At 39.9% G+C, this 142968-nt stretch overlaps 3 protein-coding genes and 1 non-coding gene across 6 annotated transcripts in view; all 4 read right to left on the bottom strand.

The window, feature by feature from the left end:
- The window catches only part of LOC131383746 (uncharacterized), a 41451-nt gene extending 5268 nt beyond the window's left edge, over positions 1 to 36183 (bottom strand). Inside the window, exons 1-4 of the mRNA XM_058440385.1 lie at positions 36122 to 36183; positions 34894 to 35034; positions 24610 to 24744; positions 23107 to 23168 (exon numbers count right to left, since the gene is read on the bottom strand). Coding sequence (XP_058296368.1) covers positions 23107 to 23168; positions 24610 to 24744; positions 34894 to 35034; positions 36122 to 36132 — 349 coding nt within the window. The 5' untranslated portion in view covers positions 36133 to 36183. The remainder of the gene's footprint in view (positions 1 to 23106; positions 23169 to 24609; positions 24745 to 34893; positions 35035 to 36121) is intronic.
- LOC116472092 (small nucleolar RNA SNORA77) lies at positions 17136 to 17260 on the bottom strand. Its single transcript, XR_004249000.1, has one exon. It is a non-coding gene; the product is annotated as a small nucleolar RNA SNORA77 (small nucleolar RNA).
- Positions 36184 to 62810: 26627 nt separating the features above from the next.
- On the bottom strand, positions 62811 to 64999 carry IRGM (immunity related GTPase M). Its single transcript, XM_032158380.2, has 2 exons — positions 64305 to 64999; positions 62811 to 63814 (listed from the first exon to the last, which is right to left on the bottom strand). The coding sequence occupies exon 2, from the start codon at positions 63387 to 63389 to the stop codon at positions 62844 to 62846; it is 546 nt and encodes a 181-aa protein (XP_032014271.1). The 5' UTR covers positions 63390 to 63814; positions 64305 to 64999; the 3' UTR covers positions 62811 to 62843.
- A 39629-nt stretch (positions 65000 to 104628) lies between these two features.
- SMIM3 (small integral membrane protein 3) lies at positions 104629 to 139019 on the bottom strand. Of its 3 annotated transcripts, none has more exons than XM_058440043.1 (2): positions 138896 to 139019; positions 104629 to 106432 (listed from the first exon to the last, which is right to left on the bottom strand). In XM_058440043.1, exon 2 carries the CDS (start codon positions 106419 to 106421, stop codon positions 106239 to 106241), a length of 183 nt encoding a protein of 60 aa, XP_058296026.1. In that variant the 5' UTR covers positions 106422 to 106432; positions 138896 to 139019; the 3' UTR covers positions 104629 to 106238. The 3 variants fall into 3 exon arrangements, with proteins under 3 accessions (XP_058296026.1, XP_058296027.1, XP_058296028.1); XM_058440044.1 differs by lacking the exon at positions 138896 to 139019 and adding an exon at positions 121729 to 121852; XM_058440045.1 differs by lacking the exon at positions 138896 to 139019 and adding an exon at positions 109672 to 109735.
- Between the last annotated feature and the right edge of the window lie 3949 nt (positions 139020 to 142968).

Raw genomic sequence — 142968 nt, 5'->3', positions numbered from 1 at the left:
AAATAAAGAACAAAGCAAGGATGTCTTCTCTGTCATTTCTATTGATCAATATACTGGAGGTCCAAGGCAGTACAATAGCCAAAAAATGGCATTCAGTTTGGAAAAAAAGGAGTAAAACTCTATTTGCAGATGATATGCTCGTTGATATGGTTTGGCTGTGTCCCCACTCATATCTCATCTTGAATTGTAGCTCCCACAATTCCCACATGTTGTGGGAGGGACCTGGTGAGAGGTAATTGAATCATGGGAGCAGGTCATTCCTGTGCTATTCTTGTGATAAGTAAATAAGTCTCATGAGCTCTGATGGTTTTATAAAGGGGGAGTTTCCCTGCACAAGTTCTCTTCTCTTGTCTGGCACCATGTGAGATGTGCTTTTCACCTTCTGCCATGATTGTGAGGCCTCCCCAGCCATGTGGAATTGTGAGTCCATTAAATCTCTTCCTTTTGTAAATAGCAGTCTTGGGCATGTCTTTGTCAGCAGCATGAAAATGAACTAATACAGTCGTGTATGTAAAAAATTTTAGATCTTGAAAAAAATATACTAACAACTAATATTTGAGATTAGTAAGTTCTTAGGATATAAGGTCAATAGACAGAATTCCACAATAAACAATCAGAAATTGAAATTTGAAAACAATACTACCTGTAATAGCATTTAAATATGAAATATGAATAGACATAATAAAGTATGTGACAATTATAGAACACTGCTGAAAGAAATTTAGAAGGACCAAAATAGAGAAATAAATCTAGTTTATTGGTTGGAAGGCTCAATGTTATTAAGATATTAATTCTCCCCAAATTGGTCCATAGATTTAACACAATCTCTATCAAAATATCAGCCAATATTTTTTCTGTAAAATTCAATGAACTGCCTTAGCTGTCTCAGAGATTCTGGTATGTTGTATCTTTGTTTTCATTAGTTTCAAAGAACTTCTTAGTTTCTGCCATAATTTCATTATTTACCCCATAGTCATTCAGAACCATGTTAATTTTCATGGTTTTGAGTGATTTTCTTAGTCTTGACTCCTATTTTTATTATGCTGTGGTCTGAGAGGGTGTTTGGTATAATTTTGGTTCTTTTGCATTTGCCAAGGATTGTTTTATGTCAAATTATGTGGTCAGTTTTAGAGTGTGTGCCATGTGACAATGAGAAGAATGTATATTCTGTTATTTTTGGGTGGAGAGTTCTGTAGAGGTCTATCAGATCCATTTGGTCCAATGTTGAGTTTGGGTCCTAAATATCTTTGTTAATTTTCTGCCTCAATGATCTATCTAACAATATCAGTGGAGTGTTAAAGTCTCCCACTTTTATTATGTGGGAGTCTATGTCTCTTTGTAGGTCTCTAAGAACTTGCTTTTTTGTGTTGGCTGCATTTATATTTAGGATAGTTAGACCTTCTTGCTGAATTGAACCCTTTACCATTATGTAATGCCCTTCTTTGTCTTTTTAAATCTTTGCTGGCTTAAAGTCTGTGTTTTTTTTTTTTTGTTTTTTTTTTGTTTTTGTCTGAAATTAGAATTGCAATCCCTGCTTTTTTCTGGTTTTCATTTGCTTGGTAAATTTCCCTCCATCCCTTTTTTTTGAGACTATGGATGTTCATTATGTGTGATATGCTCTTGAAGACAGCATACCATTGGGTCTTTCTTTTTTATCCAGCTTGCCACTCAGTGCCTTTTAAGTGGGGGCACTTAGCCTATCTACATTCAAGGTTACTGTTGATGTGTGTCATTGTGCTCTTAGCTGGTTATTATGCTGGCTTGTTATAGTGTTACTGGTCTGTGTATTTAAGTGTGCTTTGGTGTTAGCTGGTAGAAGTCTTCCCTTTCTATAGTTAGCACTCCTTTTAAGATCTCTTGTGAGGCAGGTCTAAATCTTTCCTGGCTTGTAAGGTTTCAGCGGAGAGGTCCACTGTTAGCCTGATGAAGTTTTCTTTGTAGGCGACCTGTCATTTCTCTCTAGCTGCCTTTAACATTTTTTTTTATCATTATTTTGACCTTGAAAAACCTGACAATTATGGGTCTTGGTGATGATCTTCTTCTGCAGAATCTTGCAGGAGTTCTCTGTAGTTCCTGAATTTAATTTTTGGCCTCACTAGCAAGGTTGGGGAAGTTTTCATGGATGATAGCCTGAAATACATTTTCCAAGTTGTTTGCTTCCTCCCTTTGAGGAATGCCAATGATTCATAGATTTAGACTCTTTACATAACTCCATACTTCTTGGAGGTTTTGTTCATTCCTTTTAATTCTTTCCTATTTATTGTTGTTTGTCTCATTTCAGAGAGCCAGTCTTCAAGTTCTGAGATTCTTTCCTCTCCTTGGTCTATTCTGTTGTTATTACTTGTGATTGCATTGTGAAATTCTTGTATTGTGTTATTCAGCTCTGTCAGATCCATTAAGTTCTGTTTTATACCAGCTATTTCATCCTTCCACTCCTGTATTGTTTTATTTTGATTCTTAGTTTTCTTGGATTGGGTTTTGTTGTTCTCTTGAATCTATGATCTTTGTTCCTGTCCATATTCTGAACTTGAGATTAGTAAGTTCTTAGGATATAAGAACTGAACTGCATTTCTGTCATTTCAGCTAGCTCAACCTAATTCAGAACTCTTGTGCAGTGTTAAGAGGGGAATTCATAGCACTAAATGCCCACATCAAAACATTAGAAAGATCTGAAATTAACAACCAAACATCACAATGGAAAAAATTAGAGAAGCAAGAACAAATCCACTCCAAAGCTATCAAAAGACAAGGAATAACCAAAATCAGAGCTAAACTGAAGGAAATCAAGACACAAAAAAATCATTCAAAAGATAATAAATCTGGGAGTTGGTTTTCTTGAAAAAATTGATAAGATAGGTCACTAGCTAGACTAACAAAGAAAAAAAGAGGAAACATTGAAATAAACACAATTAGAAATGATGAGGAGAATGTTACCCCTAACCCCACAGGAATAAGAATAACCATCAGAAACTACTATGAACATCTCTATTCACACAAACTAAAATATCCTAGAAGAGATGGGTAAATTCCTAGACATATACATGCTCCCAAGATTTAACCAGGAAAAAATTGATTTCCTGAACAGACCAATAATGAGCTCTGAAATTGAATCAGTAGTAAGTAAGCCTACCAACTAAAAAAAGCCTAGGACCTCATGGATGCACAGGTGAATTCTACCATATGTACAATGAAGAGCTGGTACCATTCCTACTGAAACTATTCCAAAAAACTGAGGATGAGGGACTCCTCCCCAATTCATTCTGTAAAAACAGCATCATTCTGATACCAAAACTTGGCAGGGACACAACAAAAAAAGAAAACTTTAGGCCAATATTGATAAACATTGATGCAAAAGTCCTCAACAAAATACTTGCAAACCAAATCCAGCAGCACATCAAAAAGCTAATACACCACGATCAAGTAGGCTTCATTCCTGGGATGTGAGTTTGCTTCAACATAAGCAAATAAATAAATGTGATTCATCACATAAACGGAACTAAAGACAAAAGCCACATGATTATCTCAATAGATGAAGAAAATGCTTTCAATAAAATTCAACACCTTTTCATGTTAAAAGCTCTCCATAAAATAGATATTGAGGAAACATACCTCAAAGTACTAAGAGCCATCTATGACAAACACACAGCCAACATCATACTGCATGAGCAAAAGCTGGAGGCATTTTCCTTGAAAACTGGCACAAGACAGGATACACTCTCTCACCACTCTTCAACATAGTATTGGAAGCCCTAGCCAGAGCAATCAGGTGAAAGAAATAAAGAGCATCCAAAGAGGAAGGGAGGAAGTAAAATTATCTCTGTTTGCAGATAGCATGGTTCTATATCTAAAAAACCCCATAGTCTCAGCTCAAAAGCTTCTTTAGCTAATGAACAACTTTAGCAAGTTTCAGGATGCAAAATCAATTTACAGAAATCACCAGCATTCCTATACACCAACAACAGCCAAGCCAAGAGCCAATCAGGAAGGCAATCCCTTTCACAATTGCCATGAAAATAATAAAATACCTAAGAATACAGCTAACCAGAGAGGTGAATGATCTCTACAATGAGAATTACAAAACAGTGCTCAAAGAAGTCAGAGAAGATGCAAGCAAATGGAAAAACAACCCATGCTAATGGATAAAAATAATATCACTAAAATGGGCATACTTCCCAAACCAAATAACAGATTCAGTGCTATTCCTCTATTCCTACCTAATTACCAAGGATATTCTTCACAGAACTATTTTTTAAAATCAATTTTAAAATTCATATGGAAGCCAAAAAGATCTCAAGTAGCCAAGGCAATCCTACACAAAAAGAACAAAGCTGAAGGCATTGTTACCTGACTTCAAACTATACTACAGTGGTACAGTAACCAAAACGGCTTGTTACCAGTACAAAAACAGGCACATAGACCAATGGAACAGGATAGAGAGCCCCAAAATAAAGCTGCACACCTGGGACCATCTGATCTTCAACAAAGCTGACAAAAGCAATGGGAAAAAGACTCCCTATTCAATAAATGGTGCTGGGTTAATAAACTGGCTATCCATATGAAGAAGATTGAAGCTGGACCCCTTTCTTACACCATATACAAAAATTAACCAAAATGGATTAAAGACTTAAATGCTAAACCCAAAACTGTAAAAATTCTGGAAGAAACCTAGGCAATACCATCTTGGATATAGGAACGGGCAAAGATTTAATGACAAAGACACCAAAAGCAATCATGATGAACGTGACAGTTGACAAATGGGATCTAATTAAAGAGTTTCTGCACAGCAAAAGAAACCATCAACAGAGTAAATAGATAACCTACAGGATGCAGAAAATATTTGCAAACTATGAGTCTGACAAGTCTAATATCCAACATCAATAAGGAACTTAAACAAATTTACAAGAGAAAAACAACCCCATTTAAAAAGTGGACAAAGGACATGAATGGACACTTCAAAATAAGACATACATGTGGCCAACAATCATATTTTAAAAAGCTAAATATCACTGATCATTAGAGAAGTGCAAATCAAAACCACAATGAGATAACATACCAGTTAAAATGGCTATTACTAAAAAGCCAAAAAATTACAAATGCTGGCAAGGTTGTGGAGAAAAAAGAACATTTATACACTGTTGGTGAAAGTGTAAATTAGTTCAACTATTGTGGAAAGCAGTATGGTGATTCTTCAAACAGCTAAAAGCAAAACTACCATTCAAACCAGCAATCCCATTAGTGGGTATATACCCAGAGGAATATAAATCATTCTATTGTGAAGACATATGCATTCAAATGTTCACTGCAACTCTATTCACAATAGCAAAGACATGGAATCAACCCAAATGCCCATCAATGACAGATTGGATAAAGAAAATGTGGTACAGGGTGGAGCCAAGATGGCCAAATAGGAACAGCTCTGGTCTACAGCTCCCAGTGTGAGCGATGCAGAAGACGGGTGATTTCTGCATTTCCATCTGAGGTACCGGGTTCATCTCACTAGGGAGTGCCAAACAGTGGGTGGAGGACAGTCGGTGCAGCGCACCATGCGCGAGCCGAAGCAGGGTGAGGCATTGCCTCACTCGGAAAGCGCAAGGGATGAGGGAGTTCCCTTTCCTAGTCAAAGAAAGGGGTGACAGATGGCACCTGGAAAATCAGGTCACTCCCACCCTAATACTGCGCTTTTCCAACAGGCTTGGAAAATGGCACACCAGGAGATTGTGTCCCGCACCTGGTGCGGAGGGTCCTATGCCCACAGAGTCTCCCTGATTGCTAGCACAGCAGTCTGAGATCAAATTGCAAGGCGGCAGCGAGGCTGGGGGAGGGGCGCCCGCCATTGCCCAGGCTTGCTTAAGTAAACAAAGCAGCCAGGAAGCTCGAACTGGGTGGAGCCCACCACAGCTCAAGGAGGCCTGCCTGCCTCTGTAGGCTTCACCTCTGGGGACAGGGCACAGACAAACAAAAAGTCAGCAGGAACCTCTGCAGACTTAAATGTCCCTGTCTGAGCTTTGAAGAGAGTACTGGTTCTCCCAGCACGCAGCTGGAGATCTGAGAACAGGCAGACTGCCTCCTAAAGTGGGACCCTGACCCCCAAGCAGCCTAACTGGGAGGCACCCCCCAGTACGGACAGACTGACACCTCACTCGGCTGGATACTCCTCTGAGACAAAACTTCCAGAGGAACAATCAGACAGCTCAATTTGCGGTTCATGAAGATCTGCTGTTCTGCAGCCACTGCTGCTAACACCCAGCCAAACGGGGTCTGGAGCGACCTCTAGCAAACTCCAACAGACCTGCAGCTGAGGGTCCTGTCTGTTAGAAGGAAAACTAACAAACAGAAAAGACACCCGCACCAAAAACCCATCTGTACCTCACCATCATCAAAGACCAAAAGCAGAAAAAACTACAAAGATGCGGAGAAAACAGAGCAGAAAAACTGGAAATTCTAAAAAGCAGAGCACCTCTCTTCCTCCAAAGGAATGCAATTCCTCACCAGCAAAGGAACAAAGCTGGATGGAGAATGACTTTGACGAGTTGAGAGAAGAAGGCTTCAGACGATCAAACTAATCTGAGCTACAGGAGGAAATTCAAACCAACGGCAAAGAAGTTAAAAACTTTGAAAAAAAATTAGGCGAATGTTTAACTAAAATAACCCATGCAGAGAAGTGCTTAAAGGAGCTGATGGAGCTCAAAGCCAAGTTTCGAGAACTATGTGAAGACTGCAGAAGGCTCAGTAGCCGATGCGATCGACTGGAAGAAAGGGTATCAGTGATGGAAGATGAAATGAATGAAATGAAGAGAGAAGGGAAGTTTAGAGAAAAAAGAATAAAAAGAAACGAACAAACCCTCCAAGAAATATGGGACTATGTGAAAAGACCAAACATACGTCTGATTGGTGTACCTGAAAGCGACGGGGAGAATGGAACCAAGTTGGAAAACACTCTGCAAGATATTATCCAGGAGAACTTCCCCAATCTAGCAAGGCAGGCCAACATTCAGATACAGGAAATACAGAGAACACCACAAAGATACTCCTCGAGAAGAGCAACTCCAAGACACATAATTGTCAGATTCACCAAAGTTGAAATGAGGGAAAAAATAGTAAGGGCAGCCAGAGAGAAAGGTCAGGTTACCCACAAAGGGAAGCCCATCAGACTAACAGCTGATCTCTCAGCAGAAACTCTACAAGCCAGAAGAGAGTGAGGGCCGATATTCAACATTCTTAAAGAAAAGAATTTTCAACCCAGAATTTCATATCCAGCCAAACTAAGCTTCATAAGTGAAGGAGAAATAAAATACTTTACAGACAAGCAAATGCTGAGAGATTTTGTCACCACCAGGCCTGCCCTACAAGAGCTCCTGAAGGAAACACTAAACGTGGAAAGGAACGACCGGTACCAGCCACTGCAAAAACATGCCAAATTGTAAAGACCATCGAGGCTAGGAAGAAACCGCATCAACTAACGAGCAAAATAACCAACTAACATCATAATGACAGGATCAAATTCACACATAACAATATTAACTTTAAATGTAAATGGGCTAAATGCTCCAATTAAAAGACACAGACTGGCAAACTGGATAAGGAGTCAAGACCCATCAGTGTGCTATATTCAGGAAACCCATCTCACGTGCAGAGACACACATAGACTCAAAATAAAGGGATGGAGGAAGATCTACCAAGCAAATGGAAAACAAATGCAGGGGTTGCAATCCTAGTCTCTGATAAAATAGACTTTAAACCAACAAAGATCAAAAGAGACAAAGAAGGCCATTACATAATGGTAAAGGGATCGATTCTACAAGAAGAGCTAACTATCCTGAATATATATGCACCCAACACAGGAGCACCCAGATTCATAAAGCAAGTCCTGAGTGACCTACAAAGAGACTTAGACTCCCACACAATAATAATGGGAGATTTTAACACCCCACTGTCAACATTAGACAGATCAATGAGACAGAAAGTTAACAAGCATACCCAGGAATTGAACTCAGCTCTGCACCAAGCAGACCTAATAGACACCTACAGAACTCTCCACCCCAAATCAACAGAATATACATTTTTTTCAGCACCACACCACACCTATTCCAAAATTGACCACATAGTTGGAAGTAAAGCTCTCCTCAGCAAATGTAAAAGAACAGAAATTATAACAAACTGTCTCTCAGATCACAGTGCAATCAAACTAGAACTCAGGATGAAGAAACTCACTCAAAACCGCTCAACTACATGGAAACTGAACACCCTGCTCCTGAATGACTACTGGGTACATAACAAAATGAAGGCAGAAATAAAGATGTTCTTTGAAACCAATGAGAACAAAGACACAACATACCAGAATCTCTGGGACACATTCAAAGCAGTGTGTAGAGGGAAATTTATAGCACTAAATGCCCACAAGAGAAAGCAGGAAAGATCCAAAATTGATACCCTAACATCACAATTAAAAGAACTAGAAAAGCAAGAGCAAGCACATTCAAAAGCTAGCAGAAGGCAAGAAATAACTAAAATCAGAGCAGAACTGAAGGAGATAGAGACACAAGAAACCCTTCAAAAAATTAATGAATCCAGGAGCTGGTTTTTTGAAAAGATCAACAAAATTGATAAACTGCTAGCAAGACTAATAAAGAAGAAAAGAGAGAAGAATCAAATAGATGCAATAAAAAATGATAAAGGGGATATCACCACCGATCCTACAGAAATACAATCTACCATCACAGAATACTACAAACACCTCTATGCAAATAAACTAGAAAATCTAGAAGAAATGGATAAATTCCTCGACAAATACACCCTCCCAAGACTAAACCAGGAAGAAGTTGAATCTCTGAATAGACCAATAACAGGCTCTGAAATTGTGGCAATAATCAATAGCTTACCAACCAAAAAGAGACCAGGACCTGATGGATTCACAGCCGAATTCTACCAGAGGTACAAGGAGGAACTGGTACCATTCCTTCTGAAACTATTTCAATCGATAGAAAAAGAGGGAATCCTCCCTAACACATTTTATGAGACCAGCATCATCCTGATACCAAAGCCTGGCAGAGACATAACCAAAAAAGAGAATTTCAGACCAATATCCTTGATGAACATTGATGCGAAAATCCTCAATAAAATACTGGCAAACCGAATCCAGCAGCACATCAAAAAGCTTATCCACCATGATCAAGTGGGCTTCATCCCTGGGATGCAAGGCTGGTTCAACATATGCAAATCTCATGTAATCCAGCATATAAACAGAACCAAAGACAAAAACCACATGATTTTCTCAATAGATGCAGAAAAGGCCTTTGACAAAATTCAATAATCCTTCATGCTAAAAACTCTCAATAAATTAGGTATTGATGGGACATATCTCAATATAATAAGAGCTATCTATGAGAAGCCCACAGCCAATATCATACTGAATGGGCAAAAACTGGAAGCATTCCCTTTGAAAACTGGCACAAGACAGGGATGCCCTCTCTCACCACTCCTATTCAACATATTGTTGGAAGTTCTGGCCAGGGCAATCAGGCAGGAGAAGGAAATAAAGGGTATTCAATTAGGAAAAGAGGAAGTCAAACTGCCCCTGTTTGCAGATGACATGATTGTATATCTAGAAAACCCCATTGTCTCAGCCCAAAATCTCAAGCTGATAAGCAACTTCGGCAAAGTCTCAGGATACAAAATCAATGTACAAAAATCACAAGCATTCTTGTACACCAATCACAGACAAACAGAGAGCCAAATCATGAGTGAACTCCCATTCATAATTGCTTCAAAGAGAATAAAATACCTAGGAATCCAACTTACAAGGGACGTGAAGGACCTCTTCAAGGAGAACTACAAACCACTGCTCAATGAAATAAAAGAGGATACAAACAAATGGAAGAACAATCCATGCTCATGGGTTGGAAGAATCAATATCGTGAAAATGGCCATACTACCCAAGGTAATTTATAGATTCAATGCCATCCCCATCAAGCTACCAAAGACTTTCTTCACAGAATTGGAAAAAACTACTTTAAAGTTCATATGGAACCAAAAAAGAGCCTGCATCGCCAAGTCAATCCTAAGCCAAAAGAACAAAACTGGAGGCATCACACTACCTGACTTCAAACTATACTACCAGGCTACAGTAACCAAAACACCATGGTACTGGTACCAAAACAGAGACATAGATCAATGGAACAGAACAGAGCCTTCAGAAATAATGCCACATACCTACAACTATCTGATCTTTGACAAACCTGACAAAAACAAGCAGTCGGAAAAGGATTCCCTATTTAATAAATGGTTCTGGGAAAACTGGCTAGCCATATGGAGAAAGCTGAAACTGGATCCCTTCCTTACACCTTATACAAAAATTAATTCAAGATGGATTAAAGACTTACATGTTAGACCTAAAACCATAAAAACCCTAGAAGAAAACCTAGGCAATACCATTCAGGACACAGGCATGGGCAAGGACTTCATGTCTAAAACACCAAAAGCAATGGCAACAAAAGCCAAAATTGACAAATGGGATCTAATTAAACTAAAGAGCTTCTGCACAGCAAAAGAAACTACCATCAGAGTGAACAGGCAACCTACAAAATGGGAGACAATTTTCACAACCTACTCATCTGACAAAGGGCTAATATCCAGAATCTACAATGAACTCAAACAAATTTACAAGGAAAAAACAAACAACCCCATCAAAAAGTGGGCGAAGGACATGAACAGAAACTTCTCAAAAGAAGACATTTATGCAGCCAAAACACACATGAAAAAATGCTCATCATCACTGGCCATCAGAGAGATGCAAATCAAAACCACAATGAGATACCATCTCACACCAGTTAGAATGGCCATCATTAAAAAGTCAGGAAACAACAGGTGCTGGAGAGGATGTGGAGAAATAGGAACACTTTGACACTGTTGGTGGGACTGTAAACTAGTTCAACCATTGTGGAAGTCAGTGTGGCGATTCCTCAGGGATCTAGAACTAGAAATACCATTTGACCCAGCCATCCCATTACTGGGTATATACCCAAAGGACTATAAATCATGCTGCTATAAAGACACATGCACACGTATGTTTATTGTGGCACTATTCACAATAGCAAAGAGTTGGAACCAACCCAAATGTCCAACAATGATAGACTGGATTAAGAAAATCTGGCACATATACACCATGGAATACTATGCAGCCATAAAAAATGATGATTTCAAGTCCTTTGTAGGGACATGGATGAAACTGGAAACCATCATTCTCGGTAAACTATCACAAGGACAAAAAACCAAACACCGCATGTTCTTACTCATAGATGGGAATTGAACAATGAGAACACATGGACACAGGATGGGGAACATCACACACCGGGGACTATTGTGGGGTGGGGCGAGGAGGGAGGGACAGCATTAGGAGATATACCTAATGCTAAATGATGAGTTAATGGATGTAGCACACCAACATGGCACATGGATACATATGTAACAAACCTGCACATTGTGCACACGTACCCTAAAACTTAAAGTATAATAATAATAAATAATAATTATTATGTTGGGTAATAAAAAAAGAATTGAATATGAAAAATGCAACCTACTTTATATTTTTAAATCATAGTTCAAATTATTCCCATGAGAACTTTGTCTCTTGAAAAAGGATCTTCATATTATTTAAAGTTATAAAGCAATAGCATTATTTGGAAACCTTTTTTAATATCTATAATATTTTCACTTCTCCTTTGTATCATTTCCACCTATATATTTAAAGTTACAGTCTCGCTTCTAATGGTTTCTATCAGATATTTCTTGTCCAGGGTTATTGGATTATATATACTTATTTACAAAAAGACAATGATTATGTCCTGTCTGCAGAATTTCAGAACATGGCACTCATCTATATAACATGTCATTGCAAAGGGTACCCATATCAAGCAGCAGGTGAATTTTCCAACCTCTTCAAAATACTTCCCAAGGGTTGTTTTATTCTTTTCTTTTCTTTTTTGAGTCAGAGTCTCACTCTGTCGCCCAGGCTAGGGTGCAGTGGCGCAATCTCAGCTCACTGCCAGCTCCGCCTCCCAGGTTCATGCCATTCTTCTGCCTCAGCCTCCCAAGTAGCTGAGACTACAGGTGCCTGCCACCACACCTGGCTAAATTTTTTGTATTTTTTTAGTAGAGATAGGGTTTCATCATGTTAACCAGGATGATCTCGATCTTCTGACCTCATGATCCACCCGCCTCGGCCTCCCAAAGTGCTGGGATTACAGGTGTGAGCCACTACACCGACCCTGTTTTATTCTTATTTTTAGAGACAGAGTCTTGCTATATTGCCCAAGCTGGTCTACAACTACTGGGGATAAGGTGATCTTCCTGCCTCAGCCTCCTAAGATGGTAGGACTAAGATATGCATCACTAAGCCCCCTAATTGTTTTTTAGAGAAGTAGTCTCACTATGTTGCTCAGGCTGTTCTTGAACTCCTGCCTCAGCTTCTCAAAATGCTGAGATTATAGGCACAAGCCAGTGTGCCCAGCAAGAGCTTTTAAATCCTGTCTAAAATCAGAGTATGCCAGTGCTATGGAATAACCAAATATGCTGTTTTGTCCTCCTCTTCTCCCTAAATGTAGTTACTGTCACACCCTGCAGGTGTGCTATCAGCTACTTTTAAGATATTCCTTGTGTTTGCCATGGCCCTCAACAGTCTGGTCAAAATACCTGCTACAGGAATTCCCAGACAGGACAGTGAAAATGACATGATCTTTCTCAGAAACTGAACTGCTTTGGACTGGAATCAGAGACTTAAAACACCATGGAGACTCAGAATCACAGAATCATGGAATCTTGGTGCTTAATGTGCAAGGGAGTCACAATATGATTTCTTTCTTTTACCTGAAGTTAAAAAGACATCCTCCTCTGGTAATGGAGAACATTTTACCTCATATATACCCTTAGTTTAGAAATGCAGTATATTTCAAATGGAGGACAAACATGTCAATATATGTTGGTTGCTGATATTTAAATAAAAATAATTATTATATATTCCTGGTGAATTTTCCTTCTTTATTACCAGTAAGCGTTTCCTTGTCATGAAGTCTACTTTGTCCGATATAAATATAACTGTACCAACCCTCTTTTAATTAGTGTATGAGTGATGTACTTTTTTCATCCTTTTATGTACAAAATTTCTAAATTCTTATAATTAAATTGTATGTCAAATATAAGCATATAGTTTCTTTAATGTCACTAATAATCTTTGCCATTTGTGTAGTAGTTTGTCCATTAACATTTAATGACAGTATGATGAATTTGGGTTTAAGTCTACTATCTTAACATCTTTTATTGACTTTTTCTGCCTGTTTTGTGTTCTTTCTAGTCTTGCTTTGAAGTGTAACGAATATTTTTTAGTATTCCATTTTTCTCTTAGCTTGTTAGTTATGCATTCTATTTATTCTCTTATGCTTACCCTAGAAATACAATGTGTAATTTATATCTTTTCAGCTGTAATAAAAATCAATACTTTTACCTCTTCCTGGTCAGATATAGAATCTTATCTCCATTTCCTTTCTCCAAGTTTATGTTTTATTGTTGTGTATTTTAGTTATTTTGATTTGCATGTACATATATGCATATAAACATATATAATGCATTTATATATATGTAGACATTAAGTCCCATAAGATGTTATTATTTCATTAAAAACATATTACTTTAGCTTTACTAATATATTTGGCTTTTCTGTTGCCTTTATTTTCCCTGAATCTGAAAGTGTCCTTGTGAGATCATTTTGCTCCTGCCTTAAGAACACCCTGTAGTGTTTGCTTTAGTGTAGGTCTGCTGGTGATGAGTTCTTCAGTTTCTGGCTGTCTCTAAGTGTCTTCACATCACTTCCACATTTGAAGAATTTTGTTTTTATGAATTTAGGATTTTAGGTTTGAAGTGATTTTGTCTCCACAGTTTGAATGTATCATTCTATTGTCTCCTGGATTTCTTTAAGTTCAATGAGTTCTTAAGTTCTTATTGTTTTTCTCTTGGAGTGAATGTGGCTTTTCTTTTCCTCTGGTTCCTGTTAAGATTTGAGGCTGATCTGTTTCTTGTCCTCTCTACTATCTAGGGCATCCCTTCATCCAAAGCCTGGGGTCTTTACCACAGCCTCTCCTCCTCAGCAGGCTCTGAACTCCAGGTTTTGTCCCCTCTGTTCTGTGAGTCTGTTGCTAGCTCTGCTCAGATTTTCAGGCTCTCAACCATTGCTTGCAAAATTGAAAATCCTCACAGGTAAAAAGTAGCTTCAAATATGAGACTCAGTTATTTTGGCTTATAACTCCTCTCCACCTGTAAACATTTCTTTTTTCTTTAATCGGCTTTTCTTAGTGGGAGGGTTAATGTCAAATAACAGCCCATCAGGCTGGACACAGTGGCTCACACCTGTAATCCCAGAATTTTGGGAGGCTGAGCCAGGCAGATCAGCTGAGGCAGGAGTTCGAGAACAGCCTGGCCAACATGTGAAACCCCATCTCTACTAAAAATACAAAAATTAGTCAGGCATGGTGGTGGGTGCCTGTAATCCCAGCTACTTGGGAGACTGAGGCAGGAGAATCGCTTGAACCTGGGAGGGGGAGGTTGCAGGGAGCTGAGATTGCATCATTGCACTCCAGCCTCGGTGACAAAAGTGGGACTCCACCTCAAAAAATAAATAAATAAATAAATAAAAATAACAGCCCATCACTGAAGCAGATTAAAGTCCCAGTGTCCTTAAGGCTGAAATACAGCCTGAATTGGAGGCAACTGCTGGGCCAAAATGTGAATTATTTATTTAGGAAGGAGAGCTGGAGTTAGGCTTAGTTATGAAAGAGTTTGAAGTATTGAATATTGTGGGCAGAAGGAATGAGGAGAGAACCACACAGCAAGATCAAATCTGCTCTTGACTTTTAAAATCTTGTTCCTTATTCATGTACTTCTTCCTTTTATTTTTTCTAAATCAAGACAATCATTCATACAGATTTATGGCTGCAATATAGTATCATAATTTTACTCTTTATGATTAAGAAGCAGATTCTAATAGGAAAATAAACATTCATCCCTTGAATCAAGACCTGTACAATTCCTGGTTTCACAATATAGATCTCTATGGTAGTGGGTGACATAACAAATATACTTTCCTTGATCATATTGCTCATTATAAGTTAATGAGAACTCTTTTCCTGTCATAAATATCTTGTATCAACAAAGACTTTGTTCCATTTAGTATGTGATGAAGTAGTTAACTTCTCAATAATACCCTCACTAAGAATAACTTGAAAACCATATATTTTACAAAGTCATGTTATACATTAAAAGATTAAGACCCTTAGAAGTAATGAGGACTAAAAGGAGCACAATTTCAAGGAGAGAGAAATTTTCATAAATAAGCTCAAGATCTACAGCTTTCCCTGAATGTATTTAGTGATTTGGGGATAGGGCAAGAAGCTGAAACTCAAGCTGGGCTCAGGAAGAGGGCACTATGGGGGACAGAGAAACCAGAATTATCAGCAGTTGCTTGGGTCTCAGGTGATAAAACAATGACCTGAGGCATCTGAGAAAGAGAGCCAGCCTTCCATTCAAGATATTTACCAAATTCTGGGGCTGGGTAGAGGCTAGTTTAAAAGTTAAGTTGAAAACTTATAGCAAGTAAAGTAGAAATTATGAATTCTCCTGGAGCTAAGGAGACATACCACCAAGCTATGGAGGGAAAGCTCTGGAGGACCACATTCTAGGAATACGTGTGATGAGAGGTAAAGTGATGATGCCTGGTGAATAAGTAAATTAAGTTTAAGAGGGTGGATGAGTTAGGGAGAGCTGGTAGTGTGTGAAAAACCTGGCAAGCAGACTTTTATTAGATTGGTGCCAAAGTAATCGCAGTTTTTGCCATTTAAAATTAATTAAGCCAGGCACAGAAAGACAAATACTGTATGATTTCACATATATGTGGAATCTAAAAACATTGAACTCATAGAAGCAGAGAGTAGAATGGTAGTTTCCAGGGACTGTGAAGGGAAAGATGGAGGAGATGTTGGTCTAAGGATATAAAATCTAAGGATGTCAAAGGATACATCATCACTTTAACTCTCATCACACGTATTCCTAGAATGTGGTCCTCCAGAGCTTTCCCTCCATAGCTTGGTGATATGTCTCCTTAGCTCCAGAAGAATTCATAATTTCTACTTTACTTGCTGTGAGTTTTCAACTTAACTCTTTGCCATTTAAAAGTAATGGCAAAAACCGCGATTACTCTGGCACCAACCTACAGAACTACAAGCATCGTAGAATCATTTTTTTTTATTTTGCTAGACAAAGAGTGATGGGATTTGAAGAGGTTATCAGAGAGCTGACTACAAGGGATGTTGAATGATATAATAATGTAGTGATTTTCAAGAATAAAATACATTAACTATAGTTTGCTTGAACTTTTTCTCCTGACATTTTGTATCCTTAGACCAACATCTCCCCCATCTTTCTCCTCACAGTCCCTGGAAACTACCGTTCTACTCTCTGCTTCTATGAGTTCAATGTTTTTAGATTTCACATACACGTGAAATCATAGAGTATTTGTCTTTCTCTGCCTGGCTTAATTCACTTAACATTAAATCCTCCAGATTCCTCCATGTTGTTGTAAATGACAGGATTTCCTTCTCTTTAAAGGCTGAATAATATTCCATTACATACATATACACCACATTTCCTTTATCCATTAAACTGCTGAGTGACACTTAGCTTGATTCCACATCTTGGTTATTGTGAATAATGCTGCAATGAACATGAGGTGTAGATATCTCTTTGATATACCAATTTTATTTTCTTTGGACATATGCCCAATAGTTGGATTGCTGGATCATTTGGTACTTCTATTTTTAATTTTTTTTTAGGAACCCTATACATTTTCCATAATGGCTGGACCAGCTTACATCACCACCAACAGTTACCTTTTCTTAACATCCTTGCCAACACTTGTTATCTTTTGTCTTTTTTATAATGGCCATTATAACAGGTGTGAAGTGATATCTCATTGTGGTTTTAATCTGAATTTCTCTGATTAGTTATGGTCAGCACTTTTTCATATACCTGCTTGCCATTCGTATACCTTCTTTTTAGAAGTGTTATTCAGGTCCTTTGTCCTTTGTTCTCTAGCACCCTGTGTTCCTGGGCAGCTACATCACTCTTGACAGGTCAGGTGGCCACAGCACCCCAGAATGTTGTTCTGGCAGAAGGAAAAAGCATCCATCTTGGGTTGCAGTCAGGTTCAGAGTGAGTCTGCAATTTGTCTATTTTTAATTTGGGTTATTTGTTTTCTTACTATCGAGCCATTTTACTTCCCCTATATATTTTATATATTAAGCCCTTATCAGATGTATGGCTTGAAAATATTTTCCACACTCTGTAGGTTGTTTTCTTTGCAGTGCAGAGGTTTTTACTTTAATGTAATCACACAAGCCTATTATTGCTCTTGTTGCCTGTGATTTTTGGGGTCATATTCCAAAAATCTTTGCCCAGACCAGTGTCATAGAGCTTTTCTCTTATGTTTTTTTTGATAGTTTTCTGTTTCAGGTCTTACATTTAAGTCTTTAATCCATTTTGAGTTAACTTTTTTAATATAATGTGAGATAAAGATCTAATTTTAGTCTTCTGCATGTGGAGAGCCAGTTTTCCCAACACCATTTATTGAAGAGACTGTCCTTTTCCATGTGTGTTCTTGGAAACTCTGCCAAAAATCAATTGATTGTAAATGTGATTTATTTGAGGGCTCTTTATTTCATTTCATTTGTCTGTGTGCTTGTTTTATGCCAGTTCCATGCTGTTTTGATTACTATAGCTTTGGAGTAGATTTTGAAATCAGATAGTTTGATACCTCTAGGTTTTTTTGCTTGTCTTGGTTTTTGATCAAGATTTCTTTGGGTATTTGGGGTCTTTTGATGCTGCATAGAATTTTAGGTTTGTTTTGTCTATTTCTGTGAAAAGTGGAATTTTGTCTATTTCTATGGAATTTTGATGGAAATTGTATTGAATCTATAAATCACTTTTGGTAGTATGAACATTTTAACATTAATTCTTCCAATTCATGAACATGGCATATTCTCTACTTATTTGCATCATCCTCAATTTCTTTCATCAATGTTTTGTAATTTTCAGTGTACAGGTCTTTTATCTCCTTTGTAGCTATTGTAAATAGAATTTTTTAAATTTCTTCTTTTAGCTAGCCACTATTAGTGTGCAGAAATGCTACTGATTTTTGTATGATTTTTGATTGTGTATCCTGCAATTTTACTGAATTTATTTTTCTAACAGTTTTCTGTTGGAGTCTTTTAATATTTTCTACATACAATATCATGTGTCTGCAAACAGGCACACTTTAACTTATTTCTTTTCAATTTGGATGCCTTTTTTTTTTCTTTTGCCTAATTACTGTCTAGGATTTCCAGTACATGAATAGAGGTGGAAAATTTGGGCATCCCTGTCTTGTCCCTGATCTTAAAGGGAAAGATTTCCAGTTTTCACCATTGAGTGTGAAATTAGCTATGGATTTGTTATACATGGTATTTACTTTGCTGAGGTGTTCCATCCACACCTAATTTTTTTAGTTTTCCTTATGAAAAATATTTAATTTTATCAAATGCTTTTTCTGAATCTATTGATATGATTATATGGCTTTTGTCCTTCATTCTGTTAATGTGATATATCACATTTATAGATTTGCGTATATTGAACCATCTTTGTATTCCTGGAATAAACTCCACTTGGTGGTGGTGAGCGATCCATTTAATATTCTGTTACATTTGATTTCATGGTATTTTGTTGAGGATTTTTGCATCTATATTCATCAGGGATATTAGCTTACAGTTTTCTTTTCTTGTAGTGTCTTTATCTGGATTTGGTTTCAGAGTAACTCTGACCCTATAAAATCAGTTTGGAAGTATTCCTTCTTTAACTTTTTTTGAAGAGTTTGAGAAGAATTGGTACTATTTCTTTACATACTTTGTAGAATTTAGTAATGAAGCCATCAGGTCCTGGGCTTTTCTTTGGTGGCAGAATTTTTCTTACTACTTTCATCTCCTTACTTATTATTGGTCTTTTCAGATTTTATATTTCTGCATGATTCAGTCTTGGTAGGTTGTATGGGTCTAGGAATTTATTCACTTCTTGTGGGTTATTAAATTTGATGGCCTATAATTGTTCATAGTAGTCTCTTACAACTCTTTGTATTTCAATTGTAATGTATTTCGGATATTACAACTCATTTCTGATTTTGTCTTCTTGCTTTTTTTCTTAGTCTAGCTAAGGGTTTGTCAATTTGTTTATCAAGAAACAAATGTAGTTTATTTGATCTTTCTATTGTTTGTCTTGTTTCTATTTTATTTATTTCAGCTCTGATCTTTATTATTTCCTTCTTTCTACTAACTCTGGGCTTCGTTTTTCTTATTTTTTTAGTTCCTTGAGGTATAATATTACATTGTTTATTTGAGATCTTTATTTATCTGTGGTGTAGGCATTTATTGCTATAAACTTTTCTTTTAGAACTGCTTTTGCATAAGTGCACAATAGAGTATTATTTAGAAAAAGAACTGCTTTTCCTGCATTTCTTATATTTTGATATATTTTGTTTCCACTGTAATTTGTCTGAAGATATTTTTTAGTTTTCCTTTAAATTTATTCATTGATCCATTGGTTGTTAGCATGCTGTTTAATTTCCATGAAATACATAGAAATTCCCAAAATTCCATTATTGATTTCTAGTTTCATACCATTGTGGTTGGAAAAGATACTTGATATAATTTTAATCCTTTTGTATTTGTTATTTCTTGTTTTGTGAACTAACACATGATCTATATTGGAGAATATTCTATGTACACTTGAAAAGAATGTATATTCTGCTGCTTTTGGATGAAATTTTCTGTATATGTCTGTCAGGTCCCTTTGGTCTAAAGTGTAGTTTAAGTCTGATGTTTCCTTATTGATTTTCTGTCTGGATTATCTGTCTATTGTTGAAGCTGTGGTAGAGAAGTCCCTTACTATTTTTGTATTGCAATCTATATATTCCCTCAGATCTATTCATATTTGCTCCATTCATCTAAGTGCTCAGATGTTGGTTGCATATGTATTCACAATTGTTCTATCTTCTTGATGAATTGATTCCCTTACATAGCAACTTTCTTTGTCTCTTTTTGAAGTTTTGACTTAAAGTTTGTTTTATCTGATGTAAGTATAGGTACTCCTGCTCTTTTTTTTATTGGTTTTTATTTACATGGTTTATCCTTTTTATCCTTTCACTTTCTTTCCATATGACTTTCAGTTATAAAGTTGAAGTGAGTCTCTTTTAGCAGCATATAGTTGGGTCACTTAAAAAAATCATTTATTCACTCTCTTTTGATTGAAGAATTTGATCTATTTACATTCAAGATAATTATTGATAAGTAAGAAGTTAGTACTATCATTTTGTTAATTATTTTCTGGTTGTTCTGTAGATTCTTTGTTCCTTTCTTCCTCTCTTGCTATCTTTTTTAGTGGTTAGGTGATTTTCTCTACAGCATACATTGATTCTATTTCTTTTCTTTTTCTTCTCTTTTTTTTGAGACAGGGCCTCATTCTGTCACCTAGAGTTCAGTCTCATGATCATGACTAGAGTTCAGTGTCATGATCACGACTCACTGCAGCCTCGACTTCTCAGACTCAGGTGAGTCTCCCACCTCAGCCTCCTGAGCAGCTGCGACTACAGGTGGGTGCCACCACACCTGTGTAATTTTTGTATTTTTTGCAGAGACAGTCTTTCATTATGTTTCTCAGACAGCCAATAACTCCCGGGCTCAAGTGATCCAGGCCACCTCAGCCTCCCAAAGTGCTGGGATTACAAGGTGAGCCACTGTGCCTCACTGATTCCTTACATTTTATCTTTTGTGTAAATAATATAGGTTTTTGCTTTGTGGTTTTCCTGAGGCTTATATAAAATATCTTACACTGATTATGCTATTTTAACTGGATAGCAACTTATCTTAGATCACATTAAAAAACTCTAATCTTTTACTGCCCCTCTCCCACATGTTGTTCTTGATATCACTATTTACATCTTTTTGTATTATGTAGTCCTTAAATTATTGCAGTGATTATATTGCTATTATTATTTTTAATAATTTTATCTTTTAACTTTTATACTAAAGATATAGGTGATTCACACACCACCATGACAGTATTAGGGCATTTTGAATTCTATTGTGTTTTCACTTTCACTAGTTTTTTTATACTTTCGTATGTTTTTATGTTACTAATTAGTGTCCTTTTCCTTTAGCTTGAATAACTCCCTTTAGCATTTTTTTGTAACATGGGTCTGGTGATGATAAACTCCCTCAGCTTTTGTTTGTCTGGGAAAGCCATTATCTCTTCTTTGTTTCTCAAGGATAGTTTGGCAAATTTTCACCTGCAGCACTTTAAATATATCATCCCACTCTTTCCTGGCCTGTAATTGGACCTCCTTTATCTGTTATATGCTTCTTTTCTCTTGCTTTCAAAATTCTCTTTAATTTTTGACAGTTTGATTATAATATATCTTGGTGTCATCTTGTTTGAATTGAATCTGGGGAGACCTTTGGCTTTCCCATTCTTGGATATTTAAAAACCAAAGCCATTTTTTTTTTCGATATGGACTTTCGCTTTTGTCACACAGGCTGGAGTGCAATGGCATGATCTTGGCTCACTGCAACCTCCACCTCCCAGGTTCAAGCGATTCTCCTGCGTCAGCCTCCTGAGTAGCTGGGATTACAAGCATGTGCCACCACACCTGGCTAATTTTTGTATTTTTAGTAGAGACAGGGTTTTACCACATTGGCCGGGCTGGTCTCAAACTCCAGACCTCAGGTGTTCTGCCCACCTCAGCCTCCCAAAGTGCTGGGATTACAGGCATGAGCCACTGCGCCCAGCCCAACCATTTTTTAATAACTGAAGAAGTTTGAAATCAAGGACAACACAAACCAAAGGCACAGTTTTGTTTCAATGATGATTAACTTCCATGAGGTACTCTTTATGAAAATATGAAACACTTTCCCACATGAAAAGTGAAAATTATTTAACATGTTGAATGATACAGTTGAATATGATAGCAAGAAGGTATACTCTGGACAACTAAAAAGTGGGTTCCCACTGGGAGGGCTTTCCTGGCCTGGGTGAGTGATCTGACCTAGCTACATGACCTAGGAGGACAGGAGGCTGCAGGTTGGACTAACAGATGGACCTCTGCATAGGGGAAACTATCACATGCAACATTCAGTGGGAGTGTGTGGTTCCTGAGATGGTTAGTGTCTGTATAAAGGATGTATATCTTTAGGATGTTTCTAGAAAACTGGAGAGAAAGATTTACTAAAATAAACCCAGGTTCTTAATTTCGGTTTAAGCACAAATTTCTACAATTTTTCAGTTGCCTTATGAGTTTTTGCAGATATACCCACAGACACTTAAATGAACTAAACAAGGAACGAAAAACAGGACACTTGCTACACATGCTGGGGACCCTCACTTTAGGAACATGTAGAAAACAATTTGGCATTTTTGAGTGGATAAAAAGCTGTTCATATCTCTCACAATTGACTGAATGTTCTAAGCTTAAATAAACAATTATATAAATAATGACAGTGGAGTCATACAAAACTATTTAATTAATGTATATTCAATTATAAATCCAAAGAGGGGAATTTTAATGGTTCAGATCACTCCAGTTTGCCCATCCACTAGCAAGCACATACCTTACATAGGGAAGAAAGTGGGAGACTAGAGCCTGCTGATCCCTCAACTAGTCTTAGGTCTTGCCTGCTGCTCACGTTATGAGCAGCTCTTCGTTCTGAGGGTAATTCCTGAGTTTAAGACACACCTTAGTCTTACAATATACTGCTTCAACACAAGCTATCTTTTTATCTGGTACTCAGCTGAAGAAGCCACCCTAAGAAGTAAGTGTACCCTTGAATTTTACCTTGGGCTCTTTCTCTGGAATCTCATGCCTTGGCCTACCCCATCACAATGAGCTGTGACCCACACTGTACGTCTTATAAAAAGTGATCTTAGCTGTTGCTTCTATCCTTAGTGTTCATTGTGTATTTTCACTGTAGAAAGTTTCTAAATACTTACATATTTCTGGGCCTTGTGGAATTCTCTGGAGTACTCTTGAGGTATGTCTCACGGCAGGCCAGCTGCAAGAGAGTGGGTAGGGAATGTGAGCCTTGTGGAAGTTATGCCCCCAGTGCCTAGCCAGCACAGTGCCTGGCCAGTCTAAGTACTTGGCAAGCATTACTTTTTAAATGGATGAATGAATACATTGCTTTCATTCAAAGAGGTTAATGATGACATATTCTTAACACATGAATAATTCTTTAGTGCTTATTACCGATAAATGCAAAGAGAATCTGAAAACAAAGATTTTTTCTAATTTTTCTGATTGACACTGGTGTTTCAATGCACATTTATGTAACACAAATCTCATCTACATTTCTTACTTCTGATGGAAGCAAGTAAGCCAGTTTAACAAAAATAAACACTGGCACGCAATTAAATTTTTGGATAATCTGCACATCCTTGGAAGCTTCATTTACCTTTCCCTTTTTACTCATTACCTTTTCTTATGCATCTGACACTGACATCCATCTCACCATCAGCATTTTGGATTTTCTAATATGAACATTTTTATGCAGTTGTTTTTAGAATTTCAAGAGTCAAGAGTGACCTACGTAATTACTAGGTGTTTTGACCCCTAGTTTGTGTTTTTGCATAATTTAAAGATTCCAAGTCATTGAATTTTGCTAGTATTTTTTTGTTTGCTTCATTAAATCAATTATGCCTCTTGTAAAAAATAAACTTTGTTTTCCTTAGAGTCCTGGAAACCAACAGGTATACCCACATTGCAGCCACTTATTTCTTTCTTGCTGAAAGAATCCTAAGAGACAATAATAATTATTCTCATAACAAATTTTCAATAATAATAATATAACAAATTATACATTTATCTTTTTCAATAATAATAATTACACGATAATAATAATTATATAGACCTTATAACAGTAATAAATATACATATTTGGATGCACAAATAAGATTTATTCAGAATTGGGAATACCCTTCAGTTTTACTACAGTTCTACAAATTACCTATATCTAAATGGATAAAGATAAATTCTAAATAAATTTCATAGTGATGAGCTCAAAAAATAAACCCTTTCTATGTTTTGATTTTAAGTGGAAAGTAATATGGCAAAAAAAAAGGTGGGAAGATGAGGAGAGAGGAGGAGGAGCTGGAAGAGAGGAAGAGAGGAAGAGGTAGAGGAAGGAAGAGAGAAGGGGAGTCATTTATTCCTGAAGACAATAACGGTGGTGAAAATTCATAGCAATGGCAACAAACACATGGAGCCCTGTCCTAAGTACTTCACATCTATTGATTTGCATATCTTTCACCACAATCCCATGAGGTAGAGAGGATTATTACTCCCATTTTACAGATCAGGAAGCTGAGTCAGGAAGTTGGGATCACTATTTGTACTCTCTAGCCTCACAAAGTTAGGAAGCATTAACAACAACAAAAAAAAGTTTACTATTTCCAAACTTTAAACTTACTAACATCAGTGAAGATTTGTTTTCTCACCTGAGCTGGGCCTTGCTATTTCTAGGGCTTGCAGAGCTCATCTGTATTTCTTTGTCTTGCTTTTCTCTCAGGATCCTTTCAGCAAGCAAGAGGTACGTGGCTGTGGTTTGCATACGCTTGTTGGTTTCTAGAGCTCTGAGGAAAACAAGGCTTGTTTTTTCCAAGAAGCAAAATTGATTTAAACAAGCAAACAAAAAAGTATAAGCAAATGAAATTCAATGACCTGAAATCTTTAAGTTAGGCAAAAATGCAAACTAGGAAACTAAAACACCTAGTGGTTATTTAGGTCACCCGTGAAATTCTAAAAAATAAAAATGAGGTAATTATTCAGAGGGCTTCATAAGGTTGCAGAGTGAAGTCACTGCCCTATAGGGTTAGCAAGCATGGTACCCAACCTATCCTCAGGTGTCACTGTCTTAAAACCTGTGTGATCCTGGGCAGGCTACTTACCCTCTCTGTTTTGATTTATTCATCTTTAAAAGGGGAATGATAATAACACCTACATTAGGGTTCTCTAGAGGGACAGAACTAATAGATGTATATATAAAGGGGAGTTTATTAAGGAGTATTGACTCACATAATCACAAGGTGAGGTGCCACAGTAGGCCGTCTGCAAGCTGAGGAGCAAGGAAGCCAGTCTGAGTACCAAAGCTGAAGAACTTGGAGTCCGATATTCGATGGCAGGAAGCATTCAGCATGGGGGAAAGATGTAGGCCAGAAGACTAAACCAGTCTAGTCTTCCCACGTTCTTCTGCCTGCTTTAACTGGCCTCACTGGCAGTTGATTAGAATGTGCTCACCCAGATTGAGGGTGGGTCTGCCTTTCCCAGTCCACTGACTCAAATGTTAATATCCTTTGACAACACCCTCACAGACACACCCAGAAACAATACTCTGCATCCTTCACTCCAATCAAGTTGGCAATACTAACCATCACAAGTCCTCCCCTTGTCAACTTGAACCCATATGCATCTGAAATCATACACAATCTTCAAACAAAGACAATAATAATGTCATAATTACACCTAACATAATGCAACTATTCTTCGTACAACTGGAAATGCACCAATTCCAACCCAAATGCTATTACATAAAATTAACAACACTTAAATGCTAGTATAAGGTCAATAATCTTATATGATGAATAAAAAAGTAAATAAAATGAAGATATTTTCTTAGTACAAGTGTATAAATGCACAAACATGTTCTTAACAAAATAAGGAGGAAATACTCATGACAATTATCGTCCTCATTTCTGCAACTGGTCACGTGGTCGTAGCTGGCATTGATGACTGCCTTCTTCTACTACCCATTCTGTATTCTCTTTGACTTCAGCAAGCACCTCAGCAGGTCATGGTTTTTTACCTGGTGGAGTGACCCAAACCTTCATTCCTGAGGGGTCTGGAACCCATTTGCAGTCCTGCCTGAATAGGACTGTTGTCGTTTCCCATTGACCCTCATCACAGGGCATGGTAAAACTAAAAGATGTCCTAACTCCTGTATTCCACACATCCTCTTCCTTAGCTTCACTGTGGTGTAGTAGACTGATTTCACCTTGATAGTCTGGGAAAATCACCCCAACCAATGCTGTAACTCCCTTCTTAGCCTGTTGACTTAGGTAGGAAAAGTGTCCGGGTGGCAATCTTAACTTCCAGTTAAATTGAATCGTTATTGTGTCCCCTGTTGGCAGCATTCCTCCCTCTTGAACTGAGACCTCTAGGCCAGCAGAACATAATGTCATGGGAAGAGGAAACAAAATTTTTGCTAGTGTGTCATTAGAGGTGATTGTGAGTGGTGCCACTTCCACTTCCACCCCTTAATTTCTGGACCTGTGAATCCTGGCTATGGGAGAAACAGTACCATATATCGGATGCTGATTCACAGCATACACAGCCCTCTGGATAACTTTGCCCCAGCCCTGCAAAGTATTGTCACATAGTTGGTGTTGTAAGTGTGACTTCAAAAGGCCATTCCACCTGCTTCAGGATGATGGGGAACATGGTAAGACCAGTGAATTCCATGAGTATGAGCACACTGCCACACTTCTTTAGCTGTAAAGTGAGTGCCTTGGTCAGAGGCAATGCTATGTGGAATACCATGATTTTAGATGGTGGATAACGCATTCTGTGAGTCCATGAATGGAAGTCTTGACAGAAGCATTGTGTGCAGGATAGGCAAACCCATATCCAGAGTAAGTGTCTATTCCAGTGAGGACAAACTGCTGTCCTTTCCATGATGGAAGAGGTCCAATATAATGAACCTGCCACCAATTAGCTGGCTGATCACCCCAAGGAATGGTGCCATATCAAGGGCTTCGTGTTGGTCTCTGCGGCTGGCAAATTGGGCACTCAGCAGTGGCCGTAGCCAGGTCAGCCTCAGTGAGTGGAAGTCTATGTTGCGGAGCTCATGTGTAACTTCCATCCCTGCCACCATGGCCACTTTGTTCATGGGCCCCTTGGGCAATTACAGGGGTGGCTGGGAATAGAGGCTGAGTGGTGTCCACAGAATGAGTCATCCTATTCACTTGATTATTAAAATCCTCCTCTGCTGAGGTCACCTGTTGGTGAACATTCACATAGGATACAAATGGCACAGTATTTGACCACTCAGAGAGGTCCATCCACACACCTATTTCCCAAATTTCTTTGTCACTAATTTTCCAGTCATGTTTCTTGCAAGTCACTAACCAGCCAGCCAAACCATTGGCTACAGTATATAATTTCACATCTGGCCATTTTTCCTTCCATGCAAAGTGCACAGCCAGGTGCACTGCTCAAAGTTCTGCCCACTGGGAAGATTTTCCTTCACCACTGTCATTCAGGGATGTCCTAGAAAGAGGTTATATTGCTGCAGCTGTCCACTTTTGGGTGGTGCCTGCATGTCATGCAGAACCATCTGTGAACCAGGCACTAGTCTTCTCTTTCTCTGTCAACTGATCATAAAGAACTCCCCATGAGACCATCAGTGCAGGCTAGGGGAGAGAAGGCAGGGTTGCAGGAGTGGAGTACATAGGCATTTGAGCCACTTCCTCATGTAACTTACTTGTGCTTTCAGGACCTACTCAAGCCCAATTACGTATACACCACTTCCATTTGAGGATGGAATGCTGCTGTGCGTGCCCCACTGTAGGGCTAGATGGGTCAGAAATCACCCAGTTTATGATAGACAATTCAGGTTGCATGGTAACTTGATGACCCATAGGCAAATATTCAGTTTCCACCAAAACCCAGTAACAGGCCAAGAGCTGTCTCTCAAAAGGAGAGTAGTTATCTGCAAAAGATAGCAGGGCCTTGCTCCACAATCCTAGAGGTCTCCATTGTGATTCACCTATGAGGGCCTGCCAAAGGCTCCCAACAACATTCCTCTCTGCCACTGATGCTTCAAGCACCATTGGATCTGCTGGCTCCTATGGCCCAAATGGAAGAAAAGCTTGCACAGCAGCCTGGACCTGTTCCAGAGCCTTCTCCTGTTTTGGAACTCACTCAAAAGTGGCAGCCTTTTGGGTCACTCAATAAATGAGCCAGAATAACACATCCAAATGAGGAATATGTTGTCTTCAAAATCTGAATAGGCCCATTAGGTGTTATGCCTCTTTCCTTGTTGTAGAAAGGGCCAAATGCAGGCCGGGCCCAGTGGCTCATGCTTGTAATCCCAGCACTTTGGGAGGCCGAGGCGGGCGGATCACGAGGTCAGGAGATCGAGACCACGGTGAAACCCCGTCTCTACTAAAAATACAAAAAAATTAGCCGGGCATGGTGGCGGGTGCCTATAGTCCCAGCTACTCGGAGAGGCTGAGGCAGGAGAATGGCGTGAACCCGGGAGGCGGAGCTTGCAGTGAGCCGACATTGCGCCACTGCACTCCAGCCTGGGTGACAGAGCGAGACTCCGTCTCAAAAAAAAAAAAGGGGGGGTGGAGCCGAGATGGCCAAATAGGAACAGCTTCGGTCTACAGCTCCCAGCCTGAGCGACACAGAAGACGGGTGATTTCTGCATTTCAGTTTGAGGTACCGGGTTCATCTCACTAGGGAGTACCAAACAGTGGGTGCAGGACAGTCAGTGCAGTGCACTGTGCGCGAGCCGAAGCAGGGCGAGGCATTGCCTCACTTGGGAAGTGCAAGGGGTCAGGGAGTTCCCTTTCCTAGTCAAAGAAAGGGGTAACAGACGGCACCTGGAAAATCGGGTCAGTCCCATCCTAATACCGCGCTTTTCCAACGGGCCTGGAAAACGGCACACCAGGAGATTGTGTCCCGCACCTGGCATGGAGGGTCCTATGCCCACAGAGTCTCGCTGATTGCTAGCACAGCAGTCTGAGATCAAACTGCAAGGCAGCAGAGAGGCTGGGGGAGGGGCGCCCGCCATTACCCAGGCTTGCTTAGGTAAACAAAGCAGCCAGGAAACTCGAACTGGGTGGAGCCCACCACAGCTCAAGGAGGCCTGCCTGCCTCTGTAGGCTCCACCTCTGGGGGCAGGGCACAGACAAACAAAAATTCAGCAGGAACCTCTGCAGACTTAAATGTCCCTGTCTGAGTGACAGCTTTGAAGAGAGTAGTGGTTCTCCCAGCACACAGCTGGAGATCTGAGAATGGACAGACTGCCTCTTAAAGTGGGTCGCTGACCCCCGAGCAGCCTAACTGGGAGGCACCCCCTAGTAGGGACAGACTGACACCTCACTCGGCCGGGTACTTCTCTGAGACAAAACTTCCAGAGGAACTATCAGACAGCTGAATTTGTGGTCTCACAAAAATCCGCTGTTCTGCAGCCACCGCTGCTGACACCCAGCCAAACAGGGTCTGGAGTGGACCTCTAGCAAACTCCAAGAGACCTGCAGCTGAGGCTCCTGTCTGGTAGAAGGAAAACTAACAAACAGAAAGGACATCCACACCAAAAACCCATCTGTACATCACCATCATCAAAGACCAAAAGTAGATAAAACCACAAAGATGGGGAAAAAACAGAGCAGAAAAACTGGAAACTCTAAAAAGCAGAGCACCTCTCCTCCTCCAAAGGAACACAGTTCCTCACCAGCAACAGAACAAAGCTGGACGGAGAATGACTTTGACGAGTTGAGAGAAGAAGGCTTCAGACGATCAAACTACTCCGAGCTACGGGAGGAAATTCAAAACAATAGCAAAGAAGTTAAAAACTTAGAAAAAAAATTAGACGAATGGATAACTAGAATAACCAGTGGAGAGAAGGGCTTAAAGGAGCTGATGGAGCTGAAAGCCAAGTATCGAGAACTACGCAAAGATTGCAGAAGCATTGGTAGCCGACGCGATCAACTGGAAGAAAGGGTATCAGTGATGGAAGATGAAATGAATGAAATGAAGCGAGAAGGGAAGTTAAGAGAAAAAAGAATAAGAAGAAACGAACAAAGCCTCCAAGAAATTTGGGACTATGTGAAAAGACCAAACCTACATCTGATTGATGTACCTGAAAATGACGGGGAGAATGGAACCAAGTTGGAAAACACTCTGCAAGATATTATCCAGGAGAACTTCCCCAATCTAGCAAGGCAGGCCAACATTCAGATTCAGGAAATACAGAGAACGCCACAAAGATACTCCTCGAGTAGAGCAACTCCAAGACACATAATTGTCAGATTCATCAAAGTTGAAATGAAGGAAAAAATGGTAAGGGCAGCCAGAGAGAAGGGTCGGGTTACCCACAAAGGGAAGCCCATCAGACTAACAGCTGATCTCTCCGCAGAAACTCTACAAGCCAGAAGAGAGTGGGGGCCGATATTCAACATTCTTAAAGAAAAGAATTTTCAACCCAGAATTTCCTATCCCGCCAAACTAAGCTTCATAAGTGAAGGAGAAATAAAATACTTTACAGACAAGCAAACGCCGAGTGATTTTGTCACCACCAGGCCTGCCCTAAAAGAGCTCCTGAAGGAAGCACTAAACATGGAAAGGAACAACCAGTACCAGCCCCTGCAAAAACATGCCAAATTGTAAAGACCATCAAGGCTAGCAAGAAACTGCATCAACTAACGAGCAAAATAACCAACTAACATCATAATGACAGGATCAAATTCACACATAACAATATTAACTTTAAATGTAAATGGGCTAAATGCTCCAATTAAAAGACACAGACTGGCAACCTGGATAAAGAGTCAGGACCCGTCAGTGTGCTGTATTCAGGAAACGCATCTCACATGCAGAGACACACATAGACTCAAAATAAAAGGATGGAGGAAGATCTACCAAGCAAATGGAAAACAAAAAAAGGCAGGGGTTGCAATCCTAATCTCTGATAAAATAGACTTTAAACCAACAAAGATCAAAAGAGACAAAGAAGGCCAATACATAATGGTAAAGGGATCAATTCAACAAGAAGAGCTAACTATCCTAAATATATATGCACCCAACACAGGAGCACCCAGATTCATAAAGCAAGTCCTGAGTGATCTACAAAGGGACTTAAACTCCCACACAATAATAATGGGAGATTTTAACACCCCACTGTCAACATTAGACAGATCAACAAGACAGAAAGTTAACAAGGACATCCAGGAATTGAACTCAGCTCTGCACAAAGTGGACCTAATAGACATCTACAGAACTCTCCACCCCAAATCAACAGAACATACATTTTTTTCAGCACCACACCACACCTATTCCAAAATTGACCACATAGTTGGAAGTAAAGCTCTCCTCAGCAAATGTAAAAGAACAGAAATTATAACAAACTGTCTCTCAGACCACAGTGCAATCAAACTAGAACTCAGGATTAAGAAACTCACTCAAAACCACTCAACTACATGGAAACTGAACAACCTGCTCCTGAATGACTATTGGGTACATAATGAAATGAAGGCAGAAATAAAGATGTTCCTTGAAACCAACGAGAACAAAGACACAACATACCAGAATCTCTGGGACACATTCAAAGCAGTGTGTAGGGGGAAATTTATAGCACTAAATGCCCACAAGAGAAAGCAGGAAAGATCCAGAATTGACACCCTAACATCACAATTAAAAGAACTAGAAAAGCAAGAGCAAGCACATTCAAAAGCTAGCAGAAGGCTAGAAATAACTAAAATCAGAGCAGAAATTGAAGGAAATAGAGACACAAAAAAACCTTCAAAAAATTAATGAATCCAGGAGCTGGTTTTTTTGAAAAGATCAACAAAACTGATAGACTGCTAGCAAGACTAATAAAGAGGCAAAGAGAGAAGAATCAAATAGATGCAATAAAAAATGAAAAAGGGGATATCACCACCAATCCCACAGAAATACAATCTACCATCAGAGAATACTACAAACACCTCTATGTAAATAAACTAGAAAATCTAGAAGAAATGGATAAATTCCTCGACACATACACCCTCCCAAGACTAAACCAGGAAGAAGTTGAATCTCTGAATAGACCAATAACAGGCTCTGAAATTGTGGCAATAATCAATAGCTTACCAATCAAAAAGAGTCCAGGACCTGATGGATTCACAGCTGAATTCTACCAGAGGTACAAGGAGGAGCTGGTACCATTCCTTCTGAAACTATTCCAATCAATAGAAAAAGAGGGAATCCTCCCTAACACATTTTATGAGGCCAGCATCGTCCTGATACCAAAGCCTGGCAGAGACACAACCAAAAAAGAGAATTTCAGACTAATATCCTTGATAAACATTGATGCAAAAATCCTCAATAAAATACTGGCAAACCGAATCCAGCAGCACATCAAAAAGCTTATACACCACGATCAAGTGGGCTTCATCCCTGGGATGCAAGGCTGGTTCAACATACGCAAATCAATAAATGTAATCCAGCATATAAACAGAAACAAAGACAAAAACCACATGATTTTCTCAATAGATGCAGAAAAGGCCTTTGACAAAATTCAATAATCCTTCATGCTAAAAACTCTCAATAAATTAGGTATTGATGGGATGTATCTCAAAATAATAAGAGCTATCTATGAGAAGCCCACAGCCAATATCATACTGAATGGGCAAAAACTGGAAGCATTCCCTTTGAAAACTGGCACAAGACAGGGATGCCCTCTCTCACCACTCCTATTCAACATATTGTTGGAAGTTCTGGCCAGGGCAATCAGGCAGGAGAAGGAAATAAAGGGTATTCAATTAGGAAAAGAGGAAGTCAAATTGTCCCTCTTTGCAGATGACATGATTGTATATCTAGAAAACCCCATCGTCTCAGCCCAAAATCTCCTTAAGCTGATTAGCAACTTCAGCAAAGTCTCAGGATACAAAATCAATGTACAAAAAGCACAAGCATTCTTGTACAGCAATCACAGACAAACAGAGAGCCAAATCATGAGTGAACTCCCATTCACAATTGCTTCAAAGAGAATAAAATACCTAGGAATCCAACTTACAAGGGATGTGAAGGACCTCTTCAAGGAGAACTACAAACCACTGCTCAATGAAATCAAAGAGGATACAAACAAATGGAAGAACATTCCATGCTCATGGGTTGGAAGAATCAATATCATGAAAATGGCCATACTGCCCAAGGTAATTTATAGATTCAATGCCATCCCCATCAAGCTACCAATGACTTTCTTCACAGAATTGGAAAAAACTACTTTAAAGTTCATATGGAACCAAAAAAGAGCCCGCATCGCCAAGTCAGTCCTAAGCCAAAAGAACAAAGCTGGAGGCATCACGCTACCTGACTTCAAACTATACTACAAGGCTACAGTAACCAAAACAGCATGGTACTGGTACCACAACAGAGACATAGATCAATGGAACAGAACAGAGCCCTCAGAAATAATGCCGCATATCTACAACTATCTGATCTTTGACAAACCTGACAAAAACAAGAAATGGGGAAAGGATTCCCTATTTAATAAATGGTGCTGGAAAAACTGGCTAGCCATCTGTAGAAAGCTGAAACTGGATCCTTTCCTTACACCTTATACAAAAATTAATTCAAGATGGATTAAAGTCTTAAATGTTTGACCTAAAACCATTAAAATCCTACAAGAAAATCTAGGCAATACCATTCAGGACATAGGCGTGGGCAAGGACTTCATGTCTAAAACACCAAAAGCAATGGCAACAAAAGCCAAAATTGACAAATGGGATCTAATTAAACTAAAGAGCTTCTGCACAGCAAAAGAAACTACCATCACAGTGAACAGGCAACATACAGAATGGGAGAAAATTTTTGCAACCTACTCATCTGACAAAGGGCTAATATGCAGAATCTACAATGAACTCAAACAAATTTACAAGAAAAAAACAAACAACCCCATCAAAAAGTGGGCGAAGGACATGAACAGACGCTTCTCAAAAGAAGACATTTATGCAGCCAAAAAACACATGAAAAAATGCTCATCATCACTGGCCATCAGAGAAATGCAAATCAAAACCACAGTGAGATAACATCTCACACCAGTTAGAATGGCTATCATTAAAAAGTCAGGAAACAACAGGTGCTGGAGAGGATGTGGAGAAATAGGAACACTTTGACACTGTTGGTGGGACTGTAAACTAGTTCAAGCATTGTGGAAGTCAGTGTGGCGATTCCTCAGGGATCTAGAACTAGAAATACCATTTCACCCAGCCATCCCATTACTGGGTACATACCCAAAGGACTATAAATCATGCTGCTATAAAGACACATGCACACATATGTTTATTGTGGCACTATTCACAATAGCAAAGACTTGGAACCAACCCAAATGTCCAACAACGATAGACTAGATTAAGAAAATGTGGCACATATACACCATGGAATACTATGCAGCCATAAAAAATGATGAGTTCATGTCCTTTGTAGGGACATGGATGAAACTGGAAAACATCATTCTCAGTAAACTATCGCAAGGACAAAAAACCAAACACCGTATGTTCTCACTCATAGGTGGGAATTGAACAATGAGAACTCATGGACACAGGAAGGGGAACATCACACTCTGGGGACTGTTGTGGGGTGGGAGGAGGGGGGAGGGACAGCATTAGGAGATATACCTAATGCTAAATGACGAGTTAATGGGTGCAGCAAAACAACATGGCACATGGATACATATGTAACAAACCTGCACATTGTGCACATGTACCCTAAAACCTAAAGTATAATAATAATAATAATAAAAACTATGATAAAAATGCATAATTAAATTGGTATTGATGTTAGTTATGGGTTGTAATTTCTATTCAACATTTAGAATACAGGCCAGGCACGGTGGCTCACGCTTGTAATCCCAGCACTTTGGGAGGCTGAGGCGGGTGGATCACGAGGTTAGGAGATCGAGACCATCCTGGCTAACACGGTGAAACCCCGTCTCTACTAAAAATACAAACAATTACCTGGGCGTGGTGGTGGGCACCTGTAGTCCCAGCTGCTCGGGAGGCTGAGGCAGGAGTATGGCGTGAACCCAGGAGGTGGGACTTGCAGTGAGTTGAGATTGCGCACTGCACTCCAGCCTGGGTGAAAGAGCGAGACCCTGTCTAAAAAAAAAAAAAAAAAAAAATTATAATACCAGAGTATCTTGCCATATGTTGATGATATTTTTCTGCATGAAAAATAATTGAGGCATCTAATTGATTATTTTATGATGAAATGTGAGTATAGCAATAGCGTATCTCATTCAAACTGTACTGACTGTAAATAAAGGAAACCCATGTTCTAAAAAAAAAAAAAAAGAAAGGGCCAAATGCAGAACTTACCCTTCACCTTAGAAGGAATATCTCAACAGGCCCCAACCACTGGACCCCTAGAAATTTTACTGAGGTAGAAGGTCCCTGAATATTAGTCAGATTTATTTCCCATCCTCTGGCATACAAATGTCTCACCAACAAATCCAGTGTGTTTGTTATTTTTTGCTCACTGGGTCCAATCAGCATAATGTCATCAATGTAATGGACCAGTTTGATATCTTGTGGAAGGAAAAAGTGATCAAGATCTCTCCAAACAAGATTATGACACAAAGCTGGACAGTTTATATACCCCCAAGATAGGATATTGCTGGCCTTGCTAGCTGAAGGTAAATTGCTTCTGGTGGGCCTTATGGACAGGAATGGAGAAAAAGGCATTTGCCAAATCAATGGCTGCATACCAGGTACCAAGAGATGTGTTAATTTGCTCAAGCAATGAAACCACTTCTGGTACAGTAGCTGTAATCGGAGTCACCACTTGGTTAAGCTTATGATAATCCACTGTCATTCTCCAATATCCATCTGTCTTCTTCACAGGCCAAATAAGAGAGTTGAACTGGGATGTAGTAGGAATCACCAACCCTGCATCTTTCAAGGTTTTGATGGTGGCACTAATCTCTACAGTCCCTCCAGGGATGTGATATTGTTTTTGATTTGCTATTTTTCTAGGTAAAGGCAGCTCTAATGGCTTCCATTTGGCCTTTCTCACCATAATAGCCCTCACCCTACCAGTCAGGGAGCCACTGTGGGGGTTCTGCCAGATGCAAAGTATGTCTATGCCAATTATGCATTCCAGCACTGGGGAAATGACCACAGGATGAGTCCAGGGACCCACTGGACCCACTGTAAGTCAGACAAAAGCTAAAACTCCATTAATTACCTGATCTCCATAAGCCTCTACTTTTACTGGGAGGCCACAATGATGTTTTAGGTCCCTGAAATCAATGTCAGCTCAGAGCCAGTGTCCAGTAGTCCTCAAAATATCTGATCATTTCCCTTTCCCCAATGCACAGTTATCCTGGTAAAAGGCCAGAGGTCTCCTTGGGGAAGGATGGGAGAAAGATTAACAGCATAAATTGTTGGTAGTGTAGTGGGGTCATTCCTCAAGGAGACCTGGCCTCCTCTTCATTGAAGGGGTTCTAGGTCTGTAAACTGGTTCAAGTCTGGAAATTGAGGGGCCGTGATTCTCTGTTTATATAATTCAAATTAGTCTTTTGTCCACTCGGCCTGGAAGTTTTCTACTTATATAAATTAAGTAAGAATGCAGTGGGCTTCCTATCAATTTCACTTTTAGGAACACTGTAATTAACTAGCCAGTGCCAGAGCTCTACATGAGTCAGACTATTCTGATTGCTGCTTTGCCTCTGCTGTCCATTATGGTAGCTATGCCCACCTTGCCTTTGATGGTTGAGTGCCGCCACTTGGCTCATGCCACCTCGGGATCCAATTATTCCCATTGCAATTTTGCAATTTTGTAGTTGAGTGACTGTGGTTCCCACTGTTAGATCTGGCACACACAGAAGAGCAATCACAGAGCTCTTCAAGGATGCAGATACTGCCCTCATGAATCTGTTTTGCAAAGTATTGGTGAAGGGTATGTCTTCTGGACCCTCCCAGCTTGGATAAGTAGGTCTAAAGTGACTAATCCACTCCAGCATCCCAATCTTCCTAAGCCTTTTGATCCCTCCCTGTACATTACACCAAGGGAGATTAGGCATTTCCAGCTCACCCACAGTGGGCGATCTTTTAACCCATATTTCAGCTAACCAAGCAAACAAACAATTAGAACCTTTTTAACTCCCTGAGCTGCAACATTAAATGCATAATCCCTGTGTAGTGGGCCCTAATCAATAAATTCAGCCTGATCAACCTCTGTGTTTCTTCCACCATTATCCCACACCTTTAATGGCCATTCCCCTGCCTGTTCTCCAGATTTCTGCTTATATAAATTAGAAAACTCAAGTAGTTCTTTTGGAATGTAGTACGCCTCCTTGTGGGTCACACTATGAACCTCACCTCTAGGCGCCTGCTTCTAGTTATAGGTTGGGAGTGGTTCCTGAGGAGAATAAACATTGTCTTGCCTCACAACTGCCTCAGGCGAGGCCATCACTATTGTCTCAGGCAGCACAGGGTTTATCTTCTCAGATAAAGGTGGAAAAGCTGATGGCAGCGTGGGTCAGGGAGGGGATGTTGCCCCTACTGGGGATGGGGAAGTTGTTTCTTCCGGCAAAAAAAGTCTCAGAATTTACAAATTCAGTGTCCCCAGCTTCATCAGGAATGCTGATAGAAATAACTATACAGCACACCAACATGGCACATGTATACATAAGTAACAAACCTGCACATTGTGCACATGTACCCTAAAACTTAAAGTATAATAATAAAAAAAGAAATAACTATATTATAGATTCACAAAAACCTTTTTATTCCTGTCAGACTTTCAAATTCTTGATAACCTGTTTCACAGCCCTAGGTAGTTGTAAGCTAAATAGCATTAAATATGCATATTAAAGGAAACAACTCAAGTGAAAATCAAATAGCAAATTTTACATCATAAGGTACAGAGAAAAGAAGTCTGGTGTGCTAGAGGGAGATTAAAAATGAATGTCAAATCAAACATAAAATTACAAAAATCTATCATGGGATTGTATAAGAAAACCAATCGTATTTAGGTAGGGCCTACCTATCTTTTAACTGGATCAATGAGCTCTGGGCAGAGCCCACACTTAATCCTGGGTTTTCAAAAAGGGAGAATTATTATGAGGTTAGACAATGTGATGTTTTTACAGTACACTTTAAAAAAATTGTTTAGAACAGACATTTCTAAGCGTCTACCCTACACTCTTCTTTAAAAATCCAAGAGTAACCTATTTCAATAACTATTTTAGTCAATAAATCAGGTAACATAATACCTAGCAGTTTAAAGCTGAGACGAACTTATCTGTTCACACTCTTGGGCTTCCATAAGGAAAAACAGGTTTATCCCCCAAAGGGAGTCTGGGGCCTTCTCTGTTTTCTTTAAGGAACCCCACCCAGGCTGTTACAAACTATTTTAGGTCCCTCATGCAGCAGAGGGTGCAAGAGAAAGGAGAGACAACAGAAGTAAATTAACAAAACAGAGTTTGATCAACTGAGAAGAAAAAAACTTTTGCTCAATAAAAAGGACAATGTCCTAGGAAAGGAAACAAAAAAACAAATATAAAGGCCTTTTAAATACAAACACACACAGACACAGACACATCTTGGGCGTTAGCTTTTAATTAAGCTGACTTTAACCTTTGAGCTCCTTTAAACAAAATCTTTTTAAATCTCATTACCATATTTCAGCTAGAGCAGATTGCCACTATTTCAGAAGTACGAAGTATCAAACCAGAAAGAACTTGATTTAGGAACCAAAATCCAGGCTGTCATGGTGGAAACAAAGCAGAACCTTAGCTATCAAACTGTAGCATGGGGTGACAGCCATTGCTTTCAGTTTCACCTGGCTAGCAAAAGGGTTGCCTTGTATGTAAATAAAGCCCCTTAAGTAGTCAAAATCAGAAATCTTTCCTTTTTTGTTTTCCTTTTTCTGGCCATTTTTCTCCTCCTACCATACCACTTTTTTTTTTTTTTTTTTTTTGGTGGGAATTTAGCCATTTCAGAGACCTCATTCCTCATAATTTGGAGCTTTCCTTCAGATTCAATCAAGACGGATAGAGTTGGTCGAACCCAATGGGAAACAAATCAAAAAAGCAACAAAAACAGAAACAAACAAAAATAACGAAAAAAAAACCAGTTAAGCAAAACAAACGATCGCGTAACTTATATGATTACTGAGTGCTCTAATGGTAAGGAGAAATTAAGACCAGATGGCTGTTAATTTTAACTTTAGCCAAGACAAACCCCAATTTAGTTACCTACCTAGGAATGGGTCTCAGGCTGAAGACTGCTCCCTACCATCCTAGGACCAGGAAAAAAACTCATCTTCCCTATTGGAAGCAAGCTGAAATTCCATAAAGGAGTTACCTGCTGTTCATCATCTTGAAAGCAGGAAGAGCTTGCCTTCCTTGTGCTGAAAGCAAGTAAAACTCCAAAAAAAAAAAGGAGTTGTATAGCAAAATAAAATTTAGATCTTGATTAAATTTGGGGAGATTAAGGATTCTCTGGAGGGTCTGCTTCCAGGCCTCAGCAAATTGTCTTATTGGTTTGACCCATAAAGATAGCTCAAGCTGGTACCAAGCACTGATAGGAGCTTTGTCAAAAATCAAGGGCACCTCCACCCAGAATCCCTTTGTAGTTACCAAAATGTAAACCCCCAAATCTAAGACAGGTCTCAGTTAATTTAGAAAGTTTATTTTGCCGAAGTTAGGGACGTGCACCTATGTGTTGACTTGTAATGGTTCCTATTTTGATTAATAAAGATGTGTTTGAGCCTAGTTATAATAATTTAAAATTCACGGTCTGAAACTGCAATTACTTTTGCACCAACGTAAGTATACATCTTACTGCAAATTTCTCTTTATTCTCATCTGTACCCCAGATATTAGCATTATTTTTCTTTCCTCCTTGGAGATATAGGCTTGGATCCTCCATGTCCACAGGCTTTGGAGGTCTTTTGGAATCTTTAGTAATTCCTGCTATTTTTTAAATCCCTCTTAAAGAAGTATAATACACAGGTGGAAACTGCAAATATCTTCAGCATATTGAGAGCAACGTGAGACAAATTGAGAGCAATAATCAAAGCTGATCCTCTTACAACTACACGAAAAGTTGCGGAAGAACTCGATGTTGACCGTTCTATGGTCATTTGGCATTTGAAACAAATTGGAAAGGTGAAAAATCTTGATAAATGGGTGCCTCATGAGCTGAGCAAAAAATAAAAAGAAAAATTATTAACATACAACCCTCACAGATTAAACCAGGAAGAAATAGAAACTCTGAACAAACCCATAACAAGCAGCAAGATTGAAATGGTAATTTTAAAACTGCCAACAAAAAAGTCCAGGACCAGATGGATTCACAGTTAAATTCTTTCAGACATTCAAAGAAGAATTGGTACCAGTCCTATTGAAACTATTCCAAAAGATAGGGAAAGAGAGAATCCTCTCTAAATCATTCTATGAAGTTAGTATCACCCTAATACCAAAGCCAGGAAAGGACAATATCAAAAAGGAAAACTACAGATCAATATCCCTGATGAACATAGATACAAAAATCCTCAACAAAATACTAGCTAACTGAATCCAACAGCGTATCAAAAAGATAATTCACCATGATCAAATGGGTTTCATACCAGGGACACAGGGATAGTTTAATATATGCAAGTCAGTAAATGTGATACACCACATAAACAGAATTAAAAACAAATTCACACAATCATCTCAACAGAGAAAAAACATTTGACAAAATCCAGCATCCCTTTATGAATAAAACCCTTAACAAAATCAGCATAGAAAGGACATACCTTAAGGTAATAGAAACCATCTGTGAGAAACCCACAGCCAACATTATATTGAATGGGGAAAAGTTGAAAGCATTCCCCCTGAGAACTGGAACAAGACAAGAATGCCCACTATCACCACTTCTATTAAACATAGTACTGGAAGTCTTGGCCAGAGCAATCAGAAAAGAGAAAGGAACAAAGGGCATCCAAATTGGTAAAGAGGAAGTCAAACTGTCACTGTTTACTGGTGAATTGTATACCTAGAGAACCATAAAGACTTATCCAAAAAGCTCCTAGATCTGATAAATGAATTCAGTAAAGTTTCAGAATTTAATGTAAAATTAATGTACACAAATCAGTAGCACTGCTACACACCAACAGTGACCAAGCTGATAATCAAATCAAGGATGTAACTGCTTTTATAATAGCTGCAAAACAGAAACAACAACAAAATCCACTTAGGAATATACCTAACCAAGGAGGTGAAATACCTCTACAAGAAAAACTTCAAAACACTGGTGAAAGAAATCATAGGTGACACAAACAAATGGAAACACTTTCCATATTCATGAATGGCTGGAATCAATATTGTGAAAATGATCTTACTGCCAAAAGCAATCTGCAAATTAAATGCAATTCCCATCAAAATACCATCATCATTCTTCACAGAACTAGAAAAAACAATCCTAAAATTTACATGGAACAAAACAAGAGCCTGCACAGCCAAAGCAATACTAAGCAAAAAGAACAAATTTGGAGGCATCACATTACCTGACTTCTAATTATACTATAAGGCTATAGTCATTAAAACAGCATGGCACTGGTATAAAAATAGGCACATAGACCAATGAAATAGAATAGAGAACCCAGAAATAAACCCAAATACTTACAGCAAACTGATCTTCAACAAAGCAAACAAAAACATAAAATAGGGAAATGACACTGTATTCAACAAATGGTGCTGGGATAATTGGCAAGTCACATGTAGAAGAATGAAACTGGATACTTATCTCTCACCTTATATAAAAATCAACTCAAGATGGATCAAAGACTTAAGCCTAAGACCTGAAAACATAAAAATTCTAGAAGATATTAGAAAAACCTTTCTAAACATTGGCTTAGGCAAAGACTTCATGACCAAGAAGCCAAAAGCAAATGCAACAAAAGCCAAGATAAATAATTAATTAAACTAAAAAGTTTCTGCACAGCAAAAGAAATAATCAGCAGAGTATACAGACAACCCACAGAGTGGAAGAAAATCTTTGCAACCTATGCATTCAACAGAGGACTAATGTCCAGAATCTACAAGGAACTAAAAGAAATCAGCAAGAAAAAAAAAAAAAAGTAAGAATTCAGCTTACATCAAGACTTAAATTTTGTAGTCTAAATAGCAGATGTTAACTTAGTTTCATCTTTTATATAAAAATAAAATGAATTATAGACTTAAAAAAAGAAATCAGCAAGAAAAAAAAATCTCATCAATACGTGGGCTGAGGATGTGAATAGACAATTCTCAAAAGAAGATATACAAATGGCCAAGAAACATTAAAAAATGCTCAACATCACTAATTATCAGGGAAATGCAAATCAAAACCACAGTGCAATACTGTCTTACTCCTGCAAGGATGACTATAATTTAAAAATTAAAAAAAAATAGATGTTGGCATGGATGTTGTGAAAACAGAACACTTTTACACTGCTGGTAAGAATGTAAACTAGTACAACCACTATGGAAAACAATATGGATAGTTCTTAGAGAACTAAAAGTAGATCTACCATTTGATCCAATAAACCTACTACTGAATATGTCCCCAGTGGAAAAGGAGTCTTTATACAAAAATGACACTTGCACATGCATGTTTATAGCAGCAAAATTCACAATCTCAAAAATATAGATTCAGCCCAAATGCCCATCAATGGGTGGTGTATATATATACCATGGAATAGTACTCAGCCATAAAAAGGAATGAAATAACAGTATTCGCCGCAACCTGGATGGAGTTGGAGACCATTATTCTAAGTGAAGTAACTCAGGAATGGAAAACCAAATACCGTATGTTCTCACTTATAAGTGGGAGTGAAGCTATGAGGACACAAAGGCGTAAAGATGATAAAATGGACTTGGTGACTCAGGGGGAAGATGACTACACATTGGGTACAGTGTACACTGTGCAGGTGATAAGTGCACAAAATTTCAGAAATCACCACTAAGGAATTTATCCATGTAACCAAACACCACCTGTTCCCCAAAAACCTACTGAAATTAAAAAGAGAGAGAGAAAAAGATGTGTTATGTCAAAGTGAAATATTAGTGACTCAAATGAGTACACTGAAGAGTTTCTGCACTTCACTATGTGTTATGTCAATAAAACAAATAAGCAAAAAAATCACTTGCACATAGATCAAAAAGTAAAAATGTTATCAGAAATGAAAATTATTTTAGTGGGTAATCAGAATATGAAAGGTTCAATCTACTTCACATTTTTGAAGACTATTTCATTGATCCCCCTAAGATACTCATCTCTTGGAAAACGGTAAATGAATGTGCTAAAGGTTATTCATATTATCAGTTACAGTTATAAAGCAATGGAATTATTTGGGAATAAGAGCTGGTGGGGTTACAATATCTTGTTTTAATATCTGTACATGTGATATTTTCACTTTTTTTCCTCCTGCAGAATTTTCATGTCTTCAAACTTATACTCTCCTTTTTATTGATTTTTGTCAGAAGTTTCTTTATGTATCATTACCAAAAAGACAATGGGTTTTACCATCTTCAAAATTTCAGATCATCTCATTTGTCCATAATGGCATCTGTCACTGCAGTGGTTTCCAAGTCAAGCAGTGGGTGAACTTTCCAGCCTTCTCAAAAAAAATGTCCCAAAGGCTGTTTTAATTCCATCTGGAATTAGAGTATGCCAGTGCCATGGAGGAAGCAGTTTTTCTTCTTTCTCTTCTCCCTAAATGTGGTCACTCCCACATCCTCAGGTGAGCTACTTGCCGTTGGCAGGCATCATTCTTTCCTTTGCCATGGCTCATGTCAGTACAGCCAAAATACCTGCCACAGGAATTCCTAGCCAAGATAATGGAAATGACTTTATCAGAATCTGGGCTGCCTTAGATTGGAATCAATGGCTCACAAAACCATGGAAACTCAGAATCATGGAACAATAGAACCTGGGAGCAGAGTGTACAGGGAGTTAACAATGTAATTTCTTGAAGTTAAAAAGACATCCTTGGCCAAGCGCAGTGGCAAACGCCTGTAATCCTAGCACTTTGGGAGGCCAAGGCGGGTGGATCACTTGAGGTCAGGAGTTCAAGATCAGCCTGGCCAACATGGTGAAACCCCATCTCTACCAAAAATACAAAAATTAGCCAGGCGTGGTGGTGCGTGCCCGTGGTCCCAGCTACCCAGGAGGCTGAGGCAAGAGAATCGCTGGAACCCAGGAGGCAGAGTCTGCAGTGAGCCAAGATCGTGCCACTGCACTCCAGCCTGGGCAACACAGTGAGCCTCCGTCCCCCCTCCCCCCAAAAAAAGTCATATTTTCTGATAATGGAGAATATTTTCCTTCTTATACACCCTTAGTTTAGAAACGTGGAGGGGTGTGTTTTCACATAAAGAACAAGCCTGTTAATATTTGTTGGTTGCTGATATTATATAGTCCTGGTGAATTTTCCCCCAATGAAGTCTATTTTAGCCAGTGTAAGTAGAGCAATAACATCTTTCTTTTGAATAGTGTTTGAATAATGTATATGTATTTTCATCCTGTTTCAAGATTTCTGTATCCTAATATTTAAAATCTATATCTGCTATAAGCATATAGTTTTTAAAAACTCACTCTACTAATCTTTGCCTTTTACATATTTGGTCTATTAACATTTAATGAAATTTTGATATATTTGAGTTTACATGTAACATCCTCCAAATTATTGTCCATTTCTCCTGCCTGTTTTAGTTCTTTTTCTAATATACTTTTGAATTGGCTGGATATTCTTTAATATTCTATTTTTCCTTTTCCTTTCTCTTAGCTTGTGAGTTATGCATTCCTCCTCCACTAATCCTTTTGTGCTTGTGTATGTTTGTATTCTGATCTAACATATGTCAATAGTGTTACCGCTTACTGGTCAGAAGTAAATATTTAGAAAAATTTAACTCCATTTATTCCCTTTCTAATTTATGTTCTAATGTTAACTCTACATGGGTATATGGTAGATGGTATGCATCACACATCCTCTCACCAGCAAGGAGACAGAGAGACAAACAGAGATATGGGAGAGATGGGAAATGGTCTGTGAAGTTTTATTTCACCTTCTCCTTATAACTCTGGTCCTGGGGTTTTCATGAAGCATCAGGACACTCCCATAGTCAAGAGCAATAATCAGTCATCCAGCTACCTTTTTATCTCCCTGACTCTGTTTTCCTGCTCCATGCTCTTTATGGCCATTGCACAGCACTAACGTGCTGCCTCCAACAAACACCCATTGAAATTGCATTTACAATAGTGGCTTACATTCTTGCCAGGATTGGTCAAAGCCAATGTACAGAATAGGAGTTTGGACAGACTGGGGAAAATCTGTGGGCAGACCCAACCTTGTGATAGGAGAAAAATAGGCTGACAGGACATCATGGCTCATTGTCTGCCATTTGCCATTCTGTAAAGCAGAGCTCACAGCCTACCATTCGAGGGTGTGCCTCAGACGTGATAGTGAAAGAAGAAAGCACAGGACCTGCAGGTGAGAGGATTGAAGTGTAAAGAGATTTGAAAGGGTTGACTAGTAATGATGAAGAGATACAGATGTTAGGAAGTAATGTTTAATGTGGAAGAGAGGAGCAATGTGAAATCCAGGGCTTTGGGAACAAGAGGAACAAGAACTGGGGAGAAGGAAATCTACATAGAAGAAAAACTTGGGAAGTAAGGGATTCCTTTTTCTACAATGGGAAAAATTAATTTTAATAAGGAAATGAATCATGAGAAATATAGTAATAGCAAAGCAAATAGTGAAAAAATACATAAACAAAGGTAAAAGATGGAAAAGAAGGTCAAGCGTCTGGCTGGCCAGAGCAGAAGGGACTGGTTTGGCAGGGCTAGAGTGATCAACAACTAGTTCCTCCTGGGTAAGATTTTGTCCTGTAGCCCTTTTGTTTTCTTGGGACCCTGGATAGATTCCAGCTCTGTGCCTGAAATTTAGGGCTCCAAGAGGAATTGCATGGTAGTATTTGTGTAGGAAGTACAGCCAGGGGCTAAGAAAAACCAGGTCCTGGCTCTTACCTATGGCTCGAGATAATGGTGAAGTTACAACCTGAGGATCATGAGGCCTTTGACAGGCTGCTTGGTAAGTGCCTCCAGATCTCTCCCTCAAATCCTATTTCTCTTAAACAGGAAGACCCTTTCAAAACTAGCTTCCCCAAAGCAGTGCCTGCTTACTGATTACATGTCAAGAACATTTAGAAAATGATAAAAGGTTAGGCTATATAGCACTATACTTGGAAATGAAATTATCAGTTCAGGTGTAGCTTCTGCAGTTATGAGGTTTCTGGATCTTATTTCTTGCATTGCAAAATGGGAACCATAACACTGACCCCATACCCTGTTGTGAATATTAAATATGAATGAGAATATCTTTGTAAATTCCAAACTGATGCATTTATTATGAATTGTAATTGTTCATTTAAAATTCTTAGTTATACATATGTTAAAAAATTATAACCTCATATGTTTACATCTATGAGGAGCCTGAAATTGGGATTTACTGTCCCTTGCATGAGAATGCTTTGTTTCTCCTCTTCCAATCACCCTAACCCTTAATCCCAACGTTAGAATTTCTTCTAGGAAGCCATGGCTGGAGAGATGCAACCTTCTCTTTTTCTGGGTTACTCTGAATTTCTTTCCCATCCTAATATAGCCACTCTTTTCACAGAGAATTGTGTTCCTGAAATCTTTTTGGACTAGACACACAATCAAGGATATCTGATGTGATAACATTCTTCTCCTCCAAATATTTTTATCCAAACCAGTATCCTGGGGTAGGATGGGGAGAGGAGAAGTAACAATGACATGGTGCCGTTTTGAACATGTGGCTAACCTTTTCACAAACTCATCTTATCTCTCCTTAATGTCCAGCATGTCCCTTGCATGTCCAATTTGTCTGTTCCAGTGTTATGGGCGGAATAGTGTCACCTCAAATTTATATGTTAAAATTCTGACACCAATATCTCATAATGTGACTGCAATTGGAGACTGAGTGTTTCAAAAGGTAATTAAGGTTGAATGAGGTCATTAAGATGGGCCCTAATCAAACATGCCCTGTGTCCTTATAAGAGGAGATGAGGACAAATATGCTCAGAAGAAAAACCATGTGAAGATATAGAAGATGGCCATCTACAAGACAAGGAGAAAAAAATCGACCTCACCAGTAACTTGATCTTGGATATCCATCCTCCAGAACTGTGTTTAAGCTGCTGAGTGTGTGGTACTTTGTTGTGGAAGCCCTAGTAAACTAATACATCCAGTGTGACTGGGCAGCCCATTGCCCTTGCCTCTGGTGATATGGGCTCTTGACTTGGATATTACTTACTGGATGTTGTTGCCTACATTTCCAGGTCCCCTCCACTCTTAGCCCTATGGGACTCCTCTTTGCAGCAGTCTATTAAAGTTCTACAATCTCAGACATTGAGTATAGACCTCCTTTCAAAGAGCCAAAACTTACCATTTTCAGAGAAACATTGGCTTTCCTTCCCTTCATACCTCTGATTTAGAACCGATTCTGATCCAGTCTTCTGGAACCCAGCACTGTGTTTCTCTTTTATGAGATGTAACTCTCTGCTGCCAGTCTCCCATTCTCTTATTTCAATTTTCTTCCTTTTCTAGGATGTGACCACTCTTTTTTGTTTTCTCCTTCTTGTCAGTATCTCCTGTCTATTGCAATAGCTTAGTCAAGCTGGTCTCTCCCACAGATGACTGCATTTATTCCTAGATCTGTGAATATTTCACCTTACTCATTCATCAGTGTTCTGTACCCTGGGGACTGCAGAAATGGAAAGAAGTGGGGCTATTACTTTTTGTCTTGTTATTAGTATACTCATAAGTTTATTATTATGTTCATTGTTAAGAAAGGTTTACTAATAGATGTTCAATGTGTATTGAGATTATAGGACTGGTTTTCCTTTCTCTTTATACTAATTTGTGTATTAATTTAGAAACCTAAGAGTGCTTAAAAAAGGAAATCAACAGAAACGTCAAACTCACCTAGAAGAAATAATCAAGACAACAATTTCCCAAGGAAATAGTCTTGAAACATTAATCACCTCCATTTCCTTGTCTCCACTTTCCATCTGATTGTCAAATCAAATCTTATTCCTCTTCTCAATATACTTACAATGCCTTATTTCATTCACTTATTACATCATACCAACTTATTGCAAAACTCTTTCCTTGGGTTAGCCTTTCTTTCTGTCATCTCACCTCTATTCAGTGGGATTCATGCACATTGCCAGAATGACCCTTCAAAATCAGAGATCTGGCTATTTCACAACCCAGTTAAAAAACCTCATTGGCTTCCCATTATCTTCTTAGTCAAGTCCATAGTTCCTGTCTTGTATTCAGTCTTATCTGTAATCTGCATCCAACCTTTTAACCATCCTGATATTTCATTCCTTTCTTTCAAAGGACTCACCCTACCCCTACCAAATAATCTGCACCCTCTCCCCTCTACATTTATCTTATATTTGCTTAATATCTTTCAGACATATCCACCTGATCAAATATTATGCATTCTTTGGTGCCACCTCAAACACCCCCTACTTCATGATGCCTTCTCCCATCTTGGCAATTAGATATGATCTGACTTTCTATGTCCCAGCAGTTGTTTATTTGAAATCTAATTATAATATGCTATTTTGGATTATACTTATTCTTTATCTGATCTCTCTCTTTTCCCCAATCCTAATAAATAAAACAGCATTAGAAGGCAGGTCATTTTTTATCAATGTATTCTGTAAAGCACTCATTATAATGTTTTGTATTTTGCAAGTGTTTGTGTGACATTGAGTCCAGGTGACAGTTTAGTATGGCATATAGCAACTAGATAAAGTTTTTCTCTAGTAATTCCATGAAAGAAAAGCTTATTAAATGTCTTCTATATGCCAGATATATGAAGGCAGGGAAGAGGATATGTATTAAAAGATTCAAGAAATTTTTGTTGAATTAATGAACCATATACATAAAGCACTATAATAGTTCTTTGTTGGGTTAAGGATAATAATTCACAAGTGAATTAGACTTAATTCCTGCCTCAAGGTACATACACCATGGTGGGGAGACAGGTGTGTACACACGCCAAATGGGAGAGAGGAGGGGAAATGATGGAGATGAAAAATTGTGATTAAATGTATATATCTTAAGGATGGTATAATGTGCCATCAAGATTCCCAGATCAGTCTCTGTCATCAAAGTCTGAGGGAGCCCCTCTGAAGGACAGACTTCCTGACGATTGGAGTATATGTAATAAATATTTATAAGATAATAATTAGGTGCTTTAAAATATTTATCAAAAAGTATACATTATAACAGTTATAATATGTTAATTACATATCATGAGTGAGTGAGTCAGTTGTGACATCACTGCATTGTCTATTACATTCTGACCTACAGAAGTTAGTACCTTGCTGCTTGTGTTTCTGGGATATCACTGACTGCTCCTTCACTCCACAGATGATCACAGCATTAACATATGTGGCCCACTATCTCAATCCAATCCTCAAACAGTGTCATAGTTTTAAAGAATATAATCATCCAAGAATCTATCTACAATTTATCTACTGTCTGCATGGTAACAAGGGTTAGCTACCAGAAGAACAGTCTCCTGTTGTTGGAGATAAAGAGATTCAGATTAGATCTCACCAGGCCCAAAAGCAACCAAGGTTTTAACCACCCTACAATTACACCCTAGGACTGAACATTGCAGAGAAAGGAAAACAACTCTTCACTAAGATTCAACTTGGAACACAGAAGCCAAAAGAAACCCATACATTTAAGCTTGAGTTGATACCTTGGGTTTCTGCGAGATTTAGGGCAGAAATTCCGAGATTGGAAAAGATTAACTTCTTACTTGACCTTAAGCCTAGGTTTTCCTACAGGACACATCATTTCTTGTGGCTTCCTCTCAAGATGGACACTGGTATCGTGTCTGTCTTCCATGTACCAGAAAGAAGGGGAGAGAAAAATCTGCATTCTCCTCTCTTCCATCAACTCTTTCCAAGATAGTCATCTTCCAGCCTCATGAAAAAAAACTTCCTGCACCAGCTCATGCAACCTAACTCTATATCTTAGGTTTCACTTGATCAGCCAACTACCAACCTTCCAATGATGTCATCACATTACTGGGCAAGTTTGTCAACTAGCCCAGTAGGCCCAACATCACCCAAGGAAAACCAAATGCCAATGTTGGAAAGAAGGATGGTTTGGCACTTAAAGGCTTAGCTCTTGAGTCAGACAGATCTGTCTTCAAATCTGGTTGCTCTAATTCCTATCTTCATGATTTTGGGTAAATTATGCCATGTATCTGAGTCTCTATTTCTTCATTGTAAAAGGATGTAATATTTATTCTATGGACATTAAGCCAAAATTAATAATGAATGTTCATCTCTTTCCACGGTACCTTGCAGCAGTGTCAGCACTCAATAATGTTAGATATAATTAATGCTACTAGCATGACTAATATCAATGTTGAAAGCTTTTCTGAAACCGTATCATTCTTCTCAATATCAATGATCTTTGTCTCAACTCACCTGCAGCAGCCCACTCTCAGGCCAGCCCTTTAAGGTATCAATTCTTCCTTATCCAGCAGATGGCCTAATTTTTCTTCATGAAGGAGATACAGGTGTCCAGGCATGAAATTCATCAACTTCCTGACTTCTAACATACAAAATTATCTGCGGGCAAATCTCATCATTTTATTTTGCTCTCCAGTCCCAAAATTATCCAGAGGTAATCATTATATTTTATCCCATATTGTTATGGACCTTGTTTTATATACAAATCTATTTTTTCTCCTATATCATCAGCCTCAAATAGAACATTTCCATTGAACTTGCAAGAATTTCAACGCTGTTATTCGTTAAAACAAGCACCTTTTTGAGCTCCCTTCTTTTAGATATTTCCTTTTTACTCTCCTTCAGAAGCAAGCTTCTTTAAACGGTGGTCTAAAACTTCTTTCTGCAGCTTTACTTCATATTCACTAGTCATCCCATTTTATTATATTCCTGTCCTCTGTTCTGCGCCAGTTTCACAGATGTCTCTCTTTCTAAAGCACATATGAAATTCTGTTTTCTAAATTTGATAGACACAAACCCTAAATTAGTGCAACCCTAAGAAGAATCTCTCAGTGTGGCCACTTCTTCATTTTATTATCATTCCATTCCATGTCTCTACTGTTTTGTTTTTCTTTTCCTGCTATTTCTTCTCAACTCCCCCGTAAATTATTCTTTCTTTCTTCACTTGCCCCTGAAAGGTTAGCATTTTCTAAGGTCTTGTTTTTAGCCTTCTTCTCCTCCCTGCCAATGGGCAACAGTAGTGCCAGATGGAAAGTGAGGCTGGTGTGTTCATTCCTTACATCCCTCTTTGCAAGATCTAATTTCCCAGGTCCCTCCTGATCCACCGCTGTCATTGCTCTCCAATGTTGCTAGCCCCAGGATGCTTCTTGTATCTCTTAGTTTAGCAGGGCCAGTCAACTTTAGATAAATTATACTGCAGTTAAAAACCTTCCTATAATCTCAGTGACAGTCAAAAGACTTAATTTATTACCTCTTTTACATACCTAGAGTAGGTCAGCTCAAAAATTTAGGCTGATGAATATCTAAGAACTTGCTTGGGGAGAGAATAAAAGACAAGGTGGCAGATCAGACGGCAATTCTTAAATCTTCTTAAAAGCAGCACGTATCACTTCCCCCACAATCCATTGGCTGAAATAAGTCATATGGTCAGGTCTGAAATGTATGATGTAAACAGTCTAATTGTCTCTCAGTGAGGAGGCTGGTGTGGCAGGCAGACTAAAATAGTTCCCAATTATTCCCTCCTTTGATATTCACCCCTTGTACAATCTCCTTGAATGTGGACAGGAACTGTGGCCTGCTTCTAACCAACAGACTACAGCAAAGGTGATGGGGTGTCACTCTGTGACTATATTACATAAGATTATATCCTGTGTTTTACTATGACTTCCTCTTCCTTGCTAATTTTGATGACATATTCTGTTATGCTGAGAGCTACACTATGGAAAATAAGTGCCACGTGGCAAGGAACTGAGGGTGGCTCCAACTCACAGCCAACAAGGAAAAAACTCTTGAAAAAATGAATTCTGCCAATAACGTCAGTGAGCTTGGAAGCAGATCCTTTTCCACTTGAACATTCAGATGAGACCACATCACTGGCTGGGAACTTCATCATAGCCCATGAGAGACATTGAATCAAAAGACTCAGCCCAATTGTACCTGGGCTTCTCATACACATAATCTGTAAGATAATAACCATTTATTTTATTAAATCTCTAGTTTGTGGTAGGTTTATGCAGCAATAGTTAATAACCCATATTTGAAGGTTCTGGTAGGAAAGAATATGAAGTATTTTTTTAATAATTCAATCTGCACAGTCCACTTTTCTGGATATTTGCAAATATTCATTTCTTTCCTTTAGCATGCAAAACATCCTCACGCCCTCCTTAAGGGATGTACCCCAAATTTCCACCATCTTGGCCTAAGACTCAAAGTCCAGAATGTCATCATTATTTGTACATAAGTTTCAGATGGACCATTACTTAATCTAGAGACCTGCAACTAAAAATCGCAAGTTATCTACCTCCACTCCCAAAATCCAACGAACAGAGACAGAATAACAAGAACATGCCCATTTGGAAAGAGAAAAAAAATGAAAGCTGGTGGTAATCTCTTACATTGATGATACTAATGAACAACTCCTTCTGGTGTTCCCCTCATTTAGTCCCCTCCTCTTGAATCTGACCCTGCCCTGTGACTTGTTTGAATGTAGAATGCTGTGAAGTAATTTTGTGCTACTTCCTGTCCTAAGCCTTAAAAAGACCTGATAGCTTCTAATTTTGCACTCCTAGGAACCAGCCCCCAAAGAAGAGGTATGATTGTCCTGAAACTATGATACTTTGAAGGAACTCTGAGAGAGCCACTTGGAGAGGCTACATGAGGGAGAACAAAAGGGCTCTAAACAACGGCCCCACGTAAAATCCCAGCCTATAGCAAGGACCAACTGCCACCATTGTAGACATTCCAAATCAGTTGAACCTCTAGTGAGCCATCTTGGACATTTCAAACCACTTGAGCCTTCAGATGACTGAGGTTGTAGCTCCCACCACATAGAGAACTACCTAGGTGAAGCCAACTAAATCACAGACTCACGAACAGCAATAAATACTTGTTACTGATTGAAGCTATTCAGTTACGGGTGTCTGATACCATCCACTGAGCAATCTTAAAATCTTGACAGATATTAGATTGCACATGATAAGACAAAATTTAAAGTATACAATACCATCATGTAATATACTCCGAAAAAAATCAGTTTCCTAGATCTCACAATTAGTTCACAGGAGATACAAAGGGAGAACTAAGTTAACATAAAAAGTCCAATGAGCAAGGCAGGTAGCACAGACCCCGAGCAATCAGCCTAGTAGCTGTGTCTGTATGATACAGAGGCCCTAAGGTGGGAGATCCCAAGGCAGCAGCAGAAGCAATAGTGGTGGCAACAGTGGCCACAGTCACAGCCTGGGGAGCAGCACAGGGATCTGGGTGGAAGGCTGGCCAGTCTGTCCATCTTGGACCTTGTTCCTGTGGTGCCTGCATAATTATTAACTCTTTGGACTGTGGTTGCTCAGGAAGTAAAGTTTCTTAGTAAACTATTACAAAATAACAGCATACACATGGGCATTGCAATCAAGTATATTGGAGTTATTAGGATTTAGGATTCCCCCAAAAGTTCAGAATGTCCAGTTTTGAACACTGTTGCATCAGTGCCAAGAAAATACCCACAGGTTTAGAAAGAGAAGTTAAAATCAAAGATTATCCAATTTAACAGACTATTTTCATATGAGGCTTTTGATAAACCACTTATTCATAAAACAATTTGAGCATTAATTTTCCTTGTAATGGAGGATCCAGTAGTGAAATGCATAAACAGGTATTTTACATTGTATCATAAAGGCACTTTGTGTTTCTTTATAAGGTACAAAAATGTTATAGGAAACATTAAATTGCCACTGTATAAATTTACGTTTAAATTGTGACATTGCATCACAATTTCCTCCTGTTAGTATTCCAAAATATGTAATACATTTTAGGGAGTAGTGCATTATTTAGCTATATAGGGCAATTAAATCTATAAAGCTTCTCCCAGTGGGAGGTGCCAGGTCCAAGCTATCCTCCCCCAGGTGACTGTCAAGATGACCTCACCCATTTCTTAGTTGTCACCCTGGACAATCAAGTCAGTAGTTGAAAATGGATGGATCCACAGCAGGTGTATGTATATGGAGGAAGAAGACAGGTTAAGAAACTGCAGCAGGCCCAGTGCAGTGGCCCACACCTGTAATCCTAGCACTTTAGGAGGCCAAGGCAGGTAGATTGCTTGAGCCCAGGAGTTTGAGACCAGTCTGGGAAACATGGCAATACTCTGTCTCTGAAAAAAAAAAATAAAAAAACTGCAGCAGTATTTTAAAGGTTGGTGCATGGAAGTCATGGAAAGAACACTACCCCAATTGGTAGATGTTGAAAAAAAATATTACCAACATCACAGCTAACATAGAGAATACTCAAATATAAATAGAATTTTTAAAAATCACCCTTAGAGAGAGTAGAATTTTGATACATTTTGGTTTATAATTTTTATTATTTATTTATTTTTGAGACAAAGTCTTGCTCTGTCGCCCAGGCTGGAGTGCAGTGGTGCGATCTCAGCTCACTGCAGCCTCTGCCTCCCGGGTTCAAGTCATTCTCCTGCCTCAGCCTCCTGAATAGCTGGGACTACAGGCACATGCCACCATGCCTGGCTAATTTTTGTACTTTTAGTAGAGACGGAGTTTCACCATGTTGGCCAGGATGGTCTTGATCTTCTGACCTCGTGATCCACCTGCCTTGGCCTCCCAAAGTGGGGGGTTACAGGCATGAGCCACCACGCCTGGCCTTGATACATTTTATTTTTTAAATCACAGACTTAACATAAAATTTGGACATATATATATATATATATATATAAGTATGTATACTTTTAAAATACTATTTTCTGAAATATTCCCCCATGATAGTCAATGCTGTTAGAGATTTATAATTTATTGTTATAATTTTAAAATCTCTTGAGTTTTGAAGTTAAAACATGTTTTAACTTTTAAAAATTGAGTGTCTCCTAATTAACATCTGGAGAAACTGTTCTTTAAGAGAATGTTTCAGAAAGTCTAAATTAATTGATATCAAATTTTCCCCTTTTACGAAACATTGTTTCTGTGTTTTTGCCTTCTCCCTAATAGTCTTATTTCACATTTGGCTAGTTTATTTTTCTTTTGCTGCAGTGAACATACGACTGTTTTATATTTCACTGTTGCTCATTTTATCTGCTCCACTCTGGTAACCAGGTTACTCAGGTCAATAGAACCTGAAGAAAGAACCCCTATGTCATTCCTAAGTGAACTCAAACTAAAGGTAGCGAAAAGATGAAGATTAAAGAATCTACCATGTTGGAAAACCAGACCTAGTACGCTGACCTCAAGGCTACCTTACCATTCCTCCTTGCCACTTTTTTGATAAGTTTACATTCTTCCTGATCTGATCACTTCCCATATGCCTACCAAATATCTAAGTCAGCAAGAGAAACCGTTTCAGTCACTTCTCTGGTGGCCAACAGAAAAATTAATCATTTCAATGATTTTAATAAAATTCAACTACTTACTAAGTCATCACATAATTATAACGAATAAAACAAACTCTTCTTTAAGGATAAAGAAAAAAATGAGAAAATTTCACGGTGCTTCTATTCATTTTTAAGCTGCCAATTATTACATTTTTAATTAGAAAATAAATCAAAGTTTGAGAAAAATCACTGTGCGTGTTGAATTTCATTTACCTTATCAACAAAGATATACTAGGAGCTACGCCAAGTAGGAGAATTTTGAAAACTATAACTCAAAGCAACGCTGGCTAGGAGTCAGGCTATGAGCCTTGGTCCTACTTGTGTTCATAGTACTGAGTGATATCAGCAAAATGGTAAACTAAGAACCTCCAAACCTTTGTTCATTCATAGCAAAAATACTATGGATGGTTTAAATAACTTTATAGAAACTCTGAAAAACAGTCAGAAAAAAGAGCAACCAAGTAAATTCCCCTCAAGAAAAAGTCATATTCAAAATTATTGTGTTTCTACTCATTTAAAACATTATGGGTCTTTGAGAAAGACAAGAAAGGGGCAGATAATTTATTTGAAAAAGTAATAGCCAAAAGCTTCTCAAGTTTGAGGAAAGACATACAAAGAAGCTCTATGAACCACAAGATAAAGCCAAAAAGACCCATACTGAGACAAATTGTAATCAAACTGTTAAAAGACAAATAGAATCTTAAAAGCAGCAAGAGAAAAGAGACTCATCATATACAAGCTATCCTCAATAAGATTATCAGTAAGTTTCTCAGCAGAAAGGTTGCAGGGCAGAAAGCACAGAGATGATATATTTAAGGTGCTAAAAGAAAAAGAAAAATACTTGTCAACTGAGAATTCTGTATTTGGCAAAACTGTCCTATTAAAATCAGGCAAAAATAAATGCACCCCGAGGTAAACAAGCTAAGAGGCTACATTACTACTAGCCCTGCACTACAATCAGTGTTAAGGCAGCCCTTCAAAGTTGAAATAAAATGACAATAGTAACTTGAACACATAGGAAAATATAAAGATCTCTGGTAAAGGCAAATACATGGACATTATAAAAACTAATCTTTTTATATAATTTTGGCTTGTAACTATATTTTATTTTTTAAAGAATTTAAAAGGCAAATTCATAAAAATAATTATAAATCCATGTTAATAGGTACACAGCATATATAAAGATTGATTTTTCACATAAATAACAAAGCAGGAAGGGAAAGCTGTAAAAGAGCAAAGTGTTGTGTGCAATTGAAGTTGGTATTAATTCAAAATCGATTGTTACAACTTTGTACTGTTATACGTAATCCCCATGGTAACCACAAAGAAAAAATTTACAAAATGTACACAAAAGGAAATGAAAAGGAAATCAAAATGTGTCACTACTATAAAAAATGAACTAAAAACAAAGGAATGTAGTAATTGAGGAAATGAGAGACAAAAAAGCTGTAAGACAAAAAGAAAACATCAAAATGGCAGAAGTTCCACTTTACCAGTAACTGCTTTAAATGTAAATGGATGATTCTCTCCAATCAAAAAGCAGATGTTGGTGGAATGGGGATGGGGAGATGTGATACAATTATATGTTGTCTTTATAGATACTTTACAGATTCACCACAGATCTCAGGATAGCATAGTTTGAAAGTGAAAGTGGAAGGGTGGAAAGAGATATTCCATGCAAATAGTAACTGAAAGAGAGCAGGGGTGGCTATACTAATATCAGACAAAATAGACTCTAGGTTAAATTTAAATTAAAAACTGTTACAAGAGACAAAGCAAGACACTACATGTAAGTAAAAGAATCCGTTCTACTAAGATATAATTATAAACATATGTACCAAACATCATATCTCCAAAATATATTAAGCAAGCATTGATAAAATTGGAGACAACAAATAGCTCTACAGTAATAGTAGGAAGTATCAATATCCCTCTCTCAATACTGGATAGAACCACCAGTCTTGAACAATACTGCAGACCAATTGGACCTAGCAGACACATACAGAACACTTCACCCAACAAGATTCCATTAGAATATATGGTTTTTTCTTAAGTGAATATGGAACATTCTTCAGGAGAGACTGTACATTAGGCCACAAAACAAGTGTTAATAAATTTTAGAAGACTGAAATTATGCAGCGTCTTTCCCAATTACTATGGAATAAAACTAAAAATATCAGAAGAAAAACTGGAAAATTCACAAATATGTGGACATTAAACAATACACTTTCAAACAACCAACGGGTAAAATAAGAAAAATTAGAAAATACCTTAGGACAAATGAAAACACAATTTGCAAAAACTAATGGGATGCTGTAAAAGCAGTACTAACACGGAAATTTACAGCTTTAAATACTTACATTTTAAAAGGATAAAAGATTTCAGTTTAACAACACAACTTTGTTTTAAGAAACTAGAAGAAGAATAATGATCTAAACCCAAAGCTAGCAGAAAAAATAAAATAACAAAAGCTATGAGCAAAGATTACCATAATTCATTTGAGAATGCTGCCTAAAAATACAGTAAAGAAACTCAATATTATTTTCTTTTCTATTAGAAATTCAACAATATGCACTCTTGAAACACTTCTCCAGGAAATGAGATATTATTATAGACAAACTAACCCGAAATAGAAATAGTTGTTTGATTCTTCTGCTTATTCTAGAGTTGAGAATGAAAAAGGGTACATTCTTGTTGAGATTAGTTTCCAGAACTGAAGCCTCAATGGAAACTTGGTCTTTTCCATTCTCTGCAGAATATGGCTTTAAATTATGTCCTTAGAGTTCTCTCTAGCTTATCCCATGCTCTGGGTACCAGCTTTCATCCTTATACCACACTGCATCACTGGCATCACTGCTCTTAGTGAGAATGTGTGAACAATTTCCTAATTTCATGAAATAAGAAGTGGACAAACAGCTCAATCAAGAGATGAATATCTAAAATGGGTTTTGATTATAGTTTTAGTATTTTGAATAAGGTGAGCCAGATGGAAAGAATGTCCATCCCCTGTGCAACTTAGGTAGAAAAAATAATTCCGTTAATAGTTTAATCAGAACAAATGATTGCTCTAAGGAACAAAATGTAGCAGGAAAAGATAAGAATAAGGTATCTTTAAGAACTAAGGTTTTTAAAACATAAGAATATAAGATAATGAGAAGCTGAGTCTAAGAATTTATAGTAATATCAGAAGTACACCAAAAGCTGACTGAATGGCACAGTTCTGATTTAAAGTCATTACGCGGCCGGGCGCAGTGGCTCACGCCTGTAATTCCAGCACTTTGGGAGGCCGAGGTTGGGCAGATCACGAGGTCAGGAGTTCGAGGCCATCCTGGCTAACACGGTGAAACCCCATCTCTACCTAAAATACACAAAAAAATTAGCTGGGCATGGTGGTGGGCGCCTGTAGTCCCAGCTACTTGGGAGGCTGAGCCAGGAGAATGGCGTGAACCCGGGAGGCAGAGCTTGCAATGCAGTGAGCTGAGATTGCTCCACTGCACTCCAGCCTGGGTGACAGAGCGAGACTGCACCTCAAAGAAACAAAAACAAAACAAAACAAAAAAAACAAAAAATAAAAAAATAAAGTCATTATCCTACCATGGAGCTCAAACTGTCAAAGCAGATTTATGAAAATTATACAGCTTACCTAATACCGAATTTTACTAATTGATGAAGAATACGAGCAAAAAGCAAGCAGGGAAACAGCAACATCCATCTTTGAAAAGGCCCAAAAGATCAGACGTACTTCCAAAAATATATATTTTTGCACTAGAATGTACTTTGTGTCTGAGTAGGAGATTAATGTTACTGTATGTATCATGTACATGCCATACATGTTAGCCCTAGGAGGCCATTTAAGTTTAGAGCTTTTTACATTCCATTAGTTGCACAGGTAGGAAACCTACATGACTAACTTTAGTTCTCCAAGTTGTGCCCTGTACTTCACAAATTCCAGATTCATCTACAATAAGCAATGCAAAAAGCCTACTTAAAAACATTCTTAGACGAAAACTTCTTGGGTTATCTTCCTGCTTGTAAATACCACCAGAGTGTTTACAAGGAGGGAAGAATAATGAAGCTGTTGCTAGTTCTTTCCCTTTTGTGAAGACACGGATGAAGTGCAGTGCTGGGAGTGGCAAGGGATTGAATCAAGCAAGATTCAGAAATATACAAATGATTCAATGGCCCTTTATATTCAAATCTCCAAATTTGAGTTTTATATATCATCTTCTCAAAGGAACAAAACAAAAAATTCAATCATATGCAAAAATTTTTCTTTTTTTTTTTGAGACGGGTTCTGTCCCCCGGTGAGTGCAGTGGGATCGCGGTCACTACAAGTCCCTCCGGTTCACCCATAGTAGCTGGGACTACAGGCGCCCGCCAACACACCCGGCTAATTTTTTGTATTTTTAGTAGAGACGGGGTTTCACCGTGTTAGCCAGGATGGTCTCGATCTCCTGACCTCGTGATCCGCCCGCCTCAGCCTCCCAAAGTGCTGGGATTACAGGCTTGAGCCACCGCGCCCGGCCTGATGCTCTTATTTATGCTAAATTGTGAACATTTGATGCACATGGGTCCATGATTCTTTACCAGCCATACCAATCATGTCTAGGACAGAGAAGGGGGAGGAAGATGGAGTGCATGCAACACCCTACCCCATTCTCTGCCATCTCTGACTCTGCACCTGCTCCATCTTCCCTTCAAGACCAATGGTAGGAGGGTGCTGCTTACAGTAATCAGATCACCAGGTTGCTGTTCCAGGGCCATATGCAGGGAGTACAACCAAAAGCACAGGCTTCCCTTTATCTCTTTGTTCCTGCCCAACTATCATGTCAATTCTTGCCCTGAAATTTGACCTATCCCTCTTTTCCAGTCCAAGTAAGATGGTTTTTCTTACCTGCATGGCTTCACTGAAACCAAAACTAACATTTCCAAACACCTGTCAGTTAAAACTAAAGAGGAATTTTGTTTTTCAAATTTGAAAATGCTCATTAAAATAGAAAGCCAATGTGTGCCAGCTGAGTAATACTCAGATATCTCTGTACAAGAACCCTTCGTCCATCTCTGCCTCGCAGTCCTCCTGGGTCTGGGAGCTGACCTCAGGCACAGCCAGGCAGGGAACTCATGGCTCACTCTCAGTACAGGGGGTGGAAACCAGAATAATCAAGACCAGTCTGGCAACATAGCGAGACCTTGTCTCTACAAAAAAATTTAAAAATCAGCCAGGCATAATTTGTGTGCTTGTGGTCCTAGCTACTCAGGAGGCTGAGGCAGGAAGATACCATGAGTTGGAGGCTCAAGTGAGCTATTAAATAATGGCACCACTGCACTCCAGCCTGGGCAAAATAGCAAGACCCTGTCTCAAAAAAGGGGAGTACATAATAATATGTCTTCCCACTCCATATTTATCCACCCCTTACCCCTTAGAAATGATCATAATATCCTTGCAGAACTATTGTATGTATACATGAGCAAGTATGCGCAAGCTATTTCTCTATTTTACAGACATGGAAGCATTTCTTAAATAATGTCTAACAACCTATTTTTTCTTTAACATGTTGGTAATTGTTCTATATCAGTACATGAAGACCTCCTTTGAAGAAATTTTTAACAATTTCTTATTATTAGGAAATAGAACTTACATACTAGTGCATAATTGTGTACTGTTTAAATTATAAGCACACATCTTTTACTGCCATACAGATTTTTTTAAATTACGTATATGAATAGCATCTCAATAAAGCAGATATTTTAAGAAAATGAATGAAAGAAAGGAAAAGAAATAGGACCCTTCAGCAGCACAGAAAACTCTCTCGCTCCCCTCCAAAAGCTAGAGTTTAAAACCAGCCTGACTATTGGGTGTATTTTTGGTTTTTTAATGAATGCTTTTACCATCTATACAGGCATCTCTCTGAAACATTATTTACTATATATTTGGCTTACAATTGCTTTATTTGACTTGGGACTTGAGGGGTAGGTTTTCTTGCATAGTTTCTGTATCCTTATCTAGCATGTCACTTATAAAATATATGTGGTGGCCAGGTGCAGTGGCTCATGCCTGTAATCCCAGCACTTTGGGAGGCCAAGGCGGGCAGATCACAAGGTCAAGAAATCGAGACCATCCTGACCAACATGGTGAAACCCCATCTCTACTAAAAATCCAAAAATTAGCTAGGCGTGGTGGTGTGCACCTGTAGTCCCAGCTACTTGGGAGGCTGAGGCAAGAGAATCACTTGAACCCGGGAGGCGGAAGTTGCGGTGAGCTGAGGTTGCACCACTGCACTCCAGCCTGGCGACAGAGCAAGACCCCACCTCAAAAAAAAAAAAAAAAAAGAAAGAAAGAAAGAAAAAGAAAAATTACATGCATATATATGGTTAGAATTTTAAAATCCAGCCTGATGATCATTTTACTTTTAACTAAAACATTTAGTCCAATGACACTGAATATAATTGATATTTTCAGTTTATATGTAACATTTTATTTTGTGCTATATTTTTTCTGATGCCTTCCTTTGGATTGAGTGTATTTTTGTTATACTATTGTTTTTCTTGTCACTTGCAAGTTATTTGCACAGTTTATATTCCTTTGTTAGTGATTTAAGATATTAGGCATTACTTATAAACCATAGTTTAAACTTAATCAACATCTTTACTCATGCTCTGGATAAAACAAGAACTTAGAACCCTTTAACGTGGTTACTATTTTTTCTGTTTTAGAGGTTTTATTGTAGATTTCAGTTGTGTGTTTGTAAGCCCAGAAGTCTTTATTATTACTGATAAACTCCATCTTGAGATTCAAGCAACCTGCCTCTCTACTTGCCTGTTCAAACCTGGAGAGGTCTCCTCCCGACCGTTACTTGCCTTGAGGTTATACCGTGGGGTTAACATTTTGTCTTGGTGGTCTCCCTACACCCTGTCCACACCTTTGAAAATACCCTCATTATTAAAGTCTTCTCAAATGACTCAGTTTGAGAGTGCTAGGACCCTGATGATATAATCTTGTATCCATTTTAAGACACTGATCATTTTTAGCACCTGGTGGAGAGTTCTGTCAAGGGAAAAGACCTTTGAAGCAAGCAGCCTTGCCTGGGAATCTTGGCCCCAACACCCAAAAGATCTCAAAGAACAACACAACCCCACTCTCTACATGCCCCCTAAAATTGTAAGATACCCTTCTGCACCAGGTGTGTTTCAATGAGTCCAGTGAAATAAAGAAGAAAAGGAAGCAATAGGAGGAGACGGAAAATGTTTAATGAAGACAGGAATTAGTGTTCACATACCCGCTTCTTCTGGAGATTTTCCAGGACATTTTCTCTGATCTGCAGTAGCTGCACTTCTGGGAGGGCACCTGTGCTGAGGTCCATGTCCAGCTTGGTCCAGACAACGTAGAACTTCTTTCCCATGTCCTCAGTGGTTTTGGCAAGCATCACGTGATTCATACTGAATTGTGCAGATGCAACCATGATGAAGGCATACTGGTTGAACTGCATTTCCATCAGGTAGTTCTCCAAGGTTTTGGTGGCAGACCCTGTGTCAGGCAGGTCCCACAACACCACATTTGAAAAGTGGGAAGAGAAATAGGAGACACATCTTTGGGTAGCTTTTACCAGCCCAGTAGGAAGTGAGGCCTTACCCTCATGTCCTGTGTTTCGAAGGGCACTGATGAAGGTGGACATCCCATTGCCAGAGTCCCCTGCCATAGTGATGTTGACTGGTGTCTTGGACACTATCTTCAGAGTCTCCTTGATGGCAGAGATCACCTCTGGCAAGTTCTCATCTGCTGAGGCTTTCTCAACATTCATGGCCTCCATCTTCAATAAAATACCCCAATGCTGGCCGGGCGCCGTGGCTCATGCCTTTAATCCCAGCACTTTGGGAGGCTGAGGCGAGCGGATCACGAGGTCAGGAGATCGAGACCATCCTGGCCAACATGGTGAAACCCTGTCTCTACTAAAATACAAAAAATTAGCTGGGCGTGGTGGCGTGCGCCTGTAGTCCCAGCTAATCAGGAAGCTGAGGCAGGGGAATCGCTTGAACCCAGGAGGCAGATATTGCAGTGAGCCGAGATCACGCCATTGCACTCCAGCCTGGCAACAGGGCGAGACTCCATCTCAAAACAAACAAACAAACAAAAAAACCCAATGCTTATGGCGTGGCAAAAAGAGGTAAAGGACGCAGCTAATCGAATGTGAGGGGCACTTGGGAACTCCGTCGTATCTGTGGGCACTGGAGTAAGCTGCGGAAGTAGAAGAGCAGGTGAGTTAGGATGGACAGGGTACACATGAATCATCTGACTTTTAGCATCCCCAGCCCTCAATGAAGACTGCAGCAAAGATGATTTTGATTGAGTGTTTTTTGATTGTTTTTATTCAAGCAATGTGCACATTCCTTCAGGGAGCAAGAAAGGCAGGGTCCCTGAGGAATGCCCTGAGGCCGGTTGTGCCTCCAACAGTCAGCCTCCAAAGCAGGAATGTGGTCATGAGACGGCTTGAAAAGCAGAGAATTAACCAAGTCTCCTGAAAAGCCCAAGAGATTTTTGTCTTTCCCTCTTACTCTATCCTAATATAGGTCTGCTCCTTCACAAGTTCCAGTACATATTTCACGACCAAGACCAGACAAGTAAAAGTGACCTACATATTTCTCTGCTGAAGATGGCGCCAGAGGACATAAAACATCCCATTCCCATTGCTTACTTGAAGCTGTGGTCGTCCCTGTTTAACACTTACCTCATCAGGTGGGGGAAGCACACGTGCAGAGCAGTACTGAAATGCTGCAATACGTAGGAAGTAAGCCACCAGCCCTTGACCCCCGAGCTTCCATTAGGATTGTCATGTTGGGCCCAACTGAAGTGAGGGAGAGAAGGAGAAAGCATACTCAAATGCTCTGCTCTTTTTCGAGGCAGTGATTAGACAATTATCATTGCATTGGTCAAACCTGGCTCTTGCAGGTTCCCCCAGGGGCCAGGTATTTGAGACTGATTAAAAGAAGGTGATGTGAATCTCTACTCCTAGCGGAATTGGTGGGATCTTGGTCTCACTGACTTCAAGAACGATGCCGCGGACGCTCGCGGTGAGTATTACAGTTCTTAAAGGCGGCGTGTCCAGTTTGTTCCTTCTGACGTTCGGATGTGTTCGGAGTTTCTTCCTTCTGGTGGGTTCGTGGTCTCACTGGCTCAGGAGTGAAGCCGCAGACCTTCGTGGTGAGTGTTAACAGCTCTTAAGGCGGCGTGTCTGGAGTTGTTCGTTCCTCCCGGTGGTTTCGTGGTCTCACTGGCTTCAGGAGTGAAGCTGCAGACCTTCGTGGTGAGTGTTACAGCTCAGAAAGGCAGTGTGGACCCAAAAACTGATCAGCAGCAAGATTCATTGCAAAGAGCAAACGAACAAAGCTCCCACAGCGCGGAATGAGACCCCAGCCGCTTGCCACTGCCGGCTGGGGCTGCCTGCTTTTATTCTCTTATCTGGCCCCACCCACATCCTGCTGATTGGTCCATTTTACAGAGAGCCGATTGGTCTGTTTTATAGAGAGCTGATTGGTCCGTTTTGACAGGGTGCTGATTGGTGTGTTTACAATCCCTGAGCTAGACACAAAAGTTCTCCACGTCACCACTAGATTAGCTAGATAGAGTGTAGATTGGCGCATTCACAAACCTTGAGCTAGACACAGGGTGCTGATTGGTGTGTTTACAAACCTTGAGCTAGATACAGAGTGCCAATTGGTGCATTCACAATCCCTTAGCTAGACATAAAGATTCTCCAAGTCCCCCACCAGATTAGCTAGACACAGAGTGCCGATTGGTGCATCCACAAACCCTGAGCTAGACACAGGGTGCTGTTCGGTGCATTTACAATCCCTGAGCTAGACACAAAAGTTCTCCATGTCCCCACTAGATTAGCTAGATACAGAGTGTCGATTGGTGCATTCACCAATCAATTGGTGGAGGGTGGGTAGGGGGTGGGTGGGGGGAGGCTCAGGCATGGCGCTGCAGGTCCCAAGCTCTGCCCTGTGGGGAGGCAGCTAAGGCCCGGGAGAAATCGAGCACAGCAGCTGCTGGCCCAGGTGCTAAGCCCCTCACTAGCAGGGGCCGGCAGGGCCAGCCGGCAGCTCTGAGTGGGTCCTGTGGAGCCCACGCCCACCCAGAACTCGAGCTGGCCCACAAGCACCACCTGCAGCCCCCGTTCCCGCCCGTGCCTCTCCCTCCACACCTCCCCACAAGCCGAGGGAGCCGGCTCCGGTCTTGACCAGCCCAGAAAGGGGCTCCCACAATGCAGTGGTGGGCTGAAGGGCTCCTCAACCATGGCCAGAGTGGGCACCAAGGCGGAGGAGGCTCCGAGAGCGAGAGAGGGCTGCGAGGGCTGCCAGCATGCTGTCACCTCTCACTAGCATGGCCTGGCAGGTCTGTTTCACACACTTATTGTGAACACATGCAATGCTGTGCACACAGCCACTCACACATGGTGTGCACACTCACCCATGCCCAGCCATGTTTACTTACCCCCCCAGACACACACACACTCTCACTCACCGTCGGCATACACACATACACTCACTTGCACTCTGCACAGGCCCACGCATACACTGACACACGTTCACACACCCTAACATACTTAAGCTGACATGTGTAAACATGAATACATAAACACATTCATCCCTGTTGCACACACTACACTTGCTCACTCAGGCTGCAACATGTTCACTTACCCCACACACAAACACACAAATTCACTCGTGGTGCCACATTCACACAAACTTATGTTTGGTGCACACATGCTCACACACTCTGTGCACATATATATACACTCGTAGGCTGACGCACGTTCACTCACCTACCCTCACTCATGCTTCGTGTGCCCAGTGCTCACACTCTCACGAGACACATGTTCGTACACTCATGCACACACAGAATCTTGCCTCCTGAGTGCCCAGGACAATGGATTTGTCCAAGTCTTTGGCCCTTTTAGAGGGCCCAGGAAGCAGAGAACTGGCTCCAGCTGTCCATCTATGAAATATGAGGAAAGGCCCTAATGGGAGAGATGGATGAGAGAGGCCCTGTTCTCTGGAATGTATATGAGTCTTCAATTTCTCAGTGCCTCACTTGTCTTGGGAAGATTTTATAACCCACCATATGGCGAGAGCAGCAACTGATCATTGACTTCCTCATGGCAGGCTTCATCTGTGGCTGCTATATAAAGTTTCTCCGTTGTAACGTTAATTATTTTGGTTTACGTAAATAACTAGTTTCTTCTCATCAAATACTACTTAGATATGGTTGCTTTTAGTTAGCCCACAAAGAGGAAGAGGTAACCTATGGAATCTAGAGGGAAGGGGTCAGGGTAATTACCAGGTTCGAATGGAGTCCCTCAGCAGCCTAGCAGGAGAATGGAGTGGGGAGGTCTGGCCTTCGGAGTTTTGCCATGTCTCAGCATGGATAGCTGGCAGGCTGGTTAAGGTGAGGAATCGAGCACTCTTCTTCCCCACAACATTATACCCGATAGATGCACAAGGGAGTGAAGCAGGAGCACATGCAGGGCAGGGGATGGGCTTGGGCCTGTGGCGGGGTCATTTTCTAACCCAAGAAGTCCCAGAAACTATTGCTTCATCAGGTGTTAAATGATTGGCATCATATTAATACATACACAGGTCTTGGCATTAACCATTAAATATTTCCACTAGACTCTTTACCATTGTACTCCTTGTGCCCAGCAGGTGTTTAACATATTTTTGTTTGATTAATAAAACACAGTACACTTTATGTGTTGTTAACTTACTAATTGACAGATAAATTAACTTCCCTATCTAAACTGTCCCTGCTGAGCACGGGGTCTACTAATATACATCCGATTTTCAAGCAAACTCTGCTTGGGTACGACACGGGCCAGTGCAGGGTACTGACTGTCCATGGTGAGTGTGGGAGGTCAGCCGAAAACCCTATAGTTTTCCAGGCTTTTTCTGTGACCATGTCTGTGAACGGAGCCAGCATCTTCAAACCTGTCTGCTTACCTGTCCACCAGTGCTGAGCCCCATGGAAAAGAGCCTTAGCCCCTGCAGCCCCAGCCCAACTGTCCCACCCCCAGGCCTCGATCATATGATCCACTTCTCCTGGGCCCATGGTGAAGGCTCACCAGCTGCACACTGGACACAACCGAGCCAAAAACAATTATTTGTACAATTGAGATACTTTATCTCAGTTACACCAGGACTCTTCTGTGCTGTGCCTGCCCAGGCCCCTGTGTCACTGCCAGGCTAGTGAGGGTGTGGTTTCCTCTGCATGAGATTGGAGTGTCTTTCAGGTGTCATTAGTGTGCCTATGTGTTTGTGTGCATGAGCCTCCAGGAGCACTGACCTGGAAGTTTAGAAGAGGTCATCAGAATTCAGCCTGGGTTACAATTGCTCCAAGCTCGGCTCTTTGAATATCTTGCCCAGATATATTGCCAGATACCTTCCTCCAGACAGGGGCAGAGGAGTCCTTTTGGAAGAGGAGGAGGAGGCCCTTCTAAAGGGAGTCACAGGGCCAGGTTCAATTATAGAGTGGCAGCCATACAAAAAAAAAAAAATGAACCAGATCCTAGAAGGAGCATATTCCTAAATTTACTAAGTGAGCATATAGGAACCAAGTACACATGCACACAAATACCTGCACACAGGTGAATGTGAGGTATTACAGAACAATTTGCCTTAAATACACCCTAGAACTCCTATTCCATTCTATGAATGTTTTTCATCTGTTTGTTTTTTAATGGTGGTCATAATCCAATGAATTAATTTCATGAGTAAAACATGCAGAATGAAGAACACAGATTAATAGATTTCCCATGTGAGGTTATATATAGTGAATTCCATGCCAATTATCTTGATCCCCAAACAAAGGTACTTATAGCAAAGTAAGACCTGGCCTTAGCACAGATGTGGAGGCTGGTGCATCAGAGAACTCCATGAGCCTAGAAACCAATGTGGATCAAATCCCAGGCTTTTTCTCTGTTTGATCGTTATCAGAGAAGGCTGAGGGAAAAATCAATGTGATGATTCATGTAGAATAATGAAACTGGATCCTCAGCTCTCACCTTATATAAAAATAAACTCGGCCGGGTGTGGTGGCTCATGCCTGTGATCGCAGCACTTTGGGAGGCTGAGGTGGGCGGGTCACGAAGCCAGGAGATCAAGACCATCCTGGCCAAGGTGGTGAAATGGCCTGTCTCTACTAAAAATACAAAAATTAGCTGGGCATGGTGATGCGCGCCTGTAGTCCCAGCTACTCGGGAGGCTGAGGCAGGAGAATTGCTTGAATCCGGGAGGTGAAGGTTGCAGTGAGCTAAGATTGCGCCACTGCACTCCAGCCTGGTGACAGAGTGAGACTCCATCTCAAAAATAATAATAATAATAAAATAAACTCAAGATGGATCAAAGACTGAAATCTAACTTGAAACCATAAAAATTCTAGAAGATAACATTGGAAAAATTTTTCTAGACGTTGACATAGGCAAAGAATTCATGACTAAGATCCCAAAGCAAATGCAACAAAAACAAAAATAAATAAATGAGACCTAATTAAACTAAAAAGCTTCTGCACAGCAAAAGAAATAATCAGCAGAGTAAACAGACAATCCACAGAGTGGGAGAAAATATTTGCAAACTACGCATCTGACAAAGGACCAATATCCAGAATCTACAAGGAACTCATACAAATCAGCAAGAAAAAAACCAAATAGTCCCATCAAAAAGTGGGGCAGAGGACATGAATAGACAGTTCTCAAAAGAAGATAAACGGTCAACAAACATATGAAAAAACATGCTCAACATCCCTAATAATCACAGAAATGCAAATTAAAAACACAATGAGATACCACCTCACTCCTGTAAGAATGGCCATAATTTAAAAATTTAAAAATGACAGATGTTGGCGTGCAGGTGGTGAAAAGGAACCTTTTATACTGCTGGTGGGAATGTAAACTAGTACCACCATTATGCAAAACAGTATGGAGATTCCTCAAAGAACTAAAAGTAGATCTACCATTTGACCCAGCAATCCCACTACTAGGTGTCTACCCAGAGGAAAAGAAGTGATTATATGAAAAAGACACTTGCACATGCATGTTTATACTAGCAGTGACCTTGGTTATCTGCTTCACATGTCAGAGAATCTCATTTCCTTCTGTTTTAAATGGGGACCATAAGAGAAGTCCCCAGGGTGTTTAAAGTAAGTGAAGAGATGCCGCAGCACAAGGTGGCTATGAGCTAGTAAGATGATAGTGTGTCTACTTTCTGGAGATTTACAGAACTAAGAAGTTGCAAAACCACTTATGCAGCTATGAGATTGTGAGATTGGCTTTGCCCCCTTAACTCCTTGCCTGGGTCAGAACACGACAACTGTCAGTTTGAGGAGGCAGAAAGGGCGTGTGGATGTGCCTTCACCAAAGGCCAACAGTAAAGGTTAGAGGGAAGAGCCCAGTGTGCAGAACACAGTCAACAACAGGACCTCAGTTGAAAGATACTGGGCCCACCTGTTGCAGAGACCGAGGAGGTGAGAGGAAATCTGCGGATTAGGGCTTTGCCTATCTCAAAGATCCCAAAAGGAATATCAGAGAGGGTCTCTCATACTAGAGGATAGGCAGTAACATTCACCACCCCCCAGAGGCCATTAAGGCCAGATTGCAACCATATCATAAGCGAGACTTGTCCTGACTTTCACCACTGCCTCTCCTCTCCCCACCTCTCTACCCTTCACCACCCTCCCCACTCCCACTCAGACACCTTGTAAGGGTCCCAAACATCAGACGCTCATAGCAGAGGAGGTAGGGGAAAGAAAAGACCAGAAGCTGACTCTTTTCTTTTCCCTACTGTTGATTTCTCACTCCAAGGTGGGACTGAGCTGGGGTGAGGGAGATTTAAGTTCAACAAGGGTTAGGGCTTGTTTATTAGAATGTCTGGACTTCTGATTATCTGAGTGTGACTGGGAGAGAGGATATTGCCTGAGCATAGCCAGAGAATTAACAAAGCTGTGTAGTATTCCAGCCAATTCTTGGGGACTATTATGTGTCCCTTTTGGGGCTGTGATGCATGGGGCAGTGATGTGAAGGCATCAAGTCACTTTCAGTGATTCCAGAGCAGATTCCTTAATTCTATCTCACTCTGCCCCTAGGACCCAAAGGCCTGGTCTCCCTCAGTGGAGCATAGGCAGAGAAGAGATTTCAGACTCACCAGTACTCATTGTGGAGGCAGAAGACCCCAGGAGCTGCGCAGGAAGTGAAGGAGGAGGCTCTCACTGGCCTTTGCACTGACCCCAGAAATCCTGGTCTGTCATCCCAAATCCAGCTCTGCTGACTGAAGACTTGTCCGCTCCTCTCAGTCACTGAGAACCCTAGTTTTGGCCCCAGTGGCTTCTGACTCTCCCCTCTCTCACTGAGCCATCCACACCGGTCAGCCTGAGTCCTGGACAGAGAGCCTTTCACTCTTGGAAATACTGGCTTTGTTGGGAAGAGGAAAAAGCATAATCTGATTTCACTTTTCTTTTTCATATATGGAGCTTTCAAGAAAAAGCCAGAGTCTTAAATTCCAGCCAGAGCTTAAATATCAGCACTCTCTTACTTTTTAACAGGCAAATTAGGCATTTCTGTTCCAAATACTCTGGCTGGTTTGAAAAAAAAGTTAGATGGGAATCTCAGTCTTCCACCTAATGAGAGATTTGGAGCTACTATCTCTGCTTTGGGCCTCAGGCTCTTTGGATGTTAATCATCAGTGATACCCCTCAGGGCTGTGGGTGCCACACTAAGAAAACTTCTGGTGCCCTAGTATGCAAAGAGCCCTGTGCAGCTTTCGCCCATAACGAGGGCCCCTCTATCTCTTGCCGTCACAGCCCAGCCCCACTCAGCCACAGCAAGGCAGGTGCCAAAGGATTTTGCCAGGGCGTCTTACCTCCTTGTTGTGGCAACAGCCAACAGTTTCCAAAACCGAAAAAATGTACATCCATCAGATGTGACTTTCTTGGAAAGACAGTAGGAGCAGAGGGGGCTGAGCCAAGTGCAGCCAGTTAAGTAAAAGGCAGCAAGAAGAGATGCATTTAGTGAGGAATTTGCAAGTGAGGGAAGAGATACTAGGTGTTTTTCTGATGGTTAGTCCCCGGCTGTGGGAGGCTGCAGATGGAGGGGAGGATGGGTGTCTGATAGAAGAGAAAGTGTCCTGCAAATGGGCTGAGGTCCCAGGTCCTCCTCAGCCAGTGTCTGGAGCTTTTCCTCCACTGCGTGTGAGATTCATTATCTTAAAGTTATTTTCATTTCATTCAGGCTTTATGAAGTTGAAGTAGATAATGTATGTGTAGGCACTCAAGAAATCCTGAAGAATTTAATTATTTAAATTCCCATTATTATTCCGTTGTTCTAGCTGATGTTCATCCAAGAATGTAGAATAAAGTACTCCTTATCCAACTCACGTAGAGACTGGGTAGTAGGCGGGGGTATAGGGGCATGCCTGCTGTGTATCTAGGTCCCTGACAGAAGGAACACGGAGGAAGGAATGACCAGGAACAAGGGCTACTTCCCGTCTATTGTAGGCTGGTTCTCTTTCATCCTAGCTCTTCTCAGTCGTTGCCTCTTTTGAACTCTTCATCTCTGCATGCTGCTGACTTTAGCTGGGTATCCATGGGTAATATTCAATATATCCATCAGAGATGTGGACCTGAGCACATAACAACCTCCCCCCCATTGACACCAGGAGCTTGCTGGCACCCAGTGGAGGATGCTCAGTGAGAATGTACTCTGTCATCAATAGTGCCTGGCAATAGACCCTAGTTACCCAAACCTGCCTTTGCAAGAATTTTGAATCAACTGCCCAAATTCTTAAGTTGACAAGGGAGGGAAAGAGAGAGAAACAGAGAGAGAGAGAGTCTGTAAACTGGCCAGCCAACTCTATTAACTTGAATTAGGTGTCCTCCCAACATGTCTCTCTGCTTTTCTGCTTTAGAGCAGCCTTCAGATCCAAGACAGCCCATTTGCCCAGTGTGCATGTTCAGCCTAGAAATAGAGAGGAGGAAATATCTGGGGGGTACCTTTACCAATGTGGGTTGGGAGCCAGGTCCAAGCTGCCCACATTGTCCCAGTTGGACAGTTTGGGGACATATGCGTGTTGGATTGAGCCCCAGTTAAATAAGGCAGGATCACCCACAGGATAATCTATCTGTAGCCAAGTCCTTGTTTTGGGGGCATTGCTTTTGTGGAACCTAAACTAAAATAGCTTGGCCAAATGCCTCTAAGATTAAATGAGATGAAAGTAAGAATTATATTGTCTTTATGTCTTAAACCATCAACACCCTATTGCTGGATCTTGGAAGAACCAAGAATTGTAGAAAACAAAGATTGCTGTCATCACTAGGAATGACTCCAATGATTCTGGTAGGTCTACGCCCAAGTCATCCATTAGAAATGTTCATGAAATTTATCTTCAATCTGTGGAATGATAATCTACTATTTCTATCAATCACTTTACGATACCGAAGCAATTTCTTCTGCAGCCCATCTCCTCCCCCTTACTGTTGCTTTAAACCATTTAAATTCACCAAGTACGTGGACTTAAAGTAAATTTGGCTCCATGGCACAGTGTAGAGTGGAATTCATGCATTCATCTCTCTTGTTTTCCTGAATCCCTCTGAAATAATAGTAAATAAAGAACAAAAAGATGGGGTGGGGTGATCAAATGGGAAGAAGAGTTCTACAATTACGCAAATTTCTGAAAGTATGCATGTGTGGCAGTAAATTTCAGGATTTTTTCACCTTCTCCATGAGGATTGTCACTTTCTCTAAAGAACATTTCTCTTTTCTGTAACCGGTTCATACAGTTGTGAAAAGTAGAGGTTCCTCTTCAAAGACCTTCCTTCCCATCTAATTAGGAATAAATAGTAACTTCTCTTAGAAGCAAAATGTATTCAAAGATCTGTGCTAACATTCTTAAATATCTGCTAGATATAATAAAGAAATGTACTTTATGTTCTTAGCTCCTACAATTTAGCCTAAATATTTGCCCTGGCATGCTTATACTGGTCAAAGCAAGCATTAGGTCACAGCCTGTTCTTCCTTATTTGAAGGTGTTTTTACCTTTCTCAGCATTCTGCAAGTTACTTCCTCCTTCTTTTGTTCTCCTCTGCCTTTTCCTCTTTTAAAAATGTTCTAGATTGCTAGCCAATCAAGACAAATACAGAATGTGAAGCCCTGTTCCAACCAATAGAAAGTAGACACAGTAGTAAGGTGGACACGTCAAGTTACAAATGACCTTGTCTCCTTTATTCAGTGTACTCTTGTGGCAAAACTGCTGGCAAGTGTAACATTTCTGCAGAAAGTATAAAAATGGCCTTGCTGAGAAAATTAAATTTATGTTCAAGTGCTATTTCTTCATGGCACCGAAGAACAAGCATTTCAAACAATTTGGTGGCTGGTACGGGGATACATTCTCCTCTGGGGGTGGTCTCCAGTCCTCTCTCATGAAGAAGCACGCTCCTCTGCCTCATTGCAGTGGCCTCAGGGATAAGGACTCGAGACCCACCCAGTGTGACAAATAAACCTGGACTCTCAGCAACGCAAAAAAAAAAAAAAAACAAACAAACACTGGCCAGTGACCTGGAGTAAAAGATCCTCATATGTCACCTGAACCAGGAAACTGTGTGCACAGACCAAGGAAAAAAACACCAGGAGAGCCAGTAAACTATTTCCTTGGTAGTCAAGACTAAAAAAAAAGCTGCAGGGTGGTAAAGCATTCCTTGGTTAGGACATACCAAGGAGAGAGAAACTGCAGGGGCGATAAAGCATTTCTTAGTCGGGACTAAGGAAAGAAAGCGACAGGGGGCAGTGAAGTATTCCTTAGTCAGGATGTCTTGGAGGTCAAAAAAGAGGTGAGAAATCCCCATTGAAGGAGAAGTTGAACCTCAAAAAGGGTGAGAAATCCCCATTGAGAGGGGGTTGAACCTCACGCAAGCCTCTGGTAGAAATATATATATATATATATTCAAAACTCCCCTTCCCTCTCTTCTCAAGGAAAGAAAAAGGCTAAGCTCCTCTCCCCGGTGGCTTCCCTAGAGGAAGAGGAGGGAGAGGGAGGAAAACAGCAGCGTAGGTGGCTGGCAGAGGCAAAGGAAAGACCAGCAGAGGAAAAAGAAACTAGGAGAGGAAGTCAGAGAGAAAGAGAGCAAAAACAGCAAGCATGGTGCCAAACAGACAGGCGTGCCAAAATTCAAGTCCCTCTCCCCAGCCCAGCTCTATGTGAAAAAGAGAGTGAGGACCGGCACCAGGAGGAGAGCAGAAGAGGTGAAAAGGTACAATTCTTGCAAGTTGCAGCAGGCATCTGCCAAACCTCAAGGCTGGTGAAGGCCCGGGGCCTGGACTGCAGCTGTGCAAATCCCACCCAGCCCGAGAAACTAAGTGTAGGAAGAAAGGGAAAAAAAGTAAAAAATGAAATCAGAAAAAAATAAAAACAGGAGAAATAGACGGCAGCGCATACTTGGGGGCAAGGCCCATGCCTTTGCCCAGCCCCGCCAGCCCGCAAGACCAGGAGAACTCAGAATGGAAAAAAGAAACAGAGGATGACAGAGAGAGAAAGAAAAATAGAGTGCAAATGAGAGAGAGGAAAATAACAGTGCAAATAAGAGAGAGAGAAATAGAAGAAAGAGTAAGAGAAACTGGAAGAGACAGAAATCAAGAAAGACCCAGAGGTGAAACTAAGAAAAGAAATAGTGTAAAAGGAAGGCAGAAAGTTAAGACATGTTGAAGATTGTCTGTGAAAGTCATAAGAAAAGTTATAAAAAGGAATTTATGCAAGAAATATTGTATAATTTAACTTAATTAGGCCTCCTAAATGTAAAACTATTTAAAAAACAGTTTATGTACAAAGTATGTAAGAAAAATAAAATATACTTTTAATAACAGGATTATAAGGAGGCATAAGAATATGGATTTTTACCTATATTAAAAGGTTAAAAAAATTGTTTTAAAGGTTTAAGCAAGTTTTAAAATGTTAATTGTAAATGAAATTCTGTGTGTAAACATACTGGCTAAAGTTAAAGATGTATCATCCAGTTTTTCTGTGAACTGGACATTAAAATAAAAGCACAATAGATTTTTCTTAAAGCACTAGCCTGCTCTTTAACAAAAATTATAAAAGATTAAAAAGAGTCTATAAAAATCTTACCTTATAGTCAGACATTACAATTGGATAAATAATGTCTCCAAGATTTTATTAAAATTAAGTTTAACATTAATAGCACATTAATATAAAGGTAAAATTTAACTTATCTGGTATAAAATCATACAAAAAGCATTGTCAAATGTAAAATGGTGTTTAGCTTTCTTAAGGCCCAAAGGCAGCCAGGTAAGTCACAAGGCCCCTCATCCCCAAGGCCACAACACGCAGGGGTGGTGAAGGCCACAAGACAGCCAAGACCTTAAGAGGGATCAAGGCTGCTGCGTCCCTTGGGTGGCGCTGAGCAGGAATGGAGTGGGAGGCATCACCATGAGGCCTCAAGCCCCAAGATATGCAGCAGAAATGATATACTTAATTTATCTTCCACTTTCCCTTCCCTCAGAACTAAAAGTCTTTTAGCACAGGTACCACCGCTAGAATTTCCAGTACACCAGCACCAGCCTAAAAATCACATCCTCATCAAAAGATAGAAAAAAAATTCGCGCCAGCCTAGGAAGGACCCTATTTTATGCTGTTAACAACTGAGACTGCCATCCGCACAGCCGAGAAGGAACGGACCCACCATACTCGAGTCAAGAAAACATCTTAGGTTACTGTACTGAGATCAAGCCCTACTAAGTTAAAGTTAAAGAAACCTTAATTTTCATATACCTTCTATATTGCTTCCTTTTCTTTCCTTATTCTGTTACTAGCTCCTTTGTTATTAATGTAACTAAGTCTGCCTCAGACCATTGCCTTTAATGCTTGCTCTATCATACCTTGTGGAAATGTAAAAGATCAATGACAGCCTTTTCACACAAATATTTATATCCTGGCCCTCTAATTGACACAGTTACCCCTAGCACTCATCGTTGTGATCACCTGCAGCCAAGACGCTGATTTTCTGCTCCTACAGCCTGGTAACCTTGTAGTAAATAGGACTATGTCCTTTAAACTACTCAGTAGCAAAGTTAGACTTCCACGAAAAAGGTTTGTGCAGATCTAAAACCCTTCATCTATTTCACTAAAAAGACTACCCCTTCTAACTGTTAGCCTTATCAGTGTAACCCTGTCCTTCTCTCCGTCACCACCTCCACCTTAACTAACTCTAGAAGATACGCATTATTACCCCATTTTCCCCTTCTTCAGTAGCCTCAGTTCTAGATCCCACACTGGTTGCTCCTACATCTAGTAAAACTAGAGTGTCTATTGCAAAAATAAGAGATCTAAGACAGACAGACCTTAGCCACCGAGACAAAATATCAAGATGCAAATGCGTAGCTGGAATGGATTAAATATTCCATCCGCATTTTAAATAAAAGCGATTATTACGCTTGTATGCATGGTAGGCCAGAGGCCCAGATTATCCCCTTTCCACTCAGATGGTCTCCTCATTGAACAGATATGGACTGTATGGTGGCTCTTTTTCAGAATCCCACTGCTTAGGATAATCCATCATGCCGAGCTCTCTCTGCTATTTCCTGAAATTCAACACTGTGCTGGTCAGCCCCTGAAGGCAATCCAGCTTCCACCTCTAAATGCCAAGTTTACTTTATGCCTCTCACGGCAAGAGGAAAACTTGGTGTTCTTTGGAAGCATAAATACATGCAAGGAGCTCAAGCATTTCCAAGAGATTGCCCATCAGTCCATGCTTAGCCAGCCCCAAGCAAATGTATGGTGGTACTGTGAAGGACCTTTACTAGACACTCTGCCAAATAATTGGAGCAGTACTTGTGCTCTAATCCAATTGGCTATCCCCTTCACCCTGGCATTTCATCAATCTAAAAAAGTAAAAACAAAGCATCACAGGCCAAGAGAAACTCCTTATGAGTCCTTTAATCCTCAGGTTTACGTAAATGCTATTAAGGTCCTATGAGAAGTGCCAAATAAGTTTAAAGCACAAAATCAAACAGCTGCAAAATTTGAATCCACGTTGTTCTGGTAAGTAACTATAAATAAAAAAATGTAGACTAAATAAACTATATCTACTACAATCAGCAACAATTCATACATTACACTGAGGATGTCATCAAAGAGATTGCTAAGCATCAAGGAGATAGCTAAGCTAAGCCAGATGGCCTAGAAAAATAAAATAGCTTTAAATATAATATCAGCAGAAAAAGGAGATGTTTGTGTCATAATTAAAACTCAGTATTGTACCTTTGTTCCTAATAATACTGCCCTGATGGAACTATAACAAAAGCGCTAAAAGGATTAACAGCCCTATCCAATAAACTTGCCAAAAATTCAAAAATAAATAATCCTTTTTCTAAAATAATAAAACGGCCAGGAGTGGTGGCTCACGCCTGTAATACCAGCACTTTGGGAGGCCGAGGCAGGTGGATCACGAGGTCAGGAAATTGAAACCATCCTGGCTAACACGGTGAAACCACGTCTCTACTAAAAACGCAAAAAAATTAGCCAGGCGTGGTGATGGGTGCCTGTAGTCCCAGCTACTCGGGAGGCTGAGGCAGGAGAATGGCATGAACCCGGTAGGCGGAGCTTGCAGTGAGCTGAGATCACGCCACTGCACTCCAGCCTGGGCGACAGAGCGAGACTCCGTCTCAAAAATAAATAAATAAATAAATAAATAAATAAATAAATAATAATAATAATAAAAAAACATTAGTTAAGTGGATAAAAATAAATTTTTACTTCAATTCTCACCTTGTTCGCTCTTGTTATTAGTGTACTTATTCTTGTAGGCTATTATTCCCTGCTTTCGAAGTTTTATACAAAAACTTGTCTCTGCCACTCTTACAGAGTTAACTCCTAACTCTCCTCCACCCTATTCAGAAAAATTACTTCTCTTAGAAAGACAAACAAAGCAATTAAGTCAAAACATATTAAACAAGTTTGAAGAGGAATTATGAAATAAGAAGAGAAGGAATTGTGAAAAGTAAAGTAGAGGTTCCTCTTCAAAGACTTTCCTCCTTGTCTAATTAGGAATAAATAGTAACTTCTCTTAGAAGGAAAATTTATTCAAAGACCCATGCTAACATCCTTAAATATCTGTTAGCTGTAATAAAGAAATCAATGTACTTTATGTCTTAGCTCCCACAATTTAGGCTAAATATTTGCCCTAGCATGCTTATACTCATCCAAGCAAGCATTAGGTCATTGCCTGTTCCTCTTCCTTATTTGAAGGTGTTTTTACCTTTCTCAGCATTCCACAAGTTACTGCCTCCTTCCTTTGTTCTCTGCCTTTGCCCCTTTTAAAAAGTTCTAAGTTCCTAGCCAATCAAGACAAATACAGAATGTGTAGTCCTGTTCCAGCCAACAGAAACCAGACACAGCAGTAAGGTGGATGCATCAGGTTATAAATGACCCTGTCTCCTTCGTTCAGTGTACTCTTGTGGCAAAACTGCTAGCGAGTGTACCCTTTCTGCAGAAAGTATAAAAATGGCCTTGCTGAGAAAATTAAATTTATGTTCAAGTGCTATTTCTTTACAGCACCAAAGAACAAGCATTTCAAACACAGTGTTGATCATACCATACAGGGGATGATCAACTTTGTTTACAACTTTGGACCATTCTGCTTCCAAAGTGTGGGTGTTTTGGGAGTCCCTGGAGTATCTACTCCCTGGTGTAATGTGCTGGTTCAGGGCAGACACTGTGTGCTGAATTTAATAATTATTCAAACACACGCACAACATACACACATACACACACAATTTGTTCATTTATATGTTCATGATAAAAGGCCCATACAGCCCTTTGCCTTACGAGTGGGTCTCCTCAGCAAGGGAAAAACCATGGTTTCCCAGCCAAGGAGATAAAGGGAGGTGCCCTGAAAGGGCATAGAGAATAAAAAATGCAAATTCCTACTCCTGTTTTTTGGATCCCTCCAGAAATTAGAACTCCCTGGTGTCAGACCCTCAAGCAGCAGCTGGAAAAGTCTTGCTGATGTCGCCCTGTACAGAGAGTTTCATGATTATTCATTCAATTCATTTAGCATTTATGGGTTCAAATTTTCTACTTAAGTCAGTTTTGGTCATTTGTGTATGTAGTAATTTGTCCATTGCCTTTGGTTATCTAATTTTCTGGTGAATAATTTTTCATTATTCTCTCTGATAATCTTTTTTTTTTTTCTGTAAGGTTGGTAAGTAATGTCCTCACTTTCATTTCTGGATTTAGTTATTTGTGTTTCCTCTGGTTTTCTTTGCTGGTCTAACTAAAGGTTCGTCAATTTTGTTAATCTTTTCAAAGAATCAACTGATGTTTTTATTGATTCTCTCTATTTTATCTAACTCAATTTCATTGAACTCTACTCTCATCTTTATTGTTTCCTTCCACTAGCTTTGAGTTTCATTTGCCCTTTTCCCCTAGTTCTTCAAGGTGTAAAGTTATGTTAATTTGAGATTTTTCTTCTTTTTAATGTAGGTGTCTACACCTGTAAACTTCCCTCTGAGCACTCCTTTCCCTACATCACATTAGTTTTGGTATGTTGTACTTTTATTCTCACTCATCTCTAAGTATTTTATAATTTCCATTGTGATTTCTCCTTTGACCTACTGGATGTGTAATAGTGTGCTGTCGAATTCCACAGATTTGTAAATCTTCCAGGTCCTCTTCTCTTATTGATTTGTAGGTTTTTTTTGTTGTTTTTGTTGTTTTTTTGTAGTCAGAAAAGATGCTTTGCATGATTTCAACATTTTTAAATTCACTGAGACCTATTTTGTGGCCTAACATCCTGGAGAATATGCCATGTGCTCTTGAGAAAATATATATATAATCTGCTCTGGCTGAGTGTATTGTTCTACATTGTTAGGTCTATTTACTTTTTAGTGTTGCTTAATGTCTCTGGGTCCTTATTGATCTCCTGTATGGATGCTTTATCCATTATTGAAAGTGGAATATTGAATTATCCAACTATTATTGGGGAAATTTCTGCCTTGATCTCTTTTCATTATTATTTGTATGAAATATCTTTTTCCATTCTTTCACTCTCAGCCTGTGTATCTTTATATCTGACATGACTCTATAGGAGCCTCTGCTTTTTGACTGGGGAGTTAAATTCACTTATATTTAGTAATCATTGGTAAGGAAGAACTTATTTTTACCATTTTACTTTTTCTTTCTATATTATACTTTACCCCTCTCATTTCTTCCATTACTACCTTCTTTTTATGTTTAGTCCATTTTTAATTTTTTAAATCATTTCATCTTTTATTTTAGATTCAGGGGGTACATGTGCAGGTTCCTTACCTGGGTATATTGTGTGATGCTGAAGTTCGGGGTACAATTGATCCCATCACCCAGGTTGTGAGCATAGTACCCAATCATTCGTTAATACTCAGACCCCTCCCTTCCTCCCCCCTTTCTTCAGTGTCTACTGTTGCCATCTTTATGCTCACAAATACTCATTTTTTTAACTCCCACTTATAAGTGAGAACATGCAGTATTTGGTTTCCTGTTCCTGCATTAATTTGCATAGGATAATGGCCTCCAGTAACATCCACGTGGCTGCAAAGGATGTGATTCATTTTTTATGGCTGCATAGTATTCCATGATATATATGTACCACATTTTCTTTATCCAGTCCATTGTTGATGGACATCTAGGTTGATTCTGTGTCTTTGCTATTGTGAACAGTACTGTGATGAACATACGAGTGCATATGTCTTTTCAATAGAATAATTTATTTTCTTTTAGCTATATACCCAGTAATGGGATTACTGGATCGAAAGGTAATTCTATTTTGAGTTCTTTGAGAAATCTCCAGCCTGCTTTCCACAGTGGCTGGGATAATTTACATTCCCACCAATAATGTATAAACATTCTGTTTTCTCTGCAACCTCACCAGCATCTGTTATTTTTTGACTTTTTAATAACAGCCATTCTGACTGATGTGGGATGGTATCTCATTGTGGTTTTGATGTGCATTTCTCTAATGATTAGTAATGTTGAGCATTTTTCCCTATGTTTGTTGGCCACTTAGATGTCTTCTTTAGAGAAGTGTCTGTTCATGACTTTGCCCACTTTTTAATAGGGTTGTTTGGTTTTTGCTTGTTGGTTTGTTTACGTTTCCTACAGGTTCTGGATATTAAACCTTTGTCAGATGGATTGTTTGTGAACATTTTCTCCCACTCTGTATGTTTTCTCATTACACTATCAATAGTTTCCTTTGCTGTGCAGAAACTCTTTAGTTTAAATAGGTCTCACTTGTCAACTTTCGTTTTTGCTGCAGTTGTTTTTGAGGACTTAGTCATAAATTCTTTCCCAAAGCCAATTGTCCAGAATGGTGTTTCCTAGGTTTTCTTTTAGGATTCTTATAGTTTGAAGTCTTATATTTATATCTTTAATCCTTCTTGAGCTAATTTTTGTATATGGTGAAATGTAGGGGTCTAGTTGTTTTTTTGTTTTGTTTTGAGACAGAGTCTTGCCTTGTCACCCAGGCTGGAGTGCAGTGGCGCAATCTCGGCTCACTGCAAGCTCCATCTCCCGGGTTCACGCCATTCTCCTGCCTCAGCCTCCCGAGTAGCTAGGACTACAGGCGCCTGCCACCATACCTAGCTAATTTTTGTATTTTTAGTAGAGACGGGGTTTCACGGTGTTAGCCAGGATGGTCTCCATCTCCTGACCTCATGATCCACCCGCCTCAGCCTCCCAAAGTGCTGGGATTACAGTCATGAGCCACCACACCTGGCTAGGGGTCTAGTTTTATTCCTTTGTGTGTGGCTAGCCAGCTATCCCAACACCATTTATTGAACAGGGAGCCCTTTTCTCATTGCTTGTTTTTGTCAACTTTGTCGAAGATCAGATAGCAGTAGATGTATGGCTTTATTTCTGGATCCTCTATTCTGTTGCATTGGTCTATGTGTCTGTTTTTTTATCAGTACTATGCTGTTTTTGTTACTATAGCCTTATAGTGTGGTTTGAAGACATGTAATGTGATGCCTCTGGCTGTATTCTTTTTGCTAGGGATTGCTTTGGCTGACTGGGCTCTTTTTCGGTTCCAAATGAATTTTAGAATAGTTTTTTCTAATTGTGTGAAAAGTGACATTGGCAGTTTGATAGGAATAGCACTGAATCTGTAGATTGCCTTGGGGAGTCTGGCCATTGTAACAATCCTGATTCTGCTAATCTGTGAGCATGGAATATTTCTCCATTTGTTTGTGTAATCTATTATTTCTTCTAGCAGTGTTTTGTAGTTCTCCTTGTAAAGATATTTCACCTCTTAGTTAGATGTATTCCTAGGTATTTTAATTTTTGTGGCTGTTGTAAATAGGATTGCATTGTTGATTTGGCTCAGCTTGAATATTACTGGTGTATCAAAATGCTACTAATTTTTGTATCTTGAAATTTTACTAAAGTCTATAAGGAAAAAGCTTTTGATAAAATCCAACATTCCTTTATGATAAAAACCCACAACAAACTGCATTGAAGAAACATACCTCAAAATAATAAGGCCACCTATGGTGAATCCACAGCCAATGTCATACTGAATGAGCAGCAACTGGAAGCATTCCCATTGAGAGCTGGAACAAGACAAAGATGCTCATTCTCACCATTCCTATTCAGCATAGTACTGGAAATCTAATCACAGCAATCAGGCAAGAGAAAACAAAATAAAAGGCCTAGAAAAGGGAGAAATCAAATTATCTCTCTTGTCTGACAACATGATTCTATACTAGAAAACCCTGAAGACTGCCCAAATGCTCCTAGAACTGATAAACAACTTTAGTTTATTTTTCTAGTGCACCATTTCAAGTCCTTTCCCAAAAATAAATGAAGAAATAAAAGACAGCAAAAAAAAAAAAAAAAAAAAAACTCTCTCAATCATTGCAGATTAGCATAGTTCTGGAACACTCCTTCAATGCCTAACAGGCTGTTTATAATTCTGCCTTAGCCTTCTCTTAGAGCTTGCACTGACCCAGCTGTTAGCCAGAGGTGAAAGCTGAGGGTCTTCTCAGGTTTGTTCTTTCTTCTTATTTTCTTTTATTATATGCATTTTATTTTCTTTCTTTAATTTATTTACATAGACAAGTAAAATTGTATATATTTACTTTGTACAACATGTTTTTAGATATGTATACACTGTGGAATAGTAATGTAATCAACATATATATTACCTCACATATTTATCATTTTTGTATGTGGTAAGACCACAAAATCTACTGTTAGGAATTTTCAAGGAAAAAAATGCATTGGTATTAACTATAGTCCTGATGTTGTACAACAGATATCTTGAACTTATTCTTCCTACCCAGCTGAAATTTTATAGCCTTTGACCAACATCTCCCCAACTCTCACCCCACTACTGAGTCCCAGGAAACCACCATTCTACTCTCTTCTTCCACGAGATCAACTTTTTTAGATTCTACATATAAATAAGATCATGCAGTATGTTTCTTTTTGTGCCTGGCTTATTTCACTTAACATAATGCCCTCCAGGCTTATCCATGGTGTCACAAATGACAGGATTTCCTTCTTTGTTAAGGCTGGATAGTATTTCATTGTATATACAGGACACATTTTTAAAAATATCCATTCACCCCTTTATGGACACTTAGGTTGCTTCCATGTCTTAACTATTGTAAATAATGCTGCAGTAAATATGAGAGTACATGTATTTCTTTGACATACTGATTTCATTTCCTTTGGATGTATACCAAGTAGTGGGATTGCTGGATTACATAATAGTTTTATTTTTTAAGTTTTTGGGAAACTTCCGTACTGTTTTTTCTCAGTTGTTTTCTAAATGTCTGTCCTGCCCTGGGCATGCACTTGACTTTCTAAATTCCTAGTACACATAGGTGCTTTTGAGTGCCCCAGTTTTCTAAAGAAACTCTGTTCCCTGCTTTTCCTTTTTGCTTTTGAGTATCTATTACTTTATTCAGTTCTAATATTTTGCACCAAGTGAATGTGGATTGTTTGGTTGTATTACAATGTTTTTGAGGAATGCTTACTAATTTCTACCTTTTATGCTGTCTTTTGCTCCATTCAGCGTTTGCTTGGTTGTTATTCAACTTTGACTGTTTTCCAGAGTTCTGATAAATTTGATTCTGACTTTTTATGTAATTTTTTTCCTTTCAAATGTATTTAGAGATTCACATTTCTACTGAGCACACCTTTACCTGCATTCCACAAATTTAACATATTATATTTTAAACATCATTAAATATGAACTATTTTTAAATATTCATTGTAATTTCCTCTGGCATTATTTTGCAGTATATTGCATAATTTCCAAACTTAGAAGCTTTTTTCCCAATATCATTATAATGGCCCAGTTTATGGTCTTTTCAGATATCTGTTGCATGTAAACTTGAAAGAAATATGTGTTTTTTAGGCTGAGAGTGTAGTGTTATATATGTTAATTAAAATAAGTTCAATTATCATTACATATGAGTTTATTAAGTCCATTATTCATGTTGTTCATGAATAAATATATAAATGTTTTTAACTCTTCTATCTTCTATTTATTGTTGAGAGAATTGTGTTAAGATTTCCAACTATGTACCTGGATTTCTTTTGTTTTTTTAATTGTACTTCTGTCATCTTATCCCATTAGATATACATTTGAAGCCATGAAATTAATTTTACATAAAATTAGAATTTCTGGCCATTACTTTTAATTGATAATTTTATTAAAGTAATTTATTCATTACTAGTAGTGCTTCCTCAAAGACTAATTTAGTATTATTATAGCTATAAAAGTTTTCACTTGATTAATTTTTAATTGTTAATATTTCCATCCCTTTACTTTCAATTTTTTTCTTTTTAATGTAACGTTTATTTTGTATATCATTAAATATTCTTCTAAAACCTAATTTTTAGTAGCTACAATGAAACATTTAGCTTATATTCAGCTTTTCATTGTGTACAAAAATATTAAGATGAACATTATTATATATGAATCTTTACATACATCTATGATTATTTTTCTAGGCCAGAAATGATAAGTGGAATTTTTCTAGGTTAAATGTATGCATGTGCCTTTTTTAACAAGACAAGTTTTTTTATAAATACTTGACAAAAAATAATGGTATATATTTATGACATACAAAGTGATGTTTTGATATGTGTATACATTATGGAATAATTAAATCAAGCTAAAATTAACATATTCATCACATATTTAACATATTTGTGGTACGAGCACATAAAATCTACTCTCAGCAATTTTGAAATATACATTACGTTATTAACTATAGTCATTGTGTTGTGCAATAGATCTTCAAAACTTGTTCTTCCTAACAGAAATTTTGTACCCTTTGATGAACATCTCCGTATTTCCCCTCATCCTCTGGTGACTTCTATTCTACTCTTTACTTTCATGAGTTTTATTTTTTTATATTCCATGCAATAGTTGAGGTGAGGTGAGGTCATGCAATAGTTGTCCTTCTGAGTCTGGCTTATTTCACTTAACATGATCACCTTTAGTTCCATCCATGTTGCTGCAAATGACTTGATTGCATTCTTTCTTTTGGCCAAATAGTATCCCATTGGGTATGCATACCATGGTTTCTTTATACATTCATCTATTGATGGATACTTGGGTTGCTTCCATAGCTTGGCTATTGTGAATAATGCTGAAATGAACATGGAAGTGCAGATATTTCTTTGATACTGATTTCAGTTCCTTTGGATATGCCCAGAAGTGAGATTGCTGGATCATACAGTTTTTTGAGGAACCTCCATGGTGTCTTCTGTAATGGCTGTACTAATTCACATTCCCACCAGCAGCATACAAGGGGTCTTTTTGTTCACATCCTCACCAACACTTGTTACCTCGTCTTTTTTATAATAACCATCCTAGCAGATTTGAGATGGTGTCTCATTTTGGTTTTATTTTGCATTTTGCTGATAATTATTGATGTTGAACATTTTTTCATGTACCTGTTGCCCAATTGTATGTCTTCTTTTGAGGAACATCTGTTCAGGCCCTTTTAAAATTGGATTACTTATTTTCTTATTATTGAACTTTGAGCACTTTATATATTTTGGATATTAATCCCTTTTCAGATGTATGGTTGCAAATATTTTCTTGCATTCTGTAGGTTATCTCTTCACACTATTACTTGCTTCCTATGCTGTGCAGAAGCTTTTTAGTTTGATGCAGTCCTATTTGTGTATTTTTGTTTCTGTTGCTTGTGCTTTAGGGGTTATATCTAAAAAATCTATTTCAGGGTTTGTGTGTTTCTTGCCCATTTCATCCAGGTTTTCTAATGTGTTGGTATACAATTGTCCATAGTATTCTCTTTTAATCCATTTTCTTTTTGTGTGTCCAGGAAAATGCCTTCATTTAACTTCTTATTTTAGTAACTTGAGTCTTCTCTCTTTTTAAAATTGGTCCAGCTTTAAAAGTTTGTCGATTTTGTTGATCTTTTCAAAGAACCAACTTTTGTTTCCATTAACTTCCTCAATTGCTTTTCTATTCTCTATTTTATTTATCACTAATCTAATCTTACTTATTTCCTTCCTTCTGTTAGGTTTGCTTTAGTTTGTTCTTTTTTTAGTTCTTTAAGTTACATTATAAGTTATATTATTAACTTGAGATCCACCTTCATTTTTTAAGGTATGGGTTTATAGCTATAATTTCCCTCTGAGTACTGCATTAACTGCACCCTATAAGTTTCATTAGTTTGTATTTTTATTTTCATTCATCTCTAAGTATTTTCTAATTTATCTTGCAATTTCTTGTTTAACATATTTGTTGTTGTAAAATGTGCTGTTTAATTTTTATGCATTTGCAAATTTTCCAATTTCTTTCTATTTTTTGCTTCTAATTTCATTCCTTGTGGTCAGAGAAAATACTTCGCATGATTTTAATCCTTTAAAAATTTATTAAAATTATTTTGTGACTTAACATATGGTCTGTCCTGGGGAATGTTCTATGTGCTTTGATAAAAATGTATATTATGTTGTTTTGGGGTAGAGTGTTCTCTATACATCTTTTATGTTCAATTGATTTATAGTGTTTTCATGTCCACTATTTTCATATAAGATCTTACTGATCTTTTTTTAAAAAATTTTTTGGGGCCGGGCTCAGTGGCTAACACCTGTAATCTCAGCACTTTGGGACGCCGAGGCGTGTGGATCATGAGGCCAGGAGATCGAGACCATCCTGACTAACACAGTGAAACCCCATCTCTACTAAAAATACAAAAAATTAGCCAGGCGTGGTGGCAGGCGCCTGTAGTCCCAGCTAGTTGGGAGGCTAAGGCAGGAGAATGGCGTGAACCTGGGAGGCGGAGCTTGCAGTGAGCCAATATCGCACCACTGCACTCCAGCCTGGGCAACAGAGCGAGACTCCATCTCAAAAAAAAAAAAATTTTTGTTTTTCCATAAGTTATTGGAGTACAGGTGGTATTTAGTTATATCAATAAGTTCTTCAGTGGTGATTTGTGAGATTTTGGAGCACTCATAACCCAAGCAGTATATGCTGTACCCTATTTGTAGTCTTTTATCCCTCACCCCCCTCATACCCTTCCCCCCAAGTCCCCAAAGTCCATTGTGTCATTCTTATGCCCTTTCCGTCCTCATAGCTTAGCTCCCACATATCAGTAGGAACATATGATGTTTGGTTTTCCATTTCTGAGTTACATCACTTAGAATAATAATCTCCAATCTCATCCAGGTCACTGCAAATGCCGTTAATTCATTCCTTTTTATGGCTGAGTAGTATTCCATCATATATATATATATATATGTACAGTTTCTTTTTCCACTCATTGATGGGCATTTGGGTTAGTTCCATGATTTCACAATTGCAAATTGTGCTGTTATAAACATGCATGTGCAAGTGTCTTTTTCATATAATGACTTCAATTCCTCTGGGTAGATACCCAGTAGTGTGATTGCTAGATCAAATGGTAGTTCTACTTTTAGTTCTTTAAGGAATCCCCACAGGGTTTTCCATAGTGGCTGTGCTAGTTTACGTTCCCACCAGCAGTATAGAAGTGTTCCCTGATCACCACATCCATGCCAACATCTACTGTTTTTTAATTTTTTTTTTTTTTTTGAGATGAAGTCTCGCTCTTGTCCCCCAGGCTGGAGTGCAATAGCACGATCTCGGCTCACCGCAACCTCGGCATCCAAGGTTCAAGTGATTTTCCTGCCTCAACCTCCCGAGTAGCTGGGATTACAGGCGCCTGCCACCACGCCAGGCTAATTTTTGTATTTTTAGTGGACACGGGGTTTCACCATGTTGGCCAGGCTGGTCTCAAACTCCCGACCTCAGGTGATCTGCCTCAGCCTCCCAAAGTGCTGGGATTACAGGCATAAGCCACTGTGCCCGGCCATTTTTTTAATATTTTGATTATGGCCATTCTTGCAGGAGTAAGGTGGTATCACATTGTGGTTTTGATTTGCATTTCCCTGATCATTAGTGATGCTGAACATTTTTTCATATGTCCATTGATCATTTGTATATCTTCTTTTGAGAATTATCTATTCATGTCCTTTGCCCACTTTTTGATGGGATTTTTTTTTTTTTTCTTACTGGTTTGTTTGAGTTTGTTGTAGATTCTGGATATTAGTCCTTTGTCAGATGTATAAATTGTGAAGATTTTCTCCCACTCTGTGGGTTGTCTGTTTACCCTGCTGACTGTTCCTTTTGCCATGCAAAAGCTCTTTAGTTTAATTAAGTCCCAACTATTTATCTTATTTAAAACATTTAACTGTAAAACAGCCTCAGGTAGGTCCTTCAGAAGGTATTGCAGAAGAAGCCATTGTTATCCTAGAAATGTGATTTCGGTCAAGTTACTTTACCCCACTGAGTTTCAGTTTTTTCAACTATAAAATTGGAATAACAATGGAACTACAAAATAAGAATGTAGCTCTGAAATTTAAGTGAGACATCTTGCAGAAAGCAAATGGTGGAATGCCTGGCATGGGCATTACATAAGCTGGCCAATAGTGTAAGAAGGTAAGGCCTCAGTGCAAGTTTGTAAAGACATGAAAAATACAATGCAGGGAACAGGGTAGGTTTTTTAGTACAATTTAGAGTAGTTAGATTAAGCAGGAAACTTACCAAGTTACTGTAAAACTGACAAATGATAATAACTGTTAACTAAGTTTAGAAAGCCAGCCTCTTCTAAGTAATTACTCAGGTTTTCCTTTTAGAAACTGGTTCCTTTTAGAAACTGGGTCACCATTATTTAACAAAAGGCAAACAGCATAAGAAATCTTCCTTCTTATATGTCTTTTTCTAAATTATGGAAAGGCTTATTGAAAGTGATTCACAGGCCAGGCGCGGTGGCTCATGCCTGTAATCCCAGCACTTTGGGAGGCCAAGGCAGGTGGATCACCTGAAGTCAGGAGTTCGAGACCAGCCTGACCAAGATTGTGAAACCCTGTCTCTACTAAAAATACAAAAATTAGCCAGGTGTAGTGGCGCATGTCTGTAATCCCAGCTACTCAGGAGGCTGAGACAGGAGAATCGCTTGAACCCGGGAGGCGGAGGTTGCAGTGAGCTGAGATTGCGCCCTTGCACTCCAGCCTGGGAGACAGAGTGAGTCTCCATCTCAAAAAAATAAAAAATAAAAAAAAGAAATAAAAGAAATTGATTCACTGTATAGTTTAAAGTTTAAAAGTTTAACCCTTAGACTATGCCTTAAAACAGAGAGAAAAGAAATAAAATTAAGAAATGAAATGGTATAAACTATAAAGTACCTTTTGAAATCCTTAATGCCGTAATTAAAGAGAAAACATTTTCTTTATGTACAATCTTTCAAAATATGTAATTAGCAAATTAATACTGCATCATCTATCTTGGGCTTGTAATTTAGACATCTGACAATTATATCCCCAAAAGATTTATATGCTACCAATTCTATGATTATTGACTTTGAAAATTAACCACTTTTTCTATGAATCACACGTACACAGCTTCCAAGTGGAACATTGGTTTATAGTCAGCAAGACAAGGTCCAGTCCTGGATCTGCCACTTACTGGCTGTGGAGTCTGGCAAGTGACAACTTCTTTCATCTTGACTGCTTCATTAGTAAAATGTAATAAAGTTCATTATGTCACTAAAATGAGATAATATAGAGCTTGATAAATAGTACTCAGCAAATATTAACTTGAAAATAAAATGATAACTTCTCTTTTATCCTTTCCTTGTTCAGATCAATCCAAAGGCTACTAAGTGGCAAGAGAAATGAATATGGCAAAGATAGGGGGAATCCTGTGGTTACCCAAATCAGAGTGCTAAAGCCCAAGCAAGGTGAGGATGCTGGACTAGTTAGGGGCAATGGAGCTCAAGTAGAGCAAGAAGAACATCAATGAGAGGAGAAGCCTTGTGTGGGATATTGAAGCCCAAGCAGGTAGGGAAAGCATTGCACAGGGAGTGTGGGATGCAGCAGCAATGACAGACTGGTGACATACAGAAGGCTTGATCAAAAATATATCAAGGCTTCTCACTATTGGAGAAAGAAGTTTCAAATATGGAAGGAGAGAAAACATGAATGAGCCCTGTGCTGTCAGATTGGAATTGGAGATATCAAAGTGAACCCATGGTTTTCAATAGGGATATAGAAGTATAGATGTAAAAATGTGCTTATGTATGTATATAAGTATACATATATATTAACTAGCTCTGTCCATTGAAAACAGGAAGTAACAAACCCTCAGTAACAATGAGCACACCTGGCTCTGACATCTTTTCTGAAGACCATACTCCGAAACAGGATCCAAGGCTCCTTGGAGAAATGGCTGATCCCAAATCTAGGGCAGGGAAACTATAAGATGAGCCTGGGACATCTTTGCCAGGACGTAAAGAAGCACTGAAAGACTTATGAGAACATATCAAAAAGACTCTTGAAAGAGTTCTCACTTGCGGGGGTCTGACCCGCAGACCCTGAGCCAGCCATGGATGAATGAAGTACACTGACACACAGATATTCTGCTTTGCCAGTCCAGCTGGGTGTCCGAGCCACTTACAGACTCCCTGGACAGTACTGTAAACAGTTGTGACTGTGGCCCTGACCAGCCAGTGAGACTTGCATTTATTTGGTAAAGATTAATTGACAAAGGCTTGAGTCAACACCACTAGAGGGTAATTGACACTGTGGACTTCCCAAGTAGAAAGCAATTAAGCACCTGCCGTACATCAAAGGTTAGTCTTAAGACCACATGAGTAAACAAGCTAGCTAGATAACTTCCCCACATTCCTTAGTCACTACTTTAACTTATTTAACTAAAGGTAAAAGGACCAGGCCACCTTCAGCCAGATATATTACTGATGTTATACAAACTCTCAGGCCTTCCAAGAGAGTTTGTGGCTATTACTATAACTGTCTTTAATATTTTTCCCACCAGCCTGATCGAACCCCCACACTGAGCATCAAACTAAATAATGAAAGCAACTGGTTTTAACCTACTGAATAAAATAGGAACCCATGAGTCCACACTGAAATAAATAAATTGAAAAGACAAATTGAAAGTCTGATGAGGAACAGGATATTTGCATAGTCTCAAAGTACCTCCTTACAAAATATTTATTAATTACAAAGGGAAGAAAGAGTAACTCTACTGTGGAGAAGTCTAGCAGACACCAATCAGTGACCAAAGTTAACATCACCAGTAATGAGGTGAATCAAAATTATCACCATTGCTAAGATATTCCTATCAAAGATGCAAACCTAAATCTATTCATAAGAAAACATTTGGTGAACTCAAATTGAGAGCTATTCTACCAAATAATTGGCCTGTAATCTTCAAAAAAAGTGTTAAGGTCATAAAGGCCAAGAAAGACTAGGGAACTGTTCCACATTGAAGAAAACCAAACAGATATGACAACAAAATGAAACACAAGACGCTGAACTGGATCCCTTTGCTATGAAGGACATCACTGAGAAAATTGAGGAAACTTGAAAGAATTTGAGGATTATATGGTAGTAACCTATCACTGTTAATTTGCTGACTTTGATGGTAATATGGTTATGTAGAAGAATGTTTGTAGGAAACATTCTTGTTTGTAGTGGAATACATAGAACTAGTCAGGTAAGTTGAATGATCATGTTAGCAACTACACTCAAAAAATTTCAAAAAAAAGTTCTTTTACTGTACTTGTAACTTTTTACAACTTTGAGATTGTCTTTAAATACAAAGTAAATGGAAAGCATACAGATGAAAGAGAAAAAATACCAAATCCACTTTGAAAGAAGGAAAAACCATGTGAGATTGTTCACATAGGAAAAGGATGATACAATGAAATGAAAGAAAGAATAAATTTTGTAAATCTCGATATTCTCTTAGAAGATAATCATAACAAACATTGTTTTAGAAATGTATGCCTTCTGAGATTCAAATAATCAGTTTCACTGTTAGTATGGATCATAACTTCATTTAATGCAGGAGTGCTTTAAATTTCTTTCCACCATCAGTCAAAATTTCTCCTAAATAAAGGACATGCTGGGGTTATTGTAGAAAAATAGTCTAGCATATCTATGGCTACCCTGCTTCAGCTCATGATGACTAAATAATTGAAAACTGTTCTGTATCACAGACGGAAAAAAAGTCTTTTCTACCATGAAAATTAAGAGGCCATTGGTTAAAAGAAAGGCTCTAAACATTAGAGCAAGAGCATCCCGATGATTCTTTTTTAATGAATGAGTAAGGAGTTATGAGCTCCTGGGCAATTGAACCTCTTACATATGCCTGACATTTTCAAATTAAACAAGTGCTGATCATTATCATAGAGGCATGCACCTTTGAGAAAATTAAGAAGTTTATAAGAATTACATTAAAAATATCTAACAGGGTAAGGAGTGAACATTATCACTTGAAGCGAAGAGACATTATCACCATCAAGAATTAAAAAAAATAATAATAAGAGAAGAATAAAGAAAAAAAGAACTCAGAGTCAAGTAGATTCAATGGAGTAAATGGAGAAACATCTCAGGATAATCAGAAAATTAAGACAAAACTTACCTGGTCTGAGGCAACATAAAATATGAAAGGCTTCAGAAGTTTATTTTGTACTAATCCCACCAATATGCTTGGGAAATGTATGTGTTCCTGCCAATACCTGGAAGACATGCAGTGATTCCTGGCTGTAAACCAAGGAGAAGAAAAATTACATCAAAGTTACAGTCTCCATCAGTAAGCTTGAATTGTTTACTAATAATCAGAGGCACTATAGAGTTCAGAAAGATCTGGGACGTGTCATAGAGAGAAAAAAGTTGTACTGCTCTACATCTTCTCCCTAAAATGGAAAGAGTAGAACACTGTGGGAACTCCTGTAGGTGGGAACAAAAATCAGAAAATGAGGCAATACTTTCATTTCTACAACCCTCTGGACACTGCCAGTCCCAGTTCACTGGTCCAATTGTACAGAAACATACTTGAGGGAGATTCTTAATTAGAACATTTTTCTTGAAAAGTTTTTGATAGAGAACATTTTGAAATTTATTTTTATTGCTTTCCCCCACTTGATCTTGACTGATTAGATCAAACATACATTAGCTCTGTCAGTGTCCAGGTTTTAGCCCTAACTGGAGAGAGAGAAGGCAGGGAACTTTCTTCGTTTAACAAAGTAAACACCGCCACAAGAAAAAGTGTTTCCTGAAGAAAGAGATGAACAAAATTGCTCTTACAAGGTAGACTTGTTAAGGGCGGCATGGCTCTGTGTTTATTTGGTGCTTTTCCTGGCCTTTTCACCAAACTTTGGGGATCTGGCTCTGAAGTTTGTGCTTCCCACCATCCATGGTCCACTCCCTCTTCTGGAATGTTTTCAATTGGACACCTAAGAATTTCATGTAAGGAGAATTGTTTCTCCTGCTCTTTCTCCTGACAGAAATTACTGACCTTGCTGGTTTTCTATCAAAAGAAAAAAAAAATTCTTTCACATGAATCTAGTAGTTAGGTAACATTTCTGTAAGATTATATAAACAAAATAATGGTTTTGCAGGTCTAAGAATTCTGAGAAGCAATGAGAAGATTTCTCATATACCTCAACATATTCCAAGAATGAGATGTTCTTCCATGATCTGATGACCAAGAAATCGTGTTTTCTAAAGTTTGAAGTAGAAGTTTTAAAATATATTGTGAGGCATTTTCACTGTTCGCTTCTAATGTTAATCTATTTTAACCTTATGTATTAAGATTCACCAGAGAAACAGAACCAGTGGTATATCCTCTTGGTTCTTCAATAAATCTCCATATTTATTAAGCGAGAGAAAAGGAGAGAGACAGAGACAGAGATTAATTGTGGGAATTAGCTCATGTGATTAAGAGGCTGAGAAGCTCTGCAACCTGCCATCTGCAAGTTGGAGAATTTGGAAAGCCAGTGGGTAATTTAGCCCAAGTGTGAAGATCAGAGAACCAGAAATTCTGTCATCCAAGGACGGGAGAAGATGGATGTGCTAGCTCAAGAAAAGAGAACAAATTTGCCTTTCCTCCACCTTTTTGTTCTATTTGGGTCCTCACTGGGTTGGTTGATGGACTCTCTAACCACCACGTTGGTGAGAGTAATCTACTTTACTCAGCCTACCAATTCAAATACTAACCTCTTCTGGAAACATCTTCACAGATACACCCAGAAATAATGTTTTACCAGCTATCTGGGCATCCTTCAGCCCAGTCAGGTTAACACATAAAATTAATCAGCACATTCCACCTCTTCTGTTCAAATTTTCATTACCCAGTTTTAGGGAGAAAATTGCTCTGGTACCTAGCTAAACTCTGAGTTAATAGAAATATTTCGGCCAGGTGCAGTGATTGAGTCTGCCATTTTGTTTGCTATGGTGTTAATTCTTGTCTGTTTTTTCAGGTGTCCTAAGCTTCTATTTTATATGTAGCTTTGGATGCCTCAGCTCTGTCTGATCATTAAAGCTGCTTTTGTCACATTCGGCCTTTCAGAATAAAATAGAGCCTCTCAGAGGGCAGAGCTACTTCCTACCCTCTCTCTAATTTTAGAGATCCCTTTAGATTGGCAGGAATCCATAGCCCTTGCCAAAAAGAAATATTTTTTTCAGAATACATAGCCTATTTTCTTCAAACAATTGCTTTCCTTGTGCTGCAGCACTCTAAGTGAAAGAGTCCCATTTTCAGAATTTAAAAAGCTTGACTAAAGTTAAAAGGATGCATTCCTCCATTATTCCATACACCTAAGCTTTGGTAAGCATCATTGAAAAACTCTGACTCTTAGAAGTTTTCTAGGGCTCTTTTCTGGGTGACTTTTTGTTCTTTTCCACTATCTCATTTTCTTCCCAATGTGATGACTGAGTTCTGTGTGTCTCCATACTTAAGCTACTGGTTTTTATTGAGGTTTTTCCATCACCCTAACATCCTAACTTAATGTTTCTGAAGAGAATATTACCAAAACATTGCATTTTATCCAAAAACTTTCTCTGAGAGGCTGTTTCTGAGGTAAAATATTTAATTAAAATATGTATTTCATCACACACACACACAAAGCGATCTGAGTAAAATATGAGAAGACAAAGTAACTCCCTGAAATTAAAACATATTTAGAGATATCATTTGTTTTTCTCCTCAGTCCGTATTCTGCTTGGGTATGGTGTCCTCCCTAGTCCATCTTCTTAGCTCACATTCTGGTTATTCACCTTCCTAGTCTCTGGTTTTCACCTTTTTTCCTCACTCCCTCCACCCCCGCTTTCTAATGGCTACCATGTCATCTCCCCTTACTCAATAACGTTTATTCTTTCGAATAACTTTTTTTTTTTTTTTTTTGAGACAGAGTCACCCTCTGTTGCCCAGGCTAGAGTTCAGTGGCGCCATCTTGGCTCACTGCAACCTCCGCCTCTCGGGTTCAAGTGATTCTCCTGCCTCCCAGCCTCTTGAGTAGCTGAGATTACAGGCACCCACCACCACACCCGGCTAATTATTCTTTAGAATTCTTAACCCATTCATGCAATTGTGAAAAAACTCTCTCATTCCCCTATCAGCTTACCCTGTGTATTAGCTTCCTGTGGCTGCTGTAACAAATGACCACAAACTTGGTGGCTTAAAACAACAGAAATTTATACTCACACAGTTGGATGCCAGGAGTCCAAAATCAGAGTGTCAGCAGGGCCACACTCCTCTGGAGGCCTGGGGATGATGTACTTCTTACCTCTTCCATCTTCTGGTGGCTACAAACTTGCCTTGATTTGTGGCACATCACTCCAGTCTCTGTCTCCATGGTTACATTGCCTCTTTCTCGTCTCTGTGTGTCAGTCCTTCGTGTGTCTTTTATAAGGACTCTTGTCACTGGGTTAGAACCCACTCAGATAATCCAGGATCGCCTCCCCATCTGGAGATCCTTAACTTAATGACATCTACAAAGACCCCCCTTTTTTTTCAAAGTAACATTCACAGGTTCTGGGATTTAGGAAGTAGACATAATTTTGGGTGGGCCACTATTCAATCCATTACTCCGAGGCAGTATAGTTATCCCTTTAGAAAGTGATAAGCTCCTTGCAACAAAATGGAAAGATGTGGTTAACTTAACTTGACTTCCCATAAATTCAAAATAATTTAGTACTAAGTATGGAAAAGAAAAACTAAAGAGCAATCAACTCCCCTTATGCCCAGAGATTCTATAGATCATTCTTTGACCAAGTGCCACTCAATTCCTAGAACACAAAATATCTTCATTTTTAGAGTAGGTATCAATTCTTTATTATACATGACCCAAACAATTGCTACATAGAATGAGACAACAGCATTCATGCTGAACTTTTCCTAACAACAACAACAACAACAAGTAACTATGTTTTCTGAGGTGCAAATCTTGATTAAAGGTAAATAGAAGCATAAAGGGCTCCAATAGTAGAAATTCTAAAGGCACTCATAACTATTTTAAAATTCAGAGGCCAGGCATGGTGGTTCGCATCTGTAATCCCAGCACTTTGGGAGGCCAAGATGGGAGGATTGCTTGAGACCAGGAGTTCAAGACCAGCCTGGTCAACATAGTGAGACCCCATCTCTATAAAAAGAATATATATATATATATATATATATATATAAATAAAGAATGTACTTATATTATTATGAAATTTGTTGTTGAAATGAAAAATTACTAAAACTGTTTTAATGATGTATCTGTGATTTTTCTCTCCATTGGCCTGTGTCTTCATTGACACTGAATTTCAATCACTGCTAAACTCCTATTGAACAGTAATATTATAATCTGTTTTTTTCATTAATATGCTAAGACACAGTCTGAGAAGAAAGACTGCTCACTAAAGTAAAATAACTTTAAGAAAAAATATAAATACAAGGGTAATTAAGTTATTTGAATTAGAATTCTATGCTATTTCCTAATTTTTCCTCAGACTGTTATAACTGTCTCTTACCCTCCCCAACTCCAATCCTCTTTGTCCTTTCCACTTTCCTTTTATTGCCTTCCAAATTTTTCCCCAAGATGTTTGGTTGAAACCCATGTAACGAAACCAATCAAGCCAATGTGCCCCACCCATATATAATTTTTTACGGTAGTGCTAATGATTCCTTTGTTTTTAGATAACATTTAAGCACTGAGTACTTATTACAGGCTCTCTGTAAATGTTCTAGATTCAGCACCTTGTTTAAACCCCTCAGCAGCACTGTGGAGGCAAATATGATCCCCCCTTTTACAAACAAGGGCAATGAAACTCTTAAACATTACTTTCTAAAGGGAACACGCTGGTGGAGCCAGATGGGAATTTGGTCTGCTTGACTTCAAAATTAAATGATTCTCTCTATAACTATAGCTGTCCAGCTTTAAAAGTAGATACAATAATTGTCGTAATTTTTAAAAATAATATTACAGACCTGCTAAAACAGAAACATTTTTCCTACCATGTAAATCTTTATGGGAATTGAAGAGCCTTTCATTTGCTTTAATTAAATACCTTGTGTGATTTGAACAATTTCAAAGTTGCATTAATGCAACTCAGCCTTAAAAATTTCAAAGGAAATATTATCGTTGTCATTTCATTTTACAGTCTCAGTTCCATTCTCTCTCCTTAGCAAGAATTATATAAGGGCCTAATTAAAGTTTTAGCTTACTGAAATATTTTTAATGTTTTTTGCACCCTTAAAAGTTTAGAAAGCAATTTCTGTGAGGAATTAAAACATAAAAATTGAATACTTTGTGTTTTATTAAACAACTGTGGATTCATTATCAAACATTTTCTAAAAGGAACTTAATATAGAAGAGATACAAGTTTTATACTTGTTCTAAGGCTGATCCTACAGGATAACAGTAAGGAAATTGCTAATCAAATTACTTCAGTGATTTTTAAAATCCCACATCATTAGGGGCATAGACCATTGGTGTTTTTACATTATTGGCCATCTTACAATTACTACTATTGAGGGCCTCTTCTAAGTCAGACATTAACCAACTACGTTACTTATATTACCTCATTTAATTCTCCCCATGCTCTAGAAGTTATTATCACCATTTTACAGCTATAGAAACTGAAGCTCATTATTGTTAATAATAGATCACATTTTGCTATATTTTACCTTTTCACTTTGCATTCATGACCCCATTTAATAATCATAACAATCCTTTGAAGTAGGTATAATTATTTTCACTCATTTTTACAGATGAGGAAATTGAGGCTCAAAGAGTTTATGTTATTTGCTCACGATCACAAAGCTAAGAAACAGTGAAGGTCCTTGCTCTTAGTCTCTGCTTATAGTGTTTCCTGGAAAGGGAAGGAGGATGACAGCCAACCTGTAATGCAAAGTATGACTTCTTCCCCACCCCCAGAGAAGATAGGGGTGGAGGTGAGGTAAGTCATGATTATCGACCTTCAAAATGTTCAGACATTTCCCAAGAAAAAGGAAGTTGATCTCTTCAGTGTGGCATCAAGAGGGCAGAACTAGCATCCCTGAATCCTTAAGCCCACTCTCACCGAGGGAAGAATTCTAACAAAACAGCTAATAAGGGGTGGCTTCAGCAAGAAGTGAACCTCCTTTTCGCTGGCACGTAGCTCTCAGACTTTAACCTGTTTGTTGAGCACTTACGGATTGTTTTTGCAAAGCAGATACTGAAGACCCACTTCCAGAGATTCTTGGTCAGTAGGTCTGAAGCAGGGCCCTGGAAGCTGCATTTGTAAGCAAATGCTCCTGTGTGAATCTGACACAAGCAGTCCAGGATCACACAGGAGAAATACTGAAAAGGCAACAACTGGTAACCTGCATTATACGGGATGTTGGACTGCATAAGCCCTATGTTATCTCTACAGTCTCTGAAACCAGAACTGGGAACATAAAATCTTGATCTGCTAGGAATGTTGTAGGATTGACTCTCACAACTTCGGCAGGCTAACCACTCCATTTGAAAAAAAAGTTATATCGTCATCAGGTGGACTGCCTGAAAGTTACTCATACTCACCCTAAAAGCACGGAATGATTTTCTCATTTAATTCGGATCCACTGCACACTTCACAGACCAGGAATCAAGACTCAGAAGAGTTCAGAAGAGTCTAGGCCACGTAGAGCCTGGGTCTCACACCCACCGGTTCCCAGTCTACTACTTCTCATGGGCTTGAATTGCTTGCTCAATCACAAAATTTTCCAGGTTTTCCTTTGGTGGACAATTAAAAGAAGATTTAAGTCCCAGACAGCTATCACAGTGAAACAAAGTTCCCAAATACCTCAGTGCAATGTTTCTCAAAGGATAGCAAGTTGCCTTAAAAATGCAGAATTCTTGGCTCCGTCATAGGCCCACTGAAATAGAATCTTTGCAGATAAGGACCAGGATTTTGAGTGGTGGCAGATGCCTGTAGTCCCAGCTACTCAGGAGGGTGAGGCAGGAGAATGGCCTGAACCCGGGAGGCAGAGCTTGCAGTGAGCTGAGATCGCGCCACTGCGCTCCAGCCTGGGCGACAGAGCGAGACTCCGTCTCAAAAAAAAAAAAAAAAAAAAAAAGGCTCCTCAGGTGATTCTGGTGCATACTAAAGTTTGAGAACCATTGCCTTTGAGAAAAAACACTTGATTTGTGGATGGAAAGGAAGAAGCTGTCCATCTGCAAATTAAAAATAATCCTTATTAGTGACAACTAATACTAAATACTATTACTGAAACTAAAAGGAAATAAAATTTGCTGTTGGGAGGTAGTACTACAAATTTATTTCCAAACATATTTATCATGAAATGGATGGCTACATAATATAAACAGCTGCATGTACATTTCAGGTGGATTATGTTACACTTTAACACATACTCACAGGAGTGCGCACACATGTACACACACACTATCTCCCAAACTGCATTCCCTTGGACTAGGTAGATATGTATAGAGGCATGCCATTAGAATGTTTGTTTCCAAAGACACGTGTTTGGTTGAAAAAAGAAATCATATTAAGCCAGTTACATTTGAGGTATAACAGCAAAAATTACCCCGTAACAAGAAATGGAACAAAATATCACCAAAATAATTTCATTAGTGACAAATTGACAATATGTGTATTCATGACTTTATTATAGATAATTGTTTTGGGTTGGTGCAAAAGTAATGCAATTTTTACCATTCTAAAAGTAATGGCAAAACCTGCAATTACTTTTACACCAACCTAATAACTAATAAAGAATCAAATGCAAAGAAATTGTCGGCTGGGCGCGGTGGCTCACGCCTGTAATCCCAGTACTTTGGGAGGCTGAGGCAGGTGGATCACAAGGTCAAGAGTTTAAGACCAGCCTGGCCAAGATGGTGAAACCCTGTCTCTACTAAAAATACAAAAATTAGCCAGGCATGGTGGTGGGCGCCTGTAATCCCAGCTACTCCGGAGGCTGAGGCAGAGAATCACTTGAACCCAGGAGGCAAAGTCTGCAGTGAGCTGAGATCTCGCCACTGCACTCCAGCCTGGGCAACAGAGTGAGACTCTGTCTCAGGAAAAAAAAAGGAAAAAGAAATTGTCACCATAATCTCACTGCCCCCAACAAAGTTCTGATAATCCCCTCTATGCTCCTTCCCATCCGTGTTTGGATGCGGATGCATATATATTCTAAATATTATCTCTAGTCGCAGCACCCTCAAGTTCTTTTGTATGGGCATTGACCTTTTCTCCATCTTACATAAAGAGCTATGAAAAACTATAGCAGTTCATGTTGCATTTTTCAACTAGTTATCACCCTTAGCCCATTATATGAAAATTCTGGAGGTGGTGTTGAGAAGGTGCAATTTTGTATTTTGCTTTTTGTTGACTACCAATATAATAGATAGTGCTCAGTTGCCGTGTTTTATTTCATTGTTTGTACCATATTTACCAGACCATTCCTTTATGTCTGTATAAATATTACAATTGTTTCTCTTTTTTTCTTCTAGTAATTATCAAACTAGTTGGTTATTTCTGGAGTTGGAGTTGGGGAGGGGGAAGTTTGGAAGAAATGTTATTAATGATCTTTAGTTATTACAAGAAATAGTGTTCTGATTTACCAAACATCCTTTTCTTCCAAAATGTTACTTCTGCTACCTTCAGTAAATGTTAAATGTAGAAAGATGAACTGACACGTATTGGGAGCAGATGGAAAATATGTTCATGTATTGTTCTTACCTATAAGCACACATATATTCTTTACATTTTTAAATGTAAGTCATCTCACACAACTAATATAAGCAATTATCTAATTTCAATAGATACAATTTTTAAACTCTGTTATATATTATCAGATCCCTTATTTTTCAAAGAGGCCAGCAAAACACTATACATTTTCTAACTCAACTATCTCACTTTTTTTTGTTGTTTGTTTTTTCAGTAGAGACAGGGTTTCACCATATTGGCCAGGCTGATCTCAAACTCCTGACCTCAAGTGATCCGCCTGTGTTGGCAACCCAGAGTGTTCATTATTCTTATAGTATTGTTTCAGCAATACTATAAGCAAAGTTCTCATTCTGTCGCCACCACTAGACCTCTCTGGCCACCAGTTCCTTGCCATCTCTAGTGCTAGAAGACCATCTGCCTCCCATTAACAGACTTCTTCCTCCATAATACTGGATCACATGATGGACTTAGAAGTAGAATTGCTAGGATAATAATTGATAGGAATTAATAGATTTTTCTTCCATCTGGATCAATTAAGGTATACTCTGGCAAATGGAAATTAAACATACTTGCTTTATTTATTTATTTAGAGACAGAGCCTCACTCTGTTGCCCAGGCTGGAGTGCAGTGGCGCAACCCCGGCTCAGTGCAACCTCCGCCTCCCGGGTTCAAGTGATTCTCCTGCCTCAGCCTCTCGAGTAGCTGGGACTACAGGCGCCTACCACCATGCCCAGCTAATTTTTGTACTTTTAGTAGAGAGGGGGTTTCACCACGTTGGCCAGGCTGGTCTGGAACTCCTGACCTCTCAACCTCCTAAAGTGCTGGGATTACAGGCGTGAGCCACCACGCCCAGCCTAAACATGCTTTAATTTAGGGAATTGTGTGCTTAAAATCATTAAAAGGATTGGGAGAGCACAGAAGGCAGGGGTTACTAGAATTCCTTCCAGATCAACACTGCAAAACCGGCCATCTTGGGGAGCTACTACTTCTGTAACAAGTGGAAAGCTAGGGAACAAGAAAGCCACAGCCTTGGCTGTGGGCTGCAGGACTGTCCCACCTCAACTGAGATCCAGGCATGAGAAAGCTGCAGGCTTTGCTCCAGAGGGCGCTGCAGCTTTGGGATTCACACCAGTGTTGTGATTGCCTCACGCCCTGTCCTAGCCCTCCTAGCTCAGTTGGGTTCCAGACTAAAACCTGGCATGCGTGCATCTGAACAGCAAAGCTTAAATCACGTTTGAATCTCTATCAAGTGTAGTTACAGAAATACAGGTTTTTACTTTCACTGTAGTTTTTTGTTGTTGTTGTTGTTTTACTTTCCAGCCTCTGCCATCCAGGAAGGCACGCCAGAAAAACAGTTGGAAGAGATGCTGAGCAAACCTATCAGAATCTTATGACATCTAACTAGCTCCTTGCTATGGTGTGAATGTTTGTGTCCCGGCAAAATTCGTATGTTGAAACCCAACCCCCATGGTGATGGTACTAACAGGTGAAGCCTCTGGGAGGTGATGAGGTCATGAGGACTCTGCTCTCATGAATGGGATTAGTTTCCATGTAAAAGAGGCCTGAGGGAGCTTGTTTGTCTCTTCCACCATGAGGACACATAGAAAGTACCATCTATAGGCCAGGCACAGTGACTCACGACTGTAATTCCAACACTTTGGGAGGCTGAGGCAGGTGGATCACATGAGGTCGGGAGATGGAGGCCAGCCTGACCAACATGGAGAAACCCCATCTTTACTAAAAATACAAAATTAGCCAGGCATGGTGGCGCATGCCGGTAATCGCAGCTACTCGGGAGGCTGAGGCAAGAGAATCACTTGAACCCAGGAGGCGGAGGTTGTGGTGAGCCAAGATGGCGCCATTGCACCCCAGCCTGGGCAACAAGAGCAAAACTCTGTCTCAAAAAAACAAAAAAACAAAATACCATCTATGAGAGACAGGTTCTCACCAGACACAAAATCTGCATGTGCCTTGAACCTCCCTGTCTCCAGAACTGTGAGCAGTAAATTTCTGTTGTTTCTGAATTACCAGTCTCAGGTATTTTGTTAGAGCTGCCCAAATGTACTAAGACAGAAACCCCCTCCACCATTTCCCCCCGATGCCCTCCTCTAACTCTTAGCTCTGTATTACAGTGCTACTCCTGGAAAGGTTTCTCTTCTCACCATCTTAACTTCCTAACCTCCCACTCATTTCTTAACCTACAAAATACTATTAGGGCCAGGCATGGTGGCTCATACCTGTAATCCCAGCACTTTGGGAGGTGGAGGTAGGTGGATCACTTGAGGTCAGGAGTTCGGGACCAGCCTGGCCAATATGGTGAAACTCTGTCTCTACTGGAAAAAAAATAAATAAATAAATAAATAAAATAAAATAAAATAAAAAATATATATATATAATTGCATCTCTGTTGAAACACCTCATATCATAGGACCTATCCAGTCTCTCTGCTTTTTTCCCCTTCTATTCTCCTTCCACTCCTATTTAGTGTCTTCCAACTTCTGCATTTAGCATCTCACTCTTCTAAGTTTGTATATTCTGATCCTATCTACTTGTCCAGCATTATCTACCATAGGGGTTAATCCCCTGTACCCTAATATGAGACATAACATCTTTCCCAAGAATAGACTCAGATCTCCAACTGCATCCTGAATGTGTCCACCTGAATATCACGAGCACCTCAAATGCAACATGTCCAATACTAAATTCATGGTCTTATTTGTCATTCTTTGAATCTGATATTCAAAATCTGTTCTTCTCCTCTGCACTATCTGTGTGTAACCTGCACAACTTCACCCACATGCTGAAGCTAGAGCACTGAAAGTAAATTTGATTCTTCTCTTCCCTTTTCTGTTACTATATTCTAACTGTCTCAAAGGCCCATACATTCAGTGTAAGGCTTTTACCTGAGTTCTGAGTTTAACAGTTGCTCTTTAAAGAAAGACCTCAGACATGCACATTCTAGCACTTTATTGGAAACTGGTTGTGTACATCAATGAGATCACATCAAAGTAAAAGCAGCATTTTCACACAATAATATCCCGATATCTGTGCTAGCTCTTACATAATTTAATAAATCCCAAGATGCTCCTGATTTTGGTATTGAAGAGCTTGAGTGGTCCAGAAATATCTCTACATAAATATAAATCATCACATCTAAAATAACCATCATTGTTTTAGTAGGTCCCAAAAGTCCTGGGAACACCTCTTAAAATATAATTGCCATAGGCTGGCTGCAGAGCTGGTGGGAGGGAGTGAAGGGGGTACATGTGGAGCTAATTACAGCAGGAGCTGGGCAGAGGGACACACACAAGGGGATGGGGGCCAGAGATCCTGAAAGCTGGGTAGGGAACTCAGTCACCCTGCATTTTCCAACATTGCTTGAGTGTCAAAGCTAACAGATGTGAGACTCCAGTGCAGAAAGAAGCCCATCACCCCAACTCCCTTGGCAGTGCCCAAAGATGGCACAGCCTTCCTTCAGATTACACAGGGGTAGAGATTCAGGAATACAGAAGGTTCTGGAAAGCTCTACCCATCACCCTCCAAACTGAGAAAACATGAAGGAACATGAAGGAATGGCACCTTAAAGAAAATAACTTTGGGCCAAAGTGCTGCTGGCCCCTTGGAATGGGGACAGGGTGCTCTTGGCTTGGTTTGACCTGAGGGGCACTGGCAAAGTCTGCTCTGCCCCCAGTATCTCCCTCACCACCTTTAAGGCCATCATCAGCAATCAGGTTCTCTGGTTCTTGAAAGCTTCTCAGCACTCAGCATAACACCCTTATATCTGTGGCAGCTTTACTGCTCACAAACAGCTTTCACATCCACTAAGTCAGGTGGTTCTCACATCCCTATGAGGTAGAAAGGGCAGGGATCACCATCCCCATTTGAAAGATAAGGAACCTGGAACTCAGAGAGTTAGGTCCCCTGACCAAATTCACACAGCTGGTTCGTGGCAGAATCAAAACCAGAACTCAGGTCCATGCCCCAAAGTCCCTCCTGCTGCTTCTCTGAAGACAGGAAGAGGCTGGGGACAGGATGCCTGTCCTCATCCCTCACCCAGCCCTCTTGGGAGGCTGTCAAACAGCCCCACTGAGGATCGGATGAGTCCGCATGCGATAGATGATTACTGCAGTGGCTGGGCACAGCAACAATGAGGTCATGATGACAATGGTGGCCAGGATGATGAGGACAATAACCCAGATATCCAGGATGTGCTTGGGAAGCACGACTTCCATGGGGACTTGGCTGACTGCATCCATGTTGCTTCACTCTGCAACAGACAAGAAAGGAAGATCACTGTTGTGTACTCTCTGCCTGCCTCCCTGGTTAGAAGGAAACCCTCAGGAGTCAGAAGCCTGGGTCACTCACCAGATATGTAAACTTTAAGGTCCCCTGATTAGTAATTACGACGGCTTCATTTACTGAGGGCTTCCTATTGCCAGACCTGTGCTAGACACTTTATGTCTATTAACACATTCAGTCCTTACTTGAACCACTGGCCCTATAAGGCAGGGACTATAATTATTGTTTTCTATTTCTTGGCCTTTGCCTTCCGTTACACCCATTTTACAGATGAGGACTCTAAAGTCTTAAAAGACAAGATGTCATTAATTTGACCAAGAACGTGAACCCAGATGGGTGGGACTCCAAAGCCTTCCTGCTTAACTATTAAGCTACCATACTACCAGTCTGTTCTCTCATCTGTAAAATAAGAGATGCATTGTTTTTGGTCCTATACCCCTTCTCCCATTCTCTCCTTTCTGGGGAGAACCTACCTATTCTGTGTGGTTTCACTGGGACACTGACCTGAGCACAGGGATGGATATGTGACCCAGAGGTGACCATTATAAATCTCCATAACCACAAATCAAAGTTAGGAAAGTGACCCAGGCTAGGTCAACCAAAGTCTTCCCCACAGAGCTTTTATGCACAAGCTCTTGGGAAAGATGATCCTTTCTCCTGGGATTGCTAAATTGAAAGGATGTGAGTCTGGAGAAAATTGGCCTGAGGCTATCTCTCCCAAAAGTGGTGAGCCTGTCCTAGAGCTGGAAAGACAGATGGAGCCTCAGTGACCTCATGTGAGCACCTGAATCCAGCCAAGATTGATGCCATCTGCAACTCTAGATATCCCAGACATACGAGCCAATAATTCCCTGTTTTTGCTTAAGCAGTGTCCACTTGGTGTCTTTCACTTGCAGCTAAAAGAGTTCAGATGCATAAGGATGTAAATCAGCTGTTTCAATCGTGTTCAATTCACTGAATCCTTAGTGTCTTAGTCATTTTTTAACAGCACCCTAGGTCAAAATAAATACTGGGCAGTTCCATTTATTAAGTAGTTAGGCTCAAACAATTTATTTATTTATTTATTTATTCCTTTTTAATTTTATTTTTCCATAAGTTACTGGGGTACAGGTGGTATGCAGTTACATGAGTAAGTTCTTTAGTGGTGATTTGTGAGATGTTGGTGCACCCATCACCCATGTATACACTGTACCATATTTGTAGTCTTCCCCTCTCCCACTGTTCCCCTCAAGTCACCAAAGTCCATATTATCATTCTTATGCCTTTGCGTCCTCATAGCTTAGCTCCCACATATCAGTGAGAACATACGATGTTTGGTGTTCTATTCCTGAGTTACATCACTTAGAATAATAGACTCCAATCTCATCCAGGTCACTGCAAATGCTGTTAATTCATTCCTTTTTATGGCTGCATAGTATTCCATCATGTGTATATCTCACAGTTTCTTTATCCACTTGTTGATTGATGGGCATTTGGGTTTGTTCCATGATTTTGCAATTATGAATTGTGCTGCTATAAACATGCGTGTGCAAGTATCTTTTTCAAATAATGACTTCCTCTGGGTAGATACCCAGTAGTGGGACTGTTGGATCAAAAGGTAGTCCTACTTTTAGTTATTTAAGGAATCTCCACACTGTTTTCTATAGTGGCTGTACTAGTTTACATTCCCACCAGCAGTGTAGAAGTGTTCCCTGTTCACCACAACCACACCAGCATTTACTGTTTTCTGATTTTTTTTTATGGCCATTCTTGCAGGATTAAGGTGGTATCATATTGTGGTTTTGATTTGCATTTCCCTGATCATTAGTAATGCTGATCATTTTTTCATATGTTTTTGACCATTTGTACATCTTCTTTTGAGAATTGTCTGTTCATGTCCTTAGCCCACTTTTTGATGGGATTGTTTGGTTTTTTCTTGCTGATTTGTTTGAGTTCGTTGTAGATTCTAGATATTAGTCCTTTGTCAGATGTATAGATTGTGAAGATTTTCTCCACTCTGTGGGTTGTCTGTTTACTCTGCTGACTGTTCCTTTTGCCAGGCAAAAGCTCTTTAATTTAATTTGGTTCCAGCTACTTATCTTCGTTTTATTCCATTTGCTTATGGGTTCTTGGTCATGAAATCCTTGCCTAAGCCAATGTCTAGAAGGGTTTTTCCAAAGTTATCTTCTAGAATTTTTATAGTTTCAGGTCATAGAGTTAAGTCCTTAATCCATCTTGAGTTGTTTTTTATGAGGTGAGAGATGAGGATCCAGTTTCATTCTGCTACATGTGGCTAGCCAATTATCCCAGCACCATTTGTTGAAAAGGGTGTCACTTCCCCATTGTATGTTTTTGTTTGCTTTGTTAAAGGTCAGTTTGCTGTAAGTATTCGGGTTTATTTCTGGGTTCTCTATTCTGTTCCATTAGTCTATGTGCCTATTTTTATACCAGTACCATGCTATTTTGGTGACTATGGCCTCATACTGTAGTTTGAAATCAGGTAGTGTGATGCCTCCAGATTTGTTCTTTTTGCTTAGTCTTGCTTTTGACTATGCAGGCTCTTTTTTGGTTCCATATGAATTTTGGAATTGTTTTTTCTAGTTCTGTGAGGAATGATGGTGGTATTCTGATGGGGACTGCGTTGAATTTGTAGATTGTTTTTGGCAGTATGGTTATTTTCACAATACTTATTCTACCCATCCATGAGCATGGAATGTGTTTCCATTTGTTTGTATCATCTATGATTTCTTTTTAGCAGTGTTTTGTACAAGAAAAACTACAAAACACTGCTGAAAGAAATCATAGACAACACAATCAAACAACTTAATATGTATTTAAGGCCTAACAACTTAGTAGCTGTTTGAAAAAAAAAACATGCAAATTGAAAAAAAAAGTTTTTATTTCATTCTTAGCTAGTTACTAATGGAACATATGCACCTGCTGGACACTGTGTAACTTTTCAAACTTTGGAATAATATTAGACAATGCCATCCTCACTTATTATTCCACATTAATTTTTGCCCAGTACTTGCCATACCATGCAACCACCAAAAAATCAACTTCAGGCTGGGTGCAGTGGCTCATGCCTATAACCCCAACACTTTGGGAATCCAAGGTGGAAGGATTGGTTGAGCCTAGGAGTTCAAGACCAGCCTGAGCAATATAGTGAGATTTTAATTCTAATTTAATCTAATTTAATTCTAATTAGATTGGCATGGTGGCTTGTACCTGTAGTCCCAGCTACCTGGGAGGCTGAGGTGGAAGGATTGCTTGAGCCCAGGAGGTCCAGGCTACAGTGAGCCATGATCACACCACTGCACTCCAGCCTGGGTGACAGAGCAAGACCCTATATCAAAAAAAATTTTTGTAATCAACTTTATAAATTATAACATTAACAAAAGGCATGTAGTAAGATTAGTGTTAAACTGTGAACTATCTTAAGCTAGTCATTTGTAAAGTGTCTGAGAGATGTTGTCAAATATCACTATTTCTGTCAAAAATCTTAAAAATCCTGCAGCACTCCCCTCCTTCTAGCGAGTTCACTGGGGCTCCCAGGACACTTCAGTGCACAGCTTGGGAACCATCGATGTAATACATTCCCTGCCCAGAGGGCTCAAGGCTGGAACTATCTCCTGCAGTTCCTTTCAAATGTAAGATCGATAATTCCGTGATTCTAGGTTCCAAGCAAAATTCCTAATTGCAATCCTATTTCCTATTCTTATCTAATCACTAACTTTTCCTTTCGAATGCCCTTGGCTCCATGTCCACTGTTGCCGCCCTAAGTAAGGTATTGATCACCATACCCAAAGGAGAGTACCCAAGAAATACATACAAGGATGTTACTTTCTGCATTATTTGTTAAGGCAACAGACACAACAAGTGTCCACTAATAGTAAAATGAAGAAGGGTATATCTATATAATGGGATGCCATGCAACAATTTTCATGTATTCATTCACTCACCCATTCATTCATTCAACGAGTATATAGTGCTTACTCCACATCAATCATTGTTCCAAATGCATTACAAATATTAATTTACTTAATTAATACAGCTACTATGAAAAACGGAATGGAGGTTCCTCAAATAACTGAAAATAGAGTCACTATATGATCTCAGTAATCTCACTTCTGGGCATATAACCAAAGGATTTGAAATCAGTATGTCAAGAGATTTCTGCACTGCCATGTTCATTTCAGCATTATTCACAAGAACCAAGTTATGGAATAAACTTAAGTGTCTATTAACCATGAATGGATAGAGATAATGTGGCATATACTCAATGGAATATTATTTAGCCTTAGAAAAGAAGGAAATTAGTGCCATTTGCGACAACATAGATGAACATGAAGACTTTATGCTAAAGGACATAAGCCAGGCACAGAAAGACAAATATCTCAAGTTCTCATTTATATATGGAAGCTAAAAATATCAGACGCATAGAAGCAGAAAGCAAAGCCTCTGGTGGTTACCAGAGGCTGGAAGGTGGGGGGAATGGGGAGATATTGGCCAAAGGGTATTATGTTTCAGTTAGGCAGGAGGAATAAATAAGTACTGAGATAAAAAAATTAATTTATTTAATAGTCATTTAAGAGGAATCTGATCTGTAGTGAGATCCAAAAGTTTTAAGTGGAAAAAATAGAAATAAACTGCAGAACAGTGTGTATAGGATGATTCCTTTGGTTCAGATTTGCAGAATTAAGTAGGTAAATAGGTGAGGATATATACGGGAAAATTACTTTCTGAGTGTACTCTCAAGAAAGTGTTAATAGTGGTTACCTTTTCGGGAGCTGGACTAGGAATAAGAGGTTTTGCTTTTCATTCTTCATTCATAAAACATGATTTTATGCCATTTGAATTTTCTCAACATGAGCATTTATTACTTCTAATTTTTTTATGCCAACTGGGTTAAGGGGACAAAGAGGCTTTTTTTGTTTTTGTCTTAATAATTCTCCATCTTAAAAAGTAAAAACACACATATACAATTTTAAAATCAAATAAAATTAAGAGATGACACTAGATCAGTAGTCACCAAATGCCATATACCATGGTAAGTGACCTTAAGACAGTATAAAAGAACACTGATTTCTGGGTCTCAATCCATACATACTGAATTAGACTCAAAGGGGATGAGGAGGAGCCCTTTTTTCCCATTTGTCAAGGTGATTCCAACGTACAGCCAGATTTGGGAACCTCTGGACTCAACAAATCTTTAAGACCCCTAAGGCCTTTTCTGGCATTAAGATTTGGGAATTGATTCCCAGGTGCTCTGCAGCCAGGCTGGGCAGATCTGGGCAAGTTCCCAGATGAAGGAGAAGCCTCTGACAAAGCTCCCCAGGGCCATAGGATTATCTGCCGAGCTTGCAGAGGAGACAGAATCACAGGCTGGCCCTGTCTCAGCCTAGGAAATGGAGTAACTTTCTCCAAAGTCTAAGACACAGAAGCATGAGTCACAGGAGACTGAAACTGTTAGAGGACCGGGGGCGGGATAAATCATTCTTTGCGGTCTCCTGACTACATCAACAGCTAGCTGCCTTAGACTAAAGGAACCCCACAAGAGTCCTTTCCTGTAAACCCATTAACATCAGACAGTCTTCGTGACTTCAAATGCCAGGAATACATAATCACCTTGGCTGATTTTCATAAGCAAAGCCTGTCAGATACAGGAACTCAGGCTTCAGGGCTCATCCACAATCAAGAATCCTGGAACATTAAAGCTAGAATGAGTGCCATCTCACCGATGGTGAAACTGAGGTCCGGGGGGTCTTCTCCCTCCTGCAATCTTACTCCTTAAGGGAATAATCATTCAAATACATAGATCTGATCATGTCGCTGCCCCTAACTAAAACAAAACAGAAGAAGTAGTTGAATAAACGAAATTCTTCTGTAACCTGTATCCTAGACTGTAACAATATTACTCTTTTGCAAATGAAATTGTTTTTCTAACCCCAATACCCAACAGCTAAAGTAAGGCTGCTCTAGTAGAGCCTGGAAAATGGGGGTCTGGCAGGGAAAGCGTGCAGTCCTACCTACCCAGCAGAGCTGAATACATATCCACAGAGACCCTAAGCACTAGAGATTAGGGTGCCCACCCCCTTCACATATGCAATTCAAACTAAAAATAATACTATACCATAACACACAAACTTTACGTGTTATGAAATTAAAGTTGTTTCTTTCTTCTAACTGAAAAAATCAGAAAAAACTTTTCCCAGCTGTCTTTTGGCATGCCTGCTCAGTGCAGCGGGCTTACTTGGCAGGGCGGTGCTACTATTCAGTTTCCCCTCGACTCCCTGGGCTCCTCAGAACATAGTGTGAAAGCTACAAGTTGCAATGTTCTCCAAGGGCCCTTCCAGAGCTACTGTTTCAAGATTCTAAGGCTGACCATAGATGTAGTCGGGTGTCAGAGGGCACAGGGAGCTCTATCTCCCTGTCTCACTCTTCTCAAAACTCAAACGTGTCCTTTGCTGCACTGTTCTTCCCCATGTAACATGGGTTCCAGTCGCTTCCACCTCTGCCTACTATCAAAGAAAAATTTTGTCTCCCAAGTAAGAGCTAAGCAAACCATACCTTCAGCATCTTTAATTGCATGCTAGAAATATTTGCTTGAGAAAAGGCAGGACTCTAAGCTTCTCCTAGCTGACTTCTATTTGACCTTTCTGGCATGAGTGCGTAAAACCTTGTTTCTCGGTATGTCTAATATAATAGTCATAGATTAATTTATCATTTGCCTCACAGATATATTGCTTGATATTTCTGATTAATGGTTAATGTTGGATATGGCCCAAACCATTTATGTCACAAATTTATGCCTATCACTGATAAGAATATGATGTTTTTATGACCGTAGGAAGTAAAACATCAGTCAGGCCTAAACTCTTGTTATTTTGAACCAGCATACTTTATCTGCCATTTGCCTCCTTAACAAATAGTAAACTTTGACATATGTTCAATATAAGTTTGTCTAAGAAACTGCACTGAAACCACCCTGAGCTCACCAGCAGAAAAGCCACTAGTACCAAACATGCCATCCCATCAGATCACAGGCCCTATACCACCAGCCCTGTGAACTGGACACATCATTGCTCCTCCTCAGTCCATAGGGGTTAAGTAACTTAGCCAACTTAATGGAAAAGTCAACTATCCCAAAATGACTATTTTGTGTCCACTAACAAGACCAAATGTAAGGTGGGGGGAAAAACAATGTAGTTTCCACAAAAGAGGAAAAAACTTTTTTCTTTTTTTTTTGAGACAGAGTCTCGCTCAGTTGCCCAGGCTGGAGTGCAGTGGTGTGATCTCAGCTCACTGCATCCTGTGCCTCCCAGGTTCAAGCAAACCTGTGCCTCAGCCTCTTGAGTAGCTGGGACTACAGGTGTGCACCACCACACCTGGCTAATTTTTGTATTTTTTGTAGAGATGAGGTTTTGCCATGTTGCCCAGTCTGGTCCCGAACTCCTGGCCTCAAATGATCCGCCCACCTCAATCTCCCAAAGGATGAGCGACCTCACCAGGTCAAATTTTACTTTTCCAAAGGTAGAAAATTCATCCCCTCTATTAAGTACTCCACTTGACCCAGTTTAGGCAGGCAAAAGGAAGCCCTACTGCCTGATTAGGAAACACCGCGTTTTACTTCTGGGACCACTTTTCTTAAGCAATTAAAAGTTCTTTTGCAAAAGAAAGAAGCATTGTTCCAGCCAATCCCACCATTTGGCAAGTTTTCTAGTTATATAAAAATTATATAAATTTCACAAATTAAAATTTCCCACAAGTTGATAGTTTTAGGGTAACTGGATTCAAGGCAACAAGCCTGTGTTATCTACTCGCCAGACTCTCTACAAGCAACATTTTCCTCTCTGACAGGACAATATTGTTTTTATTTTTGATTCAGTACTATCATGACAAGTAACTCTGTCCAGGATATTCATTCATTTATTCATATGTCAGGCACTTGGTGTTTGCAAGATACCCTCTCAGGACTTACTATTACTTAACTCCTTATGACTCTGTGCTTCAAGAAGCACAGAGAAGTGAAATACCACTTCCCTTATTTCCCCAAACACAGGATCACACGAGCCAGCATTTGTTTAACAAATTGTATTTGTTTAAATTTGTAAAAACAAAAATAAATTGTTTTATTTCACAAATTTGTATTATTTGTATTTGCTTAACAAATCCCGTTCATTAACTTATTAAAACTTCACAAAAATCCTATGTGAGGATTTTACAGCTATGAAAACCAAAACTGAGAGCGGTTAGCCAGCCATTGATCATAAAGCTAAGTGAACAGGTTTCAAACTCAGGAATCCTGATTCTGCACTTACTCACCGCTACACTACAGCTACCTCCAAAGAGTTCACACAGACCCAGTGTATAAGCATGGAGTATACCAGACCCACAGCTTTCTTCTAAGTCCAGGTCAAACATTGTTTTTAGCTGAAGGCCATTCCATATTTAGAGACTTAAGAAGAGATACGCAATCTATAAAGATCAGGACTTCCAATTCTGGTAATGGTGAACTAGACAATTTGGACCAGTCCTTTTACTGAAGACAGCTAGAAAAGTGGGACCAAAAAAACCTGCTTGAAGGCACTAAGAGCTAACGAAATAATGAAGAATTACCAGTCTTCATTGCTTGAGAAAAAGCAGGACTGTAAGCTTCATGCAGGTTTTTTTGGTCCCACTTTTCTGGGAGAAGGCAAAAATCCAGGAAGGACAGCCTGCCATTTTCCCCTACTGGAGAATGGAGACTAAGCAGTACTGACTCAGGAGACTAAGGGGACAAAAGTTGGAGTCCAAGACTGTCAAGAGAGGGAGAGTAAAACTTCTGCACTTTGAGCTTGGACCTTAAAAAGCACCCTTAGTGCTAAAGATGAACTGGAAGTATACCAGTCCTCCCAGAGACTACAACTCAGCTTTGCATTATCATAGCTCCTGAAATTAAATTAAGGAATCTCCAGGTGCTTGGCAGAAGCAAATATACATCCTCTCTGGAGGCAATATCATCATGATAGGTCTCATATTATGTTTTGTTTACAAATATAATGTCCAACACGTAACCAAAATTAATCAAGAATGCAAAAAGACAGGATGATAAAAACAAAATAATCAGAAACAATGGACAACAGGAAAAAAAGTCTACCGGGGCTCCAGATAGTGGAGTCATCAGACAGACACATAGTTCAAATAACTTTGCTTACTATGTTCAAGGAGGAAAAAAACTCCAAGTTTGAGAATTTTGACCAAGAATTTGAAATTATAAGAAAGAATAAACAGATTTTTTTTTAAGAATCAAATAGAGGTTACAAGTGGTGGCTCACACCTGTGATCCCAGCACTTTGGGAGGGAAAGGCAGGTGGATCACTTGAGCTCAGGAATTCAAGATCAGCCTAAGCAACATGGCAAAATCCCATTTCCATGAAAAAAATTTTTAAATTAGCCGGGCATGGTGTGCACCTGTAGTCCCAGCTACTCAGGAGGCTGAGGTGGGAGGATCACTTGAGCCCAGGAGGCTAGGGCTGCAGTGAGCCATGACTGGGCCACTACACTCCAGTCTGGGTGACAGAGTGAGACCCTGTCTCAAAAAACAACAGCAAAGAGAACCAAATAAAAATTCTAGAACTGAAAAATATAATAGAAATTTAAAATTCAGTAAATAGGCTTAAAAATTCAGTAGATTAGCTATAGTTAAAGAGAGAATTAGTAAACTGGAAAAAAGATCAGGGGAAAATACTTAGAATGAAGTAAGGATAAACAAAAGGATGGAAAATACAGAATATGAAATAGGTAAGAGAGATAGAGGAAACAGTGACAAGGTACAACATAAATATATTGGAGTATCAGAAGGAGAAAAGAAAGAATGAAGCAGAACAATATTGGAATAAATAATAACAGAATTTTCCAAAACTGATAAAAGACACCAATTTGCATACTAAAGAAGTCCCATGAACTCCTAGCAGAATACATAAATTGGAACCCATAATTAGAAATATAGTAAATCTGGCCAGGTACGGTGACTCATGCCTGTAATCTCAGCACTTTGGGAGGTTGAGGTGGGCGGATCATTTGAGGTCAGGAGTTTGAGACCAGCCTGGCCAACATGGTGAAACCCTGTCTCTACTAAAAATACAAAAATTAGCCAGGTGTTGTGGCACACATCTGCAGTCCCAGCTACTTGGGAAGCTAAGGCAGGAGAATCATTTGAACCCAGGGGTGGGGGTTGCAGTGTGCCAAGATGGCGCCACTGCACTCCAGCCTGAGCAACAGAGTGAGACTCCATTTCAAAAAAAAAAAGAAATATAGTAAATCCGCTGAGATCCAAAGATAAAGAGAAATAAGACAGAATATCTTTAAATGAGAAACAATTAGATTGACAACCAACTTCTCAACAGAAGCAATGGAATTTAAAAACAGCAGAATGATCTCTTCAAAGAGGTGAACAGAAATAACTGCCAAGAATAACGGTGCAATAAGACATTTTCAAGCTAGGTGCGGTGGCTCACACCTGTAATCCCAGCACTTTGAGAGGCCAAGGCAGGCAGATCATTTGAGGTCAAAAGTTCAAGACCAGTCTAGCCAACATGGTGAAACCTGTCTCTACTAAAAATACAAAAATTAGCCGGGTGTGGTGGCACACGTCTGTAATCCCAGCTACTTGGGAGACTGAGGCAAGAGAATCGCTTGAACCCAGGAGGCAGAGGTTGCAGTGAGCCAAGATTATGCCACTGCACTCCAGCCTGGGCAACAATGCAAGACTCCATCTCAAAAAAAAAAAAAAAAAAAAAAGACATTTTCAGAAAAAAAAATACAGAATTAAAGTATTCAAGAGCAATAACAAACAAATTGTGGAAGAAATAGAATTAAAGTATTTTGATTTTCTTGTATTGCCTAAGAAAGGGCAGAAGAACCAAATCATATTAGACTCTGTTAAATCAAGGATGCATATTGTAATCTCTATGGTAGCCACTAAAAGTATCAGTCAAAGAGTGCATAATTTCCAGGGGAAAACAGAGGATAAAAACAACAACAAATACTTAGAATGGAGGGGACAAATAGAAAGCATAGAGAAAGATGGTAGATTTAAACCCAAACTAACAAGGACCGTTAGGGTACATACAAATAAAAATAAAATAACGCATACATATATATTTTTTATAAGAGACACATGGGGATTAGAAGGGTTGAAAGTCAAACAAATGAATAGGATACAAATGAAACACTGTGTAAGGATACAAATGAAACACTGTGTAACCATGAATCACATACGCTGGTAGCCCCTTACTAGTATAAGGCCAAGTAGACTTTTGGGCAGAAAGTATTACTAGAGATACCAGAAAGGTAAAGTGATTTTCTATTTTTAGGTACCTAATCTCAGAATTATAAGGAGAAATAGACAAATCTACAATTATAGTGGGAGATTTCAAGATGTCTCTCTCAGATCTTGTGGGGAAAGGCAGGATGAACAAAATAGATGTTATCAACAAAGCCCAGAGCTGATGAGATACATGATGTGTTGGAAGCATATGGAGTCCTGGTGGCTTTGGCAAGAGGTTTAACCTCTTTGAGCTTTAGTTTCCTCATTTGTAAAATGGAAATAATAACTAATAATTGTAACCACTTCATAGGGACGCTCTGGAGGTTAAATGAACTAATGCACATAAAGCACTCAGGACAACGCCTGGTACACAGTAAGGGCTTCACAAAGTTAAGCTGAGCTAGTGAACCCAGCATCGTTCCTAAATCACAAGGTCAAGAGATCGAGACCATCCAGGCCAACATGGTGAAACCCTGTCTCTACTAAAAGTACAAAAATTAGCTGGGTATGGTGGTGCATGCCTGTAGTCCCAGCTACTCGGGAGGCTGAGGCAGGAAAATCACTTGAACCCAGGAGGTGGAGGTTGCAGTTAGCCAAGACTGCGCCACTGCACTCCAGCCTGGTGATAGAGTGAGACTCCGTATCAAAAAAAAAAAAAAAGAATTTAAAGCCTCTGCCATTAGTTAGGGTGCTGTGACTGCTTCGTGACTGATCTGGGCCCAATGTAGGAAACCACAGTGAAAAGTTTTTTTAAGTAAAAAAATTTTAAGCTGTCCCCAGCTTGAACCTCCCACCGGAAACTTACACCCTCCACATCCGAGCCGCAGCTAACAGTCAACTTTTGAGAGCTTGCCAATGGTTATCCAACCGGTTTTACTGCCAGAGTTCACTGAGGAAGAAGGCAATAAAAGAAAGTGACTGCCTGCTGGCAGTCAAGCTTAATTATCTCAAAGTGGGAGACAAGGCAGATAGAGGCAGGTGGCTTCCTGCAGGTGTGGCCTCAGCTCAGTACTGCCAGAGCTCTGGGCAGACCATGCTGCTGCTGTTTTGTTTCTACCAGCCATGGTGGCCAGAGAGCAGACAGCTATAACCAGCTCCGAGTCACTGATGCTGAGGCGTCCAAAGATACATGACTCTTCAAGTATTTTGCAGAATGTGAACAAGGCTGATGGTTCCCAGGGCACAGGACTAGCGGGTTTGCCAGCGTTGTCCACCCTATAGGACCCCTTCCAAAAAGTCTCCACCTCAGAAGATGCTGCTGATGTTGTCAAGGAAGAATGGAACATTTAAGCCAGAGAGGGCAATTCAAGTTCCTAGATGGGGCCGCACTGGCCACTTTGTAGCCTGGGGAACCTAACAACTGTGTCCCAAGGGCTGATCCCACTGGAAGACCTTTGTGTTTGCTGTTCCTTCTCAGAATGCTCTTTTCCTCCCCTGTCCATTGTCTCAATGTCCATGACCTCAATCTAAATGTTACGTTTTAGTAAAGTTTTTCCGGACCCAGTCTGTTAAACTATCACTCTTATCTTGTTTTATTTTCTGCATATGCTTTTCACAATCTAAAATTAGCTTGTTTGTTGCTTGTTTGTTTTTATTGGCTTTTTTCCTATCAGGCTAAAGACTTGTTCATTTGCTCCCTCAAATGCAAGCACAGGGAGAGCAGAAGCCTCATCTCTTGTGTATTGCTGTGTCCTCAGCACCTGTCACAGGACCTGGCATATCATAAGTGCCAAAAAATATGAAATCAATGAAGAAATGAATATGGGAAGACTATTTCAGATGTGAGCTCACTCGTGGAACCTAATTGACTGAAGAGGTCCAGAAAGAATCCTCATCCCTGCAAAAGTCCCAGTGACCCTAAAAGTCAGAACCCTGTCTCCAAAATAACATGACATCCTCTGATTTTATCATTTTCTGGGCTCTTTGTACATCAGGAAGGATTATGGGGGCCTCTTTCTTCCCCAGCCCACCCTGTACATACCAGGCAGAAGAGAACTGGCCTTTCAGAATGAAGTACTCTAGGATTCCCACTTGTTGATTTGCTTGGGCTGATAAGCTCAAATTCGAGTTCTGACACCATGTGCTCAGGAGCTGGGCACTGAGGTGGGGAGGAGGGACCAGGGGTGAGGGGAGCAATGTTGTTGCCCAAGATGTGAATCTTTCTGTTCTTAGAAGAGGACAGGAAGGCTGATAAAAGTGGGGGCAGGTTTCCCATGCCAAGTCTAATATGAGAAGGACATACCAGTTTCACATTTACTTTTGGAAGTATTTCTCCTCCCATTGTGTAACAGCCTCAAACATTTACCAACCCAGCACAGTCATTTCACCAGGGACCTTTGGTCCAAGTAAAGGGGCCAGAGGAAGGAATGGACAGGACATACAACTACCAAAAATGTGAAATGAATCAAATCACAGCCTTTTCTCCAATGACCCAAAGTCCCTAAGGAGCACTCTGTTCTCATTTCACCCTAACTGGCCCCTGTCTCTCCAAACTTCCTAACAGGCTACAGACCTGCCTGAGTTTCCATCTGCTCCTCTGTGGCTGGAAAAATGGAAAAACACCAGGATATTTCAAAGAGATCGGAACACAGCCAGAGCTGTGTAAGACCGCACGTACCATCTGACCCAGCCAATTACAGAGTCTTAGAAACCAACAGAGAGCTAGCAGAGGAGAAAGCCCAGGCCAAATCCCCAGCATCCTGTTTAAGACACTACTACCCATCATTGCTATTTGCCAGTGACTAAGTGCCTGCTGTGTGTCGGGCTAACAAAGGAGACTGTCCATGAGAGGTGCTGTCAGGGTGCTCCGTGACAGAGCTGCAAGAGCACCAGGTGGTGGTAGTGCCTTGCCTCAATGTGTGAGCCTCAACAGGTCGCTCTCCCAAAGTGGGCCTCATGTGTGTGGAAGGCAGAATAATGCCCACCACCACCATCAAAGACATCTATGTCCTGGTCCCCAGAATCTTGAATATGATCCTATATAGTGGGTCACTAGCAAGAAACATATCCAGTCAGCCAATCAGAGTGCAAATCAATAAAATAAGGAAGCTCTATCTATACACAACTAAGCAATTTAAAGTATACGGTTTAGACGTGGAATCTAGCTTGCTGTTGTTTAATGTGCCAGGCAATTATACTTCTGAGCAGTTCCCCTTCCTAACTACCTAACTCTTAGCCTTTACTGCTAGATGTCTCCATTATCTCTTGAGGTTCACCTTCTGTTTCCCTAGTGAGTTGGAAGGGTACTAGGTCTCTAGGGATCCACTAGAACAGTGACTATCAAATTCTCACTTAACTTCTCTCAGGTAACCCTGAAAGTAAGTGACAGAGGCAAGATCTGAACCCAGTTCCCCCCAATTCCAATGAAGTTCAGAGAATAGGCCCTGGAGCCAGGGTGCCTGCGTTCAAATTACAGCTCTGCCACTTACTTTCTGTGTGATCATGGGTGAGTCACTCTCTCTGGACCTCAGTTTCCTCATCCATAAAATGGAGGTGATGACAGTCCCTCCCTAACAGGATTGTGGTAAAGCCTAAATGAGTTAATACAAGTAAAATGCTTAGAGTCATGCCTAGCTTATAGTAAGTACTCGGTAAATGGCAAATATGATCATTATAACATCATTCCGCTTACTGGGCCAGTCAGGGTTGGGGAGGACAAGGCAGGCTGTGGCAATGCCAACACTTACTCCTATACTTCAATAAACTGTGTTTGTGAGTACACGTGCCCATTTTTTATACCACCGCCACACCCAACCAAGATATCCTCTTTCCTTGGAGGTATTTCCTTTGCATGTTTCAATCCATAGAGAAGAAATGGAGGCACAACGTTTAAAGGATTGGCAATATGGCTGGGAAAGCATCTGAGGCTGTTACTGGCCTTTATCCCCTTGGTCTGTCACCCCCAAGGGCCCAGGATCTGACCTGACCACAGGCCCCCAGAGTCTCTTAATTGTTTTGCATCTCTAACACCTCACCGCAGCTCAGTGGTTCTCTGGCTGTTCTCTGGGACTCCCCAGATCTTTAGTGTCATGGAGCCACAGTTCTGAGGTTCGGAGAGGTCAGTTGTGGGAGAGTTCATGAAGCATGACTTCTAACCCCCACAGCATGATTCACAGTCCCAGGACAGCTGGGAACAGGAGGTCCCAGTTGGAGCAGGAAAACACTTTTTGGTTTTTTTTGGTTGTCACTGCAGAAGCACATGATGTCCAAGCTCAGCTGTGCTGCCTTGCGTGTGTCTAGATGGCTGCTGTGCGGCCTGCATAAACCAAAGAGCATGTCATGCTCAACCACAGACAAACAAACATCTGTTCTACTCCCGTGTCTTCATTTTACAGATGGGGAAGACAAGGGCCAGAGAGGGGAAATGCCTCCATTAGGGTAACTCAGGGTCTCCTAACCCCTAGAGAACCTGTTCTTCCCACTCCCACCTCCACCTCATTCAGGCATCCCCAATCCTTCCAAACTATGTGGCCACTGCAGTAGCAGCACGCATCACAGCAGATGTTCAAGGAATCTCTGATACTTGTGTGATTGCGCAGCCTTCACCACCACACCCTGGAGCTTTGAGGACCTTAGTATTCACCACAGCTGAACCGGAGACTCCTCAGCCCCCAGGTGCAGCAGGATTCCAGCTGGTCCAGAAGAAACAAGTGCAGCTGCACGAGTAAGAGCCCAGCCTGGCCCTCAATCAGAACAACAGCCCCTGAGGTTTGTTGCAATTTGTGGGGGGGCGGGGGGGTTACACCTTTCATCCTTTCACTCAGTACATATGTATGGAGCGCCCACTGTTAGCCAGGCCCTGTGCCAAGAGCTGAGGATGCCTCAGAGATGATGATAGACAGGCAGTTCCCTACCCTCAAGAAACTGACATGGGGGAGAGTAGGGAGCAAAAGAACCGGCAACTGGAACAACTACGTCCTCAGGAAAGGGACAGATAACCAGCAGGAGGGAGCTTGAATGAAGGCTTCTCTCCAAGATACTTTGCTCATGTCCTTTCTCGTTTGCTTTCTACACGCAGAAAATGTTTTCCCAATTTCACTGATGGAAAAACAAGGATGGTGAAGCAGCTAGTGACAGAACCAGGGCTGGAACCCGCCACTCCTGACTCCAAACTCCTGGCGCCTTCTACACGGGGCCTCGAGAAAAGCGGGACAGGTAAGTGCAAAGACCCAAACCCAGTGCAGCGCCCAAGCAGGTGCTCAGGCCCGTGCGCTGAACCCTGACGCTGGGCCTGGACAGCCAGGAGGTGGCAGTCCGCCCGAGGAGGAGGCTTCCCGAGAAGGCAAGGGCAGGGGACCCGGAGAGAAGCCAGTCTCCGAGTGGGGCTGGGGCTCGCCCACCCAAGCTCCGCCTCCCCCAGGCCCAAAATTCTGTGCACTAGGAGGCTCGAACTTAAGAGCTGACAGCGGGAGAAAAAGGAGGAGGGGGTGAGGGCAAGAAATACAAAAGTGATGAAAAGGGAGAAATGGGGAGGAGAGAACGGACATAAAGAAGAACGTTGACAGCCCTGGGAAAGGGGCCGCACTAGAGGTAGGTCGCGAGTCCGAAGAGCTCCGCTCTGCCAGAGCCCCACAAACAATCCCCCGGTGGCCCCACTCACCCCAGATGGCGGCGAGTCTGCGGAAAGTTCCTGGGGCAGGGATGGCTCGGTGCTTCTCAGGGTCCCCAGTACTGCACGGGATCTGGCGGCTGGAAGCGACCCCCAGGCCTGGAACCTCAGCCCCAGGCAGCGCCTGGAACGTGCCCCGGCTCCTCCGAGCCCCGGGAGGCGGGAGCGCGCAGGAGCGGCCGGGACGCGCTGCTGGCTCTGGAATGCGCGGCTGCTGGGGACCGCCCCCGGAACGCCCCGGCCCGGGGCCCCGGCAACTCCAGCTCAGCTCCTCCTCCAGCGTCCCCTGCGGGCTGCGTGCGGGGAGAAAGGAACCTGCGAGAGAAAGGAGAGACCAGGGCGTCTCGGGCTCCCCTCCCACCTTGCCACACACTCGCCGCGTAGCCGCGGACAAGTCACTTGGCTTCTCGAGGGTCTCCCCGCTCTGGATTGTAAACCGAGAGGGTTGGCCTAAGATGTGTCCTCCAAGACCTTTCCAGCTATAGAATAGACATGGGAAAGAAAGTCTAGCAAGTAGGTTTGGACAGAGGAGCCGGGACTCAGATCCTGCTTTGCAACGTCCGAAGTGTAGGGTCCTTCGGTGGCTTTGCCTCTCTGTTTCATTCTCCGTAAAGTGGGAAAGGTAACACCTGTCTCCCAGTCCTGTTGTGAGGATTGGTTTAGATGACCAGTGTGAAGCTAGTTGGTTCTCTGCCATAACACGACTTGGAGCATCCTGTTTATTTTGTGATAACAATGAAATAGCCCAATCCAAGGTGATCAAGAGCCCATTAGAATCCAGCATCTGAGAGGCTTCCCACGCCACTGTGGGTGGCCCAGCTTCCACGCAGGACAATGCCAATTCTGTAATCTTCTGCCCCCTCCATGTCATCCATGGAGTGAGGGGGGACTCCCGTCCCATCTTGGCACCCACACTCTTTAATTCACAGTAGTTTTCTTAATCTTACTCTTCTGAAAAAAGGAGCACAAGCCTTGACTATCAGTGAGACCTTGAGCAGTCTTGGAGCCCAGTAGTGTTTTGGAGGGTTTGGAAAGAGCCATACTGCCTTCCCCAGGCCTAAATTTGATACGGTGTGGGCCCCGAACTTAGAACTTACTCCCTGCTGTTTCCTCTGATTCAGGGATGAGGTCAGCAGAAATGACCTCTAAATCATCATTATCACATGCCAGTTTCTTAAGTGAAGGACAGTGACGATGAAGGGGATTCACATGAGAAATGATTTGACAAAAACCCTAAGGGCTGTCACCCAACAACATGTTTTATTCAAAAGAGATAGTGTGGGAACGTAAAAACAAGGACAACCCAATTCTGAATAGTTTAATAGAAAACTCTCATTTAATAGTAAAAAAAGATTGAAAGAGGACAATCTTTTTTTTTTTTTTCTGAGACAGAGTCTCGCTCTGTCGCCCAGGCTGGAGTGCAGTGGCGTGATCTCGGCTCACTGCAACAGGAGGATAATCTTAATACGATGTTTTCCCTGGTTAGTGAAGGGGATGAGAGTTCCTTTGGGTGGACAACTGGTAACTCCATGTGCCCTGCTGTGAACATTGGCTTCCCTCTGGGACAAGGCAAAAGCTCAGGCCTGGAGCCAGCTGGGTCCTAGTCTCCCTTTCCATTTAGCAATTTATTAGTATCTCTTTAATATCGACTTGCCCTGGGACCCTAAAAGCAAGCCAGAAATAAAGTATGAATCCCCACAGGAGCATACCATGTTAAGTCTGCTGCCTTGGCTGGACTGATTTTGCTAAGAGAGCACTGAAGGGAAGAATAATGGATGCTGTGTTGGGATGTAGGAGTGGGGGAAATAGTCAATTTCAGCAACAAGCTTTTGTTACAGCAAAAGCCAGAAAACAGCTCACAACTTCCTTGGTCCTCTATTACAACCACTCCAAAAAGAAAACCATCAGGACCTGAAAGAAATAAGTAATACTCTCTTAGAGAGCCCCTGATACTGGGGGGCACTTGTACAGAAGAAGTTGTAGTCTAATGACATTGGCTGCCATCAAAACACAGCCTTGGCCAGCGGTGGTGGCTCATGCCTGTAATCCCAGTATTTTGGGAGGCCGAGGCGGGTGGATCACCTGAGGTCAGGAGTTCGAGACCAGCCTGGCCAACATGGTGAAACCCCGTATCTATTAAAAATACAAAAATTAGCCAGGTGTGGTGGGGGGGCGCCTGTAATCCCAGCTACTGGAGAGGCTGAGGCAGGAGAATCGCTTGAATCCCGGAAGCGGAGGCTGCAGTGAGCCGAATTGCCCCACTGCACTCCAGCCTAGGCAATAGAGTGGGACCCTGTCTCCAAAAAACAAACAAACAAACCACTGCCTAAAGAGGCCCCCATTAGGATGCAATCCATAGCAAATACCCTCTCTAGGAATCATATCTACACAAGACTTTTTCTTTTCATTTTTCACTTGTACAAATACATTTATTTACTTGTGGGGAATAATATGATATACTGTATTGGAAATCAGAAACCCAGTATTTCGAGTCTGTCACCCAGTAGCCCACCCAAGCTCCATAAAATAGTAAAATGAGACCTATTCCTCACATCTGGTACAATTATGATGAGTAAATATTTTATTCATATACAGCAGACCCCTGAATAACATCCTTCTGTTATAACGTTGATGAGGAAAAACAATTGTTTCCCTGCTTGGACCACTGTCTCTGTGGCGTTTGCATGTCTTCCTGGGTTTTCTCCAGGTACTCCGGTCAGTTTCCTCCCACGTCCTGAAGATGTGCATGTTAGGCAAACTGCTGTGTCTATGTAGTCCCAGTGTGAATGATTGTGGGTGCGGGTGAGTGTGCTCTGTGATGGGATGGCATCCTGTCCAGGGCTGGTTACTGCCTTGAGCCCTGAGCTGCTGGGACAGGCTCTGGCCACTGAACTCTAAACTGGAATAAGCGGGTAAATAATTCTCTTCCTTGTTTTTACTAATCTTTCTTAAATGTATGTATGGTTCACAATTATTTCAGTGTTCAATATTGGAAGTGTTTTAGTCTTTATTTAGAAGTTTGGTGGTACTTTTGTTATCAGAAATATGCTGTAGGAACTTAACTCTTCTTTCTGTCCATTCGTCTATGGTAAAATTGGTTTCCTTATATATAGTTTCACTTAAAATCAAAGTGTCCAAAACCTACTGAGGAGGCTGAGTGAGGACTTACTGTATTCCTTTGTTCAAAGCTATTTATTGAATATCTCCTACATGTTCTAGGCACTAAGGAAGACAAATTATCTTTATTTATTGTGCTTACATCTACTGGGAAAATATTCTCTAAAAATAAGTAAGCAAATAAATAAGCAAGATGATACCGGTTTGTGAAACCATGAAGAACATAAAGCAAGATGATGAGAGAGTGATGGAGAGTGTTTTATCATGGAGATTGTAGTTAAACTGAATTTCCTAAATAGTTTATATCATCAATGATTATGTTACTCTGTAATATATCAACTTAAACATAATTTCCAAGGTCTTTAATTAACTGAGAATTTAGATTGATACTAAATCAAGTAAACTGGTGAATAATCTTAGCTTCTTGGATAATTTCTAAGAAAGATAGAATACAAAAACATTGGTCACCAAGCATGATATTGAACACCATTTGCACACCTTTGCGTCTAATTTTTGTATGCTTGAGAGTTGATAAACCTTTGGATTATATTAATGTATATGTTTTATTTTACCACTTAAAGAAATGCAAAAGGGGTCAGCACAGTGACTCACGCCTGTAATCCCAGCACTTTGGGAGGCTGAGGCTGGCGGATCACTTGAGGCCAGGAGTTCGAGACCAGCCAGGCCAACATAGTGAAACCCTGTCTCTGTTTAAAAATACAAAAAATTAGCCAGGAGTGGTGGTGCACATCTGTAACCCCAGCTACTCGGGAGGCTGAGGCAGGAGACTTGCTTGAACCTGGGAGGCAGAGGCTGCAGTGAGCTGAGATTGTGCCACTGCACTCTAGCCTGGATGACACGGCGAGACTCTGTCTCAAAAAACAAAACAAAACAAACAAATATATATATATATATAATTTTTATATTTTTAGTAGAGACAGGGTTTCACCACGTTAGCCAGGCTGGTCTCGAACTCCTCACCTCAGGTGATTTGCCTTCCTTGGCCTCCCCAAAGTGCTGGTATTACAGGCGTGAGCCACTGCGCCCAGCCTGCTCCATACTTCTTAATTGGCTCAATAATGTCGTTAGAATTTCATTATATATTAAGCCCACATGATGTTTAATAAATAAGTTCTGTCTTCCTTATGTTACTTTTTAAAGTAGATTTGTCTTTGTCTCCATGTCCATAGTATATTCTTACCCTTGAGAAAACACTGACAAAATCCATAACACAGTAGAAGATTTTATTCTCCCCTATTCTGATACAGTTGTTTACTGTAATAAATTAATAAAGCCTTCAATTTAATCAACAAAAGGTGGTTTTTATTTTTCTTCCATGCTTGCCTAAAGACCTCTGCTGTAAGCTAAAGAGGTCAACAAAGGACAGCCCCAGAGCCTTGGTGGAAAAGATTTTATCAGATGCTGTTAGCTAGAATAGACTTACAGGCCCAGCCTTATCAGTATTTGCTGACTTCCGACCACAGGTAGACATCTACAGACTGAACCACAGCACTGAATCAGGATTGCTAGGACTATTTCGTCCTGAAGCAAAAAACCATGGAAGTATACTGCTGATCCAAGATTTGTGGGTCAAGAATGAATCACATGAGCCTAACGAGCCAACAAGGGAAATATAATCACAATTATTTGTTTTGGAATATTGTTCGATTGTTTTTAATGTCCCATTTTCTGATGAGTGTAAGAGGAAGTCCTTTCTTCTTGATCTATTGCTAACCCTCATTTTAGCAAACTATGCTTATTGCAAACTGCAATGAAATATTTTTAATGATACCTTGTTCCCACTGGCCCATCAGAATTTGAGAGTAAATATTTTTACTGAATCCTTGGCTATGTAATTATTTGAACAGATTCAATGAATCTGCCACCCTTTTTACCAAGATGTATTGAAAAAATCAATCATATAATCAAAGCCATCCAAAGAGTTATATTTGAGAATAAATTTCATTTAATCAGCTATAATCACATAACCATTAAAGAGTAAGTGTTGTACTTCCTTTGTGGAAGCAAGGCTATGAAGCCTTCCCAGAAAACTGATCTGGTACCTATTATTTGGCTTACAGGGTTCCAGTATTGTGCTAGTAATGTGTATTAGGTTTCTCTTGCATTGTCATAAAGAAATATCTGAGCCTGGTTAAGTTATAAAAGAGGCTTAACTGGCTCACGATTCTGCGGGCTGTACAGGAAGCATCACTAACAATCATGGCAGAAGGTGAAGCAAGAGTAGGCATGTAACATGGCAAAAGCAAGAGCAAGAAAGAGAGGGGGAAGGTGTCACACACTTTTAAATGACCAGATCTCAAGATAACTCACTATCATGAGCACAGTACCAAGGGGATGGCACTAAACCATTCATGAGAAATCTGCCACTATGATCCAGTCACCTCCAACCAGGTTCCATCTCCAACAGTGGAATTACATTTCAGCATGAAATTTGGGCAGGGACAGCATCCAGACTATATCATAATGCTTACCATCAGGCCAGCAAATTTAGCAAACACTAAGGACCTTGGGAAAAGAGAAAGTCACTCACTTTTAAAGACTGCATATAAAATCAGATAGAAATTAATGTCTTGGCTTTGGTTTTCTGATACTGGAATAAATGAGGAAAGAAGAAAAATTTTAAAATATAAATTATTACCCTAGAAAAATATTCATTTGATGCAAAAGAAAGCAATAAAGGAAGAATAAAAGAGTGAATATACTTGAAAGATGTAAAAACAAAAAGTGAAACAGCAGATGTAAATCCAGCTGTATCAATAATAACATTAAATGCAAATGGATTAAACAGTCCAATCAAAAGGCAGTGATTGTCAGATTGGATTTTAAAAATGCAAAGAACAGGATCCAACCTATATTCTGTCTTCAGGAGGCACACTTTAGATTCAAAAATATAAATAGACTGAAAGCAAAAGAAAGGAAAACACACATATATATACACATATATATAATGCAAACAGCAACCATAAGAAAGCTGAAGTAAAAATAAAGATTATAATGGAGCTGAAAAATCCCTATCACTTAATGACATCGTAGCCATTGTAACATGATAGCACAACACATTATTTATGTGTTTGTAGTGATGCTGGTTTAAACAAACCCAATGCATTGCCAGACATATAAAAGTGTAGCACATACAATTATGTACGGTACATAATGCTTGATAATAATAATAAATGACTATGTTACTGGTTTTAAAAAAAGAAAGCCAAAGTGGCTATATCAGTAGTAGAAAAAGTAGACTTTTAAAACAAAAAAAGGCCTGGCACAGTGGTTCATGCCAGCACTTTGGGAGGCTGAGGTGGGCAGATCACTTGAGGCCAGGAGTTCAAGGCCAGCCTGGCCAACATGGCAAAACCCCATCTCTACTAAAAGTACAAAAATTAGCCAGGCATGGTGGTGCATGCCTGTAATCCCAGCTACTCAAGTGACTGAGGCACAAGAATTGCTTGAACTCGGGAGGTGGAGATTGCAGTAAACCGAGATCATGCCACTGCACTCCAGCCTGGGTGACAGAGTGAGACTCTGTCTCAAAAAACAACAACAACAAACGTAACTAGAGATAAAGAGGCACATTTGATAATGTTAAAGAGTTAATCCATCAGGAAATTATAACAATTATAAGTATACGCACTAACAAAAGAGAAAAAATAACATAAAGATTGATAGAATTAAGGGAAGAAGTAGACAATTTAACAACTGTCAAAGATCCCAATACCTAACTTTCATATTACACAGAACAAACGGGCAGAAGATCAACAAGAAAATAGAAGAATTGAACAATACCATATACACACTAGACCTAAAACACATCTACAGAGTACTCTGCCAAACAACAGAATAATGCATACTTTTCTCACATGTACATAGAATACTATTGAGAATTGGACATATGCCAGGCCATGAAACAAATTGCAATAAACTTAAATAGACTGAAATCTTACAAAGTATATTCTCCAATCATGATAGAGTGAAATCAGAAATCAAGAACAGAAAGAAATTTGGGGTATTAACAAATATATGAAAATAAAACAACATGCTATCAGTGTATCAAAGAAGAAATCACACAAAAAATTATAAAGTACTTTAAGATGAATGAAAATGAAGACACAGCTATGGGATGCAGCTAGGGGATGTAGTTAAAACAGCATGTAGAGGAAAATTTATGGCTATAAATGCCTGCATTAAAAAAGAAGACAGATCTCACATCAACAACCTGACCTACCACCTAAGACACTGGAAAAAGAAGAGAAAACTAAACCAAAAGCAATTAGAAGGAAGAAAATAATAAGGATTAGAATGCATATCCACAAAATAGAGAATAGAAAAACACAAAAACCAAGAAAACCAAAAGTTGATTTTTTTAAAAGATCAACAAAATTGACCAACCTTTAACTAGACCGAACAAGAAAGACTGAGATCCAAATTACTAAAAGTAATTTATGAAATTGATGTCAGAAATGGAAATGGGGCCATTACTACTGACCTTTTGGAAATAAAGTGAATTACAAGGAAATACTATTAATAACTCTCTGACAATCAGTTAACTAACTTAGAGGAAGTAGACAATTTCCTAGAAAAGACACAAACTGCCAAAACTCACTCAAGAAGAAACAGAAGACCTGAATAGGCTCACAACAAATGAGGAAATTAAACTGGTAATTGTTTTTAAAAATTCAGGACCAGACAGCTTCACCAGTGAGTTTACTAAACATTTAAAGAAGAATTCACACAAATTCTTCACAAACTTCCAAATAACAGAAAAGGAGTGCACACTTCCCAATGTATTTGTGAACCCAGAAAATCTGAGACAGGTCTCAGTTAATTTAGAAAGTTTATTTTGCCAAAGTTGAGGACGCATCCATGACATAGCCTCAGGAAGTCCTGAAGACATGTACCCAAGGTGGTCAGGCATTTTTTTATGCATTTTTAATGCATTTTAGGGAGACATGAGACATCAATCGATATATGTAAGAAGTATATTCAGTCTGGAAAGGCAGGACAACTTGAAGCAAAAGCAGGAAGACTCAAAGCGGGATGGAGCTTCCAGGTCACAGATAGGTGAGACACAAATGGTTGCTTTATTTTGCGTTTCTTGTTAGCCTTTACAAAGGAGGCAATCGATATGCATCTATGTCAATGAGAAGAGGGATAACTTTGTGGGTTTTTTGTTTTCATTTTTGTTTTGAGACAGAGTCTCACTCTGTCACCCAGGCTGGAGTGCAGTGGTGTGCTCTCGGCTCACTGCAACCTCTGCCTCCCTGGTTCAAGTGCTTCTTCTGTCTCAGCCTCCCAAGTAGCTGGGACTACAGGTGCACACCACCATGCTCAGCTAATTTTTTGTATTTTTGGTAAAGTAGAGACAGGGTTTCACTATATTAGCCAGGCTGGTCTTGACCTCCTGACTTCAGGTGATGTGCTCGCCTTGGCCTCCCAAAGTGCTGGGATTACAGGCGTGAGCCACCATGCCTAGGGAGGGATAACTTTGAAAAGAATGGGAGGCAGGTTTGCGTTAAGCAGTTTCCAGTTTGAGTTTTCCTTAGTGATTTTGGCGGCCCAAGATATTTTCCTTTCACAGTATTATGCTGATACCAAAATAAGACAAAGATATCACAAGAAAACTACAGACCACTGAGTCTTATGAAAATAGTCACAAAAATCTTCAACAAAATACTAACAAATCAAATCCAGAATTATATAAGGATTATAAAACATGACCAAGTAGGACTTATCCCAGGAATGCAAGGTTGGTATAACATCCAAAAATCAATGTAATATATCACATCAATAGAATAAAGGGAAAAAATTTCAAAAGAATAAAGTTGGACTCTTAGAGTAAATCTGCATGACCATACAATAGAATATTACTTAGCAATAAAAAAAAGTACTGATGCAGGCTTCAAGATAGATGGACCCTGAAAACAGTATGCTAAAGAGAAAGAACCCAGTCACAAAGGCCTGTATATTCTATTATTTCATCCATATGAAATATCCAAAACAGGCAAATCAATAGAGATCGAAAGATTAGTGGTTTCCTACTGGTAGGAGTAGTAAAAGGAATGTGGGGTGATGTCTAAAGACTGTGGTATTTCTTTCTGGGGTAATGAAAATCTTCTAAAATTGATTGTAGTGATGGTTGTGTAAATCTGTAAATGCTAAAAGCCATTGAATTATACACTTTAAATGAATTAATTGTATAACATGTGAACTATTTCTCAATCTAGTTGAGAATATCTTTGAAATGATACTGGGTATTGAAAATTTAACGCTAGCTCCTTGTGAAATCTCCAATGGAAGCTAATTATCTGGCTGTAATAGTTGCTCAGAAGCATATAGCTCTAGATTTGCTGCCCATATAACAATGAGGCTTCTGTGCAAATGAATTAGGCCAAATATCCTCTAATGAAATCAGTCATCTTTGTGATCACAATTTTTGAAGTTTGTGATTATAGAGGTGGATTGATAAGAAAAATCATCCAGAAATTTGGAAATTCACCAAAAGGATGACTACATGTCCTGCTGACATCACACTAGAGCATGACCTAGTGTGCTCTAAAGGACCATCTGACTCTCTTAGGATATGGAACTTTGATTGACTATTTACTATTAATTGGGGTGCAGACATTTTACAACCCCATAAAGTTAGATGTTAACTTTAGAAAGTTTGATGTGGTACAAATGTGGTTTCTTTGTTGTTTTGGCTTGTACCATCCAGTAAAGATATAAATGATTTCTGTCTCATAGAAAAGATAACCCCAAAGATTATGATTTTATTGCCCTGCAGGTAATTAACCAATTTTGCATCTAACCTATTAATTTTATTTTAACATTCCTTGTCATCCTAGTGGTTCCTTCATTAAACATCTAAATAACTTTGATCCATGCTTTCTATGTTTATGTATACAAATTATATTTTTAATATTTCGAGACTATACTTTTTTATTTTTTACTTTTTGTAATGATGGAATTTTGTCATGTTGCCCAAGCTGGGCTTGAACTCCTGGGCTCAAGCAAACCGCCCACTCTGGCCTCCCAAAGTTCTGGGATTACAGGTATGAGCCACCATACCAGCTGGAAGACTATACTTTGACAAACTATTTGAAGAGAACACAATGCTAAAACAGATTTCAGAGTTCTTGAACTCATGCCATTCTTCCCAACTGCCAAGAATTCCCAGGCAAAAGGAGGTAATGCAAGATCATGTAGTTCAGAATTTTTGGAAATTGAGTTTGAATCCTGGTTCTGGCACTTACGGTGACCTTGGATGAAGTATTTAATGTCTATGAGCCTCTGTTTTCCCTTCCACAAAATGTGAATGCTACTGCCTACCTTAAGCGGCTTCAATGAGGATGAAATAGAATGAAGTGAAATCATGAATGTGAAAGAGCATGTGCCTAGTAAATATTACTTATTTGAATAGATAGTATATATGAATGACATGATCATATATGGGATTTTTCCCTAGGCCCTAGAGTAGAGCCTTCACACTACGTACAATTCTTTCCTTCCTGAATTTTCACTAAATTGAAACACTGCATGTCCAAAACTAAAGGGAAAATTAAAAACAATCTAATCCAAATTCTCCCTTTTACAGATGCAGAAACTGAGGCTCAGGGAGGCTGAGTGACTTGCCAAGGCCACCAGCTGACCATTGTTAGAGCCAGACTATGAACCCAGGACAGCTTGACTACTGAGCCTAAACTCTTTGCCACTCTGCACTAATAATTTTGAGTGGGGTCTGGTATCAAAGTCCTCCCTAAGTTCAAGTTTCTGGTTACGATATTTTCCTTTCTATCACCTGCACCTAGGTGCAGAATAAGTGCTCTACTAGTTGAGTGAATGAATAAATAAGTGATAGGATGACAAGAGGTCAACCAAGACTTCTCTTTCCAATTCTGAAGTTGTGCCAAAGGCAAAGTTGTATGCTTGAAAAACTATTGTATTAACTCACAGAGTTCTCCAGAGAAACAGAACCAATTGTGTGTGTGTGTGTGCGTGTGTGTGTGTGTGTGTAGAGAGAGAGAGAGAGAGAGAGAAAACAAGAAAGAGAGACTGATTCTTAAGGAAGTGGCTTACATGATTGTAAAGGCTAGCAAGTCCAAAATCTGCAGGGTAGCCTAGCAGGCTAGAAACCTAGGGAAGACTTCATGTTGCATCTTGAGTCTGAAAGCAGTTTGCTGGCAGAATTCCCTCTTCCTAGGGAAGGTCTGTCTTTTTCTTAAGGCTTTCAATTGATTGGATGAGGTCCACCGACATTATGGAGGATAACCTGCTTTGCTCAAAGTTCACTGATTTTTTTTTAAGAGGCAAGGTCTTGCTCTGTTACCCAGGCTCAAGTGCAGCAGCACAATCATAGATCATTGCAGCCAAAAACAGAATAGAATTGTAAGACAATAGGATGTTTAGTCTAGAGATGGGAGGACTCATGTAGGCAATGGGGAATCTGAGCAAACCTCTGAAGTATGCCTGGGGCAGAGGAAGCCGACCTAGAATCAGAGAGTGTCAGCTGAGGAGAAGCAAATCTCAGTTCACCCAAAGAAAGAATTTTTTTAAAGAGCTGTCTGAAAGTGGACAGAACAGGCTTTCTTGGGATGTCGTGGGTTCCCTAACACTGGAGGTATGGGAGCAGAGAGATATCGCAGAAGGTTTTCATTGACATGGTGGAAGACTGGGATATGAGGGCAGGCATTGTGTCACTGGCACAAGGTAAAGGTACTAAACTGGCACTAAGCAGTACTAAACCATGGCTTCTAGTCCTGGCTCTGTCACTAGTTTGCTATGTGACCTTGAGGAAGTCCCTTCTTCTTTCTATATCTTCAGATTCCAGAAGTGAAAAGAAGATAGTTCAGTTAAATGTTCTCTGAAGTCACTTGCACCTCCAAAATTTTTTTAAAGCTAAGGCTCAAGGATCTTGAGATTACTACAGTTTTTAATTAAAAGCATACCTGTGTGGGGGTGATCTATTTTGTTTCACTGATGAATCTGTCCTGGCTCAGACATTAGCTTCTCACAGGCCCCTAAACAGCTCAGGTCTTCCCAAAAGTCAGGCAATAAGCACCAGGACTCCTGAAATTACTAGTCTCTCTTCCCCTTTCTTCCTGAAAAAATTCCCAAAGTTCTTTTTGTTCTATAAATTCTTGGGCAAAATGCCTTCTTACTCTTTGGAGGAAGCTCCACTCGCTTGCTAACTCAAAAGAAATAGACTTCTAGCCTGAAAATAAGATGCAGGAATTTTTAATTAAAACTTTTGTATAATGGCTGAAAGACTTCATTGCATTAATGATAAGGAAGGATGGCGAAATGATGAAATTTCTCGAACGTGTGGAATTTGAGATAAAACAAAGTGCTAAGCAGACAGGGAGAAAGAAGAGGAAATGGAAGCATTCCGTTTTATAGCTTTGAAGTGGAGTGATAATCATATGGTCTCATTAGTGTGGTTATAATTATTTGAATCAATTCTCATGGCTTAATTCCAAAGTGTTCAATTATTACACAGTCATGTAACTAGAGATAATAGAGTGTCTATTACCAGAAGATATCTCTGTTCAATCAGTCTAATTTTTGAAGTAAACTTTGGTCTCAAATATTTATATGCATTTGCCTATATTTTTCCAAAAAGTATTTACTTGAACGAAACACTTATTTAGCACTTATTGTATAGCAAAGATTTTATATGCATTATATTACTTAGTCCTTAAAACAATTCTAGGGTGAAAATGTTATTAACCCCTATTTTACACAACAGAAAACAGAGGCCCAAGAGGATATGTTAACTTTTCTAAGATTACCCAACAGGAAGTAAAAGAACTGATTCTAAATGTCTTGCATCTGAATGACTCTTGAGTTAGGTCCTCTCTGTGCCTCTTTTTCTGCTCATTGAAATCGAGTAATTACTGACCTAGGTAAGGCACAGTGAGATGCACAGACACAATCAGAATTGCAATGCACACTGCATAATGCACAAGCAGAATCAGACAATTAGCTACATGGTTACATGAGAGGGTAGAGTAACTGTGAGAATAAAAGGGAAAAATTATTGTTTTGAAACCTATACAGTGCATCTATATTTAAGACAGTATTAATAAGTTTTACTTATTAACTTTAAGCATGCACTTCAGTTTCATTTTTGCTTCGAAATTCACCCTCTGTGCAGTTCTCCATCCTGCCTTGTGAATAGGAGGTTCATCCGAATATATCTCATCAGTGGGCCTGGTAGCAAACACTGCCAATCCCTGCGCAAATCTCTTAGGCCTTCTCCACCTCAATGTTTCACAGACTTTCAATTGCCAGTATCTGTATCTTTGTGTCTGGGGGCTTTTCCCAGAAACACAGAAGGTTGGTCTGTCAGTCCAAAAGTATCCAGGAATTAACCCTTTTCTCCAGGAGCAGCCCTCAACCAAAGACTTTAGGAGTATAAAAATACCCCAATTCCCTCACCCTTCGGTGAAATAATTCTGAGAGGTGTGTTTACATTGTTTCCAGATTTTCTCTATGGGACTAGGCTCCAGTCACCCACTATGATAGCTGGCTTAAAAACACAATCATACTAGCTGTCTTCGCTTCTTTATTTCACTTCCTCAGTTCCCTACTGGTATACCCTGAGCCTTTGAACCTCTCAAATAAATGACTTGCACTTAAACCCTTACCCCACAATCTGCTTCTGAGGGAAACTAAGATAGATTTCCTTAATGTCTAGCTTTCTGGTGGGCTCATCTAAGAGGGAAGCACCAGCAGGAGCTGAGGTGTTTTGCATTCTACCCCCACCCCCACCCCAGGGGCTGCAAGCCTTGCTCTGTGGCCCAATTCCTGTCAGGGGATCCTCTTCACACAGCTCTGTCTGTCTCCAGAGTCCAGTAACTGCTCCCACCCTTGCCTCTTCAGGCCTCAGGCCATAAACAGCACCCACCTTTACTAACCCTGTGAACTGCAGTATTCCTTCCTTTTCATTGCTTTCCACCCCACCTACAATTCCACAAATAGTTCCTATATTAAACTTTCTTCAAATTATCAATTTTAGCCCACCATCTGTTTCCTGTTAGTACTGTGACTGATTCAGCTGGTTTGATGACTTCTGGGTTTGACCTCAGAGAAGATAGTTGGTTATGGGGACATGTGGGGAGGGCATGAGGCCATGACTAGGACAGTGGAGGGGGCAGAGATGGAAAGAGAAGTATACAGTGTGGCAGAGGTTAACTGTTATGGTGGTGGTAAGGAAAGAACAAAGTATCCCCAAACTTAGCAGCTTAAAATAAACATTTATTATCTTACAGTTTCTGAGGGTCAGAGCCCAGGAGTTGCTAACCTGGGTGGTTCTAGCTCAGGGTCTCTCACAGTTTGCAGTCAGGCTGTCATCTGGATCTGTAATGATCTCTATACTCAAGTGGAGCTGGAGAATCCACCTCTGAGCTCACTCGCTAGTTGCTGGCAGGCCTTAGTTCTCAACAGCTGTGGGCCAGAGGCTTCAGTTTCCTGTCACATAGGCCTTGCTATGGGGTTGCTCACAAAATGGCAGCCTGCTTCTCCGAAACAAATGATACAAGAGAAAGGGTGTGTGTGTGTGTGTGTGTGTGTGTGTGTGTGTGTGTGTGTGTGTGTTGTGTGTGTGTGTGTGTGTGTGTGTGTGTGTGTGTGTGTGTGTGTGTTTCAGAGAGAGCTCCAGCCAGAGAGGGTCCAACACAGAAGACACAGTCTTTTATAATCTAGTTTTGGAAGTGTCATCCCATCACTTCAACAAAATAAGAGACTGAACAAGTTAGCTTCATTTCTTTTTCTTAAATATAAAAGTGTCTAGTCCTTTCCTGGATGTTTTTATTTTAACCTCAGGGAGAAGAAATAGTCTTGGTAATTTCTGAGGAAATAAACCCCCAGTGGCTGAATTTGGTCAAACTGAGAAACAAACTGTCCCCTGACCCAACCAGGGCCTCCCTGTTGCCTAACTTCATATGCTGTTGGTCACACAGACCAACCCTGGTACACAAGGGTAGAAACACCAGAAGGCAGTGGCCCCCGATGGCCGGCTTGGAGGCTCACTTCCACCAGTGCTCGAGAGTAATAAAATATCCCATTAAACTTCCCTGTGAGGACACGAAGGCTCTCAGATGAGACAGCTGAAAGTCTAAAAGAACTTCCCAGGAATAAATTGTAAGAGGGGCAACAGTGGAAATCCCAATTGTCCAAAACAATTTTTTTAAGAAGCCAACTTAGTGCTGCTCAGAAGTAAAGCTGGAGAGCCAGTGTAACTTTAGACAAATGAATTCCTCTCTCTGAACCTGTTTTCTCACTTGTTAATGAGGGGATTGGCCCATACTCTGTGGCCTAATAACCAAAACTTACATAGCACTGATATCACTGACAGCGCGCTGCCCTCTACCCACTTTACTTGTATTAATGCATTTTACCTTCACAGCAAGGGGAGAAGCTACTGTAGAGAGCCCTTGGCCCCATTCCAAACAGGCTGGGCTCTCCCACACCAGCGTCGCCTCAGCCTGAGCTGGAGCACTGAAGATCTGATTAATGTGTTTAGCAACTGACTGACTGGCTCTTTTTCTGGCCTCTTGTGAAATATGCCTTCCTGTGTTGTCATCACAATGCTTTGTGAGTTGGAACAAAATAAGAGACTGAACAAGTTAGCTTCATTTCTTTTTCTTAAATATAAGTGTCTAGTCCTTTCCTGGATGTTTTTATTTTGACTTCAGGGAGAAGAAATAGTCTTGGTAATTTCTGAGGAAATAAACCCCCAGTGGCTGAATTTGGTCAAACTGAGAAACAAATTGTCCCCTGACCCAACCAGGGCCTCCCTGTTGCCTAACTTCAAGCCGTCCCCTCCCACATGGCAGTCTATGGGCATGAGGAAATCACATAGGCTCTATCTTCAAAATACAGCCAGAATCCGCACTCCATGGCACTATCTTCTTTTGCTTGGATCACTATTGCAATTTGCTAACTGAGTCCTGATTCTCTCCTTGTCCCTCTACAGTCCATTTCCAAAATGATGTCGGGAATGACCCTTGTAAAATGTAGGTTAGATCACATCACTGCTCTGCTTGAAATCCTGCAATGGTTCCACATTTCCTTCAGAGAAAAATTCAACATCCTTTAAATGCCCTTTGAGATCCTACATGAGTGCACCCCCAGCCCCCATTAACTCTGAGACATCATCCCCTAAACCCCTCCCTCGTGCTCACTCCCTAACAATGACACAGGTCTTGCTGCTCCTCACATACGCCTTAGAGACCTTGTTTAGCTCCTTCTGGAAGGCTCTTTCCCCAGATAACCAGTGGGCTCTCCCTCTACCTCCTTCAAATCTTTGCTCAAACCTTACCTTTTCAAGAGGGTTACCCTGACCACACAATTCAAAACTGCAATCCTCCCCTCTCCCCCTATTTCTTGTTCTGCCTTCTAAAAGAAGCAACTGCTTAAAGGTGAAAAAGAAAAAAAATTTTTTTAGTTGCCAGCTTCCATATGGCAGCATGTTCCAGATGGCTTAAAATAGTATTCATCCACTGGACAAATACTAACCAAGGGCTTGCTCTGTGCCAGGCACTGAGTTAGGCAGGAATTCCGTCTTCAATTCCACTTTGCTCAATTCAGTGAGCAATACACTGGTGCTCTCCTAGAAGCAAGCCTCGGGGTTGGGTGGTGAATTGTGCAAGAGGGAGGGTGAGAAACAGTCTTTGCTTGGACAAATTTTAGTCAGGCTTCTGAATCTTCTGTAGGCCCATCTGTGCACTTCCTCATAAAAAGTGGTTTTAGTGGGCCAGGCGTGGTGCCTCACGCCTATAATCCCAGCACTTTGGGCGGCTGAGGAGAATGGATCATGAGGTCAGGAGATCCATCTTGGCTAACATGGTGAAAACCCATCTCTACTAAAAATACAAAAAAATTAGCTGGCCACGGTGGCAGGTGCCTGTAGTCCCAGCTACTCGGGAGGCTGAGGCAGGAGAATGGCATGAACCCAGGAGGCGGAGCTTGCAGTGAGCCGAGATCGTGCCACTGCACTCCAGCCTGGGTGACAGAGCGAGACTGTCTCAAAAAAAAAAAAAAATTCAAAGTTCAGTTCAATTCAAAAGCAAAAACAATTCAAAAGATTTCCCAGAATAAAGGCAGGCCAGCAGTCTTTTGCCATGTTACACTTGGGAAATTAGCTTTAGCCCTGCCACCACCACATTTCCTGGGCAGGGAGGGCCCCCACAGGGGCTAGCATGGATATTGATGAAACAGGGGACTTCTTTTTTCTTCCCCCTCTGTTCACTTACTATGACTTTTAGATTAGCCTGCAGATAGATTCAACACAGGAAACCCTGTAATTAATATAGTTTTCAAGTAGGAAAGCAAAAATGAGGAAGGCAGTCAGGGCAGGTGGCCAGCATTGGTGACAGCAGTTCCCCAGGATTCCTAAGCTGTAGAAAACCCTAAGTCTTTGAGGTCAGAGCCCAGATTCGGTCCCCTTCACAAGACCTCATTTGACTAAAGTCTGAGTAACTTCCAGTTTTTTCCATTATTATTGTGGATTTACTCTGAAGGACTCTTTATAAAAATGAAAACCACTTTGGGTTTTTCATACTTGGGATATTTAGGGAGCATTTCTTCCATGGGCTTAGTACTTCATAGCTTACAAAATGCTTTCACAGCCTGGATGATTTTTTATTTTCACCAAGGCAGGGATTATTCTTCTCATTCTATGTGTCTTGAAACAAGACTCTGAGGTGTAGATGTCTTTTTCAAGATTACATAGCTAGAAAGTGCCAAAACTATCCACTCAAATTTGATAATATGCCAGGTGGGCAAAACAGTGGGAAATGGATAGCTCATACACTTACAGTGAGAGTGTAAATTGGCCTAGAATTTCTTTTTTTTTTTTTTTTTTTTTGAGACGGAGTCTCGCTCTCTCACCCAGGCTGGAGTGCAGTGGCGCAATCTCGGCTCGCTGCAAGCTCCGCCTCTCGGGTTCACACCATTCTCCTGCCTCAGCCTCTCCGAGTAGCTGGGACTACAGGCGCCCGCCACCACGCCCGGCTAATTTTTTTGTACTTTTAGTAGAGACGGGGTTTCACCGTGGTCTCGATCTCCTGACCTCGTGATCCACCCGCCTCGGCCTCCCAAAGTGCTGGGATTACAAGCGTGAGCCACCGCGCCCAGCCAAATTGGCCTAGAATTTCAAAAGGGCTCATTACCAGTATTTATTAGATGTGGATATCCTTTGATCTGCCAGTTCAACTTTAGGGTCTCTGTATTAGCCTGAGCTCCCCCTAGAAAGCAGAGCTCAAAATGAGATTCTGCAGGCAGGAAGCCAGTATTGAGAAGTGAATGAGGGTGAGTCCAGGGCTGGGAAGAGTACAAAAGCAACACAAGGCTATATTATCAAGCTGATCACCATTGTGCATAACTAGGACTCGATCCTGCTAGAACCCTGAGCCTTTGAGGATGGAAAGTATCTCATTTATCGCTAGTTCCCTCCCCAGTACCTGGCATGTAGCAGAGACAAGATAATTGGCCACTTAATTATTCAAAATCAGTGCTCTAAAAAGTGTCTGTTTTATGTGGATTCAGCTCAAGTCTGCAGCCTTTCTGTACCTGCAGGCTCTGGGACTTCATTTTAACAGCATAGTCCAGAAAAGGGAATTTAAACTCAGTAGAGACTAGTTTATAAACCAGAAAGCCAACGAATTCATTAACTTAAAGAATAACTGCAAATGAGTTGGCTAGTAATATATTTTCTCCTAGGAGCAGATGCCACCTATGAAACTAAATTAGTGCCAGGCTATTGCTTGGTGAACAAGTAATGACTTTTAGGCTCAATTGGTAAAGCGTGACATAAATTGTGAGATTAGCACTGTATAAGCTGAAAAGGTCTACATAAATGTAAGGTATTATTAACATCACCATATTAGAAAATATGCTGGAGGGAGTATACATAGGGGTTATACCTGCAAGCACTAGAGTCAGACAGAAAAGGGTTCTACCTCTATCTATTAAACCTTATAGAGGAGTCACTGCACTTCCCTGTGCCTCAGTTTCCTGCTCTGTAAAATAGAAATAATGATAGCCACATGCTTTTTGGAGCTGTTGTAAGAATTAAATTAGACAATGTATGTAAAGTTTTGACACAGTGTGCTGCACTTAATAAGTGCTCAATAAATGTTTGCTAATAGTATTCAGTTCCCTTTCTTCTCAGTCACCAACTCTAACGTCAGACAGGTAATAATACAACACTACTACAATTATAAAAACATAGACCTGGTGGCAAGCAACAGAGACTCCAGTTTCTGCTAGGCAGTTCTAGGTGGTCATTTTACACACTGGGGAGTCCCAGTTAGGGAAAGGGAGTCAGGCTAGTGGGACCAAGGGATAGCAAAAAGAGCAGATGCACTCTAAGTCTGCCTTTCTTCATGGTGCAGGACACATAGCCCTCCTGTGCAAATAACTCACAATCTTCCTGCACTCAGCTATCACGAGACACATGCAAGTTAGC

Source organism: Hylobates moloch, unplaced genomic scaffold (assembly GCF_009828535.3).
Source record: "Hylobates moloch isolate HMO894 unplaced genomic scaffold, HMol_V3 SCAFFOLD_6, whole genome shotgun sequence".
In the NCBI taxonomy this organism is placed as follows: domain Eukaryota; kingdom Metazoa; phylum Chordata; class Mammalia; order Primates; family Hylobatidae; genus Hylobates; species Hylobates moloch.
This window is presented reverse-complemented; position numbering and strand designations above follow the sequence as displayed.

What these genes read in the sequence shown, in the direction of transcription:
- SMIM3 (XM_058440043.1), bottom strand. Translation starts at nt 106,421, where the DNA reads ATGGATGCAGTCAGCCAAGTCCCCATGGAAGTCGTGCTTCCCAAGCAC.
- IRGM (XM_032158380.2), bottom strand. Translation starts at nt 63,389, where the DNA reads ATGGAGGCCATGAATGTTGAGAAAGCCTCAGCAGATGAGAACTTGCCA.